Here is a 144,179-nt window from a genome sequence, read left to right as displayed (position 1 = left end):
TCACGTGCATGAGCACAATATTTTTTATTTCAAATTAACACGCAGCTCATCCATTTCAGTTCCTTGGCGGAGGACCACTCGGAAGATTCTGAAGGCGGGGCAAGCATTGCACGCTTTTGTTTAAAGTAAGTTGTTATGGCAATTTACGTTTATCAAAAGTGCATCCAAAGACCCTCGCGCTCTGTGATATTAAAAGTTTCCTTTATTTCAATTGCAGTTGATGCAGGACCCCCAAGATGTTTTTGAGACAAATTACTTAATACATAAATGTTATGTGACTAATAAATCATGTATGTCATGACTGTTGTGACTGTTGATGGTACCACAAAAACACTGAGTACCAAGCCTTTTACTAGAGGATATCCTGAGCTGTGACACAAAAATTAATTAGAGCCTTCCAGAAATGTGATAAAACTTATACAACATAATGTAATATTTTCTATACAAATGTTTATCAAAAAATGGTTTAAGTTAAAAACACTTGAGTATCCGTAAATAGAAAAAGATTATATTGGTAGTCAGATGATGGCTAACTGCCATGCCATGCTTATTTAGAAAATGTAAAAATAACTCAACATCTGTTCTAGTGTTTTGTGATATAGGCCTACACACATAATTGTTTCTTCAATTTTACAACAAATCTCAAACCTTGGTGTTTGTTCTAGAACACAGTAGGCTATCTAGCGCTTAACAGGGAAGATACTCACTGCAAAGAGGGAAAGTACAGTGAAAAGCTGCTGTTGCCAACTGGACTGTCTAAAAATACTCTGTCTAAGCCATCTGACTCCCACTTGAAGCAAAGTTCATGTCAAAATAAGCAACACGCAAAGCATTACGTGGGATAGATAGCCTCTCCCCAGCAATGAGTCTGGAAATTACAGAGACAGAGAAGCAGCAAAGTGCTTATGTCTGGCCCTCTTAATGGAAGGACTGAAAGTGCATTGCTCAGCTGCGCAAAAACCGTTGCCAAGATGTACCCCAGACTTTTAGTGGGTCTTTTACTTTTGCGCCACAGAGAGAAAGTGAGCAAGTCAAAAAAAATGTGCAGGGGTGTAGCGACTTCATCTTCGTACACTCTCATCACTATTTATAAACCTTCGTCTGTAACATGCTGGATCCAAAATGAAGTAAAAGAATGACTTCAAGAAAAATTACGTCATTCTGTCCATTGTTATCCAGTCCATTTGAGGAAGGCAGTGGCCCACATTAAATAAAATTATGATAGTCACTCACTTGGTATGATAGGTGCTGGTTAAATCATTTTACAGCTCCAGGAGATCTGTAAATCTCTCACTGAGACATTTCAATAATAAATTGTAGAATATAGCTTAAACATATCATCACAAGCCAAACTTATCGAAACATTATTTCCACCAAATTGACCAAATTATTATCCATGCTGTGAATTATATATAAGTTTTGATGGAACATTTGTTCTTTCCAACATAACCAACAATTTTATTTACCACAGGAACTTTTTAGCACTGTCAGCAATATTAAACTTTTCAAAGTAAATACTACAATTTTTATACTAAATTTCATGTTACATTAGAGGATCTTACTATTGCACGTATAATAATATTGGTATAGCACTTCAAATGAGGTTATGTTAACTATTGCCTATGTTACCATGAACTAACAATAAATACGATTTCAACAGTATTTGAATTCTCAGTAAATGTTCGTTTTAACAAATTTTTACGGAAATTAAATGAAATGTTTGTTAATGCACTACAAACTAACATGCATAAACAACAACTGAATAAACAGTTGTATTCGTATAAAGTAACATGATCAAAGATGAATACTTTTGTATAAAACCCTTCTCAAACGTACATCAACGTTCAGCTACCACGCATAAAAACTGTTGTCACATTGATGTTGCACATTAATAATGAATACGACATTAATCCTGACCCATGGTCAACTGAGTTTGTATGCCAGTTAGGAATCGGCAGTTTTATTTCCTTGCGTAAAGTGTAAGGTCCGTGTTAAGTGAGGGCATATACGGGCTCTGCTTTCAATATTGGCACCCGAACACAGAGAAAAAGTGTGTGGCCTCTAAATCCACTTCCAGACAGAGATAATTAGCTGCCTTATCAGCATAGGACACCAGAAGCCCCCCTCTGGAGTGACAGGTCAGGGAGTCTGTGCATCTGGGGATGCCTTGTAAAGCCTCTAAGACTGAGACGGCTTCTCTGGCCTATCAGCTTCACCAGGACCCCTCAGCCCTCATTAGCATAAATTCAAATGACAAATGTGGCCAGCGCTGGCAGAGACTAATTAATTCGCAAAGGGGGGAAATCACTGGCATTAGACATCCAGTCCTGTACCGCCAGAGGACCGAACAAGTGTTAAAGCATAAGAGCAAGACTTTGCTTTCTCTGTTTTTTGTTCCTTATTTTTTCCATAATACTTTTCAGTGTGGTTTTCCATGAACGAGACAGAAAGAAAGAAAGGAAGAAAGATACAGTCAAAGTCTATACAGCATATATCCAAAATGGAACCACGAGAGCTGACATGTCTATTGTTCTGTACATTGTTTCTGGTGTGTGCTGTCATATAGCTGATCAATGTTGTGCGTTGACTGAAAAGCGCTCAGACTGCACATGACAGCTGCACAGAAGCATCGCCTTCTTGCCCCGTCCGTCCGTGTGTGTTTATCTTCAACACGCCTGATCCCCGCTGGACTCACAAAGAAAGGATAAGGGCACCCCCTTGTGTTTGCCATGCTGAGTACATACTGTATAAAACACAAACATTTGTGCATTATGATATTTTATGGATGGAGTACATTATGAATGTCAAGTGCAGTGCTTAAATGATATTTTTTATAACATTTATAATTTAATAATGCACTCCATGTCACTGATGGATTAATAATAATGTATAATCTTTGAGTTGAAACTGTTAGTATACATACTGTCGAAATTATTCATTTCTAACTAGCCCAAAGACCTACTAAAAGAATATATATATATAAAATATTTATGCATGTTAACCACATGATGATGTTTACATATACAAACAAGAATAAGTAACAAAATGTACTGACTATACGCATTTACATTTTCATAGCACAGGTTTCTGCATGATAAATAGTCTGGTTGATTTGTACTAATGTTTGCTTTCGTCTCTTTTGTTTTAGTGTTCATAAAGAGCTTAACTGACAGCAAGCTGGATCAGATCAAATCCAGGTGTTCACGAGCCGACAGTGATCAGCTTGTACTCGCTCTCTTTATGTGCGTACACAAGAGAAAGAAAGGAAGTACAGAAAAAAAGAGATGCACAGAAACTAAACCAGGTGCACTACTTATTCCCATAAAATTCCCAAGTGCATTCAATGCTTTAAATTCAAACGTTACATACCATGCCATTAGGTTTACCTCATATAATTATACAGTAATAAATACTACAATGTTTCGTATGTATTTATAACAAGAAGACTGGATGAAAATCCGGACGCTCGGGTGACTTACTAATATTCCAAGACGGCACCTGCTAAATATATTGTCCTGAGCAAGGAAGGACCACTGTGGTGGACAGCTAAGCAAACTTAAAAGCCCATGCCATAAATGTCTTTAAAGTTCTGAAGGAATCTTTGAAATGGTACCACAACTATTATGGTCCTAAGCTATTTTATTTTATTATGAAACCATTAGAGTTTCCACATGTGTAGTATATGTTACACAATGTATTTAACTTTTATTTTTGTTCTGTATACGGTCTGTAACAGGCATGTATAGATTTAGTCATGAATTTATTCTATATGTTTGCTTCCATAGTGATCATGTGCTCAGGCAACATGGACAAAGAATTGTTGTATGATGCATTATGTTTAGTTGTTAAGCTCCAAGAGAATGTTTGGCGAACATTCTAACACATTGGAGAATAAACTTTCCTGTGGCTCAGTGGTTAGAGTATGGCGCTCGCAACACCAATGTCATGGGCTTGATACCAGGGATGGCACATAGTACGAAACCAATACATAGTACAATGCAATGTAAGTCGCTTAGGATAAAAGTGTCCGCCAAATGCATAAATGTAAATGTAAAGAAAAACATTTCAGTAGGTCACTGCCACCAACCTGTTAGTGACCTGAGAAACTCAATACATTCTTAGAATGGTCTATTTCATCAGTTTCATAAAAATCATGCCATTGATTTCAATGATGGAGGATGTTGCATGTTAGCTATGCAATTGGGTAGCATGTATGGGGCGGAAGAAGTCAATCCTGGAAAAGAAAAGAGGACAAAACCGAAGTCGGCTGTTTACTGTCTGAGGAGAAAACAGATCTATAGACATAATGTTCTTTCCAATTCTCCCTTTCCAATATATTTTTTGTTTGGGTGAAGGATACATGTAAATACTGTATATATATTTGACAATAGAAATGTATACATACATACGTACATACAAATATTTTCTTATGTCAAAAGTTTTGGGGTAAATTTACACTCAAATCAGTAACCCCACGTACCTTCTCAGCACAAGCCCTTGTGACCTCTATTGTGGTATTTTTGTGTATTGTTTCCCTATCCTTCATGTTGAAGATAAGCTCTCGGCAGTCTGATTGGCAGGGCAGCGAAAGAGAGCAGGAAGAAATGGTTTCATGGCCGAACTGACGGCTTGAATTAGCGTGTCTGAAATGTGCATCATCTGTTAGCGCTTGGACATGGTGTTGCTGTGGCTCTGGGAAAAGCCTCATCCGTTGCCCGCATTTACCCGCCTCACCCATGATCCTGTTGCTGTAAGCACCAGGCCCTGTCACTTTGACAGACATCTGCCTGAGCCTTGCAGGGTTTATAAGCCAGAGACATGAGGCATTTTGACAGAGTGTAGGGTGTCATGCTTCAACATGGCAAATATCTGAAACAATGCACCAGTACTACTGTATTGTCTGCTGTATTGAGTTCCATTCAACAGAGTTTTTTGGCCCTGGGAAATAAATCTATGGCATTTACATAGTTTTGTTAATATACCACAGATATGAATTTACTTTGAAATGTTTATTTCATTGAAACCTGCATATAAACAAATTATTCTGTAAAATGTAAAACAATAATAAGCTGAAGTTTTTCTAGATCATTACTAAAAAATGCTGGGTTGTTTCCAACTCAGTTGGTACTCGACGAATCCAACTGTTAACCTACGCTGGGTTGTTTCAAAATATAAACATTGTTTGGGTTTGTCTTTTTCTGACCAAGCAAATAAATCAAATAACCTAGCATTTTTTTGAGAGTGTAAACAAATGTAAGCAAATTTGGACCATTAGACCTTCTCATGACCAGATTTCCTTCTATTTTCCGACTCTGTCGAATGAATTACTCACCCTCAAGATGTTCGACAAGCCTAGGTCATCCGTGGCTCTTCGCATTGCAAATGATGATAGTTTTGATTATGTTGGGGAGATTTCTGACTTCCGCCCATAGACAGCAACGCAACTGACTTTCAGAAAAACTGATGTCCTAGGCTTGCCGAACTACTTGAGGGTAATTCATGAAATGATTTTTTTTTGGTTGAGTTCCCCTTTAAAGCATAAAAGCTGCTCTACCAGAATCTTTATCATCCAACTTGTAAACTCCATGCAGGATGCATGAGTGAATAAGCAAGAGTGAGAAAACTCGCTTTTGGAAAGAATCTCACATTTTTTCAATTGTTTTTTCAATTGCTGGTTTGATATTACAACATTGCAATAAAATGAGTGTGTTAAACCAGAAAAGAACAAAAGCATTATTAGGTCTCACAGTATATTGTACATACGGTACATTCTTTATAAATAATAAATAAATAATAAATAAATAAAAACTATGTTTTAATTATTTTAGTAACTTTAAAGTAGGAACTTTGAGTCATTTGCATAAATGTATTTATTTACCAGCTTTTTTTGGTACCATCCTGGGTGTTTCCAAATATATAGAAAAATGAAGAATCCGCCATATATGTTGGGCTCTTATTCTTTCTAATTCTCTTTTCCCCAAAAGCATCTTTTAAATAAAGTATTACTTATTTGACGTCTCTTATACAGACTAGTTTAAAAATGCATGTTCCTTTTATTATAAACATTTTCCAGATTCTGCAAGCTGCATGTAAACTTACCGCAACCTTTCTCTGATGTTATCAATTATATTTCCATACAGCAAAATCAAAGTGCTCAGTCGTAGTAACACCCCCTCATCAGTCAGCGGACCACATGTCTACACACCAGCCTCTCTTTACTGCTTCTTCCACTGGAGTAATGGAAACTGCAGCCCCCTGACAGAGGATCTACAATAACTACCTCTGATCTACAATAACTACCATCAGGTCCTTCCAAATAAATATGAGAGCAGCAGTGAAAACACTCCAGACTGCAAGCCTTCGATAAATGGGAGGAAATCCTGGACATGTCTAGCGCATTAGACGAGTACTTGAGGTTTCTGTTAAATTTGGATTGCTTCGAGCTGGAGAAATGCAATGCTATTTATTAGGGATGACCAAAGCCATATGAAAGCGATCACAGACCTCATGCACAGAGGCAATTGGAAAGAAAAACGGCAGCTCTAATGAGGGTCGTCCTGATGGTTTTATGTTCACAATCCCACTGTGCTTGTTCTGTTATTGCATAAACGCAGACTATTATTATGATTGCTTGCACACGGCAGAGTGTAGTATATCTGCATGAAGCTTTAGAGAAGCTTGTGCTTGTTTCTTTATGTGCTTCTCAAAATCTTAGACTTAACAAATAGCAGGTGTACATTCAAAAGTATTGTTCATAAGCATTAGCAGCCGGCCAACTACATGTCACTTATATTCCACTATCTCTGTAAAGTAGCATAAGCATAGCTGTCCTTTTATTTTTGTTAAATCATAGCGTTTTGATGTTGCTATAGAGGAAATATCAAAAGCATTCAAAAGTGTTCACATGAATGGCTGATTCAACATGACACAGGGCTGGTTTATTTTCTGCTTGTGCACGGGTATTTACATAAGTATAGGACTTATTCAAACATCGGAACAAAAACATTAGCTGTTAAAAATGTGCGTTGGTGTGCTCTTTGTGAAGCAAAAGTAACAATTTCTTTTTAAAATAACTACATAAACTCAAATTTTATTTTAAGTACTTCAGCTGCAGTCCAATTCCTTTAAAAAAGCTACAAAGTACACTAGACGCATTGCAGCCAACTACTCTGATATGAAAACAACATCTAAATTAGAGTAGCCTAATAGCACTAAATAGGTTTAAATAAATTATTAAATTAACAAATTTGTTTTAAATATAGAGCAAAATCATAATCATTTTAAATGATAGTTCATTCAAAAATTAAGTCTTTGAATGCTCACTATTACATGTCACTGTAACATTCTACCTAACAGTCCTTTTGTGTGCCATTGAAAAAAAATCATGCAGAATTTGGTTCATTTTTAACAGAATTGTCATTTATGAATTAACTGACACTATACCTAAAAGTTTTGCATTAAATAAAAGGACACAGCGGTTAAACAAATCGTCTCTTTCACTCCTCAGCGTTGTCCTATTTGCTATACTTTATTCAAACAACGTTTCACCAACTTAAGGTGTGATGATGTAATGACATTATACAACCTGTAATCCAATGGGTTTTAAGACCTGTCAAATATTTCCCAAAATACCTGTGGTCGTGTTGTTAGCTGGAGATACGCCGTTATATTTACCGTAGCCAATCAGAGCAAAGCAATAAAGCATCGTTATTTATTGGCATGAACTCTCCTGTTCCACGCATCTTACCGAAAGTGGATTTGAGGGGGAGGGTTTCTTGTTTATCTGTCTGCGCCCTGCTGCTATCGGTCAGGTACAGGAGACGCCTCCATAGTGAACTTGCCATCTTTTTTTCTGCCCATTATATCGTGGTATTAATCATTAGCTCTTTGCCCCCTATCAGCCGGTTGCACAGGACTAGATGGCACGTTGAATTACTGCAAAGACATGCTCTGTGTTATGTAGCTGAAGCACTGTTAAGCATAGCGTATAACACGGTTCAAATGAGGCTAGTCTAGCCATTAAGAGAATATTTTTAGGGAAATTCTCAAAAGCTGAAATGTCGATAGACTACCTCTCCTTACTTCCCATGTATTTCCCCTTGAATTTCACAGTGCTGTTTGATTTTCTTCAGCAATAATGAGCATAAAAAATGGAAGAAAACTTTTTAAGGCCAGTTTGTAAGCAAATCTTTGAAGAACTCATTTTTTATTTCTCCCAGCCTGCCACAGTTATTTGGTGTATGCGTGGTGTGTTCAAACATCTACATTATCAAATTTCAATTCATTTACAAGACTCTAAAAATGAGTTAATTACTTGAAAAAACTACTCTGAACAATACATTTGTTTAGTAAACCGTCACAAAAAACTTGTATTTGAAAAGTATTATAATAATAATATAGTTCATTTCAGGTGTGCCTCAGGTTCCCCACACTGTGCCCTAAAACTCAAGTCAGTCATTGCAAATGGAAAAAGCTCAACTTATATTTAGACTCCACCGGACATTGACCAAAGGCCAATTTTTCTTGAATGTAACGCATGATTCCTCATTCTGTGGATAAAAGTCTGCCATCCTGACGGACCAGAACCGAAGAAAATTTTATACTTTTCTCTGCTTTCTTCTTTGCTTTAAAGAACTCGAAAAGGCAACACACGCACACTTAAATTAGCAACTTCTAACATTCCCCTGTGGTAGCCAAATTTGAAGATCTATCCATAATAAAGATTTAATCAGACACAAAAAGGAAAAAAGATTAAAAAAGATTCTGTGCTCCAGAAACAAGATGACGTGATGTCTGATGGCGACAGCAGAAATTGTATCTTAAAAGAAAAATCCTTCCTTATGGAAATCATGTCGGGAAAAAATCCACAAAATGAAATTGTGGCAAGTTTAAACAAACCATATTTCCTTTCCACCCTTTGTTCTTCACTCCAAGAGACAATGACTGTTTAATCCCCCGGTCTCATTGTTCAGCTGCGCCTGGGTGGTTGAGGGAAATTACTTTTTCATTCTGTTGGTATAGAGACTGTGATTTTCCAGAAAAGGTTTCAGAACTTATGTTCAGAATTAGTCTCTTTTGTTATACATCTTTCAATGTAGAGCTCTCCATCAATGAATACATTATATTACAACATACAGTGGAAATCATACACAACCACATACAGTAAATGTAATACAACACTGATAAATATGTTTTAAAATGGTCCCAGGTAGTTATTAGTAGAGATAAGTGTCCTTTTTCCATTTTTGTACTTACATTTTTTTGTCTAACATTAGATCACTGGTGTAGAGAATTAAAAAATAAAAAAAACATAAGAAGTAATCAAAAACAGCCGTCATATTCAATAGTTTCTGCGCTGAATGCAATGTCAGCCTAAGTGCTGTTATTTCTGCCAGGGGCTTAATCACAAACAATGACAACATTGACAGTAAAAAAGAAAAACAAAACATTCATCATCACTATATTCTCCTCCCTTTATCCCTTACACAGAACATCAAGCAGCCAGAAACCACACTGATAGTGTGTTCACTAATGGTGAAAAAGCTCAGTCCATCATAGAAACCCTATGAGCTACACTGAGAGGTATAATGGGAAGGCCAGGAGCCCCAGGCATGGATTGTCATATGCATCCCATGGTATCTTCACACTCGTACCATCTGGAGCAAGTCTAAGGAGCATCAAGGCCAAAACAACCAGACTAAGGAAGTTTCTTAGCATTTGCTGTCAAACTACTCAACTCTGCCTGACAGAAATGATCCGAACAGAATTTTCACTAAATCCTCCAGTTATATCTAATTTAATCTGCTGCATGAATCCCAGACCCTTTAAACCACACCAACAGTCAATTTTGCAACATGGACATTTTAGGAGAACGGTCCTGGTTTTACACCTGGATAGTCAGACTGTTGGAGTAACAGTCATATTCCACAATTATATTGCCCTGTTTTTATTAGTTTTATTGCATTTTATTTGTATATTTAACATACATTGCTGCATGTTCTTTTCGTATGTTGCCATACTGTAAGTCTAGGCTTGCTACCGAAACAATTTAAACGGGGCTATTTGACTTTTTTCTCCCAAACCAAAAATGGAGTCTCAGTAGCTGCAGTGTTTTCAATTTTTTAAATGGTGTGTGCATTGGTAAATGTTTCCCAATGTACACTACCAGTCAAAAGGTTCTGGACACTTAAGGCTAAAACACACTACAAGACCTTTTCTTTTTTCAGATTTTCAGTCTGGACTTGATGCAGAAAGTCTGTGCCAGTCTGCAGATTTGATCAGATTCTATCCGAAACTTTCAAAGTGTATGATGTCTAGTGGTGTATTCCAGCCATTACTCTGATTTAGGCCTAGTCATATTTTTTAAATGTTTTGAGGATTATGTTTCCATTTAAACAAAACAAAAAAACTAAATGTAGTCACATTTTGCCTAAAGTTTGCGTTCTCTTGACATTTTCTCAAGCAGCTTCTTGGGGTTTCACCCCAAAATGCTTTTTAAACAATATTAAACGAGTTCCCATCTATTCTGTGCTTTTACTGACTACATTATTTAGTCAAAGTCATTTTTTATTAAATAACATTTATTTATTTGTATAATGAAAAAACTATATATAGTTTAAAAAAAGTTTGCATTTGCACAATCGGAAAAACCTTTTTAAAACAATGAGAAAAATTTCATTCGAGTGTCCAAAAACCTTTGGCGGTAATGTATGAACTCAAACCAACATTTCAAAGTTTTGCCTGCAACGCCTGCCGACTGTGTCTCACCATTCTGAGCAAATGGTTTAACAGATTCCAGTTTTTGGAAGAACTGGCATTAAGTGGTTTGTTTTTCTCAGTGAAGTCATCCGGACATCTTAGCTGGCAGTTTTGACATAACTAGGTGTTTCCTCAAATTCAGGCTCTTTTATGAGTGGATTTTTATTAAAACAGATTTTCAATGTTTTCTTTTACATTTCGTTATATGAAGGTCACCATGCCTCAATCATATTTTTGTTTCTTTAAAAAAAAAATCACCAGAAGCAGATGTTCCTACTTAAAATATAAAAACCCACAACAAAAATATTACTAGAAAAATGTAGATCAGAATTTACATAAACCACAGGTGTTGGTAACGTACATCTACATTTTTCATCAAAAAGGACCTGGTTGCCAAGGAGACAACGGTGTCCTGTAATATGAGATCTGTGATGTGTTAGGAAAACAGAAAAAAAATTATTTACAAAATAACGCTGCATAGAAAATATAGTTCCTGATCAAGCTATAATTTTGAGAAAATATCTTGTCATGTAAAAAGATATCCACAATATTCTGCTTTCAGTATCCACAGTTGGATATTTTAGACTACAATCTAAATCAAGTGTTAAAAGCATAAATTTATGTTTAAATTTATGTTTAAGTATAAACGTCCACAGGGCCAAAAGTTGTCTTAGCTGAATAAACACCCAAGCATTTCCGTTGCTATAAAAGACGAACATAATCCAGGTAAAATGTAAACGCTTTGGAGAACAGGGTCATTACATTTGTGTTGGAGCAAAAACACCATTTACCCACAAAACCTGCAGCAGCCGGGTCAGATTAAGCCTCTGTAACACTATTTCACTCTGATAATCTGTGATTGGCAGTTCCCAATTCTCCCCTCACCTCGGCCCTTCCCACACGTGTCATCCCGGCTCGCCAGAGGGCAGATAGGCCCTGTCAATTAGCAGATAATGTAGGGAGCAGCTGAATGTCAAACAACGCTTCCCTAGCGGCGACTATGCATCAAATGTCCGTCTAGCTGCCTGCGGGATACAATGTCTTGTTACTGAAGTGGGGTTAGAAGGAAAAACAGCCAGCAGGAGGGGAGAAAGGTTGACGAAATCTGGCACCTTAGTTACAGCCTTTCTATCAATATCACTAATGCACAAAGACGTTATAGTTCAATTGTAGGTCTAAAAAGGAATGTCCAGGGTCTTTTTTCACTTTGGAAATGATGTTTAGCTCTGTTGTTTCTTCTGTTACCATTTTATCAATATTTTGTCTAGGCCTAAGAAACTACATACTGTATAATATACTAACCCTGCATCACTTCTAAATCAATAACAACAGTAATTTTGCAAAAAAAACTATTTCTAGGCTGATGTATATTCCATATATGTTCTATTTTCATTGTGCACCATGGAAGCAGACCAAAGTCATCACGTTCCTCTTAGATCCCGTTCCCTTTTCCTCCTCGAAATGTTGTCATCATTTCATTTGAGACTAAACACCTTTAAAATAACAGTAACTAGTTCTTGTAGGGCAAGTCCCCTGGATATTATTAGCAATCTGTCAACAACCATCAATTTATCCTGATTGAAAGCCGTGTCAAACAGTACTTTTGGAATTTTAACCAGAAACGTCACTGCCAAACGTACAGGGTATGTGTTTCAAAGACACACTTCCAGAACATAACTTGGCCCGAAAAATATTTAAAGAGATTTGTAAGGAAATTACTGTCACATCCAATCCATCATTATTAACCTAAGGGGATTGTGCTTGCGGTTAGTGATATGTGAGAAAATGTCAAGTAAAAAAAAGAAAAAAAGCCAACTTATAAATGTGTGGGATTTAAAACTAGAGGGTTACTGCCAAACACAGACTTTTGACTAATGTTCATCTACCTCGGTGCGTCACCATAAATGTGACTAGAAGTATGCAGTCATACAAGGGGCAATGTCTCCATCTTGTGGACATAATTGTAGTTCCATTCAACAGGGAAAAATATTATCTTTGATATTGCACATTGTAAAAGTAGCTCATGATTAGCTATAAACGCCAAAATGCAAAGTAACATGCTCAGTTTTGTGATAACGCAACCCTGAATCCTACTTTATTGATTGCTTTAGACCAGTGGTCTTCACTATTTTTGTCATGAGAGCCACAATAACAGGACAAAGTCAAAAGGGGAGCCACTTTTCATCCAGTCTTAAAAAAAATGTCTGCTTATCAATCTGGCATCCGTGAACATACAATATGCAATGTTACAAATATAGAAGAGGGAAAATTAAACAAGATGATTTACTTTAATTACAAAAATCAGGATTAGCTTAATGCTGCGATCAGCGGAAGCATGCATGCATTTCTTTAACTTTCCTTATATTGTATTTGTAGCTTGTTGTTGCGATGCGTGTGAGGCATGCAAGTTGTTCATCAGTGAGGCGGTTTCTGTGTTTCCTCTTTATATTGTTCATGGTTGAGAATGTTGACTCACAAGTGTAGGTGCTCACAAAGAAGGACATGACTTTTTGCACAAGTGGCTTCAAAGTGGGAAAATCTCCTTCAGACACCAAATTCCAGAATTGTTCAACACCTGCTCCGAGTTCAGCTTTGAGAATGTCTTTTGTCTGCAGTTCTACAATTTCACTTTCTACAAATTCAGACTGTCCTCACCTCTCGTTTGGCCAACAAGTGGAAGCAAGCAAAGCATTTCCTCTAGGAAAGACTTTTCTTTAGGAAACCTCACCCAAACGCACAACTGAGACACTTCTGTCATATCGGTGCTCTCATCCACTGCGATACTAAAACATGGAGCTGCTGACACATCTGCACGGAGTTGGTCACTCACATCTTTGCCGATGTTTTCAATCCGCCTCATTATGGTGGAATCTGATAATTGCAATCCTTTAATTTGCTTTACAATTGCATCTTTGTTGTCAAACTCGGCAAACAATATTTCTGCTGAAGCCAGAAAACAATCTTTGACAATTTCTGAATCTGAGAACGTTTTTTTTCCCCAAGCCAAAATCCACGCGATCTCAAAAGAAGCCTCGGTTAAACGTTCAGCTGTAGAAGTTGTCCTGTGTATGAGCCTTTGTTGTCCAGAAAGAGAGGAAGAAAGCTGTTCTATTTTTCTTTTCCTTATTTCACTTCCAGGCGGGTAACTTTTATTGAAATTTGGATGCGTTGTTCGGAAATGGCGCTCCAAATTACTGCGCTTGAAACCAGAGCGGGTTTGCTTGCATAGTAAACACAAAGGGTTCGATCCATGGAGAACAAATAAAAATTCATCTGTCCACTTTTCTTGAAATTTTCTATGCTCATCCTCTATGACTCGTACCTTTCTCTTTTTAGCAGACGCCGACTCTCCACAAACTCCGTCTTCGTCATCTTTCTGTTGATTTGCGGTTGTTGCATGCTCCGAATCTTTAGTTCCCTGTTTTGTCACCGTCGCATCGCTTTGTTGCTGTCCACTTGGTGCACAACACTGTTTGATAATAAATCGATCCATTTGTAGTCTGTGTTAAACTCAAGCTAACTAGCCTGAAATGTTGGAAATCGCAGTACCTAACGTCAAGTGTTACGTGCTGGAAAGAGCGCCAAAAACCGGCACCTGCGCAGTCAGTTAGTATGAAGTTAATGGACGTAACGGGAGAGAGAGTATATTTTCTAGTCTATATTCCCATATCGTCATGCCACTGTTTTGGGTATTTTTATATAAATTATTTGGTATAGGCTATTGCAGACACAGAATTCTCTAATTGGTTATGTCTAGATTTTTTTTAAATGAAATATCTTTATTGACCTGCGTGACATGCGAGCCGTGAACTAAAGCTTGGCGAGCCGCAGGAGGCTCGCGAGCCGCGCAATGAGTAAAGCTGCTTTAGACTGATCAGCCTTTCAGGCACAATATGGGGCACCTTACTCATACCGCCTCCACACACACACACACACAGAAAAGACCAGTAAAACTAACAATACAGTATTGAAAATGAATATATTGTAAAACAGGTGCCTTGATATTACATCAGCTGCTGTCATGGCATTGCGAGGTATTGGTTTGTTTACTCTCCAAGAGGCACTAAATAGTGTTGCAAGTATAGATCTGCTCTTTTGCATGTTGTTGAGAAAGAGTTCCTGAGCAGAAACGTAGTGCACATATGCAAGCTAATCTCAACATTCAAAGCAAACACCGGTAGAATACCTACAATAATATTGCTGTGCATCGTGTTCACACAAACACTTTCTGAAACACATATTCGCTGTTTATAATACTACTTGATCACTAAAGTATGACATTATGAAAATTACATCAAAAGTAAAGCAGCATATTTCTAGTTTGGCAACATAAAGGAGTGACTTCATCTCAGCCGTTCTCATGTAACTCCTTAAACATTAGATCTCATTTGATACACCCACATATTACTAAACCATCCACTAAACACTAGTGTTTAAACACTAAAGAGTGTGCTTAAACCAAGGCATGAACATAATGAAGGGGAAACAACATGGCCTTCCACCAACAAGAAAACACTGTCCCCCAGATACACTCACATCTGTGCTTGAAAAGTTAAATCACATTAACAAATAAGAAAACTCGGTGTGCGCACACATCAGCAGTAAAACCTTTTTCTATATGGAGGAAGTATGGTGGAACAAAATTCTTTCAGTCAAGGCAACTTACAGTATAATTCTAAATAAACATGACTGCCTCTGAAAATGCATTATTATTCTTATGTGTAAAGCATTGCAAATACACAATACAGTTCATTCCGAGGGTATAGAATAACAGAATGCTGCTGATTTCATGCTGTGCTACATCTCATGCAGAGACTGCATAAAACAAGTCAAACGTATGCTACTAATGCACATCGTCTCCCATTAGCTACGATATAGCATTAGTAGACATACAAATATGGTGTTTACATTACCTTAAATATACTTAGAATTATCATTAAATTATGCTTATATGTAATGGTTTTTATATCTTGTGAAATTATCGATTAAAGGTGCAGTGGGCTTCCTTATTGTTGCCTCAGTATATTAGGCTGGGAAAGAACATACTATTTTCAAAGTAAAACAATCACACACAGCACCTTGTAATTATGTCTATTATTTGATGTCTTGAAGCAGTGTTTCTCAACTGGTGGGTAGCGGAGTGTACAGTCAAAGAAACAACATGAACAACAACAACAAACATCATTCTCAATGTTTTTCTGATGTTATTTTGAAAGACGTCCCTGAACGCTGTTGACGGATGCAGTTTACGTGAAAAGTGCCTGAGAAAAACACGCTGTCCCGATTCTTTCCATATCTAAGGCGACATGCTGTCAGGTTTACAGTGTCATTATTCTATCTCAAATTTCGTAACTTGCTGTGAAAAGTATCTCACCGAAAAAAACAACACGATTCTGTCCTGTCAGACGTTATACTGTGCTCGCTTGCAGTACACACTCATGCAAATGTGGCAATGCACGCTGTATATCACTTCACTGAAGTGCCAAAGAAACTACGGACATGCAACGTTTGAAATAAAAGTAAAGTAACCAATGAATCCCATAACTGGAACTTTGTGTGTTAACTGGGAAGAATTAGCAATTCTATTTAAGAGCAGTTTCCATGTTTCATTAGCGGAGTATATTATATATAGTAACTCTTGTTTCCATAACCCAAAAATGCCATGTCATCTTCACTTTGTGTTATTTTGTATACACTGTGGCGACTCATACAAACATCGTTCAATTTAAAAACGTTGGGACTGCAATTAAATAGGCTTTTCTTATAGGCTGTTCATCCATCAGTACTAGTCATATGAGCCAAATTTAAAACAAAAAAAATGGGTCGCGGCTTGATGACCATTGGAAAATGTAGGTCCTGTGGCCAAACCAGTTGAGAACCACTGGCTTGAAGGATAAGCAGCACAAAGATTTTAAACCATTACAAACACAAATACTGTACTTCCGGCAACACACTGTGTTGCTCAATGCCTTCGATGTGCTCAAAACTGAGGTGTGCAGCAACATTTGTTTGCATAGTAGTCTTCATCACATCTACTAACAGGCACTTCGTGAATTGGATGCTCGAAGTGCCAGGCCAGCAATGGACTTCACCACACAGGCAGAGGCTCTGTGACAGATACCCGCACCAGCGATGTAGTTAGAGGCTAACCGATGTAACCGCTTGCTGCCAAAAGTGTTATAGTGGCCCGGCATGACCTGGTCAATCTCTTCTTTGTTGACCATCTCCACCAGCCTCTCGCAGCTACGCACGTAGTCGCCGATCCTACTGTAGGGCAGCCAATCAATCATGGAACCGTCGTAGACTACGTCACCACTGAACAGCATCTTGCTCTCCTTGTCATGGAGACAGATGCTGCCTCTGGAATGACCCGGCATATGGAGGACACTCAGTTGCCGGTCCCCGAGATTGATGACATCACCTGGGTACACAAGAAGGAGTAAAAGGAATTGCGAATATAGTCGCTGCAACTGTTGAAAATTAAATCACAATGTCGTAATGTCTAATTTTAAATCTGATGAAAATTATGTTAAAGACAAACATGTTGAATATTTAACAGACTCCAGGTTCAGTGCGGTTGTTAATAATTCGTCAGCAACAAATTCTTAAACAATGTTATAATTCAAAAAGAAATAAAATTCATTCATTTTCCGTGACATTATAGCGCATGAAATTTGTTTCAATAGAACTAGACTGTAACATTGCGATCAATGTTAACTAAACATTTTTTCCAATGCAAGGCAACTCACTGTGCAGTAGTCCATTCATTGAGGATTGTGGAGAGGAAGCCATAAATGTGTGGTTTACTTAGAGCTTTACTCAGCTTTTTGTTGGGTTTCTGCCAAATGCGCCCTGTAATTGTGTCTATACACCATCAGGCAGATTATAGACCCATATTAGACAGTGGGCTTGGTTTTCACAATTCACGGACATGCTTCTGGTCAGTCAGATTTGATTTGTTTCGATCTATCTACGGACCTTTTAGAAGATACTACGTAAGACTGCTCAGGATGAAGTCATGCAGTTCGTTGCACGTTACTGCATCTCTTTTGAGGTAGACTTCGCCTGATGCAGCAACACTGCTGAAGCACTAAATAATAACAATGCAACGTCATTCACAACCCCGTGCATTCAATGCATGCTATTGCCTTAAGATATAAGATTCGGACGAGCAGTAAGTACTTAGCCTACCTTCTTGTAGTATATGTGTTGGCGTCACAGCCTTCACTCGGTACCGTCTTGCCCTCCATCCAGGTGCAGGGTCCTCCACGATCTCGCGGTCAGATAGCCATGTCACGGTCTCGAAGTTATCTCCGTTTGCCAGAGCATCCACCTCCGCCTTGTGCACGCCCACCTGTTGAAACTGATGCAGCCCACCCGAATGGTCGAAATGCACATGCGTTGCTATTGCTAATAATGGATTCTTTCGCTTCGCATCGTCCCCTAACAGCCCTTTAGCATTGATGTATTCAGGCAGACTTCGCAAACCCAGCCCGGTGTCTATGACGACGTCCTGATGGGAGCCCCGCATGAGCCAGATATTCGCCCTGTTCCCCGATTCATAAAACCGTTCCTGGATCCAAAATACCCCGTTTTCCAGCGACTTGTGCGCGAACCAGTCGGTCGCAGACATCACAATACATTCAAGTGCCTGTTATAACGAACAAATATTATTTTACGGTTGTTACCCTATAATGTTTGGCTTCAATCTTGCTGCACTAAGCCGCGGAGAAAGGACGTTGACACCCTGTTCCGCAAGCGCGGCACGTAGCCTACGTTACGGTATGACGCAGGTATCTGACGTTCTAGGAGATTCGGGATACTATTGGTCAATGTGGCAATGGAACCTCCCAAGTTGTGCATATTAACATATAGCTAATTCAAATTGTTCGCAGGTGCTATTTTATAATATTTGAGTCTAAACCGACATCAAAACAAGGTCATTACGTTAAATGTTAGACACATACTTTTTACAGCAATACATCTTGCATCAGCAATTCAGATTTAACAGATTCTCCTCGATTCTAGGATTATTTGATTTACCAAAATGGCAGGAAAAGGCAGAGGTATAGCAGCTTTCACCTTCAATTTAGAGGCCCTGGGCATCACCAGAGGGTCTATGCCTGAAGCCCAGAGAGGACCAACTCCACTCTTCCCAGTAAGTCATGCGTTTCCTTCAGTTTCTTTCCTCAGCACGTAAAACTAGGGATAGATAGCAATTGTCTGGTTTATCCACTTTACTTGACCTGTTGTTTAACTTCAGGGACATGAGTCACATATTCAAAAAAATATGTTTTACTTCATACAGCAAATTGAATATAAACCAGGGCCTCTGAAAGCTGGAGAAGATGAAGACTACATGAGAGCTTTGAAACAAGAGATGAGGGGACGAATGAAAGATCTCCCTTTCAACATAAAACCCCACTCAGGAAAGAACGGTGAGTGGATGTTATTTAATTTCAGTAACCTGGAGGGTTAGGATTACTGTTACTGATGTAATCGCATTGCAAGCTGAAGAAGAGTAAGAGCACTGGGGCAAAATTGCATTTACACTTCCCATATGACACTAATCTGTTTGGTCTTATGTATAAGTGAAATTGTATCGCTGATAAGGGGATGGTTTCCCTTATATTCTTGTGGAAAAATATACAAATATTCTACCTTTACAGTTTTATAATACTTGTTTAAAACTAATCAGAAATGTGGCTTGAGAATACACTGTTACTGTGACTATTTCACTTTTAATGTTTCAAAGTATACTCTCAACAGATGTAGATCGGTACAAGGATAAATATACAAGGGAAATTAAAAAAATAGAGGATGGCGATTGGACTCCAGGTACATTACAGATAGGCCTACTTGTACACTTGTCTGAAAGATTGCAGATCATTTATGGAGCTGCTTTGTAGATTGGAACCGTCTTCCAAAGGAGCTGAAGCCACAGAGGAAGATAATTAAAAAGAAAACGGGTAAATTAACAAAACAAAATAATTACTTTTTTTTAAATAAACTGCCCCTGTGAATTACCTCTAAACAACCGTAATACTTACAGATTTAAAAAAAATCAAAGAGATGTCAAAAAAAGACAAGGAGGATATGCTGTCTAAACTAGATGTGAGTTTCATGAAACCATTTGCATTACAATATAAAGCCTCTTACTGTTTCACTGCACACAGATGAATATGGATCAAGCTGTTGTCTCACTTGAGTTTGATCATCAGGAACTTGAGAAAAAGGGAGATGGCAAATCAGATGAAGAAGATGTGGCAAAGGTGGTGAAGAAAGGAGATGGTGAGGAGGAGGAGGAGGAAGAAGAAATTGAAGGGGATTATGAAGAAGAAGAAGAGCTTGAAGAGGTAAACGCTAAAGGTTTAAGGAATGTTTTTCTCGAGTAATTCACTTGTTGAACAACACAATGAAAGAGAGGATTTGAAATCATTTCTGTGGTATTCAACAGCGTTCATGAGATGCTAGTGATAAAGCTTAAGTTAACACTTTACATCTACATTTACATTCATTTAGCAGACAACCTAATAAATTAGGGAGCATTCACCCTTTTGTCCTGAGTGCCAAAAATAGCCTAAGCATTGTACACATAAGGTTGTGTAATTTATTAATTGTGATTAGTCGCATTCATAAAAAACAATAAATGTTTATATATGATTTAAATGATAAATAAATACATGTATGAGTCGGTTTTGAAAAGGTTTAGGGTTAAGGATTCATATTAAGGATATGAAATGGATATGTCTATCATCTAAAACCTAAATAATTAGGTATCACTATCTGATTGAATATTATCATTTGGAACTGACTTTTTCTGAATTAATTTTCAAATAGTGGCATTTTAAGTGTTGAATGTTTTGATATTGAATGTTTTTCGATTTCATAACTGAATTCAAGAAAAGTTAAGGTAATCTCTTAATAACCTCCCGTTTCTGTCAGGATAATGATTACATATCAAACTACTTCGAAGATGGTGACGATTTTGGAGCTGGAAGTGATGACAACATTGATGAGGCCACTTACTAGCAACTGGAAATGTTTCATATAAAATCTTAATCGTTTGAATACATTATGTATTATTGAAGAAGCACAGCAATCTGATTTATTTTATACACCTGTTAAAGATAATGAATAATACCTTGAAGATTTAGATACTAAAATATATTTCCTTTATTTTCAACCTACATTTACATTCTATAGGATGAAGGCACGGTTCAAAATAATCGCTGTACTCCATGTTTCATAGAAATGTTTACATCTCTGCTTTGACTTGTTAGCACGTCTGAGACCATTTTACAAATCATCACTGTGCTCTTGCTAGACAAGACCAGGATTCATTTATGGTTGATGTTTTATCCAAGCAAAATCTAAAAATGAAAACCAGCAACTTTGTTACCATTAGCAATACTGATTTTGGATTTAACATTTTTATTTGTATAAATTAGTGTTTATTTCCCTGACAACAAGACAGTAGCAGAAATGTCTTTTAAAATATATATCAAATATCTTCCGTGAGGCAAATGAGCTCAATAGAGGTACAGAGCTAAATAATGGCTCATGAGTGACACGCATACAACAAAACCAGCATCCAACTGTGCAAAATGCATCAACAAAAAAATTCAGACCAGTTTGGAATTATTTTTGATCAATTAAACCTCATATATTGAAGTTCAATTATACCTGTTAAAGTTTTCCTTTTAACATCCATACATGATTCCCAAGTGCTTCTCAGTTTGACGTAAGTGCCCCTCTATGTTTCTGCATCGTGGTTCATAAGAGGTTTCTGTTCAATAACAGGCCGTTGGCGAGAGGCAGCATTAGCCTGTGGTAAAACAAGTGTCTCAAGGACAGCTGGCTGTGTAGGTCCAGGCCTAATAGAGTCTATTGTCGTGTGGTGGCTAACGTCTGCTTTCATTAGAACCTCATAATACAACAGATAAAAAACAGGTGTAACAATGCCAACGACCAACATGATAGCCACTGCAGTCCACCATCTCATTCCCCAATCAGCTCCATAGTATGGGTCTTTCTTCTGGACTGACCTGCGATCCGAGTCACCTAAAAGTGGCTGCTCCAGCGAGGACACAACCTCACTCAGGCTGCTCCTGGAAGGGGCAGAGGACTTGACGAGAAGTTCAATGTCTTTATCCTTCTCCTGCAGGAAGCACTCCACACTATCAACTGATGAGGACGATGATGAAGAGTCCAAGGAAGTTCCAGAAATTGGGATCTCTGGAATTCTGTGAGTGCCAACAGCCGAACTGGATTTGAGGGAAGTGATGGTGTGGGTTTCTGTCAAAGAGCTAAACTTCCTTACAGGGATCCTTATGGCCCGCAATGCAAAGAAGTCCTGCTCAGTTAGAAGATTGTTGGCCCGTTTTATGTCAGCAACCTGTTGTGCAATACATGAAAAACATCAGTAAAATCATAGAAGTACTGAAAAAAATTGTACATTCACGCAATTTGGATACCTGATAAGTATGCAGTCACAGTTGCGCTTTTGCAGTGCCATCAAATGTGGCTCATCCAATCAGTCACATTTTAGTGCAAGATTGATACAAAATTGGATTGGCCCTAGTTTTTGGTCTTTCCTTACATCTTGAAACGGATGTGGAAATGAGATGTGACCTATTCACTTACTATGGATCACAATCATCTTGTGGATTTCTGAATATAGTTATTTCAACTCTGTGAAATGGTAACGGTACAGTATAATAATACAACCACGGGAAGAGCCGAATAGGACTTACAGTGCATAAATACTGCAGTGAAATGCTGTTCAGAGTATCTCCCTCTTTTACGTCTCTTATCAAGTAAACAATATCGTCCTTTCGATCTGTAGACGTGCTCCTGCGATGCCTGTCCTTCCCTCTGGAACGCAGTTCAAAGGTTTCGCCATCCTCTTCAGAATGTTCAGTCTCCGAGTTGGCAAAAGTGCAAGTGCAACCACCTGTGGGTGGCTGCACTGTGCTTGTAAATTGGAAACTGTTGTGCTGGCTCCTTCCAGTCATTTTTCACTTCACAAAACAGCATACAATACACAAGTCATTTGTTATTGTGTGGTACTGGTTCACAACACGTACCGTTAGTTTGAATGCTTTGGTGCCTTTAGATTACTCTTACTGCAAGCATGGCTTTCCTGTAACAGGTCATGGTGCTAAACACAGTAATTGGTTCGATTTCAAGAAATGCACCTACTCATACATGTTTAGCTTGAATGTACGTGGATAAAAGCAACAGAGAATCGTATCTGCAATATATACAACTTAATTCTTATAATAAGAGGAAACGTTCGCCTATCGACGCTGTTGACAAAAGCTATTTAAGTCAACTTAATTTTAAGGGATGTATACATTCAGTCCGCTTTGAAACATATTTCTTACGTGGATAAAACGAGCATGTAACTCAGAGCTCACTAGCAGCTAACTCACAAGTTCATTAGCGTATAAAGATTACCTTTACCGGATTGTTGTACACACAGAGACAACAAATACACTATGACATCTCACCAGATATTTAATGACACATTCTAAACGTCGAACCGAAGTGGTTATGGTGCAGTGCTTACTATTGTTAAGGTAACAGTCACAAAGTATGTCAACGCTAATTAGCTCAGTTAGCACGTTTGGCTAACCGGCGTTATTCAACACGACAGCGACACTACGGAGAAAATAAACGTTACATGAACAATAATACAGCAATTCCGCTCAACATAGGTCGCTAAACGATTCATTTGTGCGTATTTATTGTTTATTAGATCAAATATAAACATGATCACCAGGACCATGGCGCTACTGATGCTAACTAAACTTTATATCAACAGACAAGGTTAACGTTAACCCTGATCTTAATGTATGAAAACAAGAGAACTCTTCAACATTCTTATCAAATAGTGCGACTCACCAGAAAAAGATATGAGGATGTTTCCCTGAACTTTATTGATTAGGCCATTCTGTACATCCCTCTGTGTGTCAGCTCTCACAAGCTCAAACTGGATTACTCCGAGAGAAAAGCCACGTCAACACAGAGCTAGCGTAAGGACGCACGAATCATTAACATATCTCATATCTCCCTGACATTAATTTATCCCGATAATTGCAATGTAAAAGTGATCTGAATAACAGTGACGTGTTAACCATTTAGACTATGATTTTTTTACCCAGTTGATATTAACTTTTCTCCAGTAGTCATGTACAGTACAACACATCTAAAGCAACATAAAACTACATGAAGCCATTCATTGTATTAACATGTGACTAGTTTAAACTATTTTACATTTAACAGGATGTTAAATAGTAAAAAAGAAAAATGTATGTAAATAGCTTGATGGAAAATGAGAACCCGTTATTAAATTCATGTTTTATTGTGCATTCCAATTAATATCAATCAAACTGCAGTTGGTTTGCTTTGATTTAAGCAAAAAATAGAGCTAACACAATAAAAACATGTTAACATCATAAAAACGGAGTTATTTCATTTTGGAGTCAAACTCTAGTATGTGGGTCTGATCACAGTTATTTTCTATACCTCATTTATCAAATGATCGTACGCCGGAAAACTGTGCGTACGTTTGCTTCCACGCAAAACGTGTCATTTATCAATATGGACGTGAGCGGTTGCTAAGATCAAATATCACGAGAGGTCTCATCTCGTGTACGCAAGTTGTGAGATAAGGGGTCAGTGTAAGCTTTACCCTTTTGATAACTGCAAGGAATAATGACAAATAGAAATATTATATATTTTTCAGTTAGTGTATCAAATGTAAAACTAGATTCCAAAGCGATTTATAAAGTAGGCCTATTTTCTTTTCTATCTTTATTATATGAACGTTTAATTGTTTGAAATGACAAGAAATTACAAGGTTAACAGGTGCTTTAGTGTAAAAAAACTGATGAAATTTAGGCTAGCCTACTTCTTTTTTTTAATTTACTATTAAAATACACAATTCAAAGTAAATCATTTAAAACTACAATAATAAACATATTCTTGTGGGTTAGAAGAACAGCTTGACATAGGGGAGATACACATGACGCCACAATCAAGTACTAAAGTACTTGGCTGCAGCAGTAGAGACCAAGAGAGTGGCAGCAAATGCCCTCCCTTAAAACGCACGGGAAGAGCGGGGATGGACAGCGAAAGTATTCACCGGTGGAAGTGGGCTGCAGGGGCTTTGTTTCCAATTCCACTGCAAGGCTGCTTAAGGAAGTGGGGATCAGAGGACAGGCCCAATGAACGGTAGTCAAAGAACTGAGAGAAGCAGCCAATAAATGTGTGTATTGTAACATTATGCCATACAGGACCGGGGGCACTGAGCATGCATTAACGGTGCCAGTGGGACTATAACAGCCTTAGCCAACATGTGGCACTTATGGTTGCGTTGATTTTGGTACTGTGTTGTAATGTTGTGCCATACTGGACCAGGGATACTGAGCATGCATTTCGGTGTAGGCAGTCGTGGTCTATGGCTAGAGAGTCGGACTTGTGACCAGAAGGTTGCCGGTTTGATTGGTGGAGGCAGATGGACACAGCATGGGCTGCCAGATGACCTTGCAACAATTCAACACATACCCAGGTCTGATCAACCTGGGGTGGGCCTCCCTTGGCTGAGGGTGTCTTGTGATAAAGGACCGAAACATCCAATGAGGCTTAGGTGCACAATGTGTCGCATTGATTGGGAAAGGGCATTATCAGCAGCACCTCACCAAAAGGGTTATATGGGGACCCAGGATAATGGATATGATGAAAGTGGGATCACAACTCATGTGATGTCTCTCTGATAATGGCAAGGAAAGTATGTATGTTTTTCTATAATCATTAATCTCCCAAACACAGAGGATGCCTACCCGACGAACCCAGTGGAACCCTTTTCCTAAATTCATATTCTTGACTGCTCCCAATAGGAAATAGTTGGGCATTTCAACTGTGCTGAAATGGGATTATAACACCTAGTCATATTAAGCCAATCTGAATATAATTAGGCATATACACAATGGGTAAGTATATATCTGCAAGGTGCCAACGTCTTGACAAATAGGCATTCTAATGAAAACAGACGCATGCTTTAATGTTTTTTTTATTTGTGCAATGTTTATTTGTGCTTGGGTGTGTGTGAAAGACACGCACTGGGTCACAGCTCGAGGTTGCCTGGGTTTGTGTGACCGGGTCCAGGCAGATTTGTGGGGGGTGAAGACCGCTGGTTCTTGCCTCCGACAGATCTGAAAGAGAAAAAACACAGAAGCAAACAGAAAATTGCCTCTACTTGATTTAAGCAGCCTGAAATGCAAGATTAGCAGAATTAGATTTTAAACCCTTATCCTCTTTAGAAACATGTCTGTCTCCTCTGCCACAGACAATTAATTTTAATCTAAATGAAGAAAATTGAACAAACATTTACATATAAACTTTACATTTGGCAGACGCTTTTATCCAAAGCGACTTAAATTGCATAATCCTATACATTTTGTTTCTAAGTATGTGCAATCCCCTTGGATCAAACCCACGACCTTGGCGTTGTTATCGCCATGCTCTTACCACTGAGCTACAGGAAAGCGTAATATTATAATTTACATTCGTTGTTACATAAACACATTAATGTAGGCTAACTCAAACAAAGCTCTTCAAGACTGAAGTCAGATTATAATTTTGTTTAAATGCAAAATGCATTCAGAGTAATTTAAAACAACAAAAGCTTCATTGTAAAAATAATAGTAAAAATGTAATCATTTGCGGTGATATTTACAAAACATAAATATCCAACAACAAATACAAACCTAAACAGTTTATTGCTTGATTCCGCTTTTCAAGGTTTCAAGTTTCAATTCTAACTACTCACTTGAATTAGTAGGAAAGAATTTTAGTATTTTTTTGGTTCTGTTGAGCAAAGAATATTAAGATATTTTGAGGAATCCAGGAAAACAAACAGTTTGGGCACCTTGACTACCATTTAAAATCTTCCTTCTATGGCAGTCAATGTTGCTTCAGAACTGGTTGCCAACATTATTCCAAAATATATCTCTTTGTGTTTAACTGAACAAAGACATTTATACATGATTGGAACAACTAGAGTAAGTCATGACAGAATTTTCATTTTTGGGTGGAGTATCCCTTTAACTGAAAATATCTTGACCTCACATATCAGTGCCATTGTTTTGTCTCAAGACGCACCATTGCTGTTTTTTCTAAGGTATTTTTATAAGAGGGACTTTATAAGAGCTAAGACATATTTTAAACCATGTCCTGATGTTTTCAAATCAGGCTTTATTTTCCCCTTCCCTTCTTGATTGGTTTGTTGTTAATTGGGCCTAGAGGGAAGGGCCAGAGCCATTAAGAGAGAGAGTGAACCTGGACCTGCTAGAACAATACTGGCAGACCTGTGGCCTGACAGTTAACCTCAGTAAAACTAAAATGATCACCTTTCAGAAAAGATCCGGATCCCAACTATCACAGAACAAATTTACATTTGGCACAATCCCCATAACACACACAACACACTACAATTACCTGGATTTAAAAATCATATCCACAGGAAACTTTAATCCCGCAGTGAATGAACTGAGAGACAAAGCACGCAGTGCCTTCTATGCCATCAAACGTCAATGTCCCTTAAAAATCCCAATTCAAATTTGACTGAAAAAATTAGAATCTGTAATTGAACCGATTGCCCCGTATGGTTGTGAAGTGTGGCAAATCCAAATCAAGATTTTACTAAATGGGAATAACATCCAATTGAGAGCCTGCATGCAGAACTCCGTAAAAATATCGTACAAATGCACCGGCACACAACAAACAATGCATGCAGAGAAGAACTAGGCAAATATCCGCTGATCCTAAAGATAGAAAAAGGGCAATCAAATTCTGTAAACATGTTAAACACAGTGACCCTCACACACATATCTTTATAAAGCCCTGAAACACCAAGAGATGAGCAAAGAAATGAATCCTCTCTGTCAGCTGGTCCAGAGCTTTAGTCCTGATGTTTCAGTTCTAACATCTGACAATACTGACAAAATCAAACTCACCCAAATGACAACACAAATTAAACCAAACTATATCACTCACTGGGAAATCCAAAGAAAACAACAAAGTCAAATGCAATGTCATTTGTAATACAGTATGGCAGACTAGCTGTACACAATCACAGATGACAAACTAAGAGCCACGTTGACAAGATACAGACTGTGGACACGAACTCACTATAGAGACGGGGCAGACACAGACAAACATGGATGCCACAGGACCAGGGACTATGTCCACACTGTGATCTCGACAAAATTGAGATGGAACTCCACTTCCTAACAGAATGAACAAAATATAAGGACGATGTTCTATGGAAAAATCAAGTCCATACACCAGACGTTTGAAAGTCTGTCAAACGATGAGAAACTGCCGTGTCTGTTGGGAGAACACAAGGACTGCTGTGTGTTAGCTGCACAATTTGTGTATGCCTGTCACAACAAAGGAGAAAACAATGAATTTGCCCTGCCTTGATGTTTCCAATATATGTTCATTACATTATTATATCCATTTATTCTGCCTTTATTCAATTTATAATTTGATTTTGTAAATTCTGTCTAAACTATACTCTATTTCTGTTTAATATATTGGCATACATTATATTATAAACCACTTTAAGTGCACACACTTTTTATTTTATTTAATAAAATTTATTTAATTTTATCGAGAGCCTCCATGAACCGCCATGCTGTGAAAAAAGTTGACGCAACTCTCTCTCTCAATAGCTCTGTGGAGGGCAACAAATGCCGAAGAGCGAAATGTTTTTGATTAAAGATTACAAGTGCGGATTAATTTTTAAAGAATAATTGTGTGAGCGGATACATTATTTATAATAATCAAATAACACTGTGTAAAACATTTAGAATTTGTTCTGTTTGATTTCATGGTGATTTTAAACGGACACGGCTTTACTCTTCTAAGGGAGTAGGTCATACATTATGAGATGCAGGGTATCTCCATTGTGATTGGTTGATCAGGGACCAATCAGTGACTAAACGTTATAATATTGTTATTAATATAATTAAAACGTGCATTTGTATTTTTTGCATGTGCACAGAAAAGTTAAGGCGATAATGTGAGAGGGGTCTTGGAGTGGTGTTGAACAGTGGAGTGCGCCACAAAACCGTCAGTGGCCGATATTATATAGCGTCCGTAGTCTTTCAGCACTACCTTCAGAAATGATGGGAGTCGGTTTAGGGCCGTTTAGCGGAACAATCCCCGCGGGAACATTTCCAGGCAGATCGCTGGGTGGAGCTGTTCCCTCAACCTATGAAGCCTGGAGGTTAATGAGATTAGCACATCCTTGCTCAGACAGACAAGACAAGGCTCTCCCGAGTCCGTTAGTTCAGACGGGACAGCGCTTAACGAACTGCATGGCAACGCATGCCGAGCTTCGAGCGCATCTACACTTCCCTGCTCTCGCACGGACTGGATCATTGAACGTACGGCTGCGTCAGATAAGACAACGAACTGTTATCCAAACGCGTATTTGTATGTAGTGCAACTTATTTTGGGCTCCTGTGTTGTTCCTGCGGGAACAGTGGCAGCGAAACGCTATGCATTTATCATCCTTCTGACTGACACATGAAAGCAACGCTGACCGGCTGGTTTTACCCCCGACCTTTTGTCATTTGCTTGGGGTGTAATAACAAAGTGTTAGGTAAGTAATTTGTGTATCATACTTGAGTCTATCACAAGTTTAATCAGTTTTCTGAAATAGGTTGATGCGCTTCAAAATGAAACGCTTAGTTAGATTTTATTTGGTGTTTTTCTTTAGGCTCCACAAGTTTACAGTTTCTTAGTTGATATGCGTTTAAGAAGCAGTGGAGCCCTTTCGCAACTACAGAATAACAGAATAACACGTGTTCTGGCACTTTGAAATGTCAGATCAGCTGTGTTATAGATTTATTTGTCATTTCAGGCTTCTCTTTAAAATGCCGCGTGCGTGACATCACATTACGTGCATCCACATACAAATATCTAGCTGTATTTGAGATTTGTTTGTTTTGCTTGTTTTCCCACTCTCACAATAACAAATACAAAAGTGGACGCGATGTACAATTCTTAATAAATATGTAAACATTCAATCAAGTCATATTGGCTGTGGATGAGAGGCCATTCCATCGCGCTTCCATGGTTACTGAGGACAGTGCTTTGTGTCTCTCCTCCTGCTTCCATTGAGATAAAACAACAGTCGGCGGGGCTCCTCCTCAAACAGTGTATTTGAGATGGGCAAAGCCCCCTGCCCCAAACTCAAACGGTGCTTTTTCTTGCCTTTACGCATGCAAGCTTGTGGCAAACAGATGAATAGCTGGATGCGAGTGTAATTTCTCACTTTGGAGCCCCTACGTTTTTGCATGTGCGTAACGCCCCGCATGGGGGCTTAGTCATGATGCCAGTCATAGAACATTATACTTTGGCATAGACACATTCAACATAATCTCGACTGGTTCTTTTTTATACACATGCTGACGTCTTTGGTAGTCTGTTTTATTCTGCTTCTGGTTTAATTCATCAGGGGCTCCCTTTATTTGCTGAATAGAAAGACTATGGACTCAATGGATTGAATGATCTTCTTGCACCCCCCCATAAGGCTTAATTCAGCATCATTCAGTGCATGTGATTCACGACTGGGTGTAACATTTGCAGCGGTCGCCCCTCTTTTTGTACGTCCCCTTAAATAGTGTGCAACATGTTGAGAAAACAGAGAGGATGTAACGTAAACACTAAATCCATTGAGATGTGCGAAGGCCTTGCTCACAGATGGGACGCACTGTGATTGATATCACAAGGATAAAGAGACCACACAGGTTTAAGCGAGGGCAGGTGGACCTAAGACAAAAGACCTCAGAGCAGTATATCATTAACAGGTTTAGGGCTAAACACCGCACGGAATAAAAGTAGCTATATGTTCTGAGAAGTGTGAGAGTTTCCCTCTTCACAGAAACCTTTTAGTTTAGTTTTCATCGAACCGCTCCCCTTCCTTTGTCACTTGACAACAGCTCTCTTTCTTTGTATATTTCATCGACAGAATTTGACCATTGGCAAACAGAAGCCGCCTCGTCCGTATGTCTGAAGCAGAATTGTGCGATGCAGGTTTCGTTGAGAAATAGGCAGACCACGTTCGACCATGTGGGTTGATATGACATGTATTTAATGTGTTCTGTGTGTCATACATAACATTGTAACAAATAAAAAAATGTGTTTATATTATATTGTAAATCAAATTGTAATCGAGAATTGAGGTATTTTATTTTTTCTATATTGACTTTTAAACATCACAATACTGAAGTCATATGACTACAGCATTTTTCAGTTACATAAAAACTTGCTTTAACCCAAAACTAATTTAAATGTGGTTAATTCTATATAAATGTGTAGCATATTTAATGTTAAATAGTGGATTATTTTTAAGCAATAATAATCAGAAAAACCTGAAAACCTTTTTAGATACATTTAGAAGGACTTTAAGACTCAAATGTACAGTATGTTTCCTCGATATGTGAAAAGTAAAATTAAAGGTAATTAAAAACTAAATATCTGTTTCAAATGTTGCAATTTGAAATCACAATAAACGGATAAGAGAAGAGTCTAAGTTAGAATGTATCTGTAATACAAACCCTACTCTTTTTATCTCTTTGATTAAAATGGAATTTGTCAAAGTCGTCTTTATGTAGATATATTACTTGTTACAAAAAATGGAATAACCTTTTATTACCTAGATTGTTTATAAATGACATAACATTGAATATACAGAACAGTTACGCAATGTGGCAGTAGTGGTAAAGAATGAAAGAATAAATCAGGGATCTGTTCCAGTAATCTGCTGTCAGTGCAAAACAATTGGGATGATTCATATCATGTGGCATCTCTTATTACCGCTCTTGAATTTAACCTCAAGTTGCTCCAAAGCTGTCCCTATTGCAAATGCTCTGTGCTTTATTATAATTATTACTTTTATTATTTTATTACGTTACTGTATCATGTTGCTAAAAAACAAATTATTTGATTAATTCTTGTTCAACCTCAGACCTTTATATTTATCCAAAACAAACTAAAACATATTTTCAACCATATCATACATTTTATTGTTAATTATAGTTAAAGGTCTGTAATTATCAAAATAAATTTTTAACCATAAAAATGTAAAAAAAGTATTTTCACATTGAGATACAACACTAGTCCATCTAATGAGATTTAAGACTATAAAAGGCTATAAAGTGAAGTATGCGAAAACAAGTGTTTTAAATCTACACTTATTGGGTTAAATCGAGGCGCTATAATGATTTTGATTCCTATTAAAACCTGTTCTTCGCCTGATTAAAAATAATCTTTGGGTTAAAATGTGGCATTTAGTAGCAGGTTTACATACATTTTAGTCTGTTTCACAATTTTACTCCTTTTAGATCTTGCAGAACTGGCAGGGTTTCCACCAGTCTTGGGCCTCTGTTAAAACAAATTCCCCAGACATGTCACCAAGCATGGTGAAGAACTGAATTCACTTCTCTAAATGGCTATACATTTTTTTAACCTGTATCTACGAAGTAATAGAAAACAACACGGTTTTATTAATTATTATTTAGACACTGTGTTGTCAAAGTTGATATTGTGGCTTCATACATGGTCAGAGAGATAATTCATTATGTTTACCCTGGCATTGCAACCAAGCAGAGACTGTTAGTGAACACTTGTGTGAACACTTCAGAGGTGGGATGGAGTTATGATATTTATATAATTTTTTTAAATAATTAGATTATAATATTTTTGTATGCTTCTCGTTGGGTTTACATATTTGCAAACACATATAAGTGAAGGGTGACCAGTTGTAATATAACTCTTGTTTTGATAATGATTGTTGATTATGGTTGTAGCTCTGTTTTGTAAAATGAATTTATTTGCAATTTGCAATGAATTTTGCATTTGATAGCACTTGCTATGTCGTTTTGTAGGCATGATCCTTTTTCATAACATTTCCCAATAATATCTACTTTCAACTCCACAATGACATGATTTGTTCTGCCATTTAAAAAGTAGACCTTGACATAACGTATGCTAATTAGTTTGTATGTATTTTCGGCCCTACACTGACATAACACACATTGTTTTAGGTTATGGTTGTACTTGTTCAAGCTGAAAATGAATGAATGGTAGGATATTCTAAAGCATTGGTCTATTGCAGCAGCAATTCTGAGGTCTCTTTATTTATCATGGTCTGCCACAGAGTTTGCTTTAGGGTTTTTGCTTGGTCAACATAGCATTTATGTCTCTCTGACCTTTCTGGAACAAAACTTTCTGAAATGCACTTTATCCTCTAACAATTTTCATGTGTTTGCAATAGAAGTTTCCCATTTTGTTGTCAATACGCTCAACAGCGTCCTAAATTGTCTTTCTTTAGTCCTTTTGGTTCTATAGAACAACTTTGAGAATGAAAGAAGTAGCTTTATCCTATTTCTGTGGAGTATTGAACTTGAAATATGACCTTCATTGTCTGCCCTTGAAGCTGTTTCGTAGCGTGGAGTCAAGCTGTGCCCCCTAACGCATGAACACTCTGTTCCCCCCACAGGGCTTCATCTTGCTTCTTTTCAAATGTGATTTATTCAAAACGGATACATGGGGCATTGATCAATACCACAAACTATTCTTTAGACCTTTTCCAAGATTCCTGGAAGAATGATGTCTAGATGTTTGTATTGCAATTGTCCACATAGCAGATATAGTTACACAAATGGATCAAATAAAAATAAATAAGCTTACACAAGTTTTAAGTTGATTGATTTTTTGGTGGTCATCCGAGACCCTTCAGAGCATTGAGACTTTTTCATAACAAATCAAATGGCTTGATTAATCACGGTTGAGCTTAAAAAGTCAAACTAAATTTGTGCGTCTCTTAACATAAAAATAAGACGTCAAGATATATTAAACCACATAGAATATATTTAGACTAACAAGAACTTTGATTTGGAAAATCTTGGAGATACCTAAAATTCATGCTTGATTCTGGAATCAGTCTATCCCTGTGGTTTCCAAATAACTTGAAATTCATACCTATTGGTGCCTAAGCAATGTCTTCCTGTCTGTTTATCCCCTTAGTTGTGTCCTAATACCCAGGACACCAAATGTGCGTCTTCCCTCTGCTATCGCCTGAAAGAGTTTTTGAGTTTTTAAAGAGTAAATGCATGCTTCTCAGCAGTAATAATTTTATGTTTGAACTTTCTCATCCATCTTTATCCCTGGTGACCGAATCCATCATACACGAATGTAAAGTATTTGTACATAAAGCCATTTGTTGTTTCAAAAGATTGAAAGGGGTTTGTGAGCTGGACCTCTGTTAACTTTAGCAGGCCCTGAGGCGGGTGTCCCACTGGCCCTCACACCCCCGTCTGTGTCTACCCTTATGCCCCCTTTCAATCTGCTTGCTGCAGACTCTGGCCTTCTTTCTCTTTGCTTTTGCTTGCAAGTATTTACCCCATTGTGGTTCGTCATGGTGAAGGAATTTCTGAAGCGGAGGAAGTGAACAAACTGGGATCATGTCTGTTTTCCACCTCCCACCTGTTGATCAGGATCTAAACGGTGTCTGCAGTCTGTACATTCGGACAATTACCTCTTTTAGAATTAATAGGTAAAATAGATAAATGTCTGACTGACAGGAACGTAAAAATGTCTCACATCATTGGTTAAGCGAGTGACTCTGAATTGAATCACACAAACAGAAAATGTTTTGAAAGCACCACAGAACATCTAGAGTTTATTTATTCATTTATTGCGTTACAGTTTTAAAATAAGATCAAATAAAAGAATACGCAGTATATTTATTTGGAAAAATGACATGCACAAGAACAGGTGTTAACTTTGACAGGACGCTCACACAATGTTGTGGGGATGCAAACTTTATAGTGCTGTGCAATAATCGAAAATTGATCGTAATCGTCAGTTTTTGCCTTCATCAATTACATAAACGAAATTATTCAGGCAAACGATTATTGTGCCGCATTCCATTTTGCAAGGACCCTCTCTTTCTTGTAGTACAGCGCACCCTTTCCTTTGCATTGGTTCAGCAGTGCTATTTCTTTACATTTATTTTTCAGTAAAAGTCAGAGTTTAAAAGCCAAGTCTTTTCTATTTTCTATGTTGAGTTAATGAGTAATCGTGTTAAATAATGGGGATCTCAACATTGGCCAAAATAATAGTGTCATCGAGCAGCCCTTAAACTTTATTGCCAACGATTTTTTTGTAAGTCCACAGCCACTGATTCGAAGTCAGTAAGTATGCTTCACTTGATCAGGGATTTGCTCTGTCCTCAATCCAGCCATCTGTCCCGTTGCTGCCAAACACAGTAGATTGAAGAGGTCTGGACAGAAATTTCCCACATCTCTCACTCGTTAAATGAGGTATGGGAGGAAAAAGTAAGAGAGAAAGAGTTTTATCTGTCTGAATGGGGCTTGATTCGCTCTACTGGAAGGCTGAAGTGTCCGCGTTTTGGAAAAGAGTGGGAAAAAACGAGAGAAAACAATGTTGCAAAAAAGAGTACAACATTGAGCCTCCTAAAATCTGCAGTGTGTTTGTGTGTGTCGGCCCGTGAATCGCGAGTGCCCTGCCTCTCTCAAGCGCACACACCCCCAATTCAGTGTGCGAGGCTGAAAAGAAAGGCAATTAGCATTTCAGGCAAGGTCCGACTGGCTACATGCGATGAAGCAATAAGCTTTATAATTTGCTTTTCTTTCTTTGCTGCCATTGAGAGGCTTTTCCTTGTTTAATCCCTTGAAAGTGCATTCTCCCCACTCTTATCTATTGTTTGCTGCAGCAGCCCATCGGTCATGGAGTTCTGCGGCCTGAGGAACATTCACCATGTGAAATTCAATGAGATCTTTTCTCAGGTCCTCTATCCATATATCGAGAGGGGAAAAAAGTCATTGTTTTTTTTAGAATAAGGACACTGGATGCAGTTGGCTCAAGTTGAAAGGGTCAGCTTGAGGACAATACCTCTGAGAATTTTTTCTTTTTGGTTCTCTAGCCAGCGTGGGCTTGATTGGCATTTAGTCCCTTGTGTAGAACCTAATGTTGGGTTGAAAAGTAACATATGACAACAGAGAAACTGAGCTTTTGGGCATGTGTGTTATTTTGGGGGATATTTTCTCTTCATTCAAGGAACGACATCTGCTCATATTCAAACCACTCAGCACCCACTCACATACATGCACGCTTTCTCTGCATTCATGCACTAATTCTAGGTTCCTTGTATCTTTTAAAATAAACAGAAACATTTTGGGCAACGTTTACCAAATTAGCGTCTAGCCAACGAAAAGTTGTGGTCATAAGATATTCTCTTCAGATGTCATGATGTATGTTTTAAGGAGAGTCAGTTATTAAATCTTTAACTTTCCCAACCTTGAGATGTTCAGGATATCAGCCTGTCTAAAAATACAACACAAGTGGCAATTTTTGGCTTTTGAGCTCTCCATATATGGTAGCTTTGAAAGTTCCCAGAGCTTTCTGAATGAGACTGGGTTCTGAGGTAACAGACCATGTTGTGGAGACTCATTTCTGATCATTTGGGTGTATGTTGTGCTTTAACTACAGATCAGTCTCATATTACTACACATGTGGTATGGTTTAGCTTATCATTCACATATGGTCCCATGTACTGAAATGGGAGTATTACGATTTTGTTTGTTATTCAACCTCAATAAATTGATTAGACACGTAATTTGGTCAGTGGCAGATATAACCACTAGCATTTCTAAGCTAGTCTGAGCTTGGGCTGAGGCTATACTATATCCTTCATCAGTTTTTAAAGTATAATGAAGCATTGGCGAAACAGTCAGTGTTACTGCTACAAGAAGGTCTGTCTGCCATGTTGCTGATCTATAAATTGTCAGCTTTTACCAGCATAATGACCTGTGACCAGGCTTATGATGGGTCTTAGACATCGCATACTTAGTATACTGACACTTTTTATTCCAATGACACACATACAAAAAAGATACAGTTGATTTGCTGTCTAAGTGTCATAGAAAGTTCAAACATTCAATCTACACAAAGTACTCTTCGTGTGAAGCACATGGTAGACTCGTCTCAAAATTGAATGATTCAACTTTTGTCATGATGTTGCTATATAATGTAATACTGAAAACTACATTTAGGTTATACATTTGTGTCAAGAATAGGCCTACATTTTAATTTGTTAAGCTACCCATAAATACTTCAGAATGCTTTTGGAAATTATGAAACATTTATGAAGTGTTCAGTGCATTCAAAAGCTTTGTGTTAAGTGTTTTCATTTGGCAATTTGTAAAACCCTGTTTTGTACTCACTAACTTACACGCTGCGGTTTGGTCGTGAATGTGCTGCTTCTGCTGCTCACTGAACAGAGAAGATGCAGAGAGAGACATTTTCCCACTCGCTGAAAGTTCATATTTATCCAAAAGGTCACTAGTTGCTTTTCTGAGGGGAAAAAAAACTCTGTAAAGACAGCACCACTCCGCACCCTGGGGCTGAGTGACAGATGCCTTTACCCGGTCCCGTCGCGTCAGGCTCTCTGCCGGGGGACTGGCCCCGGCTATCCGTGGCCTATCGAGCTTCCTGTGGCTCTGCCGTATCGCTACCTTCAGAAGGGATTCCGATTTAGAGGGGTTCAGTCGTAATCCCGCAGACGGCAGCTTCGCACCAGTTGCTCCTCAGACAAGCGCACAAACCAAATGCCTGAACCTGTGGTTCCTCCCGTACTATGCAGGATTACTGTCGCAACAACACAGCATCAGTAGAGTAAAACTAACCTGTCTCACGACGGTCTCACAGCTGATGATCTCACCCGATCTAATCAGTGTCAGGAGGAATTGAACTGTGTGATCAGTTCTTTTTGCACATTCTTGAATATCTATTTTATTTTAAATAGTTTCTATTTGTTTATTATTATAATTTCTTAACAATTTACTTGTTCAAAGATGTGCAGCTGTGTATTTTCCAATAGGGAAAAAAAAACCTGTCTTTGAAATTCTTTTCACAAGCCATTTTAATCAAGGTGATTGTGACATCTCACATGAGGCAAGTAAACATTTATTCCACTTATCGAAAATATCGATATACATACCGGATATCGCCTTTCATCCAAACGATCATGAAAAAGACATGAATTATGTTCAATATCGTCCAGCCCTAGTCCGTGTGGATGGCCTCTTAAAAAGGAAAGCCTTTAGATGAGCTGCATGGGTTAAGCCTGTTGATGCACTTATCACAACTTCAACTGCTTTCGGCAAAGATGAACCATAATGGGTTTTCCTCTACTACCATTTCATACACTGTTATATTTGTGACTGCATGCTACCAAAGCTGACCACAGTTTCATCAGACAGGTTTTTTGCAGAAGTAGACAGGCCATTAGATTAAGTCAAGCCTGCAATTTAAATTCTGTGGATGCTGTAATTATTTTGGTCTCCAGGCAAAAGTGGCTAAAGTATAGGAAACGTTATGGTGTTTCTTCTTGAAAATAGTAATTAGGAATGTTACGAGAAAGTTTGCAAACATTGCATGTAGTACATGAAGTCAAGGTGTGTGACCTCAGTGAAGGCTGAGCTCACTGTATTGGAACACACATACACACATGCAGGCGCACATACTTGTATATGAGGGATCTCTATAGATGTAATAGTAATGGTGCTTTTTAAGCGACAGGAAGTGTCCTTGTAAACTATGTGTACATTGCTACACACGTCATCACACACGTCACACGTCATCACACACATGTAAACCATACATAGTATATGCACACACACACACACACACACGCGCGCGCGCACACACACACACACACACACACACTGCACTTTCCTTGTTGCTAAGTACTGGCTGTGAAGTCTTGCGGATTGAATAATTGATGTTAAGATTATAGATCCTTCTCCCGGGCAAGGGTAACCCTAGAGGGAACTGCTGGGCCAGCACCGTAGACCCGTAACTTTACACGCTATCACATCCTCAGATAGGCGATCCAGTGTAATTGCTGAGGTTTCAGTTACGCTAAGAGACATGCCTGCCATGTGAACCCAGTGCATTATGTGATGGGGTCAAACTCTTCTTGGGCTTCTGTTCTCATCTTCTAGCAACACAGACTACGCAAATATGTCACATGGAATCTGTTTATCTGTCTGAATTAAGTAGCTCAGTCAGCATGGACAACGAATCACTGAGTCTGTTTAGGTTTCATGGCATGGGCTTTATTGTAATAAGTAATTTCAGAATGCATTGGGGAAAACAAGCTAGAAGATATGAATGACCTCAAGCATTTCGTTTGGAAAAAGTAATAGATGTAAAGTATGCAAAGAGAGATTCTCTTAACAGAGATAACCACGGCAAGTGAGAGAGAGACCACCTGAGGCATTATATTGATTTAACAGCACACTTCAAGAGTTTGGAGAGGCGTTTGCATCTCCCACTGGAAGCTGTTCCGTCCTGAATATTTACTAAAACTTCATGCCCTCTTTCATTGTTTGATATTTCTTTGGACCGTCTTGGAGTTGAATGTACAGTTCACTGAATAGCAAATGGCTTCCACTGTTCGGTTCCTCTGCGCCTGAGGGAAATATCTTGACATATTTCACAGCGAAAACCATTTCATCTTTGAAAATGAGACATCTTTACAATAGGCTGTCCTGGGGTCAGCCGAAGAAAAAAACACCAGTGTCTTGGCGGCTCGGTGGCATCCCGGTCATTGATAAATGGTTTAATGTTTATCAGAGCAGAATGTCCTGCGGTGATCTGGAAAAGGGTGTGTAGCATCACGGTGACTGTGAGACAGCCAAAGAGAGTGACTGATGCCATGAATATGTCCATATATTCCTTGATTATGGATCAAGTAGCATGGACAAGAACAACTTGAACATTCAGCTAAGAAAAAAAAAACTAAAATAGGTTTATTTGTTTTTTTGGTTTACAAATGTCAGTTTAAACTGGTATATATGAGTTAATAACAATCATGTTACCATCAATAATGTAAACCAAAAAAAAACTAAAGAGACATGCTGGTGTGTTTGCAATTCTGTTTCTCTTTTAGTCAGTCAAAGTCAGAAAGTTCCCAGCTCTAGGGGAGAAGCAAGGCTGAATACCAGGCTTTCCCCTCTGCTGTCCCGGCTTTGTACCCTCACCCCAGGCCTTAGCCCACCGGCAGCCGCTAATCCAGTTTTGATAGCATTCGCAGTTTCCCCCCTCTAAGCTGTCCTGTCTGCTTCTTGTCATCAAGACACACACACATTCACTTGCTTATTTGGCTGTACACATACACATATCCATGGAACAGAATTGTACAAAATGCTTGTGGTTGCATTTCTGCTAGTTTTAAAGCTCTTTCAAACGTTACGCTAATTTCTCTATAACTCACTTGAAAGGAAGAAGTCCTTGGTAATCTGAAGTGGCACCTTGATTGATGGAAGTTCTCTCCCAGGACCTTTGTGGTTTAAAAATAACCATATGACGTAGAAATGGAACATATGAACAATTTAATTTATCCAATGTCCAACTTTCCTAGGCAATCGCCCCTTCTAAAAAAGGGAATAACAAGATGACTTCATTCAGGGCTTGTGTATTTACCGTATAATTTAGCACAAATATGAAAAAGTGACTGCACTTCAAAGGAGCAGACGACTAAATAGATGGCCAGACATTGTCTTGACCTCATTGACGTTAAATGTTTTCTGTTTTGTTAGCCATGACAACTGTCTTAAAAAAGAGACAGTCTTTGTCCAAGGCCTGCTGTAAAACCTGACGATGGTCTCTATCTCTTCAAAAGAGACGACCACAATAAATGCTTTAATTGTTTCCAATGTGACAAGGACTGGCATCTGACCTTCAAGGTCAGACCTTTCAAGAAAAAATGTCATGTATGCAAATATTTCATTTTCTCACTGTTTGTCACGGTTCCATCTGCCCCTGCCTGCCTCTCGTGTCCTTCATTGCCGGTTTTCCCCAATGGACTAAAGTTTCCTATCTTCCTCCACGCTCCCTCACCGGTCCCTCATCTGTAATCACCGCACCTGCAGCTATTCCCTCATCACCCAGACTTTGTATATATACTCACTGTGTTCTTGTATTTTTTGTCTCGTCTCAAATGTAATTGTAATGTGAATGTCATAATTGCGTTTGCCTGTTTATGAAATATATTTCTGTTGATTACTTCCTCGTCTGTGTAGCATTACCTGTTACACTGTTGTGTCATTCCAAACCCACACACAGTTTTTTATGAGATGAGATTTTTTACTTTAATGCATAAAACCTCAATATATAAAATTAGACTATCGTTGAAACATCATTTCCCACTTTCATAAGTACGCAAAGACTTAAATATGAAATATTCTTTGTCCAGATGTGAGATCACTGAACCGTTATTTCTCTTTTTCAGGAATGCCAGCTTCTTCTGTTCTGACTGGCTTGGTTCTGATGCTGCTCACCACAAGCGTCAGGTCCGAGTCGGCACAGCTGAGGTTCCAGGGCCAGACTCAGTTTGTTGTAAACGAGAGCAGCAGGGCTATAGTGCGTCTTGTGGTGGAACGAGTTGGAGATCCAGTTAATGTAACTGCTCTGGTTCTGGTAGGTGTTATAAGCATATGCATCTTCCAGTTGTATAGTTGTATAGTATAGTTGACATAGTATAGTTGACAAACCTGGTTTTAGCAGAACGAGGTCATTCCATGGAAAACTTCTACATAAAGGCACTCACACTTAACTTAAGTTTTTTGTAATTCTTTTTAACAAGGTGTCAGAAAGGTCATAATAATATGATTATTGAATAGTTTTTTTAGCTTTATTTGATCATTTCATAATGTTGAAATAATACTATGCAAAAATATGTTGAATTCAAATTTAGTTCATATTAATTTATATAAATTTTAATGGTTGCAAAGCAGCTTTAATAAAAAATAATACTATAAAACACATGATATGGTATTAAAATACACATAAAGATGTGTTGTATTTTATCTCAACAAGGGATACTCCACCAAAAAAAGAAAATTCTGTCATCATCTACTCACCCTCAAACCTGTATACATTTCTTTGTTCAGATGAACACCACGAAAGATATTTGGAAAATGTTTGCAATGAATTGTCATTTTCAGGTGCAGTATCACTTAAAGGAAATGGTAAGGAGTATGTACATACACATCAACTAATCTTTAGATGATAAAGACATTTTAATTTAAAAATACTTGTTGAATTGAATATAAACTGCTTTTGCCGGGTTTAAATGTATCCAACAGATAAGATTACACCACTACACGGTATGAAGGAATACATTTATTCTTTTGCTGGTTATATGGACACATAAAACGTTTCTGACCAGCCCACTCGACTTTCCCCTTCTTCTGAAATTTGTCAGAAGCAAAGTGATGTACTGTACATTTACATTTAGGCTGTACATTTAGGCCCCCGCTAGCTAAACTCACAATGTTTCTGTGTTGTCTGATATGTTAATGTCCTAACAACTGGTTAGGTCTCCACACCCAAACATATGTTTGTCAAATCAGAGCACATATGGGCATAAAACACAAAAACTACTGTTAAAACAGTGCCAAACTGCCTTTTAGCACACAGGGTTAAGTGTTCAAGTGTTGCTAGTTCTTTGGTTCAATGAATTCACAGAAGTAAGGATCTAAGAGCCTGTTTTGTAGTGGGTTGCAGTGGGTGGCATCAAAGCATGGACTAGCTGTGCCAGTTGTCAACCAGATGGTGTCTAGATGGGTTAAGGAAAGGTCCCTGAATTCTCATTTGCTTCTTCTGCTACTATTCGATATTTGAAAGGGAACCATTTGCTCAAAAATGAAAGGCTTATATTTTATGATTTGGAAAAACATTGGGCCAAGCACAAGCAGTACAGATATGTGTCAGATATGTGTCGTTATTTAAAGCATTTGTATGTGTAGTGTGCAATTAAACTGAATGTAACAGTGTGTGTGAGATTGATGTATCATAGTTTACACAGAAATCTGTGCTAGTGGTTAATGGATGAGGCCAAGTGAATGTCAAGTTTTCAGATATTCAAACTTAGGCCCAGGCACATAAACTTTACAACTGATCTCACTGACTAGCAATTAGTTGGGACTTATCAGTCTTACTTTTCATATTTCAATTAGCCCAATCTACCTTACTATGTGCCTGATTGACAAATTGTATGACCAGTCTCGAAGAAGACAAAATAGAAGGCTATCTTCTAAGATTTGTCTAGGCAGTTTATGCAACCGGATTGATTAGAATACGTATAAAAAAGCACACATCACTGATGAAGATTTTTTCCTTGCAGTTGCAGGGAGAAGACACTGGTGACTTCGAGGCCACAACTGCTGCTGCTTTTCTACTGTCCACTGAAAGTAGCAAAACCATCTTCATCGCTGTGAAGGATGATGATTTACCCGAGGCTGATGAGACTTTTGTTTTCAACCTCCGCCTACAGGTAGAGCTTATATTTAAATGCCATTAATGCTGTTGTATGAACTCTTACCACCGGACCTATTATGCCCCTATTCAGCGTCAGGTCTTCCCAGAAGATTTTTATGATGTATACGTTTTATTTTTCAAAATATGTTCTAAATGTGCAGTATACCTTTAAATCAAATGAGCTGTCTACCACTGCTAGAATTCATGGCGATAAAGTAATATTTTTGGGCCCAAGTCACCATACACCGGGCAATGCAGGGATGATTATTGGGCTTTCCCTTTCAGTACCAGGGCCCAGGATAAAACTCCTGGCTGTCTTCTCCTTGACAACAACCCACATTAGCACATGCTTGCAGTAGTATAAAAAAGTCTTCACGAGTGTCAGTTAAGGGCCCCTGTTTACTGTTGTGTCCCAGACTGTTGACAGTGAGTGATTAATGACAGCAGGTCAAGGCTCCACTGTCTGCTTGTCCACTGTAACAAATGAACCTCATGCTGGCACAATAGAGCAACTTAAGGGTGACAGAGGACCTTTGGCTAAATGGAATTCGAGCTAAAGGAAGTTAAAAGAAGACTAGACAGTCCTTAAGAATAATTGACATATATTTTGGACGAACAGACATTATTGGAGAAACAAATATTAGTGTCTCTAATATATGCCTTTTGCTGATGCCAACGACCCTCTGCTGTGGTTTGGATACCTGCAGTGGGAGATGGAGGAAGAGTGGGTACCGCTGTGGTACTGACAGCATTGGAATTGTCTGAGCATGTGTATTCCATCTGCGTTGCTACTGCAACAAAAGCTCTGCTCCTGAAAGAAAGCTGATACAGCAGGGAAATCTCATTGAAATGGAGGCCTGAAAAAGCACATGGTGCTGCTAGTTTATCTTAAAACCCTGTCTCTATTTGTTCTCTTTATGTTACACGCACTGATGCAATGTTTCCTTTGTGAACACAGCAAAGTTGCATTGTTTCATTCAATTTGAAGATGTACATTCTGTATATGCTTTACTTTTCAGAGTTCTTCAAACGGTGTGACAGTGGGAACTCCAAATACTGCCACCATTACCATCCTGTCCAATGACAATGCCTTTGGAATCATTTCCTTCAACTCAGTAAGACTTTCTCTTTCATTTCCTCAATGATCACTAGGGAGAAATTGTTTATAACACACTGGGGGGTCAGGTTTTGTGGGGGTAGTTAAACTACAGAGGGGGGTGGGTGTATTGTTGGGAAAATGTTTTTGACTCAGATGCTTGAGTGCAGGAGTCGCTTAGATGGGAGTCCAGGAAAACTGCTGAGTTGCTAAGAACAAATAAAAAGACAGTTTGCAGAATGGATTAACTTGTTAATAATGTTGTCATGGAGACTAAGTGTACTTGTGACATTGCTCAATTTTAATATTTTTCCTTTTTTCCCTTAAATTTCTGGTTCACCCAGAAATGAAAATTCTGTCACAATTTACGCACCCTCTTGTCATTTCAACCCTTTATGATTTACGTTCTTCTGCAGAACACAAAAGAAGACATTTTGAAAAATGTTGGTAACCAAACAATGCGGGTTGAATGTACAATACAAGTGAATGGGCGCCTTCAATGTTGTCCCTTCACATGTAAGGGATTGTTATAATAACTGATTACATTTCAGTGAACAGTGTTTGTTTATGTTTAGACCTCCATTATTACTGTGGAGGAGCCAAGAGGTAGAGGCCAGTATGTACCTCTAACCCTTATCAGAGAGAAAGGGACCTATGGAACCGTGACTGTAAACTTTGAGGTAAAGAACACAACCCGAATAAACTCTGTCAAAACATTAAATACTAAATTGTAGCAATGACATGCAGATTTTTTTATGCAAACATATGTTTATGACCTTGACAGATTATTGGAGGTCCAAACCCTTCAATTGAAGATCTCAGTCCAGACATGGGCAATATCACAATTCCTCCTGGTCGTGCCGCTGTAGTTTTTAGCATCATGATACAAGATGACAAGGTAATAAGCACCATGCACAGACAAAATATGTACATGCAAAATGACAACATCAAACAATGAAATCAGCTGTGGGGTCCTTTGCTTGAATCATAATTTGCATATGTTGCTAGACCACTGTTTTTGACTCTATTTCACCACTAGCTTCCTGAAGATGACGAGATCTTCACAGTTCGGTTGACGGAAGCAGCTGGTGGAGCTTTACTCAATCCAAACAGTAGCAGTGTGCAAATCAAGATCTCCCGTAATGATGCTCCTGTCCGCTTCGCCAAGCCATCTGTGGTCGTGCCTGAGAACATTGGTGATATTTATCTTACTGTTACACGTGGGAGAACTGAGGATGATCTTCTGATCGGTTCTGATGACAGAACTGTGTCTGTGGCCTATGCGGTCATCACAGGCAGTGGGGCAGGCAGTGCGACGCCAATGGCAGACTTTGTGGATCGGCAGGCAGAGAGGGTGGTTGTTTTTCCTCCAGGTGTCCATGAAACAGAGCTCCGCTTCAACATCAGAGATGACAACATTCCAGAAATTGCAGAGTCTTTCCAAGTGGTTCTTTTAGAAGAGACACTGTTGGGTGATGCAGTGCTGATGATTCCAAGTATGGTTTATGTTACCATTGAGCCCAACGATAAGCCTTATGGAGTGTTGTCAATCAGTCCTTATCCCACACAACCGCTTATAATCAATGAAGACCTGACCCAGATGTGAGTAGGGATTATTTTACTGGTATAAGGTCCTTGCAATAATACTGTATGTGCATGAGGATTACTGGATCTTTTGGAAATATTTGATTCACTGGGTGTAGTTTGGCTTTTATTAGAACCATATGGTGACATTGACATTGATCCACCAAATGCCAACGCAGGTTTTTGTTTGTTGGAGTTTGTTGGATCAGTGTGAATTAGCCTTTAAGCTACATACACATTGCAGTGTTTCATTAGCTACAAGTTGTTAAACCTGCAGTATGTAACTTTCTCTGTTTTAAACAAAGTTCAAAATGACATTTCCCACAGCTTATTATAATTATTATTTCCCAAACAACATAATAGTAATAAACATAATAATAATGATTATTACCTTTAGCAACTTGTGGAGTGCAGCTTTACGTTTGTAGTGCCAGATGTGTTAAACAAAATTTTTTTGATTTAATTGTCAGGAAACAGTTGTGTTACATGTTGTTCCCATCTCCATCTATTTTCTAATATAGAAAATATGAAGCTGACGTCACGCCCTATGTTGCATGTTGCAGTGGCGCCACCATTTTGGGAGGATAATACTCCACTGCTATAGTCGTTTTGATATGTACCGTTACTTGTTTTTTTTATATATGGAGAAATCAAAGTGAAAGAACCATTGGCTTTTCCTGGACGACTCTGTGTAATGCTATTGTAGTTTTTAACACGGCAAGACCGACCTCCCATAGTTATATTTCCTAATCAAACAAGAAAAGCAAAATACTACATTGAACGCACTAGCAGCCATCCTCCCAAGATGGTGCAACAGTCAATGCGAAGTGACGTCAATTAACAAGCTCTATATATCCCAGTCTCAATTCAACACAGGTTGAGTAATAATCTAATAGTCCCCATTATGAATGAGATTGAAACTAGGGAAAGCCCAAATTAGACTGATCATATCAAGAAACAACGTTTTTTCTGTCTCAGATATGAAGGCATTGTCATTGTGAGGAATGGAGGAACACATGGAGCTGTTTCAGTTAGATGGAATATTACAAGAAACTCCATGGACAAGACTCTTGTGTCTGCAGACCTAAACCCCACCTCAGGTACACTTGGGTTTGCTGAGGGTCAGATGAGTGCTGTTCTGCCTTTAAACATCACTCAGGACAGCCTTCCTGAAGAGGCTGAGGCCTTTCTCCTCAGACTGATCCCTAGCTCTGTACAAGGAGGAGCTGAAGTTGGTGAGCCTATGGAGGTAAGTGGTTAAAATTCATCTTTTGATTTGAGGTTAGTGTTTTCTGGCTTTGTTTTAGTTTTAGCTAGCCTGTTTAGAGATTTCTGTAATGCATTTCTGTATGGAAGGCAGATCATAGATTGGTGGTGGATCAAATAAAGGACCATGTGATTTGATGTCGATGACAACTTAAAGAGCTCTAGAGCTCCCCTTTAATTTTTGGGAGGACAAAGTTATTATTCATAATGTGCCCAGGCACTGTTTTTCTAACATGTTGAACTATATCCAGCTTTGAGGATATTCTAGACCTTTATGCTTCATTTCACGCTGCTGTCAAATAGCCGTGGTAGCAGCTCCATCTTGGACCTCAGTGGGAGGTTTGTGGTCAAGCATCCTGGGAGGTTCTCTTACAGAGCAATTCTTCTTAATTTTGCTCTGGCTCAGACAACTTGTCAAGGAGGAAGTCCAGAGATCAGAGCTGGTTCTTACTGTAGTTGCCATCTGGGCACCACTTATTCAGTTTAAGCAGATGTGGCCTATACTCAGACACATGTGTCTCCCTGGCACATCACATACTGTGTGTCACTTGGGTGTTCCTCCATGCGGTCCCAACACAAAATAAAGCACCAGCGCCTGTGGGTCTGTCTTTTCCTGCTTGTTTGTAAAAACAGAGGACTGTTGTTTATGTTTAAACCATCATTTACTCGTAAGTGTGGGCATGAATGCGGCAGCTTGCTTGCACTGATCTCAGCGTGAGCCCTGTTGTGCATGTGATTTTGGCAAGTTATTTTGGAAGCTTTGAAAGCAGAAATGTTCAGTCTGTGTTTTTTTTTAACTTAATACACCTTCTGTGTATTGATTCTGCTATTACGAAGTGTTCACTTGAGTTGTCAAAATCCTCCTTGTAGCGGTCATCTTTCTGGTATCATTGCATTTATTATGCAAAAGTTAAGGCCATTTAGTGTCTTTTCGTGATTGTGGCAAGAGCTAAAATTTGAGCAAAGGCATGGTCAAGGGATTTTATCAGACCAATCTAATGATATTTATAAAGAAACAATATTTTTCATTTTGACTTTTATTTTTACTCAGACGGACGATAGAAAGTATTTATAGCTATTCTTTTTTATAATCTGAAAACAGTTAACTATACACTTCTGTGTTCACAGATGGTGTTCTTCATTCAGGACAGTGATGATGTCTACGGTCAATTTAGCTTTCATCCAAAAGAGAACCAAAGTATTCAGAGTCAACCTGAGGGCAGATACCTGTCGCTTAGCTTTCTGAGAGAAGGAGGGACCCTGGGTGAGGTACGACTTACCCTAACAGCCCTCTACATACCTGCCAGACCACTGGAATCCTCACAAGCAAGAGAAGGGGTGCTAAATGGTTCCAGTATCAACAGTTTGCTGTTCAGTTCGGGCCAGTCAAGGGCTCAACTCACCTTGCCTATCCGTAATGATGCCTTCCTTCAAAACAGGGCTCGTTTCCTCATACAGGTAGGATTTGTGACAACGATGTGATTTGGATTCTCATTAAGACTATATTTTACATGTATTTCTTTAGCAGAAGCTCTCTATTCAAAGCCACTTACAAATGAGAGAGCATTTATAACATTTATAGACTAACATGTTCTTATGGTTCAATTTGTACCACACGGCACTGACATTAATGTCTTGAGGATGATTCTCCCAAAGCTGCACACAATGATAAAATGTATGGCCTGAACGCACTGCAGGTTGTTTCGCATGAAAGTGTCTTCCAAGTGGATCCTGTCTATTTAAATCACTGTATGAAGAAAGTGCATTTAATGTTCTATATATTTGCTCAGTTCATTTATTTCCTGAGACTCAAGCCTGTCACTTTAGCGTTAATAGTGGAACTTGAGCAGTTGAACAACAGAAGCACTTCATAATGCATACATTTAAAAGAGACTTCAAGGACTGTTTGCAACATACGTGTACATTTTATCTATGGGTCTGTTTATGTTTAAGAGAAAATAATAACTTAATATCTTTAAACTTAAAATAGTTGTATGCCGCTTTTCGTTTGTATTGTTTTACTGCTTACACAATTCATTGAAATATGTATCATTATATTGCACCAGACCGATGAAGAAAGCTCCGTCTCGCACCATTCCTCGTCACAGGAAGTGATAAGAAGTGGTTTTGAGGCAGGGTAGGTTTTTCATTAAAGATTATGAATGCACATGAATTAAATAAATAATAAGGAATTGCACAGATAAGTCACTACACACTACAATATTCCATCAAAATATGATTTTTCAATTTTGTACAACCCTCGGATGGGCCGCCTATGATTTACATATGTGTTTTTATTAATTGCAAGGATTTTTCCATGTTTCTTAAGCTTTCAGTTCTGTTTTTTTCCATTTATTTCTTCAGCAGTTGCTGGTTAATGGATCTTGAGTTGTAAAGACAAAAGGTATCTGGCTGTCTGCCACGGGACTTGCTGATCTTGTCTCTAGTCGTTCAAGTGGTGCAAACAAATAGTATATAAAATGTTCGAACTCCCATAGAAGTCTAATTCTGAAGTGCTCTCAAAAGGGAGCAAACATGGTCTCATAGCATCGCTCAAGAGGATTTCATTGTTTTATCAAGTGTTTTTCTTCCTTAGCATCATGAGCATGGCTAAGCAGTGCAATTGGCAAACGGCAATTGCCATTTTAGTGGCTCATATTGAGTTTTATTCTGTTTTATTTTTATTTTCAGGCCCAGGTAGAATCTGTAAACCTTTTTTCATATCCTCTGCTGATACTTCTGCAAAGGAAATTAAACATTAGATTTCTGGTGAACACAAAGAAAGATATTTGGAAAAATGTTAGCAACTGACATTTCTGGGACATATTTGACTACCATATTTTGAAGAATTTCTAAAAGTTAACAGTTCTACGGCACCTTTGAATACCATATCCTTCCACCTATGGATGGAACAACTTGGGGGGGGGGTATCCCTTTAACTGGAGCTGATACTATTAAATTCATATTGGTAACTGAAACCATAATCAAAGTACTGTTTACAAAAATCAGTTAACAAATGAGCAAGGTTCAAGCTTTTAAATGATGGGTCAGGGCTGTACGTTTTTTGCACATAGCACCGTTGCTACAGAAGTTGCAGCACAAGTTTCACCCCGTGACACTTTGAGCGAAAGATGGGAGAAACTTCCGTTTCAATTTAATAAATTTAACCTTCGATTTGATTGGATGTATAAAACAGCCGTTTAATTTTGTTTAAAACTCTTATTATGAAAATGGTGGCAGGCTGCGTTATTTATCGCATTCTTCGGATCACAGCGACAGCATCACAGAGTGAAGTGAACTTCATAAGCAGAGTACAATGTGTGTGCATTAACATGACATCTGCATCTTTGCCATTTTTTGTTATAAAAGCAGTTTTTCATAAAAGACCCTTTCCCATCCACTGTAAATAGTTTTGTCTGCGTTCACCCCTCGTCACACTGTTAACTAGTTGTTTACGTTGCCTACAGCAAAATGAAGGTATTTCACATCAATGACGACAGACTATTAAAACATGATCTTGATGATATTGTAGCGCACAGAAATGAGAAATTCATGATTGTTTCTGCACCTAGTTATAGAGTGCTGACGGTAGTTTCGATAGCCCCCGAAAGACGATGGGCAGATAGGGTTACTGTTGTTCAGCCTGTTGCGGCAGCTCTTTTATTCATTGTTCTGAGTTCTGAGGAAACAAAAGTGTACGTAGAAGCTCTGTCGTTTTTCAGACGCTTCAGTATTTTTATTATTAATTTAAAACATATTGTAGATATAATAGATGGACAACGCATTCATGCACAAGACTGACAGCTATCATGCTAATCAGAATGAATGGCAGGGAAACATCATATCAAGTTATTCCTTCTAATAATAATAATAATTCAGCAGTTGATTTTGACATTTATTATTTGGATTTGTGGCTGTTGTTGTCAATTTTAATTTTTAAATGATTCAGATTGATCGATTAATGTGATATTCATTTGAATAACAACAACTTATATAATAACTTTATTCTGCATATGTTTTCTTAATTATTTATTTTAGTAATGTATACAGTATGTGATGCTTAGAGAGTGGCTATATAGTGTATACCGAATGTTTATATATATATATATATATATATATATATATATATATATATATATATATATATATATATATATAGAAACTGCATTTATATACTGTATATCCTCATTGGAGGCTGAGCCCCCCTAATATTGAAAACCTAGAATCGCCCCTGGTTGAAAGTGATTTAATATGTTATGCTTACTTCCACAAACCATGCCACTGATTTTGTGGGTTTAATCACATCGGCACCTGTTTATGTAGATCAATATTTTCTTTAGACTGAAATCAGTCATCCATTCTCTCTACAGTTGGACAGTGTGCAGTTGCTAAACATCACGCCACCAATCCCATCTGGAAGTCCTCGCTTTGGAGGAGCATTGAACATCTCCCTCATCATCACTCCTGATATTGCTAATGGAGAGATTGGTTTTACCAGTAATCAGACAGTTGTTGCGCTGGAACCAGAAGATGCAAACTCCTCTTTGGTATGTCATGCTCTCACGGACTGTGTTGTGTTCGATTGCTAAATAGAGTCATTTAAGTTGAAAATGAAATGGATTTATAGTAAAAATTAGTGATGATCTCTGGTTTCTAGATTACGCTTTACCTGAGAAGAGATGGGACTGATGGTAAGGCAGTGGTTTTCTGGAGTCTGCGGCCAACTGGTGAGAACAGAGATGATGTCACTGAGGGCGACATTTCACCTTTTACTGGATCAGTGAATTTCCTCTCAGGACAAAGTGAAGCAGTGATCAACCTCACTGTGAAGGCTGATGACGTCCCAGAGATTAATGAGACGGTCATTCTTACTTTAGACAGGTACGGTTAACTTATGATAAACTTATAACTAATATTATTTCATTTAGGTGCTCCGTGTTCATGCATTAATACCAAAATATCAAATCAAGTTGCATTTTTATTTAAAAGAAGTATAGTCAATATATAGAATTACACTCTGAAGTTAGGCCTAATTATGGTAAAAAGACCATGTTGTTTTTTTCATCTGAAAAATCTGAGAATAAATGTTTTGGAACATGCTTCCTCCCTCACCTTGCAGAGTTGAGACTGCTCGCTTTGTAGTATACTTTGGGTAAGTGTATACTAGATAGACTGCCTTATTGTGTGCTGTGAATCACCTCTTAATGTGGAAAAGCATCCACTCTGAACTTTCAAGGCTTTGTCTTCATGTTTTCGATGGGGTTGTCTTTATCTTGGTGTGTGAAATGAATAGCAAGAGTGTGTTTGTATATGTTGAGGGTTACTGCACTTGGAAACAGGAAAACGTACTTGTACAACGCTTGTACTCATTTAGCACCTAATTTACAAAGTTCCTTTATACTTTCCTGTAAAAACTTCAGTGTTTGTATGCATGCAGCACATCTTGTGAATGCGTTTGTTTGGAACACTTCTGCCTGGAAGGACATTTTACCAATTATCTGGAGCTTTCAGTGCTAGCCCAGGCCAAGCCAAGATTGGTTAACACACAGGAACCCCTGCTGAGAAGGGAGGATAGTGGGTTGCTCTGAAACATGACTTGTCAAATCTGCGTAACCAAGAGGCCTTAAGGCCAAGCTTATATAAGACGCTCTCAAATTCCATTGTTACCACAGTCATTCACATTCAAAATATAAATCTGGCATTCTGAAAATCATTGTGTGTTTTTTAGTATGCATTTTATGTGCCGTATAATTTTACCCATAATACTTTAAACGTACATTTATTGTACATTATTACACAACAGTTAACGGTTTAAGGGATAGGAATATTTGATATGATTTAATTGACATTTTATTTGAAACACATAAGATTTGTTAATCAATGTTTTTTCCTTTCTGTATGGACATTGATTTTGTAGAATAATAGAAGAATAGGAATTTCATGAGACAATTTTCACTGATATCACCATACAGGATAAATGTGGATAACCAAGTCCTCAAGCCTGGTTTCACCAGCCGAGAAATTGTCATTCTGGAAAATGACGACCCTGGAGGAGTCTTCGAGTTTTCCAAAGTCACTAATGGAGCCTGGTTTATCAATGTAAGACAAATATCTAAAGAGTCAAAAAAAAGTTTTTATTTATGAAAAAAGTGGTTAGCTGATGCAATCCAGGATCCCAAAAACATTATGTGTATTTTGTATGTAGTAATGATATTATGCTGTTTGGAAAGCACATGCCTTTTGATGTTGTTCTTCCATGACAAAAAGTTGTTTTTAGGTTAATTATGTTTATTTTATATGTTAATCAATAATTTGATGTTCATACCTACTAACTAGATTCAACAAAATTTGCCTTTTTCAACATTGACTATGTTTACATGCACCCTCATAATGCAATTATAATAGATTTTTTGGCAATATTGCGATTACACTTTACTTCATGTAAATGCAATTATTCCATCTAAATAATGCGATTAAGCTCATAATGGCAGTAAGCGTAATCAAAGTTACATATGTGGCGTACGTCGGTTGTAATCACAATATGATGGGATGGAAACACCTTAATCGTATTTAACGCCTTTAACCAGTTGACGGCATACACCAACGTTGCAGGGGCATTTGCCATCATACGTCTATATTGATCACGGTGCTGAGTAACCAAAATACGTCCAAATAACGGTATTTGATGCGAATATATTAAAACGATAGCTAGTAACACACACAAACTGTACCTGAGATCATCGTTTGTGCTGTGAATTATGGAAATAATCACATTATCAGTGCGCATGTAAATGTAGTCAATGTGATTACATTGAATCTGCACAAATACAGTTGTTACATGTTCGTTAACATGTTCATGTGTTGACTGTGCAGGAAGGGGAGACCGTTGAATTAACGGTGATCAGAGGGCAGGGCAAGCTTCTGAACCAGCTGGTAAGATACACTGTGATCCCATCTGGAAATACTCAGTTTTATGGGGCTACAGGAATCCTTGAGTTCCTTCCAGGAGAGAGGGAAGTGATGGTGGCCCTAGTAGCCAAACCTGATGGGATTCCAGAGGTAAGAACCCTGTTTGTACTGCAGTTTGCATACCAAAACCCTGTATTTACTAAATCAAAGTCTGATCTACTCCGCGGTTCCCTTAAATGTGACAGATTATAAAGTTGAAATGATTTAATCACTTGACATATAATTAACATTAATGCATCGAAAAACGCAAGTTTTATTAAGAAAGTCGGATTTTTCGTTTTTAGCTAGATGAGACATTTTCAGTGGTTCTTAGTAGCCACAGCACACCAGCAAGTCGCCTTGGCAACCGGAGACAGGTCAACATTACCGTGCGTAAGAGTGATGACCCATTTGGGGTTATTGAATTCATTGGGGATGGCCTAGACTTCACCATCAATGAAAGTAAAGCCATGGAGCCTCATTCAGGTAAAGTAGTCTTGCAGGCTACAGCTTTGGGTCGCTTTATTGTCATCTGTTGTATTGCACTGTTGGTCAGTCTAAAAGAACCTCCCAAATCTATCTTTAATAGCATCATACCCCATTGGGAGGAGTAGGGGTACGTTTGGAAAAGTATCAGTGTTTTGGATCCTCAAGCCCCTTGATTCAGGAGATGTCAGCCCAGTGCAGGGTGAGATAATCTTTGCTGAAGGGGAGAACCTTAAGAACTTGACCATATTCTCTTTGCCAGATGAGGTAAAAAGGAGTTCCTTGAGTAGAGACTACAGTTTATTATGAATAATTATAATATGTATACAAGACAAGTTGATTCTTTGTTTGATGCAGATCCCAGAGAAGGCTGAACATTTCACCATCACCCTTCTGAATACGACGGGTGGAGCAAGACTAGGAGACTTTATAAGTGCAAGCCTAAATATTAAAGGGAATGATGATCCAGTATACTTTGCTGGTATGTTTGGGGAATTATTTTAATGTTGCCATTCCAAATGGTAAAACAGTAACTTGCCATTCAAGTTCATTGGCATGTTATTATGAAATGTTAGCATGTACAAGAAAGACTGACTGTACACTCACTTGTGCAGGTTTTTTATTAGACCAGGGGTCTCCAACCTTTTTGTAAGCGAGGGCTACCAACATATGTAAAATCCTCTAGAGGGCTACTTGTTGAATAACATACTTTCAAACTTTAAACATGCGATGCCTTATTTTTACGCTCACAGAACCAAAATCAGTTTTTCAGATATTTTTGCACTTGAATATATTAAAGCTTATAACACTTGCTAATGATAAACTTTTATAACGATGTAGCACTTGGCTGATCGGTATAGTCACAGATTTGTCAACTGTAGACCACTGTGTTAGACCAATGTTTCGGCAAAAAGTCTTTGTCAAGGAGTGTTAGCATGTATCATTGTGCTCACATGTCAGTATACAAAATAGCATTTTAATTACATTTGTTATGCACCCTTTAGAGCCTGTGGTTCAAAGAGTACGTGAAGGGGGCGTGGTCAATTTCACCATCCTGCGGGCTGGACTGGCTAATTTTATCACCACAGTGAACTATCGTTTTGAGTATGGTGACGCGTCACCGCAAGACTTCATTCCACTGAGTAATGACTCTACCTTGGTCTTTGATTTTGGCGAGTGGATGAAGAACATTTCAGTTGCTGTGATAGAAGATGACATACCCGAGACAGATGAACCATTCTACATAGTTCTTTTCAACGCCACAGGTTTGTCACATTCTTTGCAGTCTGCTTGGATGTCGATTTTCAATGCATTTTATGTCGCAAACCTGCATTGACTTTGCAATGCATTATTTAACTGCATTGGCCATCCTTTGAAATGTCTATATTGGCCTATTAGCTTCATTAAAATCCCACTCTAATAGACAAATACTGGTCTTCAACTCTGTTATGTAGAGCCAATAAACCCACCTCATTAAACATTTGTTTTGATTCCCACAGAGCTCTGTTTATTGGCCTTGACTCTCAATAGCCCTCTCTAATCCCCCTATTGTGGAACACACACATTTGTCAAAAGGGCTGGATCACTGTAGAAAGTTAATTACAGAACTATCCTGTACCTCAGAAAGCAAACCCACCCAAGAGCATTTCCTTTGGTGGTTTTACAGTGAGGGATTGTATCACTGTATTTATAGAATGATACTGTAGGCTTTTGCAAGCACAAACTGATTGCTGGGGTTAGCTTGTAACTCATAATTTTGAATGACATTTAGCATAACTGCTAAAATGTTTGGATTTTAAACAAATGTTACGTGTTTCCTAAATTTGAACACGCCTGTACTATTGATAGAGGTGATGAAGACTGATTAAAGTACATGTATCGTGAATCTGTCAAACTGAAGTGTCATTAATCTAACAACATACAGTAGCAACTGTACAAGTGATGCTATGACTGTATTCAGTGTTTATGTGGGTGTGTGCACTATGACAGGTGATGCAGTAGTGTATGGTCAAGACACTGCTACAGTGGTTATTGAAGCCAGTGATGATGCCAATGGAATATTCTCTTTGGATTCTACACAGAAGTCAGTGGAAGAGGGAAGAACTAATATCTTCTAGTGAGTCCCAAATTCTCAATAACCTCTAATGGAACACTTGAACAAGACATGGATGTTATTGGTTACTTGATTTATACAAAACAGTATATAAATATTGTTCATTACAACATACAGCAATTGAATGTTTTCTTTTGTTTTATCGCCAGTGTTCTTAGAGAAAGGGGACAGTTTGGTAATGTTACCATATACTGGCAGCTGTTTACCAATGACACCCCCCTTGAACCTAGGCAAGAATTTCTGAACACATCTGGCTCCATAGTATTTCGCACGAAAGAGAAGTCAAAACCTATTGTTCTTGAAGCCATCCCTGACAAGCTTCCAGAATTCAATGAGTTCTATGAGCTCAGACTTACTAATATCTCAGGTAAAGGCAATGACATTGCAAATTTTATTCGTGTATTGCGATTGTTTTTGTTGTGTTTCTTCATGTAAGCCTATGTCTTTTGCAGGTGGATATCCTGGTGACGGTGGAAAACTGGCATTGAAAGACTTGAATGCATCAGTTCTCATTCCTTTCAATGACGATCCATTTGGAGTTTTTGCTATTGACCCTAATAGTCTGGAGAGGGAAGTGTCAGAAGACGTCTTATCTGTCGATGACATGACGGATGTCACCTCCTTTACCATACTTCGCCAACAAGGCACCTTCGGAGATGTGCGTGTGGCCTGGGAAATTCTGTCAGGAGCTTTCCCAGATGGTTTACCACCCATGGAAGACCTGATATTGATGGCCTTGTTCCCTCAGGCCGTAGAGCTAAGACCACACGCCAGGAGGCACCATGCAGGCACTGATGCACTTTTCTTCTCTGGACTTCCTGGAGCTTACGGGTCCATTAGTCCAGATATCCATTTGCAGAATCCTCAGACCTTGGCTAACTTCACTTTTTCAGTTTGGCTGATGCCCATGCCCAATACTAATGGGTTTATTGTTTCTAAAGGTAGTGGGAATGGAGCTATTTATTATGGACTTCAGGTTCAAACCAATGAGTCCCATGTTAGTGCTTTGCTTCATTACACAACCACTGGACCTAATAGCACACAGGTGGCAAAAGCTACTGCTGCTAAATTTGTAGAGGATAATTCATGGTTTCATATCATCGTTGCTGTAGAGGATGGAATTATTGAGTTTTATCTGGATGGGATCCCAATGCCTGGGGGCATTAAAAGTCTAAAGGGATATGCCATTATTAACGGTGAGTAAAAATAGTTTTTAACTTAAAATGTCAAGTATGTAAATTAAATAACTGTAGTAATTTTGCAAAGTATATCAGTATTGTTCCGTATGATAATAAGCCTATGTCTGGGTGCTTCAAAGATGAATTTATAAAAATGTGATATTCTCATTTCATTGTTTGTTCCTCTAACACTAGTGACATTACAGACTAAAACTTTCCTAACATTTTATCAATTTTCTTCACACATTCCATGACTTGTTTAATATATAAAAATGTGATATAAAAGTTTGACTTAAATTATCAGAATGCTTTTAATGCAAAAGCTACAGTGAATGTCAGTAATGACATAATTTCTATAGAGTTATATAGAGGGTATGCATGAGACATCACACGAAAGTCTAGCGAGTCACGCCCACCGAGTGGCAGAAAGACTTAAACTCAAATCAGGTACAAAATAAAATCAGGAAACGCAATTTAATTTCAGTGTAAATCGTCAAGATCCGTGGCATCGAGACCAACTGCTTTTAATTTCAGCAAATAATTTTCTCATGTTGAGAGCATGTACAGCCACTCAATGGGGCGTTTTCACATGGGAAAGTGACATCAATGCATACCTCAGATTGTAATAAGTTCCCATTTTTGTGTCAATCTGCATATATATTGCATATATACATATATTTTCTTTATGCATCTCTACAGGCATCTGTTCTGGCCTTATCTATACATTTTTGTGCACAGCTGGTAGAAAACAAAGGGACAGATTTACTAAACAGGGCAGATGGGAGTGGATATTTCTGCAGGTGGTTTATTAAGATAAAAAGAAAAACACAGGCTCAATGTCCCATTCCCATTATGACCAACGCAATCTACTAAGACTATTGTAAATTAGCACAGGATTTAAGACATGCTTTTTTGGGGCGTTAAATAAATCCGCAAATAACAATGACAAGTGCAAACCTTAACAAATTGCATTGTGTGATTTTTTTTAAAAACTCTCCTCCCATAAAGTTTGCGTCTGAAGAGGAAACTCCTACAAATGTATATGCAGTAAGGTCAGTCTTTTTTTAGCGCTAATCGTGTCTTTAGGCCGTTTTACTGTTAGTAAATCTGTCCCAAAGTGTCATGGCAACCGTACCTTTTTCAGAACTAAGGCTATTTCACTCACTTGCAAGCGCTAATATTTTCTAATCAGTGCATAATAAATCCAGTTTCAGCATCCTGGATTTTCTTCTTCTTTTAAATTAGGCTTAATTGCTAAAATTTTTTAATTATAAATTTAGAAATCGCCTCTGCCATATTGAATATATTTAAAATGCATGCTAATTCCTCATGCTTGCTTAAGCAAAGCAATGAGAGATGGTTCCTCACCCCATTCTTGTGGTCCACATCTGGTAAGAGACAGTTGTAAGAGACCCTTGCCATTGTTTAGGATTTCACAGGACGACATGCATGAGCAAACATTTGGTCGCTGCTGTACATTGTTAGCAACATTAAAGACGGCCGACATTCTGTAATCGAAAACAATGAAGCCCCCTGCTAGGACTTTCTTGACATCTCTTTTGCTGCCTTCAATCAAGTGAATATATGCAAACCGAAAGAATATCTGAGATTGCACCCAATTGTTAGCCTGACTGGTAGTTATACCCTGTGTTGAAAGGTCTTGTTTGGGCTATGTGAAGCGTATAACAATTTGTACAGTTGTGTGCCTTTGAATGTCTCTCTGGTGGTCAGGAGGTTACTGCTTTAAGTTGGTGTAACCAATGAGGATGAACTCTTCCCCTTTTCCCCTAATTTCACTTCTGTCCAATTATAGACTGTTGACATGGCACCCTTTCTCTTTGCCACCTGCTCACGATAGTTCAGAGAAAATGTAGTGTTGTAGTATGGCTCATCTTTTTCAGGCCTGCATATGGCTTACTTTTACATTTACTTTTGTATTTGGAAGACGCCTTTATCCAAAGCAACTTGACAGTGGCATGTGTGTTCCCTAAAAACCGAACCTGCAACCATTTGCCCTGCTAACTTAAGTTAGTAAAGACTTTGTTAAACTAGTCCATATGTGACAACACTGGTTCAAGCATAATTTTATGAAGCAGCAAGAATAATCTTTGTGCGAAATAAAACAAAATGAATGACTTCATTGAACAATGTTCACTCTTCAATGTCAGTCTTCAATGTGCGTCCAGATGTGTCAACACTAATCAGTGTAATTTCCAGAACCGTGGACCAATCAGAAGACCCCAGATGTGCGTTGCAATCTTTTGTTTACACTAGAAACTTGGCATTGTTCTTATTTACAATATTGCATCACATCTCAAAAGCATTCTACAGTGTATGCTTTTTAAACCTTTCCTGAGCAATGCATCTCAAGCTTTTGGATGCAAAGACTTGTTTGTATGAACTGCCCCTCAGAGTTTTGGTGGTGGGCTCTAAGTAACCCCCTAGTATCCACAATAAATGCAAGCAATCACCAAGAACAAAAAACACTTAGAAAACATGTGTAACTACAGCACGTAGCATTGCCATGGCAACCAACCAGCACACCCAAGCATTGTAGCAAAACTTTGGGCAAATTTCAACTCCCAACTTATTGGTTCACAGTTAACCAGCTTAGCACTTTAACCATCAAGCCACCTATCCTTACATCTTAATGTGACTTCTTTTATGCAGATGCTGCTCCCATTAGGATCGGTTCCAACCCAGATGGTGAACAGCGCTTCACAGGTCTTATACAAGACCTTCGGCTGTACACCAGCCGGCTCAGCCGCTCACAGATTCACGAGCTCCACAGCCAACCTGCCAAGACCGATCTCCGCAACGTGTCTGGATACCTAACTTACAGACAGGAAGAGAAACAGAAGTCGTTTGTGGTTGAGGTACGAGACGATCAGGAAGAGGAGGGAGAGGAGGTGTTTTACCTGCAGCTGGTGGCCGTTCAAGGGGGTGCCCGTTTGTCGATGCCCAGACCTTCTGCTGTCCTCAGAGTAATGAAGAGTGATAACGCCAATGGGCTTTTTGCCTTCACCGGGATATGTATACCCGATGTAAGTCATAAATAATTCCTAGATATAATTGTCCTGTTGTTGTGAAGTGATGTTTGTAGTGCTTTTAAAGATCCAATATGCCATTTTTTGAAGGATCTATTGACAGAAATTAGGGCTGTAACGGTTCAAATTACTCACGGTTCTGTTGGTGTCACAGTTTTGGGTCGCGGTTCGGTTCGGTATGTGCTATCTTCAGGGAATAGGGACCATTGACCAATAAAAATAAGAACAAATAATTAAGCTACAAGTAACAGCACCATTACACAACAAAGCAAATCTATTGTATGTATACCTTTTAAGTTATAGAAATAGATTAAAGTAATTAAATATAACATTACATTGCATATGTAACAGTTAAATAAAGATGAATCATAATTGAAGTTACAGAAGCCATTTAGTCACACAAGCAGTGAGTGGTTTCCTTGACTTTTAACAGACAGCAGGAATATGCTGCTGTCGCTTTTAGAGGAATGCAACAGATCCAGTACACCGAGACTGTACACATTTGTTGTTTTTCGTCTATTTCGTCCGTTCACTTAAGAGATAACCTACTATGTTTGTTAAGATACTCGACAAGAGGGGCATGTTGACCTACTTCATGTGTGAATTTGTCCGTTTACGTTCAAGACTTCAAAGACAACTCAATATTTGCGTCATGTCTGAGACTCAGCTTTCCTTGTGCGCACTTCCGATCTTCTCTTCTGTTCACGTGTTGTTCGTGGCAGCATAAATTACTGTTCATATTACAGCATACGTCAATCCTATTGAAAATCGTCTACGTTATTTGATTTGTTGTAGGTATTAAATGTGTATCCATCGACAAACATACATTTGCTGTCTATCATTTTTAACGCACCACATAAATGCGCCGTCAGATTTAAGATGAACCAAGCGACCGTTACAGCCCTAACATAAATGCTATATAATATGCATGACTTTAGATGTGTATAAAGACCTTACCTAATGAAGTGGTATGTTTTTATTATCTTAGAATGATCTCTTCTGTCTACACACACCGCGGGTCCCCTTGCATGGAATGTTTCCACAGTAGCCTTTAACAGACAAACAGAGTGCGTTTCCTAAATACGTAATCGCTTCTGCAAAGAAGCAAAAACATGACAACATCCTAGTGCTGTGTCAGCCACCGTAGTGCATTGAAAGGGAGCGGGAGGTGTGGAGTGACCCGTTGGTTGCAATTCGCAATATCATCGCTTGATGCTACTTAATTTCATACGCTGAACCTTTAATCCACACATAACAAAACGCTTATCTTGTACTGTTCATCGTCTGTTTTCTTAATCCACATTTGAAGAATTTTGACAATACAAACATGCAATAATAAATAATATTGCCCAATTATTTGCCAAATATTTGTGTGCTATAAATCCCATCAATTGTGTCTGGGTCCTTATCACCAGGCTGGGGTTATTTTGCTATTACAACAAGCTGGATGTACACTTCCGTATTCAATACATTTTAGCTTTCTTCAAAACGTTCAATAAAATTAAATTTTCCTTGAGATATCCGATGAAAAATCATTTGCAGTCTTTTGTCATTACGACCTAATAATGTTACTTTAAAAGGGCCCAAGTGGCTGCTTCCTCATTTATGATTTAGCTCCCCCGATCACATGTAACATGACCCTTAGTTGTGAGAGCATGTCTCAATGTATATTTAATTTGTCTTCACGCCTGGGTTGACGGCAGGTGTGCGTTCTTCTCTTCAAAGAGATTGGATGTACGGTATCTCCAATGGCTCGTTCGATTAATATGACAGATGGTTAGTGAATTCCTTTAGAGAGAAGACCGCTCAATTATTCACAGTAGTGACACTGTGGCATGTGCTTTCGCTCATACTGTCCACAAATTGAAACATGATCAAGCAGTAAAAGGCAAGGGATATTGTGAGGCTTATTTCTGTAGTTGATGGTAATGCTTGCACCATAGCACCGAATGGTCCTGTAACAGTATAATAACAATTAATCCTTCATCTGTTCTTTTATTTTTAAAGTTATGCATTTTACAGCTGTGTCAATACTACAAAATGTGTAAAAGTTTGTTAAAAATGATTAGAAATATGAATTTTGTACATTTACACTTGGATTAAAGATCAGGTAACACACAGCAAATCTCATATTAATATTGAGTGCCTATACAGTAGTATTGCATACGTCTTATCTACGAAGAGTGTTTAGTTTGATCAAATTTATAAAAGAGAGATACAGCTGGACGACTATTTCCGGAAAAACACGAGCTGCTGGAGGCAGGCAGAACTACAGCACGAGCACACAACACATCATCGCATTAATCCCTTCGTGTTTTGCACATTATGCACGTACACCTATTGCCAACAAAGAAACAAACATATGACTTAGTTTGACTGCAGTTCATGTCCGGCATCTTTAAGCACTGGGACCGCACCATCTGTCAGTTTCAAAAGATCTCCAAATCCAGTGTTATATTCACCGTGCATATAACATCCATCACTGAAATGCCCTGAACAAACCCACATAAACTTCACGATTGCAATAGTAACGAACTGTAGCTGCAGGCACACAGCACAGACAATCTTGACACAGCGCAGACAATCTTGATGCCAAGCGGGTGTCGCTAGTCAGTTGGCACGTAGGTGGACTCTTTCTTTCGCCTTGCCGTGCTTTCCCAGGAGAATTGCCCAATTAAAGGAATAGTAGTTCCAGACTTTAAAAAACTTTCAGAAAGTGCCGAGGGAGTGTATCAAACACAAACACGGAGTCATATGTCCAACTCGTTTTTTAACACGAAGCCTGCATGTTCAACATTGTAATGAACTCAGAATGCATGACATAGCATTTTATCCAGCCTTTAACTTGACCTTATACCCTTTCTCCCCTCTTATCAGATATCTGAGGAGGGCTCCACAATCTCCTGTGTAGTGGAGCGCACACGGGGAGCTTTGGACCACGTCTATGTAAACTACACCATCACTCAAGTTGATTCTCCTGCAGAGTTGTCAAATGTCTCCGACTTTGCCAATTCTACAGGCACCATCCATTTCCTGCCAGGCCAGCGCTCTGAGGTAACAGGGTTGATCTTTCAGTTATTATTAGGATTTTTTATCGCGGTCATGATCAGCATTTTTCACCTTATGTTTTTCTTATAATATCAAGAGATTAAATGACCATACATCGCACCAATGACAATAACTATATAGATAAAGTTAAAGATGTTCAATCTAAATTTAAAGAGAATAGCACTCCCACCACAACTATAACAATACAGAGGAATAAAAATCATTGGGATCACTTTAAGAGCGATAAAACATTGAGAGCCAATCAAAATACATTTGAATTCAAAGGGAATTCAAAATGTGAAACTGCGTTGCGTGGTCTTAGAATAAACATAACGGTAGTGTTGTGGATGTTAATAAAGGTACTCTTATAGTTATCTGTATAGTTAATGTTCTTGTCATGAATGGGTCTTAAGACTTACCGTACACATGAATTCAAAAGTAAATTATGCCATACTGCTGGAAATGAGATTGATGCTTAATTGGTAGGATGGGAATACCAGGAAATAAATGGAGGTGAAAATGGAGAACCAAAAACCAGAAAATGCTGGATACAAATATTACAATAATTTTGTTTACAACCATTATGGTTCAGTAAGCTAATGTGAACCATTGTCATATTTGCCATTGTGCGGCAAACTCATAGTCCCGCCCCAAAATCACACAGGTTGAGCCAGTGATGGTGTGTGGACTGGTGGGGAAAGCCCAAACAGAGAAATGTTTCAATAGTGACACATATAGTATTTATACAAGCGTAGTATTTTGACATTTTTAGGGAAATTATCTTACAAATTACTTACAGAATATGCGAGTAGTTGACGAATGCGCAATAAAAAAAATTCTGAAGATAAAATACTTTACTATATAAAATATATTTATATAAGGTCAAGGTGTCACTAAATTATCTTATTTTGAGCATTTTTACTAAAATGTCGTATGGCAAGAATTAAGAAAAAAATATCTTAATAACTTACACAGATAGTATGAGAGAGATATATATATTCATCATTAGACTCTTATTTTCATGAAGTGTTATTTATTTTATTATGAAATTGTGAAATTACTTTTTCCCCCTTGTTTCCAATAAATATGAGACAAAATTTTCCATCATCCTTTCAAAACTGCTGAACATTATTCTATTTTAAGATGAGTGATGACAATAACTCCCCTACTGCAATACCCAAACTGCTTTTTAAGTTAATATGAGATAAAAACATATGTGTGGTTATTTAATGTGTGTCACACCATAGGACATTATGTCACATCAAAGTACTGAAATGGTAGTTTTTGCATTATAAATTAGAGGTATTACACTTTTCAAAATTTATCTTTGACAATGTTTAAAAAATGTATAGATATAAATTAATAAATTCATAGACAAAAAATGACAATCTAAGGTAAAAAGACATTTCTAGTGTCTCCATACTGCACAGCACAGTTAAGAATGAATGAATTATTAATATTGTTTATAAAGTATAATGCTGCTCTTTCTATAACGGATCATTCTGATTCTATTATCTTTCTTTGTCATTCTCTTATTATCTCCTCCCTTCTGTGTGGATCATTGTTCATTGTCTCTCTATAGATCCTTGTGCTCTCTCATCCATTCATTTTTCTCCCTCAATTCTTTCTGTGTCAAAACCAAATAAGGACCAAATTGTATTTATTTTCATGACACATACAACAATACATTTCCTGCAAAAACATTAGAAACATTGTATTTGTAAATATTAAATTTGAGAACAACAAATGATCAAAAATGGAGATGAAATGTGCTAATCAATAATTCTATATCTTTTGTAAGCTTTTAATGTCTTGTGTGACAGGACAGTTGTCACATCAGTGGACATAATCTGTCACACGGAAGGACGTTTCAGTTAGCAAAATAAGTTGCATAATATTCCATGATTATGTAGTTGGAATTTCGGGGCGTCACACCAAAGGACAACATAACTTTAGACTTTTATAGTAGTTCCAAAAGAGTTAAATATTAGAACAATTTTGAGATAAAATTCACCATGTACACACGTCATATCATATGCCTTACAGGGGCTTCAGTAACATGATCTTGAATGGCATCATTTTAGCAAATGAATGTTGTTCAAGGATTTGCCCGATATAAAATCAGGATCTGGTGTCACACCAGAGGACATGGTTTTTAGTGACAAAATGTATCAAGTTCCTACGCCTTTAGAAATATATAAAAGAATGAAAAAAGACGATTGCCATTTACTAAAATAGACACTTGTTAACTGATGCCTGATGAAATTACAGTAGTAAAATTTTAATGCTTAAACGTTTTCATTTATTGAACCATGCTTGAGACAGTCACACCATAGGACAATTTTGAGATCTGGTTCAAAATAAAAAAAATCTAATAACAAAGCAGTTTTAGAACATCAGGTCCATGTAAGATAAAGATATGCTTAACCATTTACTGCATTTTAAATGATGTCAATACTAATCATATTCATTTTTATCTTGTGTGACAGTGAAAATGCCATATCACGTAAACAACCCATATACAGTGGAAATTTTCAAAAACCTCAAAAAATCAAACCTCAGGAGTGACATAAAGCCATCCAACAACAAACGTGAAAGAATGACAAGACACATTAAAACTGTGATAAAAGGTTATCACATAAAACAATTTTTTTGAGCTTTTCCTAAATACACTTACAAATATTACTGTAGTATGGGTTAGAAGTGAATATGAATTTGTTTTCATTGCAGTATTTGAGGTCTGAAAAAACACAGAGCATCTTTCCTGTTATTGTGACCTGTTTCTCCAGTGTTCATTTTCTGCAAATCATTTTTTTATTTGAGTTTTAGGAGAAACGTTGTAGGATGAACATCACAGAATGAAACTAAAATTATAATTGTACATATAAATAGTACAGTTCTCTGTATATTGTTGTCATTTTACATAGAAAATGGCCTAGAAATAATTCAGCAGAAAATATGATTGTTTTTGTTTTGTTATGCCAATGCTGTTCATGCACCATTTGCATATATTTTACAGCAACTGGATGAATATGTCTAAATATACCAATGTTTTAATGTTGTGTTTAGGCCAAATTGTTAATGTATGGCTCCATCTAGTGGGGGTTGAGATCTTCTCTTTTTGTTTTGTTTTATTGACTGTGATTGCGTAGGAATATACAACTGTACAAGACTTTGTTCACGATCACCTCCATATTTAACTCTTTCATCCCTAAGGTCTTAAACCTGCTCGCTTTAAATGATGACCTGCCTGAGGTCGATGAGCACTTCCGGGTCAGGCTGGTTTCAGCTGAGTCAGGTGATGGAAAACCAGGTTCCACTCCAACCAGCGGTGCCAGCATTGATCCAGACAGTGCCATCAACAATGTCTCCATCAAAGCCAGTGACCATCCATATGGTATATTGATGAACTATTTTACTTTTGTAATGTTTAAGTTGATTTTTTAAAATTTGATATTGCCATATTGTCATCATGGAGTATTCATCGATAGTAAGTCTTATTACCATGTACTGGTATTTCAGGCCTGCTGCAGTTTCAAACTGTCCCAGTGCCCGTGGGAATGATCAGACCTGCACTGACAGAGGCACATGTCACAATTGAGGAAGAGGCTGGTGTGCTCAGTCTGCTGGTGGCCAGAGCACAAGGCCTGCTGGGAAGAGTGATGGTGGCCTACCGTACATCTCCAGTCTCAGCTGTTGGTTCAGAAGACTACGAGGTATATCAACCCATGTGAATCTCCTTTAGTCATCACCTTTTTAAGGATTTAGCACAAATGACATCTCTTAAAAATGCATGGATGTATTCGCATGATTAAAAAAAATATGGCACTTACGGTACTTTGTGTTAGGGGTGCAATGATAGACTCAGCTCACAATTCAATGGACAATAATGGGTTCACTATTGTGATTGTACTACAATATTTTGAACAAAAAAACTTAATGCAATTGAATTATTAAAGAAAATACAAAAAATGTTTTATTACAAATTAGAAATGATTTTGCTGGTCGGGGGACCAGTGGGGTCACAGTGCCTGGGACAGCTTGTTCCATTGACTTCCATTAATATGCATGCAAATGCATCAGACTGGAAACACAAGCTCATGCGAAGAAAGACAAATCTGGGCTCAGTTTGTGAGATTGTTGAGATCTCTTCTGAAACTCTAATGGAGACATTATTCTTAGGAGAAATATCCGTGGCACAGAAGTTTCCATTTGCTCAACATTTAATTTCATTAATGTTCAGGAGAAATAACTAAAGATTTTACCTAAACATACAAAGATTTGTCTTTTGTATGGGAATGCTCTGGTGCATGTGCTTTTTGATATTTTGTATCTAATGCTAAGAACTGTATGTCTTAAGTGTCAACATATTTTCAAGCTCCCTTTTGGAGCCCCTGTATGGTTTTCTTTTGGGGAATACAGGAAAGAGTCATTGGCTGATACCAATTTTCTTTAATGAAACACCTTTGTAAAAACGGCAAATATTTTCCATCTTCTGACAGGACACAGTGGGACTTCTAGACTTCCTGCCTGGTGAGAGAGTCAAGTTCATCAATGTAACTATTATAGACAACTTGGTGCCAGAGTTGGATAAAGTCTTCAGAGTGGAACTCTATAATCCAAATGGAGGAGGTAAGAAAACTCAACTGATATTTACAATCGCTCTCCTGCCATCTCTATTAAAGAAATCGTTCATCCGTTTCACATTTTATGCCTTGTTGTATTCCTGTTAATATTATTCAGCCAGCAAATCTTTTTGGGGTGAACTATTTAAAGGGTACATTACACTAAAAACTGAAATGTTATGTGTCTATTTTAGACTTTGTCTGCATGCAGTGTCTCTTATGAGCTTCATTCATGCTGTCTGGGCATGATTATGGAAAATTCTTTGTGATTTCTGTGTGTTCCGTGTGTGAATCCTGTGTGCTACTTGCTTCTCTGTGAACCTAAAGTGGACCAGATTTTAGTGAGCGAGGGCAGTGGAAGTGGAGAGAGTGACAATGACTTCTTTCTTCCATCTTTTCACTATCATCATGGTAAGGTTCTTAAGGCTGCATGCATTTTTCCAAAGTTCCTGAATGCTTTCTCCAACCTCCATTCAATGCTTGGGTCACACTTTATTTTAAGGTCCTATTCTCGATATGGATAAAACGTTAACTATGGCTTTTTGCGTGGAGAAAGAAAAATATCAGTATGTAAATAATTTCATTCTACAGCTCTGGCACTATTATTATTATTATTACTATTATTACTATGTATTAGTTTTCTGGGTTAAAAGCTGAAATTTGTGTTTAAAGGTGAGTTGACTGGAAATGAACTGTCATTGCTTAAATAGTTTTTTTCTTTTATTGATTTACTGTGTATTGGGGTCATGCCTTATGTAAGATGTAATATATAAGTCCTATATTTAAAGTAGTAATGTTTAAGAGCTGTCCTCTTTAATGTTCAAATTAGAAATTCCTAGACACTTAACTGTAGACTGACTTGTATTTAACAGCTCACCCTGATTTCTGCTAAGCTGTTTACATAGTGACCAAGGCCTGTGACCTGTAACAAGAGAGATGTGGGAAAAGCAAACCCTCTTATATTTAGGGGAACAGCAGGGCTACATGTTTTATTACAAATGTCAGTATTTATATGTAGAACTCCTATAGAAAGTGCATAATGTAAACCCAAAGTGAGTAAATAAATGGACTTATGTGTAAACAACATTATTTTCTTTATATAGTTTAATAAGCCTGTAAACGCATCTTTATACACTTCTTTTTAAGTTCTGGGAAAGATGGATGAGTTTTAAGTAATATTAACTCAAATATATAGTTGATTTTAATTTGGTTCAATTTACTGAAACATGGTTATTTCAAAACTTAAACATTTTGATGCAACTGATTTTTTTTCAATTTATTTGGGTTTACAGGATTCACTGACAACTTCAGTCAATCATCTCCAATTAAGAAAAACATTCTTAAAACAAGATCAATGAACACAAGGAATAATCCTTTATAGTTCAAGAATATTTGTTTTCAGAAAAAAACTTTGAAAGAAACATTATGTAAAAACAGGTTTTAAAATGTTTTGCTGCTTTGCTTCTAAATGTGCCTTGTTTCAATCATGTTGAGTTATTTTTAGTGGAAAGCAAGACGGAACAGAAAACTGATTTACTTTTTACAGATTTTTGCAGCCAAAAAAGGGCAGATTATGGAATATTCTCTTCTTTTTCTTGATAATTTTGACAATACAATGTGAGTTATAGTTTGGTTTCTGTTTGCTGTGAAGCTAACCTGGGCGCTGCTTCTCGCATCACTGTTACCATCGCCGCCTCCGATGAAGCTCATGGGGTCTTTCAGTTCAGTGCGGACTCTCTGGCTGTGAATGGCACAGAGCCTGAGGATGGTAGAAGTACTGTTGTCCTGCAGGTCAGTCATGCTAATATACTTAGCTTTCAGCTGAAATGAATAGTTTAATTCTGTCATGTACTTGTGGTCATCCATTTTATAATTTTGGCCGTGGAACCATTTTTATTCAAATTAGTTTGGGGTCTGCCGAGCTTCAAAAACAGCGTTCCTGTGTAGGATCAAAGAAATGTGTCTGTTGATGATGAATCAGCCTTTGTGTTTATTCAGGTGATTCGTACCTTTGGCGCTCTGTCCAATGTGACATTACACTGGAAGGCAGATGCTACTTTAGAGGGAGAACTTGTTTATGGATCTGGGAACATTACGTTTGAGGTGGGCCAAACAGCTGGGAGCATATACCTACAGATTTCTCAAGATGACATCCCTGAACTTGACAAAAGCTTCAAAGTCCACCTCACAAATGTTTCTCATGGTCGGCTTGGAAATAAAACCATCTCCACTCTAACTGTATTGGCCAGTGATGACCCTTATGGACTCTTTGTATTCTCTGACGACAGCAGGCCGGTACGTGTAGTAGAAAGCAATGCTGTTATCACCCTGACTATACAGAGGAGAAAGGGCCAAATTGGAAGAGTGAGAGTGTCATACAGAACATTAAGGGACGCTGATGCAGCTCCATATAGCACACCAGGAGTAGGTCGGGCCAGCGCAGGCAATGACTTTGTTCCTGTCCTGGAATCAGTGATGTTCCTGGCAAATCAAAATGAAGTTAATGTGACTCTGAGGGTGCTTGATGATGAGGAACCAGAGAGGGCGGAGTCTGTGTTTTTGGAACTTGTCAATGTCACATTGGTTGAAGCTGTACAACCTAGACCAGGTAAAGATCACGTTGGAGCTTCAATTAATCAAATTTTTTAAAGCAATGACAGATTTGAGAAAAAGTTAAGATGAGAACTAAGAATAATTGTTGCTTTTCTAGATGCTCTGTCCCCTCGACTTGGCCCACGGAATGTCACAGTGGCCCAGGTTATTATAGAGGCCAGTGATGATGCTTTTGGGGTGCTACAGCTGTCTTCTTCAGCCGTAAGCGTGCCTGAATACTACACCGGCCCAATTATTAATGTAACACGCATTGGAGGGATTTTTGCTGATGTGTCTGTCAAGTTCAGAGCCATCCCCATGACTGCTAGAGTTGGTGAGTAATAGTAAAATTAAATGTATTTATTTATATGTCAGGTTTTAAACAACCACGGTTGGCCAACTTCTCGGGTAGTCTGTAACCCCAGTTCCCTGAAAAGGGAACGAGACGCTGTACCACTCTAGTGACACTTTGAGGAACACGTGTGTGTTATTGTGTCTGAAGCACATGTTAGAAAAGAGTCTGATAATGCAATAATAGGTCAAAGTTGGGATGGCATATGGGTCAAGAAGCATCAAAGTGCACCCGGAAAAAGCATAGTTAGCTTAAAGGTAGAGTTCACCCAAAAATCTAAATTATGTCATTTTTTCACTCACTCATGTGACATTCTACACGTTTTAAGACCTCCCAGCGCATTCGGAAGACAAATATATATATATTTTTATAAGGTTCAAGAGATTTCTCCTCATAGACATCCAGAAAGGTACTAAAGACATCGTTAAATGGGTCCAAAATAATGAGTTTAATCAGCATATTCTTCTCTCCCCTGTGGGTGCTCTCATGAACGCGCATCGCAGACTGATTCAACTCATTATTTAGTTTTCTTTTGCACACATAAAGTATATAAAGTACGTGGCTTCATAAAACTTCAATTGAACAACTAGGCTCAGATGGGCCATTTTAACAATGTCTCAGTACTTTTCTGGACCTTGACAAAAAGGATTACCATGAGAGAAAGCTCTCGGATATTATCAAAAATAATTTGGCTTCCGATGATTCTAGGAGGTATTAAAACATGTAAAATGTCATATGGGTGAGCAAAAAATGACACAATCATAATTTTCGTGTTAACTCTGAGGCCAACATACCCCGAGTTGAGAGCGCCCTCACAGCCTCATAAACAAGCCTCAAATATGCACCTGTTTAGATTCTCCTAGGTTGCCAGAAGGTAACCCGGACAGATCTAAACTGCTTCTTGGACATCACTGACACCTTTTTACAACACGCTCACTAACACAGAGTTCTTGCTGATGCACAGCAAAGTCTTTCCTGCAGTAAAACCTACCTAGGTTTCGAAGGGACAGGCAGCAGGACCAAATTGCTTAAATATTGCTGGAACAAATATTACAATTCTAGATTTACATTGAGTCATTTAGCAGACGCTTTTATCCAAAGCGACTTACAAAGAGTTCGGGGAGCAATAAGCGATGTGTCATAAAAGAGCAAAAGTACAATAGGTGCTAATACAAAGTTACTAGTTTCAACAAAATGTGCAGTGTTGTGTGGAGTAGTTATTTTGCATTTACATAAGGTACATTTGAAAATATTCTTAGCACATTAAAAAAAAACATTTGACCGGGGAGTTCTGTTTGGTAAACTAGTGAAACAAATTGTCGTTTGGACCAGATTTTGTTCGAAATGAGACGGTCGTTTTTCAATTTCGCATGTAGTATGCTGGGCCCTTAATATGACAAAAATGACGAAGATTACTGTATGCTGTCATTAAAACAACAGGGACACAAAATAATAGTTTAAACCCAAAATATTTAAATATAAACATTTTTAAATGAACATTTTTGAAAAATTATATTTGAATCTCACTTCATACATTACACATTTGTTAAATGTCTGACATATGTCTGAATGTCTTAACTAGGAGATGACTACAGTGTGGCCTCTTCTGATGTGGTTCTGCTGGAAGGAGAAAGCAGCAAGCCCATCCCTATTCTTATCATCAATGATGTGGTGCCTGAGATTGAGGAAACCTTTCGAATTGAGCTTCTCAACCAGACCACCGGGGGCGCTCTCCTGGGAGTGCTCACACAGGCAATCATTACCATCCTGCCCTCAGATGATCCGTATGGATCTTTTGGTTAGTTTCTTATTAATGACACTCTTCTCATCAATTAAAAAGCACATTTCTTTTTAAGTGATTAATACATTTTTGAATTGTTAGTTTTTCAGGCTGCACCTGTCACAATAGAGGAACCAGCGATGAATGCTTTTGAGGTCTCTCTACCCATAGTAAGAAACGCAGGGACTATAGGTGATGTGGTTGTCCAATGGAGAGCCACTGTCAACGGCAGACCTGCTACTGGTGACCTTCGGCCTGCGTCTGGTGAAGTCAGATTTGCTCCTGGAGAAACCCTAAAGACACTGAAAGTAGAGGTCTTGGCTGATGATGTGCCTGAAATTGAAGAGGTGGTTGTTTTATGTGTTTTTGGATAGAAGAAACTTGTATACACTTTCACTTAAATCAAAACTTGTTTGCTTTAGGTTATAAAAGTTGAACTCATAAATGCTTCCAATGGTGGGAACATTGGGGCTGAGAAAGTGGCTGATATCATTGTTCCTGCCAATGATAACCCACATGGAACTGTGTACTTTGAGCAAGCCGTTTACCGTGTGCAGGAACCACTGGAAGGGGTCTACGTTGCCAACATCACAGTTAGAAGGAGGTTTGGAATTGTCCGTTTTTTTTCTGCTAAACAAATTTGGTTTTGAACTACTCAACGTGTAGATCTATTATCATTTTTCTCATCCTAGTGGTGGTACATTTGGCTTGCTGGAGATCCTTTACAGCACCTCTGAGATGGATGTTGTAAGCAATGCTATGAAGGATGGCCAGAACCTTTTGCTTTACTACGGTTCTCCATTGTCCGGAGCTCTTTCTACTGCTCTAAGCAGACCCATTAACATCACCTCAGCCACAAACATCTTGAACTTCTGTGCAGCGTTCTGTCTTCGAGAGCGAGCTTGTCAAGCTTTCAGCTACACCAGCGCCCCCGGAGCAAGTTGCTTCTGGGTAACATCTGGGACCAGCCAGTTGAGTTCTGCACCACAAACTGTCACCTATTTACAAAATACCACAGCCACCACTTCACTGTTTAGCTCACAGGCTGTTGCCGGGAGTGACTACATAACTATAACCGCTCAGAGGGCAATCATGCTCGACAGATCAGGGGTGGCTAACCTCTCTGTAACAATCTTGACTGACTCTTTACCAGAGGTAGATGAGAGTTTCTTGATTAAGATCCTCAGCGTTAACTTGATCAACACGACCACAGCTACCAAAAACTTGCCAGCATTACAGCAGCCTGACACAGCTGTAGTAACTATAGGGATGAATGGAGATGCGTTTGGAATATTTCTCCTTTACAGCATTAGCCCCAATGCAACTGAAGATGGATTGTATCTGGAGGTGAGGGAGGAACCAAGAACCTCAGTGTTGTTGGTTATTGAGAGGAGAGGAGGCAGTATGGGACAGGTGACCGTTGAGTGGAAGTATGTTGGGGGCACTGCCACACCCAATGCTGACTTCAGTGGGATGGGCGAGACAGTTATCTTTGCAGAGGGTGAGTCATGTTACAATGCATTTTAATATTATTTCTGCAAAATAAAGTATATAAAAAAAATAGAAACTTAGTTATAAAATAGAATACGCTTAGAAAGCACTACAATTATTAAGTGAAAATAAATAAAACTAAACTAAAATTAAATATATAAAATAAATAAATGCAACCCCCCCATCCCCTGCAAATTAAACCTAAATGTACATGAAAAATATAAAAATAACCCCATACAATTAAACTGGATACATGTTGACCTCATTCTTTTTCTTAAAGGTGATGTGAAGAAGACCCTTGAGATTTTCATCATGGATGACATGGAACCTGAGAACAATGAGACCATACAGGTTGGATTAGTAAGGACTGAGGGTGGTAGCCGTATCCTACCAAGTTCCAACACAGTCACCATCCTTATCCTTGCAAATGACAATGCAGCGGGTGTGGTGGGCTTTCACACAGCCTCACGATCCGTTATTGTCAAAGAAGGTGAGTGGTTAGCTTTTCTTCCTCAGTCTGTAGTAGTCTGGCATTATATCATAAGGAGGTTTTGAGAGCATACTATGTCATTTAGATTCTAATATAGGTATTCATCATGTGTGGAAGCATTTAAAATGCATTGTAATGGGATGATAGGTTTCAGTTTGGTGCTCCTTAGAGACCAGTAATGTAGTACAAAGATGATGACATGAGAGAAGACTGATCTCCAACAGCTGGTACATTGAAGAAGTTGGTTTATGTCGTCATGCATGCATGACGGAACACAAGAATTCTGTCCCTAGTATCTTTATACCTATAAAGCCACTAGGTTTAGCTCTGTTAGGCCTAGACTTGTGTTATATGCTTACACAAAGTCTGATGAAGGGATATTATTCATGTGTTGTAAAACCTTATGTGTGGTCTGTTTTATTTGAACTAGCATAATAAATGACAAGTGAACATCAGATACACTTTAGCGTGAAGTTCATGTCATTAACACACTATATTAAGACCAATATAACAACCAATATTCACCATGTATGCACTAAGCACCTGTTCAACAGGAAGAAATGAAAAATAAAGAAGTTATTGAATGTTGACTGTTACTAATAGGTGAGAGTTTGCCACTGCTGGTGGAGAGAACTGCTCCTGCTATTGGAAATGTCACGGTGGAGTGGAGGATTGAAGGCCCTCAGGTCTTAATGACTTTTGTAGACACATCCGGAACGCTCTTTTTCTCTGAGGTAATAAAGAAACTCAGCAACATCGGAGGTTAATGCCAGTCTTACCGGCCTTTAAAAATAATTGCCAATGTATTGCATATCTATTGGACTACAATGGATTGAACATTAGTTAATGGTTTAATGTTCTGCCCTATTCTGTCTTTTCAGGGTTTGCTAAATAATACTATAATCTTGAAGTTGCTGGATGATACCACACCAGAAGAAAGACAGGAGTACATGGTTATTCTGTCGAATATACAAACTAATGGTATTTATCAGAAACACACAGAAGTAGAGCCCTGCGTTTCCGACGGGCCCCGACTATTCTTACGCCCGTCGGGCCAGGCTTCAGGCCAATTTTTACATCATAGCTCCCAAGTGGGCCGGGCTTCGGCCTTGTTTAAGCCTTGTCCTACCTCTTATATATTAGACATTCATTAATATTTCTAACATGTATTAGAAATTCATTAAATAAAGAAGCGATAAGAAGTTGATGATGGTAAATTTAAAACATCAAACAAGTTTACATATCACTCTGACACAGATTACACATTCTGCTTCAGTTTCCCTCGTCCACTATTCACCTCACATGCAATTGAGAACATAAAAAGAAAAATCGCAAATGGTGAACTTAAAACACAGAAAAACACAAAAGGAAAGGCAAACTTCTGGGCTGTTTTTCAAGTAGTGACAACCTTAAATGACGATAAACGTTTAAAATAACATTTGTGATATGCTTAAATTGTTGAGTTTTTTCTTTATCTAAATTAAATCTTCAAATCCGAGGCCATGGTCCTCAGTCGGAAAAGGGTGGCTTGCCCACTTCAGGTTGGTGGAGAGTTCCTTCCTCAAGTGGAGGAGTTTAAGTATCTCGGGGTCTTGTTCACGAGTGAGGGAAGGATGGAACGGGAGATTGACAGACGGATCGGTGCAGCTTCTGCAGTAATGCGGTCGATGTACCGGTCCGTCGTGGTGAAGAAAGAGCTGAGCCGCAAGGCGAAGCTCTCAATTTACCGGTCAATCTACGTTCCTACTCTCACCTATGGTCATGAGCTTTGGGTCATGACCGAAAGGACAAGATCCCGGATACAGGCGGCTGAAATGAGCTTCCTCCGCAGAGTGGCTGGGCGATCCCTTAGAGATAGGGTGAGAAGCTCGGTCACCCGGGAGGAGCTCGGAGTAGAGCTGCTGCTCCTCCACATCGAGAGGGGTCAGCTGAGGTGGCTTGGACATCTGTTACGGATGCCTACTGGACGCCTTCCCCGGAAGGTGCTCCGGGCCCGTCCGACCGGGAGGAGACCCCGGGGAAGACCTAGGACACGCTGGTGGGACTATGTCTCCCGGCTGGCCTGGGAACGCCTCGGGGTCCCCCCGGAAGAGCTGGAGGAAGTGTCTAGGGTGAGGGATGTCTGGGCATCTCTGCTTAGACTGCTGCCCCCGCGACCCGGCCCCGGATAAGCGGTAGAAAATGGATGGATGGATGGAAATTAAATCTTTTGTTTTTTATTTGCAGGCAAGCCAAGTGTTGATTTGATAGACTAAATTGATAAAACGTAATCCACTCACCATCGGGCGCTAGCCGCTTGTTCATCTTGTCTGTCGTGTTGTCCTTTTGTCTTTTTACATTTAGCACAAGTTGTTTTATTATAATAATGTTAGGAACTGGAGCAGATCATTGTCATACATTGTCATACATTTGTTCCCCAGGAGTTACCAAGACAGGCATGGCAGTTCTGAGTGTCCAGGGTCGTGTAGGAGTGGTGAGCGTGGAATCTAGTGATGAGCCGTTCGGCCTGCTCAGCATCGCCCCATCTTCCCTGATGATAACCACAAAGGAAAAAGACACGACTGTCAGGATTTACATAAACAGAGAGTTTGGTGCATCAGGTTAGTAACACTGAAGAAACACAATGCTGTTCCAAACTATGGAGATGTAAGGTTTTTTTACTTTCTTTTCCACAGGCGCTGTGAATATAAGCTTTGAGACCGTGAGAGGTTCTCTGCAGGACCTCACACAGACTGGTGGAGCTCTGGCTGAACCAGGACAGGATTTTAAACATGTCTCCAGTTCTGTGATTATGCAGGATGGACAAACATCTGTGTCCATCCCCATCACTATTATAGATGTATGAGGGTCTAGCATTAAGTACATTTCTCTTGGTTAATTTGGTTGTTGACATAAAGTTCAGTTATAAGACATGTTAAGATTGACTCTGTTTGAATTGCATTTGAATAAATCATGAATCGTGTATGTTGCATCAACAGGATGACGTACCTGAGTTGCAAGAGTTTTTCCTTGTCAATATAACATCGGCTGTTCTCATTACCACCCTCCCCACTGCACCCATACTGAGTAAGATAATGCCACGTTGCTGAACTTTTCTGCATCGGTTCACTTTCACACTTTCACACTTTCACAGTTTTTACATTTGATAAGGTTGTTTTCCTTCCTTTATGTGTCATTTCAATCATAATTCATATTGCCTGCGTTCTTCGTCTCCAATCTTGTTTCACACCCTTTCCTAGAGATTTACTATACATTGAAAGGTAATGGTACATGCTCGCATCTTGACGTGCTGTAGTGCTTTGTTTATTGCCTGTGGTACATTTAGAACCTGTAGAACAGTGTGTAGTTCCCCACACTTTTCTCGTGTAAAAAACAGAGGCCACTACATTTAAGTTCGTCTGTGTGTTTTTTAATGTGATGTTTGATGATGTGCCTGTCTATACAGATACTGGTGGTCTTATTGCAAAGATTAGCATTGAAGCTAATGATGGAATCCAAGGGATTGTTGGCTGGCAAAACATAAAGTACGATCATCAAAACCTAATCTTCCCTCAAAAAGCATAGTATCTTTGAGAAATACATAAATGATTCTGGAATTCACAATATTTTTTTTCCTCAGCTTTGTTGTAAATGAGACAATCGGGGCGTTAACTCTGGTCGCCCACCGAGATGCTGGGACATATGGAAATGTATCCTTGTTCTTCTATGCCCAGAATCTAGAGGCTCAGTTGGGTCTGGATTTTAATGTCACTCCATCAGTGAGTCACAATTTAAATTCTAAATCTCAGTAGATCTCATTCATCATGATTCACTAAAAATGCATATTTTGCAGATGATCAACTTTGCGGATGGAGAGCGACACAAAGTTATCGTAGTGCAGATTTTAGATGATAACATTCCTGAGGGGGACGAGACATTCCAGCTAATTCTAGCAAACCCATCCGTAGGGCTTGAACTAGGAGAAAACACTTCAGGTCGGTCTGCTGGGTAACACTGAAACTTCACCATGTTCACTGCCTTTCTATACTCTCAAGTTGTAATCTATTATCATTTGTTTTTTCTTAGCTACCGTGACTATTCTGGCCAATGATGATGGCAATGGAATAATTTCCTTCAATAATAGTGAGCATTTCTTGTTGAGAGAGCCCACATCTGTATCAGGTCTTGGGGAGAGTGTGGCTACCCTCTACATCATACGAGACCCTCCTCAGGGCACATTTGGCAGCGTAACAGTCCAATTCACCATTACTGATGCCAATGGATCTCTTTATACTGATGATCTCACGCCTTCCTATGGCTTTGTGGTGCTTGAGGATGGTGTCAGATTTAAGGTAAGATCTTTGTTAGTGTGATTTTACAGTACCAGGAATTGTTGAGTAGAGAAACTGCTAATTTGATCCAATGATTTGCCAAAAAGAAGACTTTTCATAGGGTTAAAACAGGGTAATTTTTGTGGTTCTAGACATTGGAGATTTGGGCTGTTCTGGATGCAGAGCCAGAGATGAATGAAACGTTCATTGTTACACTTTCCAGTCCTACTGGAGGTGCACGGTTAGGAAACTCACTGCAGACTTTCATCACAGTCCTGCAGAACCAGGCTCCTCTAGGGCTCTTCAGAATATCACCGTCATTCAACAGGTACATACATATACTGTCTTTCAGACCATTGTTACCCTCAAACTGATCTACATAAGATATACCTCTGTGTGTGGTTTTTTCAGGACTCTGGACAGTATGACAGTAGAAGAACACAATGGAAGAGTGTTTCTCACCGTGTCTCGCAGTAACGGACTGGAATCGGCAGTCAGTGTGGAATGGGAGACCCGTTCAGGCACAGCATTTGGGATGAGTAAGAACATTTACAGTAACAAGTTAATTCCGCTGTTGAGCTCATTGAATTGAAAAAGTTTGTATAAAATGAAATTTTCATATATCAGGGGGAGAGCATCCGGTGCTGGCAGTGTATCAGTCTATCAGGGACAGCTTTGCCTCCGTCTGGTGTCAAGTGCCCTATGAAGATTCTGCTGTGGTTTTGAGGCTGCTCAAAGGTCCATCTCAGAACCAAGCTATTCTGTACAGGTGGCAAGGGGTCTTAGTACCTGTGGAGGTATGACGTGTAATAAAATGACATGCAGGTTTCGTGTAACCTGTTATGTTAACTTTTTCTTCAATGAAATAACACACATTTTATTATTTTGTGCTTGGGAAGTATAATATTATTATACATTTGATATTTTGATTCTCTTTAAATATCCTTGAAGAATAAAAGGGATAGTTCACCCATAAATACAAATTCTGTCATAATTCTAAATCTGTAAACATTTCTTTGATCTGATGAACACAGAGAAAGATATTTGGAAGGATGTCAGTAACCAAACAGATCTCTCCCATAGTAGGAAACATTACGGTAACACTTTCTATGAAGCCTGCATTTATAATGCATTATAAGGGCATTCTTAATGCATTATAAGTTATGCATAATGCCTTACAAATAGCCTTATAATATGTTATACTGTCTTATAAATAATAACAACAACAGTTACAGTATATTGTAATACACATACTTGTGGTTATAACTTGAACGTGTATAATAATCTATAACACATGACGAGGTCTTTATAATGGTAGTCTTGTTACGTCATAACAGATGCATAATACCTGGTTAATAACCTTAAAAAATGGATTGTATCGTCTCATGAATAATCAAACATTGGTTGTAATGTTAAAATACTTGCCTATTTGTCGTTAAAACTTAAGAGTATTAAGATTTATAGCACATGATAAACTCCACATACTTACCATAGTTATAATGTACTTTAAGTCTGTCATAACATTTGATCATATCTTAATGCTTAAATCTTTTGAATGGACTTTTTGTATAATGAATGGCTGTTTATAAGGCATCATGCATACCTTACAATGCATTATAATTGCAGGCTTCATAGAAAGTGTTATCAAAATGACTTTTAAAGTATTTATTTAGAGAATGTTTATATTTTAGAGAATGTAAGACAGCAAACAGTTCTGGGGCACTTTTGACTACCATTGTAATTTGTTCTACTAATGTAGTCAATGTGGTACAAGACATGGTTGGTTACAAGCATTCGTCCAGATATCTTTCTCTGTGTGTTCTCAGAACAAAACAAAATGTATACAGGTTTGGAACAACTAAAAAGTAATTCATGACAGAATTTTCAATTTTGTGTGAACTATCCCTTAAATAATGTTAATAATCCGTATTAACTTCCCTTCATCTCTTTTTATGTGTTCTTTCTGTTTCTTTCTTTGTTCATTTTCATACTAATAGTTTATCAGCGTTGAGAGTCCAAGCTCTTGTGTGGGTTTTGCAGTAAATGGTTCCAGCTATGTGGCAGTGTCCCATGCACATGGCACTATGCCAACAACAGCCAGAATCAGCTTATATCGTCTTCAGGCAGATCTTAACCTCACTCACGTAAGTGAACAAGCATTTATGCTCTGATCATTTCCCCAAACTTTGAGATTTGCTAACCCCTGTAAACACTATTGTGTTTTATTGTGTCTGTAGGAACACACTCTTTCTGTGATTGGCTTTGGTGTAAAGCACTTCTCTGTTGAAATGCAGCAATACTTTATTGCTTCTAGTGAGGTAAATCATTCAGACATATAAAAGAGAAAATGAAAAATATAGAAACAAAAATTACAATACTGAGATCTTTCAATCTGTCTTCAGATCTTTCAGTGGAGTGGTGACTCATTTTCTTTCCGTCAAAATCTGGAGTTACAAGGAATTACCACAGTCACACTTTTCAGACGAAGCAATGGTAGTTTACAGCATCTGGCTGTGTGCATGAACAGAACCTCAGATGCGTGCCTCATCTACCAGTGGAGCAATGGACGTTTCCAGGACCCTCAATCTCTAGCAGTCAATGCAAGAGTCAAACAAGCGGAGTCATTTGACATGGGAGGGGATACATTTCTTGCTGTTGTTACTGAAGGTAACAGTCATATGTAGTCAATGGTATTTTTATACATTTAGTGCTATTTATACAGTTTTTTATTAAAGGTTTGTTTATTTGAAGATTTGTTCCTACTGTGTTTTTAGTATTTAGTACAACAACAACCATACATGTGCTTTTTGTTCGAACTATTTAGTGTTGGTCCCAAATTAGTGTTGTTTTTTATATCAAATGATGGTCCTGAATGAACTTATTTAAATGATTCATGCTTTGTATCTGTATCTAACATTCACATTATGTTTGTTATCACCTCATCAGATGGTCCAAACTCCACATGTCAGATGTTTATGTGGGGTTCTCAGCAAAGCTTCTTCCTGCGCTCACAATCCATCCCATTTCCAGGCCTCTTTTCTGTCCACCCCTTTACCCCTCCTTCTGGCATATGTAAGTTGGCATAAAAATAAGGCATAAATGTAGTTCTTTCATCATTAAACTTTCTTTTATGCGCATTGCTTAATGACTAATTTGCTTGTTTATTAGCTCATCTTTTGCTTGCGGGCCTAAATGGTTCGACCCTATATGCTTGGAGGTCAGATCTAAGACAGTTTGCTGAAGTTTTGAAGTCTCCATCTGCACAGGAGTTCCTATATGTTCCTGTTAGATTTTTCAATTTGACCAAGAGTCTCATCGTAGCCACTGGAGAAGCAAACTCGGTCGTATACGAGTTGACCTCAGTTTCCAACCAGTCCGACTTCATCGCCAAGTATGTTGTCGCTGCTGACCATAGTATAAATAGGAACATGATACATTTGACTTTTTAATTTATATATATTCTGTATACATTCACACTGCATCACATTCCTTTCTAAACCTAATCTAAAACTGATGTTCATCCATTCTGTATTTTCTTGTTTTATTCTCAGTTCAGGAGAACTGTTTTTCCAGCCTGGTGTGCGTGAGCTCGAAATTGCAGTGAATGTGATCGATGATGATGTTCCTGAGGTAGAAGAACATTTTCGTGTCAGCCTCAAGAACCCCAAAGGGGGAGCAGAGATTGGCTTTCGTGGTCAAGTGACCTTGTTTATTCCGGCCAATGATGATGCTTATGGGATAATAGGCTTTGCACAGGTATTAATAATACTCAAGTACAATATATAGTATGTGTGTGCCCTATATATGCTAAAATCTACAAGCATGCGTTTCCCAAATTTTATACTTAGTACTGTATTTCGTCCAGACATATACTAACAAATTAAAAGAGTTTAGCAATGTTTTCAATGCATAAAAATTCCACTTGCTTAAGCTTTCGTAACATAAGGCTGGGGGACAACCATGTATGCTGTCTCAGGCCCTTAGACCAGCCTCAGGTCAAGATGTGCAAAAAACTAACATCCTTTGTTTTTCTATTTTGGTTTCTGCGAAGAACTCTTTAATGTATGATGTGGATGAGCTAGTGGATGATAACCCTGTGTCTCTGAGCATTGAGAGGAGGAGAGGCAGGTTTGGCAGACTGACAGTACACTGGAGTGCCTATGGAAATACGGACGACATTTTCCCCACTTCAGGAGTGGTAAGCTGCTTGCCTCTGATATTATATTTTTAGTTGGAAATAAAAAGAAATGAAATGCTTCGATTGCATCTTTACATTTACATATTTATATTGTGAATTCCTTTCTTAAAACTTACAAGTGAATAAAATGTTCTGACTGCTATTTTTAAAACCACGGTTATTAATTATTATTATATAAACCTCCCAAACAGAACAATTTCAATAAAACCACAGGTTACAAAATGTACTTATATGATGATATATTATATTTACAAAGCATTCATCTGTTCTGCTTATAGGTGACGTTTTCTGAAAGTCAGGCTGTTGCTACCATCTCTCTGAATATATTAGCTGACGACATTCCAGAGCTAGCAGAAAAAGTTTACATTGTCCTGACCAAGGTCACAACCATTGGCCTCATTGATCCATCCAGAGGAGCCAAGATCGACCCTCAGCGTGGCCAAGCAAACCTCACTATTAAAGCCAATGGTTCTCCTTATGGAGTAATTGGTTGGCACCTCGATTCCCAGTACTTCATCACGCCAGAACCTCAAAGTAATCCATCAGCTAAAGTTGGTTTTACTTTGTTTTAGTTTAATCTCGCAATGTATGAATGACTAAGATTCTTAGATTCTATCCCAGCATTTTCTCGAAACCAAAAGACCTGCTCACCAAAAAGCATGCAGATATTAAGAAAATCATATACTTCGTCTTAGAATTGTGTTACTTAGCATGGGTTACAATGTATACTGACAGTGGTTTAAAGCATAAACGCCCTATTCGTTAGATTGAGGAAACATTGACTAACACTGATTATTTTATAAATATTTTTCCATTTATTTCCCTTTCGCATTAGAGATCCCAAGCAATATTACACTAAGTATTGTGAGAGATCAAGGAGCATCAGGGGATGTATTAGTTCACTACACAACAAAAGTGGCCCTCCACCTGCCTCCTGTCAATCAGGCTAGCAAAGGTGTTGACTATGTGGCAAAGGAGGCCACAGTCATCATGATGGAAAATGCTACTGTTGTTCTGGTCACCATCACTATCCTACCTGTGAGTATGACAATCCACTTGAATGGGATGCATTATAAATAAAAAGTATTTCTAAATGCTACAAAATATTTGAGCAAAAACCAGCTACAAGTGCAAGTGAAATCTAATATTTCCTCCTAAAATATCGCATGGCCTGCAAATTATAGTGGTTGTTGACCTTTTGCATATATTGTAGCTTTTGAAGGTTTATAGGTTTTTGACTTCAGGCTACTGACATACATACATTTTAACAAATACAGTATGTGTTCCTTTTAGGATGAAATTCCAGAACTGGCTGAGACGTTCCTTGTAAACATCACTGGAGTGGAACTGGTGGGTAGGGACACAGGAGCTGGTCAGCCCAGTGTGAGGAGGCCCGGTCTGGAAATAGCTGAGATCATCATTCAAGAGAACGATGATCCAAGAGGAATCCTAGGTTTCAACATCTCGAAGGTTGGATTGCAATATAAAGCTCTAAACAGTTGTGTTACATTTTTATATAATGCATAAAAATGACATTCTTACATAATTAAGTTAGTTTATGGTAAAAACAAGCAAATAGTTCTGCCAATGGGGTAGGAAACATTTACTTTAATTAAGTATTTCCTTTTTTCAAGTACCTAATTCAGGTTTATATTTCTCACCCCGTTGGCAAATTTTCTTTGCTTGTTTAACTTAATTCATATATTTTCCTCCCTCCTTAAGAAGAGACTAAATATCTTTTTTTAAGAATGTTTAGATATTTGTACTAGAAAACAAGATAAAAACACTTTGTAAGGACGTTAATTATGGTATATCTTCGACCCAGATGTACTAAATGCTCAAAATGCTTCAGAATACTTATACTGGCTTCAGTTCTAGACTAGTACTACTTTTATGATTGGTTTTCTTGATTCTCACCACTTACAAATACAACAAGTGCAATCATTGATGTACTTTTGTTAAAGACTTAATGAATAACTATCAGAATCTTGAAGTATAATCAACTTTTTTGCTTGTTTAGGTATCATTTTGTATTAGTTGACAATGAAAAATATACACACCTGTATTATCCTATAGGATTTGTCTGGGAAAGTGCTGGCTTATGAAGTACAACCACCTGGAAACATCTTACGTCTGGCAGTCATAAGAACAGCTGGTCACTCTGGTGGTGTGGTGCTCTACTGGGAGGTCCAAGCAGTCACAGCCAACACTGAGGACTTCAGTCCTTCCTCAGGAAACCTGACCTTTCAAGATGGACAAGTAAAGTCTCTTTTTATGTATTAGTTTTATCAAAAGTTGCTTGGTGACAGATTTAGGTGAAACATTTTTTCTTTGGAAACGTGTCAAGGAAGGTATTACTGTATAGCAAAGAATTTCAATAGAATGTAAACCATTGTTATGTTTTTACTTAACACAAAATATAATCAATGCAGAATGTAAAATTTGTTTGCAGTCAGTGGCCAATCTGGAGATCGCCATCATTGATGACACAATTGTGGAGTCTACAGAGACCTTTATTGTAAAACTGGTTCGAGTCGTAGGAGGTGCCCGGTTGGGGAATGAGACATCTGTAGTTGTCAGCATCCCAGCCAATGATTCACCCTTCGGTCAGTTTGGATTTGAGGAGCTAATGGTAAATTTACTATTAATAACAATAATTATATGTTAATGTTATATTTGTATTTAATTGTTAAACTATTACATTTACTTCAACCAAAGATAATAGATACTTATAAGATGCACCACTGACATTACTATGAGTTGGAATGCAATGCCCAATGTGGCCACTCTAGCGAATGAAGTCCCACCTTCCGGTAAATAGACCAATATCTGCATAGATGTTCTTTTTCTGCAAGTGTTACAACAGCTAAAACATCTTTCTATACCACAAAGGTGAGCAATGCACTTAAAACTCGGCAGCTTATCAAGACATTTGAACTCTCTTCTTTGTACCCCTCCTCCCCCACCCACTAAATCTTCGGAGGACTTTGCTGACTTTCCCACTGAAAAACATCATCCATCAGCAAACAATTCTCAGCACCTCAGACCTCGGTACACACAACCCTCACTTCAAGCATTGAACTCTCCACTTTCGCCCCACTGACTGACATGGAAGTCACCAGACTTCTCTCCAGTCTCCCCACCACCTGTCCCCTCGATCCAATCCCCTCCCATCTCCTCCAGGCCATATCCAGCACACTTTCACCAGCACTCACACACATCATCAACACCTCCCTGCTCACCGGCACTTTTCCATCCACATTCAAACAGGCCAAGGTCACGCCCCTACTTAATAAACCCACATTGGACCCCTCTGCTACCGACAGTTACAGACTGTCTCTTTTCTCCCATTTTTTGCGAAAACAATAATTTTCAACCAAGTGTCTTCCTACCTATCCCAGAATAAACCACTGGATGACAAGCAGTCTGGCTTCAAAACAAACTACTCCTCTGAGACTGCACTGCTATCGGTCACAGAAGCATTGCGGCTCGCCAAGACGTAATCCAAAACTTTGGTCCTTATTCTGCTAGATTTATCTGCAGCATTCAACATTATAAATTGCCAGATACTGCTAGCAAACCTGTCATAACTAGGAATCTCAGGCACTCCTCTCCGCTGGTTCAAATCCTACCTCTCCGGCGGATCCAACAGGGTGTCATTGTCCACTAGTAACCTAATCACTGGGGTCCCTCAGGGATCGGTGCTTGGACCGCTCCTTTGCTCCATCTACACAATATCCTTGGGACCCATCATAGGGGCACATGGCTTCTCCTATCACTATTATGCTGACGACAGCATATAGCACGATTTACATCTCATTTCACCCAGACGATACCACTGTAGCAGCTCACATTACAGCCTTGCTAGAAGACATCGCAGCTTGGATGAAAGAGCACCACCTCCAGCTGAACCCTGCCAAGACAGAACTACTTGTATTTCCTGCACACCCCATGGTGCAACACGATCTTACCATCCAACTTGGCAATACCACAATCACTCCTTCCAAAAGAGCCAGGAACCTCTGAGTCATATTTGATGAACAGCAAAGACAACGCGGCCATGCCGATATTATTTATTTAACATTAGAAAGGTAAGACCCTATCTCACTGCAGCACAACTCCTTGTCAAGGCCCTTGTAATCTCAAGGTTGGACTACTGCAATGCTCTCCTTGCTGGTCGCAAAAGGCTAACAATCCACTCCAGCTGGTTCTCCTTCTGGTGGAACATTCTTCCTACTCAGTCCGGTCAACTGCATCTCTCACAACATTCAGAAAACAACTTAAAGCCTCTTCAAAATCTCTTCTGTGAAAACATGACAGGCACATTTTTTTTCTCTAAACAGGTATTGTTCTGGCTTTTGTTGAAACTAGTAAATTGGTATTAGCAACTATTAGCAACTTGTTTAGATTGGAAGCATTAGCAGTGATTTATCCCATTGTAAAGTCTTTATAAATGGAATTCTTTTCACATTACCAACTGTTGAGCTTTTGTGTCCCAGGCCTCTGTCTCTGAGCCCAGCTTTGTGAATGACCCTGCTTCTGTAGCTACATTGACTGTAGTGAGAAGTTCAGGAGAAGGAGGGGTTCATTTGATCTGGCTTCTGCAGGAAGAGGGCAAAGAAGACTTGATCCCTCATAATGGGTCTCTTGTGTTTAATGGGGTAAGTTAGGTACTTTTATAGTGCTCTATTTAAGTATGATCACCTTATATTGATTGAATTACATTTTAGCTGTTTTATTCTTTTTGTAGACTGAATCGAAGAAGACTCTGGTGATTCAAGCTTTGGCTGATGCTGTCCTGGAAGGAGAGGAGAGATTCACAATCCAGCTTTTATCTGCAAAGGATGAACCAGTTATTGATCCAGTTAGCGGTACCATATGCATGCTATCACATTACATATATCTTTACATTTACATTTATGCATTTGGCAGACGTTTCTTCACTGGTAACACATAGGAAACAGTTAATATTTGATGTAAGTAAAAAAAAGCACTATTTGAGTTGCTTTTGCGCTCGTTTAGAAGGCTGTCTCCTGAGCTTTAGTTATAAAACCAAGGAAAGTACCAATTACTTGAAAGAAACCACACCACGACCTTAACAATACAGAGAAACAATGTCATTGGAATCAGTTTTTAAAGTGTTTTTTCAAAGTGTATTTAAAAAATATATCATGTTATTGTTCGTTAAAATATGTAATTCTGGCTATCATTCTTGGTGTAATCAGGCTGTTATGCTAAGAAGCAGACCTCTCCTAAAGGTTTTAAACAAATTAACACTTTTTAGGTTTGCCTCGCAAGACCGGTCTCCGCAAGAACACATTTACATTTACATTTATTCATTTGGCAGACAAGCCTGTTCTTTGAATTGAGAAATGTCCATTGTTTATTTAAGAACTTCATGCATACCAAGCATCCAGAAAGTGTTTACTGTAGCTATACAACATAAAAACAAGTCACAGTGCATGTTATCTTTGCAAATAATTTACTCCCTTATTATTTACCTCCATCAGGTGTTGCCACAGTTGTAATTAAAGCTGATATAGGGGCACTGGGAACTGTGGGAATAGCTGATTCCAGCAGAAACATCATGATTGGAGAACCAGTGGGAAATTACAATGGAACAGCTCTGATTAGGTAAACATCTCTCCAATACCAACCAACAGAGATGACTTTAATTGATATTCACTTAATAGTATTAAAGTTTGTTTTTTTACACAAAGATTATTACACACATCATCTTTAGGTATTCAGACGATAATTTCATTTATTAATTGACATTTGCATCCTATCCATTTCAGTCTGGTTAGAGGTCCAGGTATCTTTGGTGAGATAGAGATTTACTGGAACATTAACCCAGCAGTGGAAACAGAGTTTGAGGAGATCTCAGGCAAAGTCGTCCTAAAAGATCGCCAGTCTGCTGCTACGATTCGGCTTAAGGTAAAGCTTTTGAGTAACTTTCAATCCCTTTTACAGTACACATAATTCTTTGTAGAACCCACGTGATGCTTCAAAGATGCTCAAAGATATTCTGGAAAACTTTTAGTTTTAAATAAAGTTACAAAGAAATTGTGACATCTTTAGTCTTCCAGTATATGAAGGATACTGGAAATTCCTTATTATCCCACCTGCTGGATCTCTCTGTCTTTACCCAGCAATATCTTTTCCTTTAAACACATGAAAGTGTAAAAATGAATCATACGAGCTGCCAGCAACAACCCTTTATCTTTAAATGTCCAAACTTACATTTTTCTGTTCACAGGCACTAGATGATGAGACCCCAGAAGAAAAACGTGTATATCAGCTACGCCTGACCTCTCTAACACCGGGATCATCAATTAACCCTGACAGACAAAATGCCATCATTACTATGGCTGCTAGTGACCTTCCTCATGGGCTCTTCTCATTCTCCCAATCGTCTCTACGCGCCACTGAAGAGGACAGAGCAGTAAGGAACTTTACATTACCACTGATGAGACGCTAACCACAACCAGCAGTCTATGTGTTACTGTTTTTCCCCTTGACTGGGAAAGTCATTGCAAATGTTTTTTAATAAATCGACAGCCTAGCAACCGTTGATCGTATGATTAAAGAGTGGAAAGTTTTCTTAATAAGAATGAGAAATAGACTATGTGATTCTAAGGTTCCTAATCCCTATTGAGTATAATGGAGGAGAGATGTATTTAATAAATGATGGGCGCAAATGGTGATTTCTTTGTACATTATGCTAAGGAAGCTTAAAATGTTGAAACAAAAAGTTGTTTTGAATAAGTTAATTCTATTAAATCTATTGCATTTTTCAAGTAAGTTCTATTTTTTGGCTAAATAGTGTCAGAAGTTACTTAAGATTGCTGACATACTGTACAACGCAGTAAGACGTTCTACTGCCACATACTGTATGTGAAACAGTATTTTCTTTTACCAGGTAAATGTGACCGTTGTTCGCTCCATGGGTCTGTTTGGTAGCGTATGGGTCAGTTACCACACAGAAGGTAGAACTGCGGTCAGTGGACAAGATTTTGGCCAGTCTTCTGGGCGACTGCTTTTCCGACCTGGCGAGGCTTTAAAGATTATCACACTCACTATACTTGATGATAACCTTCCAGAGGAACCGGAGGAGTTTTTCCTCAATATTACCCTAGTGGAACTTCTAAATGCCAGGTAGAATTCAGCCTTTATTCTGAACTAGTATCACTGTTGGTTGTATGTATTTTGTTCATTTTATTTTGTTCCTATGCATTCAGTTCAATGGATTTTACAGTGAGAGAATATGGCCTTCAGATTGACCAGCCTCCAGCCATTAGCAATCTGTCCTCCGTCATGGTGATGATCCAGAAAAATGACAATGCTGAGGGCATCCTGGAGTTTGACCTAAACTATGTCAACATCACTGGTACTTTCAGTTATTTTGCGTGTTTAAATGTTTTTAAGCAAGGCAAACTTATTTATGCACTGTCGCATAAACATTTGAAGTGTATTCACAGAAATTATTTACAAAGAGAAAAAAAAGATACATTATGAATAAAATAGATTTTTAAAATCACTATAAAAGCCCCAAAATACTCAATACTTAAATTTTGTATTGTTATTTTAATCAAATTGAAGGTAATAAAACCAAAAGAAAAAGTTCTAATTTCTTGATGCATTTTTTTCCATCACAGTTGAAGAGGATATAGGAATTCTGTCCATCCCAGTATTGAGGCGTATTGGATCCTATGGCCAGGTCACGGCAGAGTTCATTTCTAGAGGTCTGACAGCCCACCCTGACTCAGATTACATCCTGCCTAACGGATCCATCACCTTTCAGCATGGCCAGACCTATGGTTACATCAACGTATCCATAGTGGATGATTTGGAGAGGTAAAGAGCGCTCAATGAAAAAGCATAATTTAGATTTTTCAATAAAATGCTTTTGCACCATAACATTCCAGGCTATTAATGATTTGGTTTTAATGTGGAGTGAGTGTTACAGATTTGTAAACTACACATTGCATGTTTTGATACAAGTATTTCTTTTTCAGTGAATTGAATGAGATTTTTGAAATGCAACTCACCGGTGCCACAGCAGGTGCCATACTCGGAGCTCATTTAATTGCATGGGTCACAATTGCCAAGAGTGACTCGCCCAGTGGAGTTGTACGATTCATTAACCAAAGTGCTATCACTATCCCAAACCCAAACAGTATTCTCAGACTGAGCCTGCTTATAGAGAGAGCAGAGGGAGTGCTTGGAGATGCCACGGTGAGCCCTGTCAACAGTATGATCTCATATGTCTGTTGTCCATATGCCCAGAATACTCGTGTTATACATTTGGGGAAATGCCCCCTCAATTGAACGTTTCCATTGATTTGTGTGTAATTATTCAAATTCAGAATATTTTGCTGGACCAAAGTAAAAAACATGATCTGTATCATATTGCATATAAGACCTGATTTTTGTAGTTTCGTTTACACATTCATTATAATGTATTTTTTAAAAGACATAGTTGGGATAAATTGTATAGTCAGGACAATATTACATTCATGCATTTGGCAGACGCTTTTATCCAAAGCGACTTGCATTGCATTATACTATACATTTATTTCTAAGTATGTGAAATCCTTTGTGATAGATCCCACAACCTTGGCATTGTTAGTGCCATGCTCTTACCACTGAGCTACAGGAAAGCTTTAATATTTCCTGTTTTCCTTGTTTGTGTATTAAAGCAATATTTCGTTTCCTGTGTTCCCTGGTTTTCAGAACCAGTGTCTTGCTTGATCTAGCGCCCTGTCCTACCAACCGAGCTTTACTGTGGGCACATATATGTGTGTTTCTTTTTCCTATCTGAAATGTGCTTTATCTCTCTCAGGTAACATGGCACATTCTAGGTCCAAACTCAAATGAGTATTTGCCATCAGTCAACACGGACATAGGTGAACCAGTGAATGGGTCGTTCAGTTTCAGAGACGGGGAGGGGGGAGTTCGCAGCATTGAGCTGAAGATTATGCCTCACGGTGAAGTGGAGGTTCTGGAGAAATTTGTTGTTGTGCTCAGTATCCTGTCTGGAGAGATGGATGTTGATCCCAAATCTAGATCTGTCACACTTAGTGTAAGTCCACCGACATTGTTTAAATCAAATTAGTTCACATAGTCAATCACAATATTTAGCATTTTTGGTGTGAGAGAACACATACAGTATAAATGTTGTTTTGACCAAAGCACATTGTTCTTGTTTAGGTGACATCTATATTTTAGAACTAGTCACATTTCCAATCCAGTTGATCTGAAATTAAAGTGGTGCTAAAAAACTAACCAGAGATGAATGATTTCAGAAATGATACACAGTGTACTGACTTACTGTCTGTGTTCCACAGATTGATAAATTTGGTGACCCCAACGGCATAGTCCAGTTTACAGAGCAGGACCTGAAAGAGCGCGTTTACAATGAGCCTTCTGACAGCGACGGGCCACTTTCAATCTCAGTACTTATCACCCGCAGAGAGGGTGTCATGGGCAACATCACGGTAGGAAAATACCTTCACTTTCATTTTTCATTATCTGTTTAAAGAGTAAATATTTTGGAATTTTGAAGGTACTTACTTTGGTTTATTGGAGTGTCCAACAACAAGTTAACGTACATAAAAGTTGCAAAAACACGTTTCATTTTCTAATAATATCTTGACTGACTCTCAAACGATCCGTTCGGCGATTCATCTGTCTAATCCCCTCCTTTCTGTCAGCCTACTCTAATCTGATTGGTCAAGATTCAGAGTCTAGTCTGCTGTGATTGGTCTACCTCCTTTTTCCTAAGCCAATAACTTTGTTATTCGTTCACTTTCGGCTTTACAACTTGGCAGACGGCTACATTCAAACACAGCAACATTATGCTTTGCATGAAATGTAATTTTAAGGACATTGTAATAGTAACTATTTTAACTTTAACAGTCCAAGTTAAATGATCTACAGTAAAACTACAATATTATTAAAATTAAGTTTATAAATGACCTTAAAACTGATTGCTTTTAATTACATTGCTTTTCAGGTTTTCTGGAAGATTATGAGTGATGCAGACACAACAGGAGACTTTTCCAGCCTACATGGTTTTGCCACCATCCTTGCAGGGCAGCGTGTGGCAGAGATCATCCTCACCCTGTTGCCCGACTCTGTGCCCGAGCTGGAGGAATCCTACACTCTCCGTCTTATGTCTGTGGAGGGTGGTGCAGAACTAGATGCAAATCGTAGCACTACCATTTTGAAGGTCCGGGCCAATGACGAACCCCATGGGGTGTTTGCCCTCTATCCTCAAACCCAGTCAGTGAGGGTTAATGCGGCAGACCGAAGCAGGCACCTGATTATCAGTGTCACTAGGCTGGCCGGGGCGTTCGGCAATGTCAGTGTGAGTTATAGAATCAGTTTCACCACCCCTGGACAGAGTTTTACAGAGGATACAATGACTGGAAATATTCTGGTGAAGGATGGGGAACGGGAAGCTAGTGCTACAGTGCCATTGAGTAGCCAGGTGTGTTATTTGCATGTCTTGTATGTTGACTTGGTTTGTTATTGAAAACCCATTGCTGCGCATTAGGGTGTGTTGACAGGGGTATGAGACATACATACATTTTGAAAGGTCTATACTGATGTTTTGAATCTGTCCTCTACAGGTGTTCTTAGCCACTGGCTTTAACTTCAGCATGGAGCTGAAAAATGTGACTCTGATTGGTCCTCTGCTCACATCCCCTCCCAGAATTCAAATGGAGTCGAATCTAGCCATTGTCTCTGTTCCTGAATTGGCAGCCAATGCTGAGGTCAAATGTTGCATCCAACCCCTTATCTTATATTTCCACTAAGTGGTGCAAAAAGAATACATCAGGATCAGTTCTGATTGCAGGCCATATATATATATATAATATATATATATATATATATATATACATTACATTTTTAAGAGACCACTACAATGTTCTCTTAAGTCAGCATGTATTGAAGTCTCTGTTCAATTTTACCCAACTGTAATGTGCAAGATTGGCTTGTTCAATCATATATTCACTTTTGACTGATCCTGAAATAGATGTATAACATTAATAGTTTGCTGTTTAAAATGCATATGAACTTGTTTTTTTTTTCAAGAACTGCAAACATTGACCAGTTTGTCCTGTTAAAATTTACTAAACATACTGTAATGCAACAAAAATTTGCAATTTGAGAGAAATGTTGTCAGTAGTTCACTGAATGAAACAAAACATTTTATTAAAAAAATATTTTTCTGTATATTTTATATATAATTTATAATAATTTATGTTGCTGTTCTGTATAGGTTGGATTTGCGACATTGGCTCTCTCGGTCACAGATGTAGAGAGTGGCCAGTGTGAGGCTCTGCTGAGACGGACCGGCTTATATGGGAATGTAACTGTCCAGTGGAGTGCTGGATTCCCTCCTGGACAAACACCAGCAGGCTACCAGCCAGGAGACATCTCACCCAGATCGGGTTGGTACTGTTTAAGGACTGTGAAAAATGTGTACTTGCTGTTATCGATACATTTAACGTATTGTGCTCTCGTTTATCTATAGGCAGGGTAATGCTTGCCCATGGTCAGCGGAGTGAGGTAATACATTTCAATGCTGTTAATAACATGTCAGGTGTCACAGCACATGCCATTTACCTGAACTCAGTGGAGTCTGATTCACCTGGAGGAGCCAGATTCAGGTAACACTTCTGGTTCTGGATTCCCAACTGTGCTCACTTTTATTTGCTTTCTGTATTTAATACACCCATTTTAAGTGTTAGAGAACTGAAAAGTTCAATCAGATGTATTTGACTTGATTTGTTTGTATCAAGTCCTAATGAGTTCTATTGTCATTCCGCTACATGTGGGAACATTTCTCTCAGGACTACAGTGTTACATACAATACTGCCCTACAAAGGCAAAGTGCAGTAACTACACAAACACTGAAACTGAGAAAAATGCCTTCAAAGTTTTCACACCAGCCAGTCATTGCAGCCAGTTACTGCAATATTGACACCCTTGTTTCTCTTAAACGGGACAAAATTCAACCAGGAGACTGATCGAAGGACAGAACAGAAGTTACAAAGCCCATTTCAAACCTTATCTTAATTTTGACCAAATGTGTAGTTACTGCACTTTGCTTTGTAGTGCAGAATAGTAATCTATACTATATACTATGCATCTTTTTTAAATAACAGCTAAGCACGAGGGAACTTGTGTGAACTGAGGGGTACCGTATTTGTGACTAAAATGACCTTGTGTCCTGCTGGTTCAAAATAATTGCAAAAATGGAAAATAGAAAAGTTAAGCTAGTTTTTAGAAAAGGTCTCCCATCATTTATATGCAGATGCCACACATTTCAGGTTTGGAACTTAAGTGTCTAAATACTTGCATACATGTATGTTAAGTATATTAAAAATGCGCTTTTAATATGTATTACTCATGTCTAATTATATTTCATTCTTTGTGCTCTCATATGATGCATGTGTTCAGACCTGGTTACGCAGTAGCTGAGGTGGAGCCATTGGGATTGTATCAGTTTCACCCTGATACTCGGCACCTCGTCATCGAGGAGGACGTACAGACCATCACCCTTTACGTCCAACGCCTTTACGGCTTCCGTGGCAACCGGTCCAGCATCTCCTATGAGACATGGCCTGGTACTGCCCATCCCAGGCAGGACTTTGTAGCAATAACTGACGGCCAGGTTCTGTTTGATTCCCGCCAGTCATCTGCTGCCATTCGTCTTTCCATTCTAGATGATTCCCTGACAGAACCAGACGAGAACTTTTACGTTAACTTAACCAGCGTACGTGATCTTAGTGCCAGTTTGCCTTTAGCCGAAGCTCAGCCTCGCATTGTATCGCAAAATGGTATAGCTACGATTACCATCCTTGCTAACGATGTGGTTGGTGGACTCTTGAGTATTGGGCCTGCGTTAATTCGCATTTCTGAAGATAACCAGGAGGGGGCGCCTCAACAGAAGTTAGCCTTGAGGGTCCGGAGGACAGTAGGGCTCACTGGAGTGGTCAGTGTCAAAATCAGGGCCTATACGGGTGGCCTAAAGAGCCAAGAGGTGGATGTAGCCCAGTTTCATCAGGAGCATAATGGATCATGGGCCCTGGAAGGGCAGGACTTTGCATTGGAGACCAAGATCGTCACAATGTTAGAAGGCCAGAACGAGGTGGAAGTCAGTGTTGCTATACTGAATGATCCAGAACCAGAAGGACAAGAGGCGTTCTTTATCTACCTTAGCGAGGCTGAAGGTGGAGCAGGGATTGTCAGTGTGCCAGATGAACTGGGGTTCACTTCCTTTGCCAAAATCATTATTCTGGGTAATGCGATTCATTTGTTATCTTTTTGTTTATTGCAGAGCTCCTGGAGCTCATTACAGCAGTGTAAAGTTTTATAAATTACAAATGTGTCCTTGTAGCTCAACTGGTGGAGCATTGCGTTAGCAATGCAAAGGTCATGGGTTCAGTCCCTAAGGAACAGACATACAGTACTAAACAGTACTTTGAACACGCTTTAGATTAAAGCTTCTTCCCATTGTTGTAATATTATAGTAAATATATATTTGGGATAGCTGCTAAATAGACTGCTAACAATTTGTTATACCTAACAATCACTCCGCTTTTAGTTTTTTCTCCCATAATTCAAAGCTCCGCTGCTACTGTTTGTTTCTCTTCTACAGGGAGTGATCTTCAGAATGGTATAGTTGGCTTCAGTTTGAGCTCTCAGTCAGGACAGGTCCTGGATGAGGACTCGGAGAACAGGACGATCACGCTCTTTCTTCAGAGGCAGGAAAACAGGTATTATCTGTGTTTAAGATGGTGTTGTGTTTTTAATAGTGACGGTCACTGTCCATTATACATGAAGTTGTGTATGTTTCCAGGGCGTTTGAAGATGTGTTGGTGTTTTGGCGGGTCACATTCAGCACGACAGTTCACTCTACTGTCGATCAAGGAGTAAATCTGACCAGAGAGCTGCAGGAGACCTCAGGCACAGCGCATTGCAGGAAAGGAGAAGTACTTTGCACCCTCAGATTGGAGGTCCGGCCTGATAAGGTACTGTTAAGTCTTCGGTAGTGGAGTGCTTGACTTTGTCCTCTCGACTCAGAAAAATAAAATGAAAATATGTCCAAATTTACAGTTATAGAGTTTTTTGATATGACTGAACGTTTGACTGTTTTTTGATTTGTTTACTGTTTTTGACTCCATTCGTTCACCTACCAGTTGTTGTTTTTGGCCTGAATTATTTTTATACAGTTTAGTAGGAATTAATCTTGAACATATTTGTTTTGTGTATTACAGGATCCAGAGTACCAAGTTTGGTTTCTGGTGGAGGTCTATAAAGTGGGTGAGGGTGCCGCCATTAACCAGACTGCTCGCTTTGCCAATGTCACCATGCTGGAGAGTGATGACCCACGGGGGCTGGTGTACTTCGCCCTAGGATCCAGACTTCCCGTGGTCACCCTAAGAGCCACAAGTGTTAGTCTTCAGGTCTACAGGGATGCCAATACAGCGTCTGCTATTTCTGTCAAGTACAGCATGCAGGTGAGATCCTAGATAAAAAGATAAAAAACATGTAGAGATGTAGCCTGCTGACATGTGCGGGCTGTGACCCTGGAGTCCGGCTTATTCATTGCTCTAACCAAAGAGAAGCTACGCGACCAACCACCACTACATACGTTCCTCTCTTTGAACCTGTTTCATAATGTGACCTCATTAATGATGACATGCCTAAGATGTTGTCAAACTCATAAGCCGGGTTGAAGAATGTGGCAACGATAAGAACTCTTGAGTAAGGCCGTTGAGTTCTTAAAAGATACTTCTGAGCTAATATATATTGTTGCAGAGCGGAACTGGGAAAGTAGAATTTGGCATGGTCCAATGTGGCATTATACACTGTGGCTTTAAGTTGTGAAGTTCTTAATTCATTGATGCATCTTCCCAGAAAGTGGATGTTCTGGTAGAGTATATGTTGGGGTAATCAATGTGTCATTTGCTATTACAGGAACTTCAGAAAGCCGAGTCTATCGGTCCCACTTTGATCTGGCCTGCAGTGGCAGGGCAAGACTTCATTAGGGCAGAGGGTACCCTGACATTTGATATTGGACAGAGAAGTGCCAACCTAGACGTGGCCCTCACACCTGACCTTGGTTCCTCCAACCCAACACCCAAACGTTTCCATGTGTTTCTTTCTGACGCCACTGGTGGGGTTCGGGTTCATCCAGAATTTGGGAGGTCTAATTTGACTCTGGTTTCAGACTCTGAGGCTCAGGCGATTTGGGCCATGCTTGACCAGTTGCATCAGCCTCTGGATGAGACCATCATTAACAGAGTCTTGCAGGGCCTCATCAATAAAGTTAGTAAGGATATCACTCAGGAGCAGCTAACAGCAGTGCTAGATGCACTCAACAAGGTACGTGAAGAGAGGGGTGTGTGTTTGCTAGCCATAATTGTCTAAAAATGTCCCCAAATGACGGATAGAGATATGACCTCAGATCTTTTACTGCGGACCCAAATAGCACCTCAAAAAAAGTTCTTGTACTAGTGTTATTATATAATACAGTTTCATGTTTTTGACACCCCTCTCCTTCTCACAGATATTAAAAGATGCTGAACAGACTCCACTAAAAAACACCAGCCGTGGCTTGACCTATGACCTCCTCTGTGCCATGGCGAAGCCCAGTCGGACAGATACACGAGGTCTGAGCCAGCTGGCTGAGGTGACAGAGCGTTTTGCCTTCACACTGGTCACAGACACAGAGTGTGGGGCAGAAGGAAAGAGGTGAGAATTTTTTTATATTTGTTGACCTGGCCTTTTTTCCGAGTTTTTTTATCACGGACTTGCTTTAATTTTTCTTCCATCCAGAGGCAGAACCATACTGGACACTTGTCCGTATTTTACCATAGCTGCTCATCACTGGTACCCCACTCAGATCAATGGCCACACCTTTACAGGAAGTAACACAGATACGTTTACCCTGCCTGGGACACTGCTAGAAGTGCCGGCTCTACCCGCAGAGAACATGGCCCTGTCGGCTTGCCGTAAACTGCACTTTACTGAATACAGTACTGAACACTGGTTCCTCACCAACACCAAAGCCAGCGCATTAAACAACAAGGTAAAAACTGTTATTATGCAACTGTGTGGGCATAGGAATAATGGATAGGCTACCTGACCTAAGCGTAGAGTTGGGGTTGTGTTTTTATGGGCTTTGTCATTAAAGGGATACTCTACCCCAAAACCTCAAATTAATAAATGGGATTTCTGGGGTTTGTTTTCCTTAATTCTTTATAATATCTGTTAAATGTCTAAATCTTCTTTTGTGTTTTACAGAACAAAGAAAAATATACAATCGTTTTTTTTTACTATTGTAGTCAAGGTTGTAGTCAAGGGTGCCCTTGAAATCTCAGTTGCAAACATTTTTCCAAATATGAATATGAAAACGTTTTTATTTTTCATTTTGGGGTGTATAAGTTCATGAACAAAAGAGCGTTAATAATACATAAGAGACAATACACAATTATTATTCTATGGGGCTGTGTTATGTTTTATTAGTATTCTTAGATGTGAATAATATAGCATGTCTGATTTTGTCTAATGAGTTGTGTACAGCAGATCCATGACGTCCTAGGGCAGCTTGGTTTAATTGGTCTATAATGACTGATGTTTTTGCCAAGTAGACTCATGACCAGTAGATGACACTGTTGAGTTAGAAGACTCTACATTCTCTCTAAACGTGTTGTGTAATTTTACATGTTATTATGTGTGGCTTCACAAATTATCATTGTGGCTTACACTGAATAAAGAATTGATGAACATAATTATGTGTTTTGTTTAAACGGACACCATTCTGAATCATACATTTATATTGTCTTTGCAGGTTTTTTCTGTCAGCTTGCAGAGTAGAGGTTCTAAGCCTCTCGCTGACGGCCAAGAGGTTGTCTACCGTATACACACACTAGACCGACGCTGGAAACCTCGCCAATCTCTTTGCCTGTTGTGGAATCAGGCTGCTGAGAGGTAAATTTAAAATAGAGGTTTTTGAAATTAGAAGACTATATACAGTATGTTTAACCTACTCACATACTCAGATACAAATGTATCGTATCATGCAATTGAAGTCGCTTTGGATAAATATTGCATAAATGTAACAGTATGTTATACTTTGTTATAGTGGGCCCGGCGCAAGGTGCAGCGAAAATGTTTTTGTCAGTTTCAGCCCGTTGCAGATCTCCTTTTCCGATCCTGTGCAGTGTTGTTTAAATAGCAAATGCATTTGTGCTTATTTCTGCGTGTTGGTCATAAAAAGAGGTGTGCACAGACTTCTTGTTTTAGTTATTTGAAGAGTGCATTAGGAATACTCGTACTCGTAGATTCTGCTTATTCCACACAGAAGCACACAATAATGCCAAAGATTTATAAAAGTGAATGACAATGTAAAAATTACTATTATTATTGTGGATATAAAGACAAAAATCCGGCTTGACCTGTAGATGGTCTGCTTGTCCGCTTTAACAACTGATTGCACAAGCAAACGCGTTTCCTTTCTGGAGAAGTGTCTGCTCTTCCGAATTCCGCCGTATAAATAGCGAATCCGCCATGGCGTGAGTGCGACTGGTCTTAAAGGGAATGGAAGATGACACACTGATTGGTTTTACTGCATGTTATGCCCAAAAAACACCCATTACTCATTAAGAGAATCGGGACAACCTGTTTAGACCATGCGCCCAGGCACGCCGACTGTTTTCCCTGCAAATAAACTGGCTAAAGTGTATTCGGACACGCCCAGAGTTCACCTGTGCCGTGCGCCCGGTGTGTTTTTCAGGGCTTATTTGCTTAAAAAAAATCAAATTTTCACTCTAATGAACTTGAATGACCTTTGTGTGTAAATATCTGACCTCGTCTGTCTCTTCGGTTTGTGTGAAATTGACACTCATCAGTGAGACAGACAGTGTGTACAGTTAAGTGTTTAGGGTCAGGGCTCTTGACCTGGCATGACAAACACTTTTAAGGTCAACTCATTCTGTAGAACATGTGCATGTGTGCATGTAAGGTTCTGCGCATTGAATGCTCTTTAGCCAATCTAAAGATCTGTTTAAATTGAATGGATATCAGTCAATTTCTCCTTTTATTTTGTGAAACACACTGTCGTCAAGCGTAATGAGGCTAAACGATAGTTTGTAACCATTGTGGCTCTTAAAGTAAAATGGTAAACAGGTGCAAATAGTTGTCAACCAAATACTGATTATATTTTATATATATATATATATATATATATATAAAATAGTTTGCTTTGTTATAATATGTGTAGGATTAACAATATATTAGTACAACATCACAGTTATTTTTACTACCAGTATATTGTGACGCAACTAAAGCTAAACCTAAAGAGATCATTTGTTAATTTATTAGTAATTGCAGAAATCCAGAATAATGTGAGGTAGTTTGGAGTGTTAAGTTAGTGTGTTGCAATAGTTGAATGTGTTTAATGTGGTTTTATTTAAGATATCCTGATAGACTGTTAAATAACCCTTGTCAAATCACATTGAACCTTCATCTGAAATGTCATGTTCTGTAAATATTGTCTATTTCACATTAAATAGTGTGTAACTATGTTTATGCATTTACTTGTGACCTTTTGGTCTTGTTTGTTTCAATGGTCCGACTTGTCATCTTTTGGCTCAGTGAAATGATGCATTTGTTCAATCATTCACATGCAATTGGGTTCAGCAGGCCATACAAAATTGATATTTAGGCATATATATAAAAACAAGCCGACCTTTTTGATTATATGAATCTGTCATTACACCTGATTTGGCATTTCATGATTTTGGATGATTTCTCCTCTCCAGCTGGTTATCTGACGGTCAGTTCTGTCGGGTGGTGGACGACAGTCAAAGTTTCGTTGAGTGTGCCTGTTCACATCTGTCTGTCTACACAGCATATGCAGAGACAGGAAGCTTGGCTTCATTCAATGAGGCATTCTATGCTGCAGGATTTATTTGTATCTCAGGTAAGCTCTGGGTTGAAAAAAAACATTTCTACAAATGAATCTGTATTCTTGATGACAGATCACCAAAGTGTAAAAATGAATGATTTACTTGCATCCTATACAATCTATATCTCTCTTCTACTCTTAGGGTTTGCCATGGCCATTGTGTCACATGTGCTATGCTCTAGATTCCTCATGTTTGCTGCCAAACTTCTTATACACATGATGGTGGCCTGCTTAGGGACTCAGGTAAGATCTTATATATTATACTGAGCACAGCTGGTTTTCAACACATGTGCAGGTTGCATAACTAGCTTAACCGTGACTACGACACCAACCATGGTGTGGATCTCGGCTACCAGCATTACAAAGCAAGTTTTAATGGTCTAAGGCCCTGTCCACACAAACACGGGTATTTTCAAAACCGTTTTTTTTATGCGGTTCGGCCATTCGCCCACACGCAAACGCAGTACTCACTCAACTCAACTTTTTCAGGGTGAAGATTTTTAGAAACTCCGGTTTCAGTGTTGTGGTGTAGACCGGAGATTTGGCGTATGACGTTGGAATGCGTACCGCTATATCCTTTGTTTGACGTCAGATTCAAGGCTTCTGATTGGCCGACATGGCTTTATGGTTTGGGTTATATCGGCACCAGTTGGTTTGGCATGCTTTTGAAAGCGTTTTATAGCATGTTCTTGCCGTTCCGTGTAGACAGGTTTTTTTAGACGAAGGAAAAACTCAGTTTATAAAAATACCTTTGTACGTGTGGACTAGGCCTAAAACTCATGCTGGTCTAAGCCGAGTGACCATTTGCCTGACTGTTTACGCTGTTCATTGTAACCCCACATTCTGTCTATAATGTTTAAATAGATGGGCCTGGTGTGTATTGCATAAATTTAGTACCACTTCTGATAATGTATGAATAGTAAAGACAGAGGCACTTCAGTTGAACTCTTCTTATAAATTGTGCTTGGAAATCAGTGTCACGATCTAGGACGCAGCTTCAAGAAATGTGATCCACTTACGACGTCAACATGACGCTCTTTCCTGCGTAATGTGGCCTGGTTTACGGAGAGGATGTTTGACTCGTATATTTTGAGAAATGTCAAAGTGGCTTTGTCTCAATCAAATCGAGGTCAAGTGGTCTGTCTTGTTTGGTTACCGTCCTTTAGGTGTTACCAACTTACAAATGGTCATACAGGTTTGAAGTAAACAATAAAGTATTTTTTCTTTTTGGGGAACTGTTAAGGACTGTGCCAGGAATTGTATTAAACCAAGTAAAATTTGGATGGAAATGTTTTGTGGATGGATTCTCATCTCTATCCTGGTCCTTTATTAACTGTATCCTAAAGACACAAAGATGGTCTAACAAACTATGCAATTTGTGTATGTATTTTAATGCAAAAAAGATCACTCAGGGTCAAGTTTTGCGTGAATAGTTAGGTATTGAAGGTGTGTTTTTGCACATATCTCTTTTTCAGACCATGCATGCTGAGAAACCCAATAACATCAGCAAGTCTTTAGATCCAAATGCATGCAGCTAGATTAGTAAGGGGACAACAAACATGTTCTTAGAAATGTGTAATTACAGCTTGGGCGAACACATCCAAATTGGCTACTGTGCTAAGCCCTGACAACTGAACTATCCCCATGCACCCTTGCCTCTTAAAATGGGGGGGGGGGGGCTGTTTAGCCAGTGGCCTGATACCTGTGGACCGGGGTGGGGATTTTCCACTGGTCCTGCTCTGTTATAGAAAAGGAAGAAAACAAACAAGGGTCTAATTAACAGGGCTTAGAAAACCTGGTCGCATTCTGTCATCCGTTAATTGTTTTGCTTTTCTTTACCTGGATGCTATTGAGTGGAAAATTCCAAGAACTCATGCGTCACGTAGGTTCGGTTCGACAACAGCTGGGGTTTGTCAGAGAACGTTAAAAGGTTATAAGATAAATATCCTCTAGGCTTTGAATCTACATAAAAAATACAGGCTCTATTATACCTTATAGTACTCGTTTACTTTATACTGTACTATAATATAATATTACTGGGCTGGATTACATTTTTTATTTTTACTAGTCATAGGTCTAGTTATGAATGTTGCATTCATTATAAGACTACTAAAATAAGTGAGTTTTTTAAATGTAACCATGTCAAATGTTATACTTTTTGGGGTATACTTTAAGGTGACTGTGGGAGCTGTATTTAAAACTTGAAATGTTCATTTAGCGTAAATCAGTAAATGGGAAAGTGACTCTCATAGCCTGGTTGACGTCAGAATGTCTGGGAGAACACAACAATGCCTGTGAGAAAGCCGAGCAAAAGGAAGCAAATCTCTGGCCCTCTCAAACCTCCCCTTTGCTCTGTTCCGTTGGTGTGTGTGCGTGCGTGCTGTGTGTCTGTGTGGCACTTCTTCCAACCAAACACAGAAATACACAAGTATTATAAACACACACTCATGCTGCTTAGTGAATCCAAACAGTGTGATGGTCCCACGATGCAGTTTGATTACAAAGGGGTGAGGAGGGGTTGGGAGGACACAGTTGTCTCTGTGTAATTTAATTGTGGACATGCATGTTAATTTAATACTGAAATGACTTGGAAGGGCATGCTTATTCAGACCCAACAGCGCTCCTCTTTCAAAAGGTCTGGCTCAAACCGGACCGAGGTGTCTACGTGCTCCTGTTGAGTACAAGGAACATTGGATGCGTGCAGTGTTAGTAAGCAAAGGGTCAGGCTCTCTGTTTTGCTATGCAGAATTGAAATGTCTCGTATCTTGCTAGCCACATCAAGGATCTGAATATCGAATTGGACCAATGGACTGCCATCTTATAGACATTCACAGATCTTATAGCTTAACTGCTCAGAACAGCTTAAAGGGATGGTTCACCCAAAAATGAAAATTCTGTCATCATTTATTCACCCCCAGATTATTCCAAACCTGAGTAAATGATGACGGAAGTTTTATTTTTGGGTGAACTATCTCTTTCTTCCCTAAATACGATCCCTAAATCAGCACATACTGACAGTAAAACATGCCACAGAAATGTAATGCATTGAGGGGTTTTATAATAATGGGTGATTGTTTTAGCTCAATTGGTAAATCATTGCATTAGCAGTGCAAAGATTATGGCTTCGATCCCAGGGAACACATACTGATAAAGAACGTATACCTGGAATATACACTGTACGTTGCTGTTAAAAGTCTTGTCTAAATGTCAAATGTAATTTTCGAGAAATGAAAAAATTACAGGACGAATATACTACAGTTGTCGAGTGATGATTGGCTAGATCTACATGTAATGAACGGCCTTATTAGACTTGATGGTAGAACTTATGCTAAAGCCTTCATTTCTTGACAACATGCAACAAAGCACTTTTTATTTGTCATGTTCTGAGATGTCATCATGCTGTGGGTTTGGATTGTGTGTGTTTGCTTAAAGCCGCAGTTTCTCCACTCAGTGATAGTCCCAAAATGACCCACATTAGACCTTGGACACCTTATGTCTGTCCAAAAAAAGCACTGTAAACAGATGCAGTGGGTAAACGTGGCCTTTAGCACAATTCTCTACAACTTTCATAGAAACCTGGATAAAATATAGCTAAAAGTAGCATTATTTTTGCATGGTTTTTGTTTTATATGAATTATACAGTATAGTTTGTATTGTATGAATTCAATTCATTGGTAATATCTATATATTTTGTCTGCCATAAAAATACTGTACAATGCCATTTTGGGTACAGGAATCATGATAAACCATTGTTCATGAATGTGGTAAACATTCAGAAGTTACAGTTCCAATGTAGTGATTTCGCTACTTTTACAAAAGACTTCTGCGGTGCCAACATGGATGATTTAACACATTTAGGGCCAGATATACTAACAGCTTGTGGCAGTGCAAACGCCTTTTTACTTGTAAAACAACTGAAACTTACTGAAGACAGCGCTGAAGAGCGTGAACACAGATGTTCCTTATTGCCTTATTGCATATGCATTTGTATCCTCTCCAGACGCAAACTTTATTGGAGGAGAGTATTTAAATGAATCACACAAGGCTATTTACTAAGATTTGCACATGTCATTGTACTGGTATTTGCGGCTTTATTTAACAGCCTAAAAAGCTGTTCAGATGCAGAGATGGGAATATGTGGTGCATGTCAATTTGCATTATAAGTTCATTAAAGAGCAAATCCTCTTCAAGAAGCTTATTTGCTTTTGAACATACAACTTCCACATTGTTTTTGGTTGCATTTTGGACCCTTTATAGTGTGAAATATAGACGCACCTCAACACTCCCGTTTTCCCGTCATTTGTCCCAGTAAACTCTTGAGAACGTGGGGTACGCACAGACCACCCAGAGACCGAGCGATCGCATTGAATGCAGGGGACGACGCTTTGATTCTGTAACCAAAATGTTGACAGGTATGGTTAAAAACAGATAAGCAGCCATATTGCGCTTTATTAAACCTGAAAAGAGGATTCATTCAGTGGAGGGGAGAGTGACAGCGTGTAAATCACCCAAATCAATTTCCACTCCCATCTGTGCTTTTTTTCCCCATAGCGATATTTGGCACTGTTTAGTAAATCTGGCACTTAAATGAACTAAAACGCGGTCTAAAAAGTGTCATATTGCAATATTTACTCTCTGCATGCCACACTGTGGCTTATTTGCAGTACCTTTTGTATGCTGTAGCTTTACTCATTGGCCTTGATATTCTTCATTAGGGTCCTGCACATCAAATCGGCTCCTAACTTGTCAGCACGTTGCTGGATAACCTCTGGACTCTGAATGCTTCGCTGCTCTATTTTTGGACACATGGCAAGCATGTGCACTCCACTTGGCGTGAACTTTGGAGGGTGAGACAGGACAAAGCTCTTTAGCCCCCAGATTCACCTCATGAGCAGCTTCTCTATTTGTTTATTGACTTGAAAAGAATGAGTGTCAGTGCGGTCACACTCTTTCACTCTTTCAACCTTGTGCCATTTTTAATACATTTGTTAAAAACTGTAGAATTTCGTAGTATTTAGTTGCCCCCGAAAGTATTGGGACCGGCGTAAAGCACTAACACAAACACATGTATTTTTTTTTTAGATTTGTCGTTATGAATGAACACAAAAGTATTTGAACTGTTTTGAACAATGATTATGTTTGTTGTAGTGGACCATATCCATATTAATGTCAATGAGTACACCTGTGGTTAATCTTTTAGGACACCTCCGTGAGCTTGAGGTTGACTACCAATATTGCACAATATTATTTTGTTGTATGTGTGCAGGTTTAAGATATGAAGCTAAACTTTAGAATGACCCTGGTTCTAGCTTAGTGTTTCTACCCAGTGGAAACTGTTCACACATTACAAGGACAGAACCTAGAGTACAGAACGAAATAGCCAAAGGCCATTGTGAAGGTTCCAGAGTGACCAAGCTTCTGTCAGATATCCAAGGAGTTTCAGGATATGCTGTCAGATAAGCGAGGAAGGAAACCATCATTAAACTTTAGGCCTATTTTAAATTCTTTTGTTATTGTTCTTGGACTGTGTGACTACGTGACAAGTGCAGTCTGTTGGGAGACGTGGCCAAAGCAGCTGTAAAATAAACAAATAAATAAATAAAAAATATTACATAGAAATAGCGTTTTCATGACATTTAGCAAAGTTACCAGTGCTTTGCAGAAACTGTAAGCCACTGTTCTACCTGTGTTACAGTGTCTGTAGGGGTCACTGTGCTCCATGACCACAACCAACACAAACTATGCTAAATATGTTGACAAATTGACTCCATTGCATCTCAGAGCTATATAGATTTCCCTATATAAGCTTGTAAATATGTATTAATACTTCAACCATGTCGACATAAACATATGCAAAAACCGTAGGATAGCCCAGCTGTATGAATACATTGCCAACAGTATTCATGGCAAGTGTAATATTTGTGAAATTGTAGTCATAAACTGTAGCAGGGAACATTTTCTAGAGGGAATAATAACCAAGGTCTAATCTGATTCCAGGTACAGACAGATAAATGAATAAAACAGTTGAAATGTGACGGACGTGCCTGCTACAATTGAGCGACAGATTGTTTTGAGCAGAGAGCTAGTTTCTTGAACAATGTTTAAATTGTCATGTCATGTGAGGACTGACTTGTTAACATTTTTCCACAGTATTTAGTGAGATAAATATACAGGTAGATGAATGTAAATCTCATTGATTATTTCTATATGCTGTTATCGATTGAGTCGTAAGTAGCATGTGTGCATATTGATTCTTGCTTGTCGAGTGTGCGAGATGCAGTTTTTAGCAGTTATGGCTAAAAGTTCTTCACAAGGAATGCCTTAAAGGGATACTTCAGGCTTTCCCCATGGTTTAGTCACCCTCAAGGCATCCTAAGTGAATGTGACTTTCTTCTTTAAGAATAATGTAGTCGGAGTTATAATACCACGTATACTTTTACTTACAAGCAATGTCGTATAATAAAGTGGTCCGTCATTTGCCGAAAAAACAAGCGCCTTGCTCGCCTGCAGCGAATGCCAGACATTATCGTTAATAGCGTCAATATGGATATTTCTCTTAAAAAAACGCATCGATTCGCTTCAGAAGACCTTTGTTAAGACCATGGAGCCGTGTCGAGCCGCTCATTGATCGATTCATTTACGTTTTGGAGTTTTAACCCCCCCCATTCACTCCCATTCTACCGCTTGGAAGTTGAAGCATACGTGGTATAATAAATCCGACTGCAATGTTCTTCAAGAAGAAAGTCACATTCACTTAAGATGCCTTGAGAGTGAATAAAGCATGGGGAAATGTTGTCTATTTCAGATTATTATTTGATTATTTTATTATAAATTATTATTTATTTTAGGCATTCTTTTATGATAATGGGATAATTTAGAGTGCTGAATTTACTGAAAAATGGATGCTGACCTACTTTTTAGACATCAGTGCAGATGTAAAGGTCTGTTTAGGACTGTTGTTCCCATGCTCACTTTTATTTTGGCTGGATGGCAATGTCCGCTTTGACCTAACCCTGTCAGCATGATAGCCAGCACTGAAACACTTCTGTTTGCTGTAGTCTGGCCAAGACAGATGATAACATGTGTTGTTTTGAAAAGAAGAGCAGTATGAGGTTGCTAGGAGATTTGTGTTAGGGACAACACTACAGAGTATACTGTAGACATACTTTGAAGGATTAAAGCCCCTTTTGGTTTCGTTACACACTTACAAAGATCAAGGATTGTTTTTCCCATAAGAGTAATACAGTCTGTTCTGTTATGTAGTTCTCTTAAAACTGTTCTGGAAAGGACGGCCAACGTTGTTCTTACCATTTTCTGAAGTCATTCCATATCTTTCTTTATCCTTTCAATGATTATTATGCGCTTATTTGATAGTATTTTTATATATACCATTGTTTTTTCATTTAAAACCTAACATTTCCTACAAATAAATGTCACCTTTGTTTAAAAAAAGATGCTAGACTGAGAATCACTAACTGCCTTACTTTTACAATTTGTTACGTCACTTAGAAGACATAATAAAACATTTTAATCCTTAATGACACTGTGATACTTTATATTGTAATAAATGTAGCTTTGCTTTCCTAAAGTGGACATTGGATGCCCATTTTCCACATGTATGATTTGCACGTATGAAGAATTGTCTGTGCCATTCTTTGGTGAACATTCCTCAATGGTTGTGTTAAACAACACTTATTTACCTTTTAAAAAATGCTCTGTGTCCCAATATCTGAGGGTCCGCAAGAATCTGAGACCTGACAATGGAAACAGTAAAAGTAACAAGATTATTTCAACAAAGTTTAATTTCCTTATTTCAAGCTGCATATGGCAAAATCCTTTATTTAGAAGCGGTTTGGATTTCCGTATGAATAGCTGCCCACTCGTATAATTTGCTCAGCGTTTTTTCATTGAGGATCATGCAAGCCTGTGAGTCACACATCTGGTGTGTGGCCTTCCCACACTGACCCACTAACCGGATCACTAGCACCACCCTTTCCTGGGGTGATACACACCTGAAACACGTACACACACGCACAGCATGTGCCAGAGCCGCAAGCACACTCGCTGATGAAATCCTTTGTAAAAAAACCTCCTGACCTGATATTTAGGGAAGGCCTGCTAAGAAACATTCATCCGGGGCATTGTGGATGTGAGTTTGGCAGTGAATGCGGAAGGTTGGAATTATAACAGAGATGTCTGTGAGCTGTATGTGATTCTGGCTTCCACTTGTTTTCTTTCCAATGAAGATCTGAGGAAACACCCACAGTGTTGCTGGGTCTGGAATCAGCTAGTTCAGACCGGTAGCATTTAGATTGGGGGGTGGTATAGGAACTAAGGGGTGGATAAAAGAGAATGGGCTTTTGAGAATCAGGATGGTGTTATAACTGACACATTGTATGCAATGACCATGTGGTTGATGTGACTCATCTCTCATGTTTTACCATTTATATTTTGGCCAGTGCTGTAAGTAGGCTAATGTGGCACCTGCAGATCAGAACATTGAGATTATTGTTAGGAGCATATTGACCCTCTGAGATGTTCTGTTACGAGCTGGTTTATTATTACTGTAAATACAGGGTCTGAATGTTTTCCCCATCCTATGGCTTTTGCAATTGTGGAAAAACGTGTTTGAAGCTTTTGTTCGTCTCTTTTAAATTTTTATCCAGGTCACATGCTTACAGAAATGTACAGTGAGGGTACCTCGATGGCATCAGATGAAACCACCCCTGTACTTACTATTAAATTAAGGACCATGGTACTTAATGGTCACCATATTATTGTGCATGATATTGTGTCGAGTTCATAAAACATAGTAATGCAACATTACTTATGATCCAAACATTTACCATCAGTACCATCATTTATAGCATCACACAGTACAGATGCCCACAGGCATGTCAAAGCTGTTTACCTATCTATCTGATGTGTGTGGAAATCAGCCTCAGGCCAGAAACTGCTTGACTCCTGTATAGTCTGTGCTGTGAATGGGGGGAGGTGCGTTTGTGAAAAAAACACAGTATCTATATATAGTAGCACTCGAAGGCACGCCAATGGAGAGTAGGACGACATGCTTTTGAGTGTCGTTGGATGCGTACAGACCATGCTGCAAAGTTTTTTTGTAAAAAGCATACGTTATGACGTCTACATTTGTGAAAATATGAAATCTTAAGCTATTTTGCTCATGAGGTAACTCATCATTGTTCAGACAAAAGAATTCAATAAAGAAAGTCTTACGGGTTCATATTGGCATGAAATGACTTGTTTTTGTGTGCATACAAATGTATCACACCACCGCCTTGTACTTGTTTTGTAAGCATAAACATAACTACGTTTCTTATTTTATTACATCAAGAAGAAACAACGAACAAATTGTGGGGTATATACAAAATATATGTAAAAAAGTACAATGGAATACAGTAGCTAAAGGCTGTCTGTGAATCAGGTCAGATAGGACATTGGGTTTGTGAGAAGGCCTGGCATTAATCCAGTTCTTTCATTAGAAAGCTGATAAAGCTTTCTAATGACAGGACTTGCTACAGCTTTAAGTGTCTGACACTCAGATTCTATGTCTCAACAAGAATCAGTTGACCTTAAAGAACATTTTGACAGTGCTGAATATACAGTACTACTACTACTAATAATAACAATAATAGAGTAGGCTGTGTATAACCAGTATTATATAGATTTATTATTTCTCATTTAAGGTATAATAAATGCATTACGATAAATGCAGGTTTGAAACAGTGGAGTTTTTATTTTTGATGTTGTGAGATAAGGGATATTATTGGAAACATGTTTTGTTTACACCCGTACTGTTTATGGTGCACAGCAGTGCAGTACATCTGTTCTATAAACACACCGCATATCAAATTGCATTTGTCTGTTTACATCTACTGTGTGTTATGGGCTTAAATGAATGTACTGAAAGGCTACATAGGGCCACAGAATATGATCGTATCTTTGAAGAGTCTTTAGTTTGATCACATTAATAAAAGACAACTGTACCATTATTTCCGAAAACAGCGCTCTCTGGTTGATGCATGGGCGTGTTCTTACATCACGCTCGCGGGTTTCCATGAAAATTGTTGAAAGGGATTAATGTTTGCAAAATACTTTCTGAAACCAGAAAACCACAGAATTTCTATGTCATGCGTCCCACTCGTTTTTTGACAAGTTGACCATGCCAAGCATGAGAAGCCAGCACGTTTAACATTGTAAAGAAGTCAGAATGCATGAACAAATTAAACAATTTGTTAAATTTTGTTGTATTATAAAAATAAATTGTGAAATGGGTCCTGTAGTTTTGACGCATTTTTAAGAAACCATATGGGACATTGACATCTAGCGGTTAAGCTTGGTATCGTAGTCTAAATCCAAAATATTGGAGAGGCAAATTTAGCCAACGGTTCTTCTCGGTTTATTTTGCTTGATTTTAGAAATAATCTACAGGCACTCTTTTATTTGTGAATGTGTACCGGAAGTTAAGGGCAGTCCACGCACATGCGTTGTCATGGTTCCCCTCTGTCTATCCCTGTGTTTGCCCCTCGGACTTCATTACCCACACTCCTCCACGCACCCGCACCTGTGTCTTGTCTGTAATCAACGCAGCTGTCAGCCGTTCCCTCCTCTCCTGGACTTTGTATATATTCTCAATGTGTTCCTCTGTTCATTGTCCTGTCTCATATTTACTTGGTTGTCATAGTTATTATAGTTAATAAATAATACTTTATCATTAGTCTCGCGTCCGTGGCAGTCTGTGACATGTGCAGTAATGTTTGTTTATGTTGTTGCTTTTAAACCGTCTATAGTGCCCATAATCTGCTTTTTTGGGTTTTCCCTCTGAACTTTGCGTGATGCTAATCCTGTTTAAAGTGCATACACACCCCAAAAATGTTTTTTTGTAATTCAAAAATAAACTTTATTAATTCTGTTCAGTTACCTCCATACAGGCAATTATCTGTCTTTGAGCAAAGAAAATGTAGGTTTTAAGAAAATATTATTTAATCATTTTATTAACATGGACATTGACAGAGCACCGTTAAAAATAAGATAAACTTGTATAATGTGTTATTTGTGCTGTAGAATACGATCTGTCCCCTCTTCTTTACCTGTGATGCCGCAATACCACAGCATGCACGTCCTATTCATCCACTGAAACTTTTCTCTTTGGGTCTAAATAGTAAAAACGTCAGTATGCTCTCAGTATTAATAGAAATGCCAAAACTGTTGTCTCCTATTACATGTAGGCATACTAAATGCCCAACTTTGTATTTTATTGTGGTAATCACCATTTTTTATACTGGCTCTATTTGGCCACCCCACAAAAAAAATCCTTGGAGAGCCACTGGCTTGTTTGTATCTGAGACTGTACCACTACCCTGCTAAGAAGCACACATGCTTTTTGGCAGCATACGAATATCTCTTTGCCAGTTCACGACTACCCACAATTCCACGTCCCAGCATGTACCTGATGGACACTGCACACCATGGATGTCCCAGCCCACTATTCCTTCCTGTCCCAGCACCACCCTCTCACGCCACTCGCAAAGATTTTTACTTGTATGCCAACAGTACCTCATTTAACACCATATTTCCTTTGACTCATCATAAAGGATGGGTTTTCCAGAAGCCAAGTTTCCTTACAAACCGCTTCATTTGGGTTTTCCAGCGGGGATTCTTAGTTTAGCTAGAAAGGCACTGTTTTGTTTGCATTGAAAAGGTCACGGTGTTCATGTAGCATTACCTAGTGCCTTTCACATGAGGTTGTGCAGCCAATTTTTATTTTTTCTGTGTGTAGTTCCACAAATGTAGGTCTGTTAGGTCACAGACAGGGTTGAACTACCCATTTGTTTACATTTCATAAGGTTTTCATTGAGTGCGTTTACATGCACAGTCTTACCCCGATTATGCTTAATAAGCTGATAACAAGGAAGTTGATGTGAAAGTGTGAAATGTTTTTCTTTTCTCGGGGAATGCCCTTAAAGCAAAACCTGCTAAGCAGATATGCATATAAACGCCTGTACCGGTTGTGCACCGAGCTACTGCCGGCGACTCACACAAACCACAACATAAAAGCCAGGCCTGGTCCTCTCTCACTGACGGTCCGGTCGCTCGTCCTCTTATGCTCCCAGTCTCCTCCGTGATACGAGACCGGTGCACACACAGGCATTAACATTCGGACTAGATATGCAAATATCTATGCTAGTGAATTCCAATGCATCTGTGGCATAAAATGAAATGTTGTTGGGGTCAGATTCAACTAGCCTATAGGAAAGATTTTGAAAGACTCCTAAAATAGGAGTGCAAACTTCACTGTATTGACATTTTATGATATCTTGTCAAAGCGTCTGATTCTTATTACACATGCATTGGAAACATGATAACGTGTGGTTATTAGTAGTTAAATAGATCTGAAACTCTGTAGTACTCTCTTTCACGCTCTGACTGTCTTGCTGTGTTCTTTGCTTGTTCACAGGGAATTGGCTCTATGCCCACTGTTATGTGAAAACAGATGCGAGCCAAGGCAGCAACCATTCAGTCCCACAAGGTTAACCAGAGGAAATACACTTTGATGGATTTTTTATTGTCAGTTAAGATGTGTGTTGGAGTTTTTTCTGATTAAGCAAATGCATAAGCATTCATGCTTTAAGATTTGGCCTCTTCTCAATATGCGTTCTTCAGCGGTCTTGTGTCCTTGTGTTCTCCCTCTATGTCATCAATAACTGTCAAAGTCTGTTCCAATACTCAATAACACAAGAACTTAGAATGCATAAAAAGTACCCGAATGTGTTCACAATATCAAGGCTGCATCGAATGGAGCCTTGCGCGTACACGGAACATGCTTGAAGTCCCAAAAGTCACTGCGACCATATGTCCAAGTTCGTTCTTTCTAGGCTGCCTTGCAAGTCCATTTTTTGCGTTCTTGGAATTGAGATACGGCCAATGTACACACACTGTATAAGAACCTTCCACAAAGTGTACAGTGTTTGTTATATTATGATGGTACAGTATGAACACATTTTATTTAAATATTTAATTATATTTATTTATGTATAAATTAACTCTAAACCTGAACACTCACAGAAACCTGTTGACTTTATTTACTTTTGATGAAAAACGTGTTCAGTATTGTGTGACTTTTTGTGGCTGTCCATTCTGCCGTGTGATGTCATTCTGGTCGTGATGTATCTGACACTGTCAGCTCTTAAAAGATGCATGAAAAAATTACAAGTATGAATAATTGATGCACTGCTGAGTACAGAAGGATGGTAAACAAGTATATGTTTTCTGCTGAGCGTGTACTAACTGTATGAGGAGCCTGGGCTCCTGTTGATATTTGTGCTATTCTGTGTTTCTCAGATTTGTTTCCTGGTGTCTGCCTTCCGAGGGAGGATGTTCTCAGAGGACAGCTGTGCTACTCTTGGTTTATTCTTCCATTACTTTCACCTGAGCCAGTTTAGCTGGATGCTCATACAGGTATTTTTTAGTGCATAGTGTATTTGCATTTGACCACAGGTCACACATTTTAAATATGTACACATTTTGCAGTTGCGTCAACAACACACAACCTCCTATGTATGTAAAATAAAGTAGAATAAAATCAAATAAAATGCAATTCAGTGCAAATACCAAGACGGTTTTTGTGAGTATGATAAGGATGCAAGTCTTATCGGAACTATTCGTATTTCGTATTCGTATTTTTTCAGACACCCATTCAAAAACATAAAAATAATCTTATCATCTCTTTCAGCCAGTGAAATCAAATGATAGCCTACGTGATAAACACCATTTCAAAGTGAAATGAATTTTATACATTGTGTACATTCACTTTTGACAATAATCTGTGTACATTCATTTTTGACCATAATCGGTTCGATTTATATCTACATAGGGCTTTTAACAAATTGTAAAATAGTTTCCATAATCATGTTTTATCAGCTCCAAATATTTCTTTGGCATGGCATGCTGCATGTTCCAGCTACAGGACATGTTGTTCTTCGTGTACTTCAACTTCTGCAGGCAGATGTTCCAGCGTGTCTATAATAATTGTTAAGCAACCTGCTGAACATATATCTTGCTGGACCTTTTATCCTTTAGCCTGCTCTATGGCCCTTTGCCTTTGTGAGCTAATCCCTTCTAAGTATAGCAGCCTGCCTCTGGAAGTCTGCTCATTCGTAGTTGTGAAGGAAAATTTGTTCTGTAAGGCCTTAAAAACCAGAAACAAGATTTGGCCAGAACATGATCAGTGAAAGGAAAAAAGAACATTTAATCCCATTAAGACTCCAACAGAAAACAAACAGCAGGGACCAAGGGGAATTTTGCTTTTCAGTCTATACAGTGCATGGACCCGATCACTGACCCAAGAGGAACCTCTTACCTACATTGAACGTTTTGAAATGTTTTCCTCACATAACGGGATTAGGTTGTTTTCGTCAATGACGTTGAAAAAGAAAACACCAGGGATTTAGCTGTTTACATAAAGAAAGTAATCTCAATTGGGACTATGCAAGAGAATGTACAAAACGCTAGTTGTTAATTACACAAATGGTTTAAGAGCCAAGAAAATTGTGTTTACTGAACTTTGAGAATGGGTCAAATTCATAAGTCATTAGACTGTAGGGTAAACTGTCTGTATGTGTGTGTGTTTAGGTTCAGATGAGGGTGTGATTTTGTGAATACGCACATGGAACCAATTGCAATATTCTTGGGTTGGGGAAGGCAAATTGTGATTCAGACTGGAAAGTATTTGCCTCATGGAAAGAATTTGAACATGTGTTTGTCTTTATCACAAAACCGTTTAGCTGGCAAATTAAGTTTAGGTCAAATGTGGGCAATATGTGCCTTATTAAGCAAAATACAGATCATAAAAAATCTGTAAATTAAATAACAATATTCAAAACTGTCTCCTTACCTTACATCGATTAGCAACAGTAAGCTTATAATAATGATTTATAATTTGACATAAAAACAGGGTTTATGTTTATACAGAGATGTGATAGAGGCAAACGTTTCAGATTGTACCTTTAAACATTAAATGACTGATTATTAAGACTTTTTTAGTATTTATTACTTAGTTTTCTATTCTTTAGAGGGCTTGTCCTGTTGTCGTATTGGAGTTACAGAAAGTGCTGGAGCCTATCTTGGGAAACACCCTGAAAATATGAAATCCCTCTCTTCATTTTGAAAGACCTCTTAAAGATATCAGTGAACTCAGAATTCTTTCCTACGTACAGTACTTGTGTATCAGCCTGTGCTAAAATTGCAATTCGATGGATACCACAGAATCCCTATCCTGGCATAGTTGAAGCCTCAGATCTATATGAGAGCAAATCGTTATGGCCTGGTGCCAACCTCCTCCTAGAGTGTTCAGTTACCCTAACGCTAATACAACACATTGCTAGCTTATCTATTTTTTCCTCTCTTATCTTAGATTCCGACATAGCAAATTAAAATGTATGCAATTCTTGTAAATTTATAGAGTCAAAGTGGAGGTAACACACGCAGTTTCTGCCAATCTTATATTATTCTTGAGTATTCTATAGAGTATTACTGCATAAATGATTACTTGAGTAACTCAGGTAATTTGAATAGAAAAAATCATTGAGGCAATTTTTGTTGCTTCGAAGCTTTGTTTAATCCATTGAACTACAGTAAACACAGAGCACTGCGTTTCCACACGGACCTTTATTACTAACACACAGCCTGCTAAACTCTGTACGTTACACACGCATTTTAATCTGTCCACACACTTGCACGTATTTCTCTTGCTGATAAATAAGTGATAGCTTATTGACATGGTGAACTGCTATTTTACTTAGTTTTAGTCTATTTTGCGAGTGAAACTTGTTTTCCGGCACATAAAACTAGATGTGGACAAGTGGATGCCGAATCCTGAATTAACGGCACAGTTTAACGTTCTACACACGTAATGCTCATGAATTTGTCTGCGCCTGCGCTGTATAGGGACATGAACACATGAACTTCACCTCCAGAGTTGCTATTGGAGTTTATTTCACGAACATGAAGAAACAGACCTACTAAAAAATAAGTGTGAAGGAGTGCACTGGGCGGAACTAAAGCATGAGAACACAATACATCATCGCCTTATTCTTGCATATCTGTCTATTCACTATAAGTTTGTGTTAGTTTACCTTATGCACATATGCGCCAATTACCAACAAAACACAGACATGTGACTCAGTTTCACTTACCACGTATGATACAATAAGAACCTTGGGGGAGTGTATCGACTGAACTAACTGAAGTTTTTTTCTTTACTGCAGGCATCATTTTCTTAATCTTAGTCTTTTTTGAAGTTAGATGCATCAAACCAGATAACTTAAGTTTGAAAAGTTCAATTGTTTGAACTTGATAAGCTTTCCTGTAGCTCAGTGGTAAGAGCATTGCGTTAACAAGGCAAGGTTGTGGGTTGGATCCCAGGGGATTGCAGATACCTATGTAAAATGTATAGGATAATGCTATGTTGGATGGATAAAAGCGTCTGCCAAATGCCTTAATGTAAATGTAATAAGGGCCAGATTTACAAATAGCTTGCAGCAGTGCAAACCCCTTTGTTGGCCGTAAAAAACTACTGTCATTATTTACTAAAGACACGCAGTGAAAATTAGCACTGTTTGCATGTGCATTTGTAGGAGATTCCTCTTCAGACGCAAACTTTATGGGATGAGAGCGAATTGTACTGGTATTTGTCTCAAAATTGCACAACTTTTACTAGATTGAGTTGATCATAATGGGAATGAGATATTGCGCCAGTGTCTTTTAATGTGTGCCTTGTTAGTAAATCACCCATAGAAATGTCCTTTCCCATCTGCGCTTTTTTGAAATCGTGTTATTTTGCCCGGTTTAGTAAACTTGTTCTTTCTCACTTCAAGTAGCAAAAATTAACCTTAATTCAATATATGATCATGGTGTTTCTTATGTATTTAGTAACATTCTCTTGTCTTTCCCAGGCCATCAATTTTTGGCAGATATTGGTGATGAATGATGAGCATACAGAGAGACGCTATCTTCTCTACTTCCTGCTCGGCTGGGGGCTTCCTACTCTGGTCATTATCATCCTGGTCATAGTCCTTCTGGGAGGTTATGGATGGAGTATTCACAGTGTTTATGGCCTGGTGCAAGGAGATCTGTGAGTATGCCTATATCACAAGTTAATTTTTCTCTCACTCCCTTTTTACTCTGTAGGTGGCCTGGATGTATTTTGTAAGTTGGGGAGAGGCTATTTTTAGCCTTTGTGTTCATGAGGTCACAAGCTGTGACTGTGCATACGTTCACGTTTCGCCCCAGCCCTACCTGCAGCGATAACAGAAAGCTGAGAATACTTCACACTGTCTCTAAATGCCACTTAGTAAACTCCCAATTGAGTCATGAAAGGCAAACAGCCTTCTCTCCAAAAAGACAAACAAATGATGTCATTCTGAGGGCAGAGCAGCTCTTGCCTTTTCTCGCTCCATAGGGCTTTAGCCACTCAGCTGTTCTAGGGAGGAGTCATATACCCAGATTTAGACTAACCCTGCATCAGAACTCACCTACTTCCATGCTAAATACAGTACATCGGCTTGCAAATGTATTCATACCCTTTCATTTTCAAGTTTTTTATGTTGTTGCTTTGTGTTAAACTACACGCCATAATCCATATTGAATAAACAAAAAACTGATTTGTTACTACAAATAAAAAACTTGAATAATTACATATAATTTACAATGATTTCTGGAACTCTTTAAATTTAACATCTGTGGAAAATTATATTTCATAAGTATAATTTGGAAAAGCACACAACTTTAAATAAAAGGTCTAACTGCTGGAAATGCATATCATAGCAAAAACCAAGCCATAAAGTCAAAAGAACGGCCAGTAAAGCTCTGAGACAAGACTCTAACAAGATACAGATCTGGGGAAGACTACACATATAAATATGCTCTATTGAAGGTTTTCAGAAGCCTGTAGCTTCCATTAATGATAAATGCAAGAAGTTTGTAACAACCAAATCTCTTACTTGAGCTGACCTCTTGTCCAAACTGAGCAATCGATGGAGAAGAGTCTTGGTTCGAGTGGTGACTAAGAAGCTGACTGTCACTCTGGTGGAGCTACATGATCATATATGGAGATCTCTATCCCATAATGCCACCGGAGCTGAGAAACAGTCAAATTTCAAAAGTCAAAGAACTTCTAGAGAGGCTGGAAAGGAGGCATGGATGGTTGCTATGGTGACTCAGTAGGTGAGTTTAAATGATAAGGCCCTGTTTATAAAGAGAAAAGACTTAGTGTCAATCCTTGGCTTTTTATAACAGGGCGCTGTTAGGCAGGTCGCAAAGCTAAGGTTTAGTATCTTGGTATCTCCACTTCATGTTGTGCCTTACAACGCCCCTTATCTGTTATAAAATACCCTGTAACACACTGCTTCTTGGGGCTTAATATAAAGTTGGTAAAACAAATTATATGGATATCCACTAAAATAAATGGATACTATAATTGGCTTTGTGTTGTTCTGTTCTGTTTAAAATAACTTGAAACTGTGCAGTTCTGTATGTGTAAAACAGTAAAGATTTTTGCTACACCAGCCAATGTTTCAAAGCTCCAGTCAGATAAAGGCAAGTGAAAAATGTGTATTTGTTTTTCACGTGCTTTGAATTCTATTATGGCTACACTGTGCCATTTCTTCCCTATGAAATGAGTGTGGGTTGTGTTTGTTTCTCCTGTTTGACTGGTCAGAGAGATGCCTGGTCTGTGTGAACAGAATGCAACTGACGAATATTTTGAAACAGATCACGTCATAACAAGACAACCCTGGACTGAGTTTCCCAAAGCTTTCTCATTGCAAATACCAGCCAGACACTTTATAATTCTGTCGGGAAAAAACAAAAACGTACTGGAAAAAATTCCTCAGATAGAGAAGTAAGAAAATCACACTCGATATTTGTCTGCTGTCAGTCTTAGTGACCCATCAGGAAATTCAGACAGCTTTACAAGGACATCATGAGGAATTATTTTAAACCTTTGTACTCATCTGTAACTCATTCCCAACACAGCCGCAAAATCTTATGCCGTCGGACCCCCCCTAACTTAACCTGTATGTTTAATATATGTATAAATTTGAAAGTCAAATTGTCTTGTACTATTTACTGTATGTGTGAAGCTAAGGCCCATTTCCATTTTTTACAAATATCTGAAGATAACGAATATACTGTATTCAATATGTAACACATAAACCATAAATGGTACCAACATTGCTGTTTCTTGTGCAACAGTTTTTTCTTAATTTTTTTCTCTGAAGGTGCTTTATTCCAAATGTGTATGCTGCTCTTTGTACGGCTGCGCTGGTTCCACTTATCTGCATTGTGGGGGTCCTGGTGATCCTCATCCATGCATATCAGGTCACTCAGCAGTGGAAAGCTTATGATGATATCTACAGAGGCCGGACTAACAGCTCAGGTGTGTATGTGTGTATTACACAAAAAGAATTGCCCTTCAGGTAACATGCTTTTTTTAAATGCAAAGAACGTGTTACAGGAAAATTGTGCTTTTGGAGTAAACAACTGATAAAAAGGTGAAACTGAAAGTAAACTAAGGGAAGGTGCCTTCCTGTGTAAATTCTCATTATATCTAAGCATATCCTCTCTGCCAAAGATTTTTTTTCTTTGTTGTCTTTAACTGTAACCTGCTCTGCCACTCCCCTGAGTACATAAGTGCTGTTTGTCATGTTTCCAGTACGATTACAGCTCTTGATAGGAATCAGAACACCTTAAGTAGCCTAGTACCTATTAAGTGTTATAATAAACCTTCAGGTTTAAACTGCACCATTGTTTAAAAGTTTGACATTAACATCTTCCAACCAAAATCAGCATGGTAAAATAATGCTTTTTACGGATTTAATCTAGCATGCTAGTTTCATTGTTTACCCAAAGCTTCTGTCCAGGATTGTTAAATGGTGGTATTATGCTGTACGTTGTGTGTGTGGGTGGTCAGCAAGGGTAGCCATGTGCAATGTTAGCTTTCCTCATTGTGTGCCAGCACGCTCACAGCACACAGGGCTAATCCTAAACCACTCAACTTTATTACAAAGAGCTGCACAGTCAGCCCACCCTTTACTCACACTGACCTCACTGTAGAACTCCCACTCTCTCTTTTTTTAAGTTGCAGCAAATTGGAGTAAAATGCATAATGCGCCAAACTTTTAGTCAGATGTTTTTATTGCTGACTAAGAAAAAGTTATAAACGGTTCTAGGAATGTTGGCCTGTTAACAATCAGAAAATGAGTGTTTAGTCCACGCTCCAGGATCCCGGCTCTGGGATCTTAATGCTATCCAGATTGAGACAGAGAGCCAAGCGTGCAGTTGAGGATGACTACTTCCAACACACGCTTTTAGCATCTTTGTAAGCTCTTAAGCACACACTCAAGCTTGCTGTTTTGCTAAAAGCTCCAGACTTTATGTAACCATGTCCAAGTGCCTTAAAATGGTTTGAAGTACATTCAGGCTCAGAAACTTATGAAGAGACATTTACCACAATTTCTCAGGGTTAACAAGGCAAGTGAATGTGATCTTGAGTACTATAGTGGTTCACATATTATCCACTGTAGGGGTAATGTGATAGTGTAAATAAATAAACCTTTGAAATTATAGGATTTGGCAGCAATTTAGTTATTATTTGTTTTAATGTCTGCCATTAAAATTTTTAAAATGAAAACCTTTTCTATTATAATGTTATGACTGGCCCCAAGGTCTAAATTGGGTCGGGGCACATAGGTTGACCGGCCAGTATGCGGCTCTTCTGGTGTTCATGAACGGCACTACAGTATGTCATGCCCAAATCTCAAGTTCAAGAAACAATTTACCTTTTTGTCAGTGTCTATATGCAATGTAGTAACCCCATTCGCAGACGCACAGAAATCTGTGTCTGTGTGCGACTGTGTTTTCTTTCTGCAGCACCCAGTCGCGCACTGCTTTACTGCATTTAAGAGCCCGGAAAACAGAATACAAATAAAGTTATATCTGGCCCGTCCTGCATCAGGACTTGACTTAGCATGCATAATTTACACGTCCGGTGCGCGATACCTGCAAGGTGCTTCTTGTCCGGTGGTCTTTTGAAAAGTCATAATGAGGTGTTTGTAAAGAAAGCCCTGATTTACAAATTAAACAAAAATTATAGAACTGTATTCAAATTCAAGCAATAAACTCGGTTTTGTGCATGGTGCGTGATGTAGCAATGATTCACAATTTAATGGATCATCTAAATCATTGTAAATGTTAAATTAAGTTTTGACAGAAATTAAATACACAGGTTATAAATACAATTCTGTGGACCTTAATAAACAAGAATTTAATGTTCATAACAGAGGGCTGTCTCAACTAATCTAATATTTTACAGTTTGTCAGTTAATACAATTATAAACTTTGTATATGCACCCCCAAAATCCTCCAAAGGGCGATTTGACTATATAAATCCTTTGTCGAGGACACCCCTAGTGTTATTCAATAAACCCATTTCATAGGAAATGCAGAAACATGCAGCTGTTTTATCTGGGACATCTGTCTTAACTGGGCTGGGCTGTTGTTGGCACTGGGCATGTTAAATTCGAAACAATATGTTCAAGAAGATCTGTGTGGGAGTGAAAAAAGTAGAGAGAGCCAGAATAGTTAGTTCCCATGAAAAATGAAACAATAGTCAGTTCCCATGAAGAAAACTTTTCAACATTACATTTCTGGTTACCTCAAATACAGGTTCTGTTCCACTTTTGCAATCATAATATTTCTTAAGTTGCTTTCTATATCAAGTACAAATAAAAGATAAAGTTTGAAAGAGTAGAAGTTTGAATAAATACAATATTGTCATAGAGCAGATAGGTAAACCAGATATTCTGGGTTCCTAAAACTATTGTCGAGTTTGTCCAACCTCTATGTAAAGCTTAACACTAGAATCAGATATAAACTCTCCCTAGAGAGGTTCCAGTTGCTTGAGAACATGTTGTATTGAACGTCTGGTCAGAGTTCTGGTGTGACGCCAAACACGCTCCCCACAGTTCAGAGGAAGGAGCAGGATGTCCAAATGTCACCCACACACATACGTACACACACAAAAGGATATTGAATGTTTGGATCCAGCCTGTTGATCTTGTTTGTACTGCCATCTAAGCCCTTGTTTATTATTCTCTCCAACTTGTTGGACCCCTCTGGTGTTCCTGCAGATTACTTACTGGAAGATCTCAGTTCTTCCTGCCTCTCTCGTTCTTTCATCTCTTTATCCAAACTGTCTTCTTCATCTGTGTCCATCTGAAACGTTTGTTCTTTCTTCAGTTGAATCTGTTGGCTAGACGGGTGTTAAAGCAAGAGGGAGGAGGCTATGTCTTTCATCCTCTGAGCTGAACCACAGCTCAGTGTTGTGACAGCTGCTTTGGCATCTTGTAAGGGAGCCAGAGTGCAGCCTCACATTAGAAGCTGTTTGTCTCTAGAGACCCTAAGAGCTTGCCTTGTCATGCTGAGGGTCTTCACTTAAAAAACAAGAAGCACTTAATTCAGGTTTAGCTGGTTATAGTTGGTGTCACGTGTATAAACAGAGATGTTCTTTATGGACCACGTCTTATAATAACACCTTATTTTTATATTCGGTTGGTACATATGACAGTAGGAAGAACATACTAAAGTCCTGTGCGGGACTGATTTCATAATCCCGCTCGCATTTAATTTCTGACCAATCCCGCCCGCTCCTACAAATTTAGTGATACACTCCCACTCCCGCAATTTGTGCATTCTCTCGCCCAGCCACCGTCGGTCTCACTCAAGACCCAGTCCGACACAGGTTTGACGCCCGTGCGAAAGAGGCTGGATGCAGCCCAACCCGCAGCTCTGCAGATGTCTGACAGAGAGGCGCTCTGAGCCAGTGCCCACGAGGAGGCTTCACCCCGGCGGAGTGAGCGTCACTACAGTGGGTAGGGGGCTGAGATCGGTAAGCCAAGGGATGGCGTCCACGATCCAGTGTGCCAGTCTCTGTTTGGAGACAACCTCCCTGCTGTCCCCTGACACCAACAAAGACCTGCTCAGAGCAAGAGCTCTTTGTTCGGTCCGAGTAGAGGTGCAGAGTGCGCGTACTGGACATGACAGGGAAAGGGTTGGGACTTCCTCCCTGGGGAGCGCCTGCTGGCCCGCACTGCTACCGATGAGCTGGACCACAGGGATGGAGTCACCAACTCCCGGAGCAACCTGTCGAGAGAGCACATCGGCTGTCTGATCGCACATCGGCTGTCCTACTCCAGAGGAGACGTCGGGCGAGTTGCGACAACTGCCATGAACAAACAGCACCTGACGGTTGACGTACGCAAGGGCAGCCATGCTGTTTGCAGCATGTGCCTGTGCTAAATGAGAGGTAGGGGCCTCTATATCGCGGGGCAAGCTGTCAGCAACTCGAGGCAATTGGATTGCCACTGCAGGTGGGGGCCCGTCCAGCGCCCCGACACTGCCTGACGGTTGAACACCGTGAGACATGTCTGTCTGAGGGGCTAGGTTGCGTCGGCAGACAGACGTCATAGGAACATGCATTGTGCCGGTGTGCCACGAGCTCTGGGGAACTTGACTCTGAAGCCAATGCTGAAGTGGTCTCATATGCACCAATTTGCAGACAAGGACGCTATATGCCCCAGGAGCCTCTGAGTGTTTCAGGGCGAACGCTGACTGCTGCATCGACTGGGCACACTCTCGTCAGGCATGTTGCATGGTAACAGAGTCTAGTCCCACACCTGGAAAAGAGACGCTCCGACAGGGGAGAGCATGCTCTTGTCCTGGGTGACCCATAGGCCCAATTGGCACAAGGTCCCTGTGCGTAGGCCACAGATCCAACTAGTGCCAAGATATTTCAGTCGTTAAGATAGTTAGGATACGCACGCCCTGCTCCCGGGGGGAGTGAGGCAGCCTCCGTGACCTTCGTGAAGGCACAGGGAGGCAGGGCCAGACCAAGAGGGAGGAGGCTGTACTGGTATGCTCGACCCTTGAAGGCGAAGAAAACCGAAGAAACGGTCTGCTGGAAAATCGAGGCACGAAGTACGCCTGGAGCTGTGATCAGGCCCCCAGACATCGGAGGAACTAGCAGGGAGATCTGCTTTATTGCCCACGTTGGGGGGAGGTTCTGTGGTGGCAGCACGGCTGTCCTGCCAGGGTCAAGGCCCTGGGGGGGCGAGCGGGTCTGCTGACTTACCTCTGCGCTGCCATACGCAGCGTCGTGTGGAGAGTGCGGAGGGCTGCGGAAGTGGCATGTCACAACGTCGAATTGAGGCTGTGGCATGTCACAACGTCGAATTGAGACTGTTGCATGTTGTGGGCACCCAGGGAGAAGGAAGCTCTCCTGGAGTCCAAGTGGGCACCAGGCCCTGAGAAGGATGTGGGACGTGGCAAGGACCCGTCCCATGCAGCGTGGATGGAGCTGCACCTGATTTCCTGGGTCTCCCCGGGAGGCTCCTGCCAGCTTCTCCCTGGCAGGGAGTTGATGTCCTCCGTTGAAACCTCTGTTCGCGGGGAGCCACCTGATTTCCACGTCAGCCTCAGCCTGAGCTCGACCGGCCGTAGCCAGGAGCTGCAGGGAGACCTCAGCATCTGATCGGGTCAGGAAATCGCCACCCGATGTTGCAAACGAAATCTCGTCCTCTGCATGCCGTGCCGTGGATCCTCTAAGGAAAAGTAGTAAGGAAAATAAATACTAAGGGATAAGGGAGTCAGAGAGGGATGAGATCTGTTTAATTACTGACATTCTTCTAAATATCTATACAGTCTATACAGGTTTGGAACCACCTGAGGGTTAGTAAATGATGACAGAATTTTCATTTTTGGGTGAACTATCCCTTTAATGTGTGACTAAAGGAAACTGTGCAGAACACACCAACAAAACTAAGTCCAACCGACCCTTAAAAACCACCTGACATTGCCAGACGTCTGATCGTCAGTTTGGTGTTTCAAGGCCTTAAGGCAGCTAGGCCCAGACCACAGCATGGAATGTGCTTACAGAGATGGAACGCAAAGGCAGTCAGGGAGAGGAGGGAGCAAAAGGCATATATATATATATATATATATATATATATATATATATATATATATATATCAGGACATGCTAAAAGCAGATTTAAAATAAAGCATAACTAAGGGATTAAGGGGTTATCAGTTTTGTTCTACTGATAAATTTTAATCAGTATGAAATAGATAACTTGATGGTTTTTGAGCGGTGGGGAGGCTTTTTAAAGTAACTCCAAATGGGCAAGAAAGAAAGGCAAATAGAAAGAGAAGGTAAAGCGAAGCAGGTGGACGGAATAATAATAACACTTTTGTGCTAACCTAGCATGTAAACCTGGGTGCTGTGTTGTCTATATAGTTAGGAATGTGTGGCCCAGTTTTCTCTGCCAAGTCTTTCACAATATTTCCTGGTATGCTGGCTGGTCTGAGACTAGCCAGTAGCCACGCCCCTGAAAAATGTCACTCATGCATGGCTTATGATAATGCTTGTCTTTGCCTTTAGTGGTCTCTACAGACCCATATTAACATTTAGGTTGGTATGAAATGGAAGTTGACATGGTGATTTCTTTGTTATTGTAATGTATATCCAGCACTGAATAAGAAGTAAGCTGAACTGAGGAATTGATTGGATCATTGGAATCTGGAACGGTTTCGCCATGAGACAATTAGTCAATAAAGTCCCAATTGACATAGTGTCATTCAAAGAAGATATGTCATAGAAAAGGAAAGTTTTTTTTATTAAAAATGACTTGTGCAAATAAAAACAAATAAATATAAATTGAGCACTGCGGTGTCAGTTTTGATTTTATGATAAAGGACCTTCAACATGTACCAGCCAATGCTAATGAATTAAATGCTTGAGCAAACAATGTTGCTTCTAAAGATGCAGAACAGTATGTAACAGCTAGTGTTGTCCCTAATGGAAGCCGTTTATTGGATTGCACAGATTCTCTTCACAGTCATTTAGTCTAATGGATGGGGGCATTGCATGCATTCTGATATTTGTTAAAACGGCACAGTTTTTATTACTCTGCTTGTCTGTGTTCATCATGTTCCAAACAGTCAGTGTGATACTTTTCAACACTGTGGTTAATCCTGCTTTGACTTCTTTTGTAACTGGTTTTATTGGCAAAGCAAAAATGTAAATTAAAACTGATAAAAGTGAGCGTTTAATAATTTTCTGTGTTGAATAAAATATTTTAATGTATAAGCCGTAATTGTCGAATTAATTTTAGCCGATAAAAAGGATATTATTATTTTATTGCTATTTGTTTGGTAAATTTCCATTTTTACAGGGATCTTTTGTGAGCAGATTAAAGCTGCATTGAGGTTCATGTTAAATAAAGGCTGAAAGCATTTTTAACAAAGGAAAATGCAGGGCTATGCTTCTGCCGTTCTAACAATGAGTGCCTGACAAAGCCTGCATCCCTGTTCTGTAATAAAGAGGAACGTGATGGATGATGAGTCGGTCTGTTCTCCATTCTGTAGCTGTACCTGTTTGTTCCCTCATTAAATCTTTACTCAAGTAATAGTAGAAGTAACTAGAGAAATTGTTGCTCATGTTAAAAGTACAAGTTTTTAATGGCATTAATTAAAAGTACAAGTTATCATTAATGATATTGATATTAATGCCATTAAAATATGTTATATCAATATATTGTATAATATATTTTAATCCATATTTTTATTATTATTATAAGCAGATATCTTTGCAATATACACTCAGAGACTAAAGAATAGACAAACACAGAAGAGAAAAGCATTTCTGTGAATTACATCTACAGTAGACTGTATTTTTAGAATGTCAATGTAGCCTACACAACGTATTTGGTATAAAAGACAATGTCAAACTAGAGTAAACCTGCAGAGTTTTGCGTTTACGATCTAGTTTTCTCATGTTGTGTCAGGTTTGTGTGTTGTGAAAAGCTCTTACTACCAGTAAACAGTGAACCACACACCTATCAATAAGTTTTTTTCCTTGTGTTCTTCAAATGTATATTTCTGCAAGTACACGTCTCTGTGTCGAGCATATGGCGGGCCTTTATCATCGCTGGCAAACAATATGACGCATGACAGTTTTAGTTGGATAGATAATAGATTCATGTCCACTTCATACAATGATCTTTGTATTTCTTCATGTTTATATGTTTCCCACTACGAGGAGTGAGTACCAGCCGCCTCAGACGATTCAGATCATGCTGCAAACTAACAAATCATCATGAACTGGTTTTGCCCATTGTTCAATTAATGCTTTCAAAAGAATCAACTCATTCACTCTGGAATGCCCCAGTTAAAAGAGACGACAACCTTAAAATAAATGACGCATTTCATAATGGCTTTAAATGAAGGAATGAAGGATTGCCACGCAGTGTAACGAAGTAAAAGTAGGCCTACAGATTTTCCAATAGAAATATACTCAAGAGTAGAAGTACCTGCTTTTTGCTTTAAAAGTACATATTTTCCAAAATGTTACTCAGATAAATGTAGCATGTTACTACCCACCTCTGGATTTAGGTAATATTGATAGCCAGTTTATTCCAAAATCGGAGAAGTTCAATTATTGGGGGTTTTGCAGTACCCTCAGTACCCTCACTTTTGGCCACAGTTAAAGTATTTTTAGCCTTTTAGATTTTATCACAGTTTTCATGTCTTGTCATTCTGTCAGTTTGTTGGATGACTGTCATTACTGAAATGATGATTTGAAATGAAAATTAGCAATGGTCTCTATTTTTTCGCAGGTGTATTGCAGCACATTTGCGCCCAGTTTCACAGACAAGGCTTAAGACTAGTCCCAGACTGAAACGAATGTTTGACTTGTCATAACTCAAAATAACTTGCCCTAACATCTCTTAGAATAGTGTTTTGTCTTAAGGCTCACGGTCAGACTTTGAGCATGCAAAGATCGTTCCAAAGGTGGTACGAAAATGGGCGGGCGCGATTCCTCCATTTTTACGTTTCTGTACCGAGAGGTCACGCTGTGACGTTTTGATCGTCTATTGGTCTCTCGCACTCACATAATGCAAATTTAGCAGGCCAGAGTTCACCAAACTTGAACTTTGCTACGAAATACCGTTGGACGGGCTTGCGTTTCTGGTCTGTCGCATTCACATGCGTATGAAGGGAAGTCAATGGAGGGAAAAGTCAAGTGTGACCACGGCTTAGCCTTTTCCTGGCTTAAGGTAAGCATTGTCTGTGAAACCGGGCCATAGAGTGCCGCAGAGATGACATATTTTTGTAGGCCCACCCACAAGTTTCCTTGACCCAAAGATTTAGAAGAACGCAAAAAATAAGCTCTGTACGTGCTCACACAACTCCTTCCTTTTTTTTATTTATTTATTTCCTTCTGGCAGCCATCTTGGACTCTTTCCCCAGATCAATACATGTGTACGGACACAAAAATGGTCCTTGTGTGATTTTTGTGTGGGTAAAAACAATTGCATCTCAATGGCATGTTTCACCTACTCACAGACTTGCTCTGAATGGATGTCTCTATGTTCCTCAAAATAAATATGTTAAAAAGTGTAAATGTCAGTTGATGCTGTAGGAATATAGATTCATTTCTACTGTCCCTAGCAGTAAGTATGCATATAAAGACAGATTTACAATATTCTTGTAATTTTTCGAGAAATATAACAATTTGGTGTATTTATATTTATATACTATTATAATTATTGTATAATTCTGTATTATTTTAGATTATTTTTATTTTTCTAAATGCACTTCAAGATATGACAAGGACACATTTAATTCAGTCTGGATCTTTGAAACTAAATTCATCCTTCTTTTCGCTCCTCAGAGGTCCCCATGATGCTGTACCTGTTTGCTCTGGTAACACTGGTCTGCCTGTGGGCTGGACTACACATGGCTTATAGATACCTGTGGATGCTGATCCTCCTTGTTATTTTAAACATCTTTCTGGTAAATACATACATGATATGACAGAACTGCTGATTTTATAATCTGTGATAGTAAAAGCTGCTTTACTGTACAATGGTTATTCATAATTCACCATTGAATTAAGGTACAAACTGTTTAAATGACAACTTATTGGCACTTAATATATATAATAGTGTTATTTTTAAATGATTTTTAAATCAGATGATCAAATCATTTATGTGGTGATTCTTGGGTATTTGCAGAAGGAACACTTATCTGTGCAAAGGTTGTCGATGTCTTGCAGATATGTGGCACTTTGGTTGAACTAGCCCTGTACACAGACTTGCTCATACTAATATGTTTACATTTAAAAATGCATCTTTTCCTCTTCATTTTGGCCCTCCCTCCATACCGAGACAGTGGTTTTGTCAACAAAAACGTATCTTTTTGAAAACGCCCTCCAAAGTGGATAGATTTGCAAAAGAAAACAGAGACTTTCATACACTACAGTGTATTTCAGTCATGTGACAACGTTGTTTTGGCTGCTCTCGAGTTTGATAGTATTAATATCAGTAGACAAAGAGCGTTTAAAAAAAAAGGTTTGGACAAGGTCTTGTTCTCACGGTCTCCTTTTCCACCCCATTTCTTGCGAAGGTCATTGTGTCAACCTCACTTCTCTTCTATCTGGGATAATAAATACCCAGCCTGATCTCATTGTTTGTACGTAGGTATTGGTACATTTAGTTTTCAAGCACAAAACATACATTTTTGTAAGTGGCCAAACATTGGAACACGACTGCTTTTAATGGCAAACAGCCAAAGCGGCTTTTCACCAAATCGTAACGTTGATTTGACAAGCTTGCTTTACAATAGTTCTGTTATACAAATTAAATCAAATCATCGTGGTACATGCAGTAACTAAATGTAAGTGAGTAACTAACCCTAAGTGAGAACATTAACATGTATTGAAAAACATCCAAATTGAAGTGACTGTTATCAATTTTAGGTGAATTATGTAACACAACAAATGAGAAACCGAAACTATATTTATACCCTTTAAAAGCCAAGTGATGTCTTTTTCTTTACACCAGCAAACATCATATCATAGCCATAAGACAGATGTAAACAAACATGTCTTACTGGGAATTGTCTTATTGATATCTGGTCAGATTCAAAAAAATGTGTTGTTTAAAGGTAAAGGTATTTAAGTAATTGATAAACTCTGTGTAAAGATGATGTCATTCAGTGTTATCCAGCCTCAACCTAGATGCTAATAGCAAAAGTGTCCAAGCTGGCCATGTTTTTTTAAACATATAGTTTAAAGTGCTTTTTCACTTAACTAGACAGGGGGGTAGCTGACAATCTCACAGTGCTGACGAACATCGCTTATTGTAATCCGGCTAACTTTATGTAAGCAGCAAGTACAAATATTAATCCTCTCCTCTGTCATGTTCACAGTATACTAAGCTAACACTAAACTATCCGTGCGTGTGTTTGTAGAACAAAGATCAATTTAGACTTATCGCCATGCATGATTTAAAAAAAGCTTTACATTTACGCAAAATAGAAAGCAATACTGTATATTACGCTATCAGGAACGTACCTGAGTCAGATTAGCGGAAATCTATATTTCAGTGCCTGTGTTACACTGTTTTTTAATGGAATAGATTAACTTGCTTCTTTTTTATCTTTGGCAGTCCGTAAAAAGGAAATCTCCATTTCTTGATAAATCTATATGTAATCAAATGTTTTCTATATTATTGCTTATTAAATGTGTTGATCTTTCATTCTTAAAATTTAAATCAGTTTTTTTAAAGTATTGATTGGATTGTGTTGTGTTATACAAATTTACATATAAAAGGAAGATAAAGCATTAATGGGTTAAATAGCATAACATAAACAATCTATATTATTTACACACATTTTTGTCTGCAAAACTCATTTCAGACATATTGAGGTCAAATCTTTTTAATATCATGGGACGCATTTCACTCAAATGTTCTAAAAAACTTCTGACCGGTAGTGTACATAAATTCAGCACAAGCATACAGCATGACTCCAACGTGTTATTTTCTTTTGAATAGGATTGCATTAATAGTCAATCCACTGCTTTCTTCTGCAGATTAAAGAATTTGTTTGTGCAGCATGGTACCAAGCTCTTCTGATATGTGTTTGATCTTTTTCAGGGTCTGTACGTGTTTTCCGTGTACTTCATCATGCATAATCAGTTTTTCTGGCCGGCTAAAGCAACTTACACCGTTGAGATGAATGGTCACGGAAGCCCAGATTCCATGTACCAGGGTGCAGGTTCTGTAACTGTCGGGGGAGGAGAAATCAGCAAGTCAACACAGAACCTCATCAGCGCCATGGAAGAGGTGGGTCTTTATTTCAGCACCCACATAACCAGTTACAATCTGTATATTACCTGTGTCAGAAGAGCAGTGCTGCACACAAAAGCTTAGCATTGAGTAACCATGAGTGCATAACCCTATCAACAAAACAATTTGCAATATGGTCTTTTACAAAGCATTGCTGTGGGGAGTGCACTACTGTTTCACATGCTTGGCAGGGCTTTTTAAATGCTTTTCACTACAGATTACAAAATACAGTACATGCTTTAAGAAATAATCTATAACGTATTTTGTTAGATTACACATGTTTTGTAATTTAATCTAAATACTTTAGAATACTTATACTAAGAATACTAATAGGTTACATAAAACAAACTGAGGACTTGGCTTTCCTCTGCATGTTATTTGAAACAACATCTGTTTTACAGTTTTTCCCTCACTGGACATTATAGTCCACAATTGTGAGCGTATGTCTCACAGTTCTAAGAAAGAAGTCAGAACTGTGCTTTAAAAACTCACAAATGTGTGAAAAAGGGTCAGGGTGACAAAAGTCCCAATTACCTTAAAAATAAATTTCACAAAACATAAAACAGACGTTGATCATTCGGGGAACGAAGGTATGTACATTTATTAGGCGGTAATCCGTATAAATCAGGTAGTTTTTCTTCTGGAGTTTATGTAAACTTCTATTATGTGATATAGCTTATTCAGAAGAATACTAAATAAAATAAATAACAATTTCTTTGAACCCAGATACATTTTATTTGGTTAAAATTATTCAGATTTTACATATTCTGCAAGGGGTGTGAAATGTATGATCATTATTGTAGTTTAAGATGCTTTTGCTTATTGTCACAAGTCAGAGAATCACAGATTGCTGTTTATGTAAATTGCCTATTACAGTTTATATTAATGACTTTAAAATTCCAAGTAATCACTTTGGTAATCTAAAATACTTTTTGGATGTAATTGTAAATTACAAATAATATAATTATATCAAAGTAACTGTAATGAGAACTGAATACAGTTTCTCAAATTTAGCTTTTTAAATACGTAACTAAATTACATGTATTTCTTTACTCCCCAACCCAGCTGCTTGGAGGTGTATTGTAAAACAAGAGTTTTCAGAACCAGGTTACTCAGCAGCAGCATGTGGCAGTTTTCGAAACCAACAATGAATAAATACCACACATGGACTTCTTTTTGAATACAAGCATTACATTGGTAGCCATCAGATTTATGAGCGTTTTGCATAACCGCCTATTCATCATCGCCAGGCTCAAGGAGAGGATTATCAGACCTCTGTTTGTGCAGTGAGTCAGCTCACACGCAGACACAGACAGTAAAGAAGTTATGTAATGAAGAGGGCTGGTGTTGAAGCCCACACATTCCTCTGAGCCTTCAATGTAAACTATTCACAGATCCAGTAAGAGGGTGTACGGATAGGAGGGAAGAAGTGAAGACTGCATGGGAAAGATGAGCGGATATCAAGAAAGGCTTTTAGAAGAGATCTGATTAAAGAACATACAGTTTTTGCTAAAGTGCAGAAGTATGCTGTTTCAAAGACCATACCTCACCACATTTGAGGTGTGCTCAAATTAGTAACTTTACTATTGCTCTTTGTATGACATATCGCTTATTGCTCCCCCAACTCTTTGTAAGTCGCTTTGGATAAAAGCGTCTGCTAAATGACTAAATGTAAATGTGTGCTGAAGAGGGGCAACTATTATAGTACTAACGGTACTATATAACTGATAGCACTAAACTTGCTATCAACATTTTTGATTACCAGCCACATTTAATTTCTGAATGATTTTCCAAAATAAACTAATAATAGATTTGTCCATTAAATGCTTGGAATATCCATTATATTTTAGCAGAATAGTCTGACTGATATTATCGTTTCATTGACCACAGGGGAAGAATGTAAGAATCCGGATTAATCCAATCAGTTCATTTCAAGACAGCACTGACTTTTGGGCTTAAAACTTTTCTAAGAAGTTGTCACATGTGGCTTTGGCGGTGGAGAGAGTGGAGAGGTTGGTGGAGATTGGTGGATAGGATTGAAGGGAAACAATAGCCTGTAGGGGTAGCCGTCTCTTCAAGCTTTCCAAGCAGACATGACAAGGTGCCTGGTGGCGCTTAATACGCCCAGCGGAATGATGTGTGGCTGGTCTCTGGGTTGGGAGTGGGGCTGGAGATATCCTCAGCAAGGCTGACAGAAAAAAAACAGTCCATTGCTCTTCAGCACCCATTTCACAAAAGTAGCGAAATCCTTGTGGGGACAGCGAACGGTCCCCGTACGTGTGTTAAACCCCTGCTCAGGCTGTGGTGGTAAAAACAGAGCGAATATTCAGGGAAGTTCCTGAGGCACGCCAGATCTAAAAATTCCCTGGTGTGGTCCTCCGGCTAACACTCCAGGCAGAGAGGTCGATGGTTGGGAAAGCCATCCGGGAGCGGATAAAGCTCATGTTTTAGTTATCTATCATCCCCCAGGTCAGCATGGACATTTCTTGGTGGAGTTGGATGCACTTCTGTCACTTCTGTGAGTATCACTCCACGCTCAGGTCTGCTGAGAGAAAGTGACTCAAATCCTACTGATCCTACTGACCTCTGTCTCTATCAGTCTCTCTTCTCTTCTTTCTCTGCTGATGTCTCCTCTGCGAAAACTCAGTACTACCACGCTAAAATCAACAACTCCCCTGACTCTCGTATTCTCTTTAAAACCTTCTCTGCTTGTCTTTGCCAACCTGCCCCCTCAGCTCCATCGGACTTAACAGCTGATGATTTTGCGTCTTTCTTCATAAAGAAAACAATCACCATCAGCAGTCAGTTCTCTGTGATGCCTCCTCTTGAACATGCACAAACCCCTGTCAAATGCTTGGTCCTCTCTTTTTCTTTCCTATTAGAAGATCATTTCTTCATACCACCCGATTACCTGCCTGCTAGATCTCATCCCCACCCATCTACTCCAGGCCATCACTCCATCAGTTGTTCCTGCTCTGACCCACATTATCAACTTGTCTCTCACCACTGGTACATCAGTCGTCAAAGAGGCCCGTATGACCCCACTACTTAACAAACCCACTCTTAATCCTGTACTGTTAGATAACTACAGACCAGTATCTCTCCACCCCATCATTGCTAAAGCTCTTGAGCGTGTTGTATTTAACCAGCTCTCCTCCTTTCTCACGCAGAACAACCTCATGGACAGCAACCAGTCTGGTTTCAACAGTGGTCATTCCACTGAAGCCCTGAGACTGGCAATAACTCATCTGTACTTGCTTTACTGGATCTATCTGCCGCCTTTAACACCGTTAACCACCACTTCCTCCTGTCGACTCTCAAGGCTATGGGTATCTCTGGAATGGTGCTACAATGGTACAGGTCTTACCTATCAGGTAGGTTATTTTGAGTATCCTGGAGAGGTGAGGTCTCTGAGTCCCAACATCTCAATACAGGGGTGCCTCAGGACTCAGTGCTTGGACCATTGCTCCTTTCTGTATACATGACATCCCTAGGCTCTATCATTCAGAAACATTGCTTTTCCTATCACTGGTCCGTCGCATCCATTGTATTTCAACATTCCTGAGAGTGGTAATCGATGATCAGCTAAACTTCAAGGATCATGTTGCCGTCACAACCCGGTCCTGTAGATTCATCATCTACAACATTAGGAAAATTAAACCTTACCTGTCCGAGCCTGCTACGCAAGTCCTAGTCCAGGCTCAACCAAACCTGCACAACCAAACCTCTTATAGAATACAGCTGTAAGAGTGGTCTTCAATGAACCGAAGAGAGCACACGTCACTCCTCTCTTCATTAAGTTACAATGGCTCAAATTCAATGCTCTGCTCTTTTCCTACAAGACCACCACTGGTTCGGCACTCCCATATCTATACTCTATAATACAGACTTGTGTACCCACCAGATCCCTACTCTCTGCAAACAGATGACGTCTTGTAGTGCCATCCCAAAAAGGGAAAAAATCATTCTGAATCTGTTCCACATTTGCGGAATGATCTGCCTGCTGCTACAAGATCAGCAGATTTTGTAGCCATCTCTATGAATCGGCTGAAAACACATCTCTTCCGTCAGCACCTGACCGATTAGTTCTGACGTCTATCTCTTTTCTACTCTTTCTATCCTTAAAAAAAACTTAGCTTTGTGTACTGTGGTGGGCTATATGAGACCAGTTTTACTGCACTTATGGTTTTGTTGTCCTTATGTTTTTCCTATTGCTTCCATTGTTTACCTCATTTGTAAGTCGCTTTGGATAAAAGCATCTGCTAATTGACTAAATGTAAATGTAAATAAAATGGATCCATTAGAAATCAATATAAAGTAAGACAGAATTAAGACATGACATTTAATTAGACAAATCTAAAATATAAATATTGACATTTGTCTTATCCCAAGCATTGCCAAAATTGATTATTTCTTGAATTTTTAATGCGTGTGAACTTTTTTGAACCTGCAGGTCAAGGTTGTAAGTCTTCAGACCTACAAAACGCCTTAAACATCCAAGCCCTTGTAACCTCTAAATGACTTATGCACCTGACACGAATTTACAGCTGATTTGGGTCAGTAGTACATTTACACATTTGGCAGACGCTTTTAATCCAAAGCGACTTACATTGCATTGTACATTTGTTTCTGACTATGTGCATCCCCTGGGACCAAACCCATGACCTTGGCGTTGCTAGCACCATGCTCAAACAACTGTGTCGAAGGAAAGCTAGTGGTAGATCAATCTGCTATCTGTTATGCTGACCAATAGCAGAAATGGGAGGGACTCGATTGGGAGACCAGCATTAAAAACAATCATTATTTTTTCAGTTCAGTTTGATGCCAGTAATGGTGCAAATTTGACCCTGGTTATGGATATATGCTGTGTACCTAGGTGTCTGCAGACTGGGAGAGAGCTTCTTTAAGACCCAGCAGTCAACCCAGCAGCATTTTTAAAGAGTCTCCACAGGATGAAACTTACATCACGGAAGGAGGATTCATCAACACAAATCTGGTGCAAGATGAAGAGTCACAAGACTTTGATGACCTTATATTTGCCTTAAAAACTGGTAAGTCGAAAAAATACAAATTACTTTTTTCAGTTGTTTAACTATTACAATTCCAATAAGCTTTTATGGTAAGTGCTAGTCATACTTCTTTACAATTCTTTTTATGCGCACAGGTTCTGGTCTAAATGTGAGTGACAGTGAGTCAATTCATGGAAGTCACGATGGAGGGAGTGTGGCTAACTCACAGATCGTAGAACTACGGCGAATTCCTATCGCAGACACACATCTGTAATCTCAGTTTTTTTTTATTCTGAATATAAATAAAATAAAATTGTTGTTTTTTACTGTTCCTGCCTTTGCACTAAATTTTAGTTTTTACATTTTTGTCTTTTTATACATGGAAGGTGAAATAGTTTTTTGTATATACATATGTGAATATAATTATCACTAAATCTATTGTGAAGGTTTTAACATTGTTTTGAAAGGAGATATTGTTTAGATAAGTAGCAGCCAGCGGGTCCTATAATTCTGCTGCTTAATTTGTGTAACACCAATAATAAATTATTGCACCACTACTTTATCAATGATTTACTTTTTTTACACAACAATACTTTATAATGAACCATGAAAATATCAGTCTGGCAACAAAATAACTGTTCACGCATCCAGGATTTTTCCCGGTCCAGGTATATGTGGTATAGATGCATGTGTGTGTGTGTGTGCATAATATTTTAACTATAGAACGTTATTTAAACCAAATGTAACAAACTTAAACATCTTTTAAACATTTCTTCATTTATTATTTGTCATGTAATGTTTACTGCATCGTTTGATTTATTGATTAATTTACGCATCATGCATTTAATATATTAATTTTGTGTAGTGCAAATAATCTCCGCCCTCTTACGGTGGGTTGTGGGTTATATCAGTCGTTTAGTGTGCATGATCTGAACTTCGAATTTTCCCTAAAAACAGAGTAGACCACTTCATGGATACTTATTATAAGATATTATGATTTGGGACATACTAATAGAATTTATAATAGAATACTACTCAGGATGGATAGTATGCAAATTGGGATTAGATGCCTCTCATTGTATAGAAAACCATATTTCCATAAAATCTTTTATATTTAGTCACAGTGTTGTCTGTTGGTAAAGTATTGTTAGACTGGCCGCTCTAGTTGACCTCAGGATAGTAGAAGACTACTTATTGCTTGGCTGTCTGGAATCCTTGATTCTAATTGGTAAGTCCCAACATGTTGAGGTATTTTATCCCTACATAACCTGTAACACTGAGATACATACATGAAACACTGGGTTATTTATACACATGATAAACTAGGAACATGTAACACTAGGAAACAAGAGGAAAGGGCAACAATGATAGAACCACAAAATAAATAGGAAATGACAACAGAACCACAATACAAAATATAGGATTCAAAACTCAAATGACACGATAAACAGCAGAACACATACTGTACATGAAGGTTACTTTTAAACTCTCAAGGACTTTGCCCCTCCAGGAGCATGATGGGACACCTCTAAAATAAATAATAATACTGAATACAAAAAATAACCTTTGTTAACAAACACCTTCAGAACAGACGTGTTTTGTTCAAGCATTTGTATCTTAATCAGAATGCCCTTTGTCAAAGAAGTGAAATAGTGACGACAATTTAGTGCTGTGTCAGCCACTGTAATACTTCGAAAGGGTGGGGTGGAGTGAGCCGTTGGTTGCAATTTGCTAAATGCACTTGTCCTGTAATGATACATTTACAAAATTCACGCAAAGCGTCATGGTTCGTTGGATAAAGGTTCAACATGAAAGTTATTATAAGACAACAATTTGTTATACAGAACCTCAACATCAGGTTATTTCTTACTGTTTTTGCCTTTCAGAGACGCCTACCTTGTATAAGTCACTTATGTAACCACATTATCAGCTATACAACCTCTCAGCAATAGAAAACACATTCCCGAGGCCTAGGACTCCTTGCAACACCCCCAAAACAAACAGATCATCTTCGGGGTCAGAGGGCTATAACCTCTGAGATTATGCACAGTCAGACTCCGTGATCAGTTCCAGATGAGTATTGCCTGGACAGCAGGCAGACAGATAAACTCCACCATCTCACCATCTGATTTACATCTGCTGTTTCCACAGCGTGAGTAGTTCTGCACAAGCATTGGTGTGCTTGCTGTTGGAATGTGGAGTGAGCAAGAAAGTTTCTGTTTGGGACAGCTGTGAGCCAAAAGTAGCACCAATGACAACAAGAAATTGGACCTTATGTTTTGACTGCACTGAGCAAAAACACGATTAGATTTTTGGCTCTCAGCTAGTTTTGCTTCAGGTCTCAGATTTTACGACACACAAGGAAAACAGTTTCAAAAGTTAACATAAATGTCTATAATAACAGTGTTTCATTGACTTTAGCTTAAACAACAATGACAGCAAATTAACCAGTTACCACGTATGTCACATTTCCTATGTATCATAAACATCTTCTCATCAACAAAATGTGTCCAGAATATCTGATTTTTATCAGCCAACAAACTTAGTTTTATTATTATTGGCCAACAAAATTTGTTTTATTGCTCTTTTCGTTGAATTCCCGCAGTGTTAAATAAAAGCGCTGCATAAAGTTGTGTCAACACCGTAGACTAGAGGCATTGCTTTGCATACACTAACAATTAAAGCTGTAACAGTAGCACGGAGGGCATCATGGTAAAACAGCCCCTTGAAGGCACCAGTGGTTTAAAAAGTGAATATGTAATTGAAGTGGCATGTGGCAACTCTTCCGCTTGAGGACCTTTCAGTGTCATTCCTTTTGCACTTGATGTACTGTTAGTGTGCATATGTATATTTGTCCCATATATGTACTATATGTGTTGAATGTTCTCAGTACAACTGACATCTAACATTCTGGACAAAGTCAAATTTAAAGAAAAGAAAAACTCCAGGGACTTAAAGTGATAATTCGCCCATAAATGAAGGTTCTGTCATCATTTACTCACCCTCAACAGAAGATATTTTGATGTAAGTTGGTAACTAAACAGTACTGGCCCCCATTTCACTCTATTATATAGACACAAAAGAACCAATGCAAGTAAATGGGGGCCAATTAACAAAGCCAAAAGATTTTCATTTGTGTTCTGCAGAAAAAAGAAAGTCATAAAGGGTTGAAAGGACAATGGTGTACGTAAATGATGACATATTTTGGGTGGACTATCACTTTAAGAGTAGTTTTGTGTTTTACGGATTCACCTGTGCAGGACCAAGTGAACAACCAAAATATTATCTTAATGCTGCAAACAGTCTCAACGATCTTTTTATGTGATAGGTGCAAACAGTAAGTTGTATCCTAGCCCATAGAGGAAATAAATGAAAGAGACAGTCAGACAGCTGCAAATGAGAACTACACATGCTAATTGAGAAGAGTGTCAGAGGCAGTGCTGGGAGTAACACATTACACAAATCATTCGTTACATTTTCACCATAAGTGTTTAATTTAGTTAATATATTAATGTATAATAAGGTAATCAGTCGTAAATACAATTAAGAGATATTTCAGTCTCTAACAGGTTTTAAAAGTTTATGTAAGAGCAAGCAAAATGAGACCTTGTAGGTCAGTCTGGTATGTATTGATGTTTATGCAATGCAGCGAGCCAAAAACCCCAACCTTTTGATAATGAGAAGGAAACTGATACGGATTCAGTTGAAGTTTGCCAAGATGTGCAGACACTCTGCTTTAGATATCTCAACCTTCTTGGCACCAAGGTGCTGTACCATCAACACCAGAGATTATGTAAGTACAAATGTGTTGCATAACCCTAACCCTCCTCCTGGTGAGCTACCATCCTGGGGATTTCAGTTACAACCCTAATCAACACAGCTGAAGCAGTAACTCAAGGTATTAAGGGTTACTTGATAATAACAAACAGGTGTTTTGTAACATGGTTGGAGCTGGGTCTGCAGAATGGTATTTCTCATGAGCAGATTCGAGATCCCTGGTCTGGATGGTCTATTTCTTCGTAACCTCTTTAAAACATACTGTAGATTCAGGATTTGGAGACAATATGCCCATAATGTTCCACATATTGACCTTAGTTAGTGAAAACTAGTCAGTTATTGAAACAGAAACCATTATGGCATGCTGTCAAGTATTCTCTCTGAGTATCTCCATAATATGTAACTTGTATTACACTGTATCCTGTACAACATCTATAAATCGTAGACGTGTTTTTAGCAAAGTTAGCTTTTTGAAATTACTAAGTTTACAATGCAATAACAGGCTACAAAAGCAGTGTGTTTTAAAATATGATAGTTGCTTGAATTTTATGTTTTGCTTAATACACTATAAAAAATGCTGTCTTGTTTTTCAACCCAGCGTTTGGTCAAAAGGGGACAAACCCAACTGTTAAGTTAAAATTCTACCTACGCTGGGTAGTATCAACTCGAAATGCATTTTTAACACATTGTTGGGTCAAATATAAACCATTAACCCCATCTGTTGTTCCTACCTTTTTGACCCAGCGCTAAGTTGAAAATGACCCAGTGTAAAATAAAAAAAGGCATGACCTATAAAGCAAGTATTATCTCAGTCAGCTTTATCAGCCTCTGCTTTAAGTAGCCTGGTGGCAGAATTGGAAGTGAGAGCCCTGATAAAGCATTTCAACTCCAACACTGGTATAACAATTCAACTATAGACAAAAATTACTCGTCAAAGGTGTATTTCACCAAAAAATAAAAACTGTCATCTTCAAATCTGTGTAAATGTCTTTGTTCTGATAAACACAGAGAAAGATATTTGGACGAATGCTTATAACCAAACAGTTATTGGATCCCATTGACTACCATAGTAGTAAAAATTATTTATATGTTTTTTGTTCTGTTGAACATGAACAAGAACATAGGACAGCAAACAGGGCACTTTTGACTACCATTGTATTTTTTCTACTATGGTAGTCAATGGGGGTCAGAGAACTACAAGCGAACAGGTTTGGAACAACCAGAGAGTGAGTAATTTGTGACAGAATTGCAATTTTTAGGTGAAAAAGGAGAAGAAAACGTGCTTCTTCTTGGATCTGTGCCACATAAGCTGCTGTGGGCAGGACAGATAATAAAGCTGATT

At 38.7% G+C, this 144,179-nt stretch overlaps 4 protein-coding genes across 5 annotated transcripts; 2 read left to right on the top strand and 2 right to left on the bottom strand.

Annotated features, from left to right (window-relative positions):
- Nucleotides 1-14,644: 14,644 nt before the first annotated feature.
- On the bottom strand, nt 14,645-18,600 carry mblac2 (metallo-beta-lactamase domain containing 2). Its single transcript, XM_079451163.1, has 2 exons — nt 17,950-18,600; nt 14,645-17,179 (listed from the first exon to the last, which is right to left on the bottom strand). Exons 1-2 carry the CDS (start codon nt 18,389-18,391, stop codon nt 16,794-16,796), a joined length of 828 nt encoding a protein of 275 aa, XP_079307289.1. The 5' UTR covers nt 18,392-18,600; the 3' UTR covers nt 14,645-16,793.
- A 49-nt stretch (nt 18,601-18,649) lies between these two features.
- polr3g (polymerase (RNA) III (DNA directed) polypeptide G) lies at nt 18,650-21,436 on the top strand. Its single transcript, XM_079472533.1, has 7 exons — nt 18,650-18,916; nt 19,067-19,196; nt 19,528-19,596; nt 19,668-19,727; nt 19,811-19,872; nt 19,980-20,114; nt 20,704-21,436. The coding sequence occupies exons 1-7, from the start codon at nt 18,806-18,808 to the stop codon at nt 20,788-20,790; spliced, it is 654 nt and encodes a 217-aa protein (XP_079328659.1). The 5' UTR covers nt 18,650-18,805; the 3' UTR covers nt 20,791-21,436.
- Nucleotides 20,879-23,838, bottom strand: lysmd3 (LysM, putative peptidoglycan-binding, domain containing 3). 2 transcript variants are annotated; one of them, XM_079472511.1, is made up of 3 exons: nt 23,668-23,838; nt 22,515-22,781; nt 20,879-22,156 (listed from the first exon to the last, which is right to left on the bottom strand). In XM_079472511.1, the coding sequence occupies exons 2-3, from the start codon at nt 22,773-22,775 to the stop codon at nt 21,515-21,517; spliced, it is 903 nt and encodes a 300-aa protein (XP_079328637.1). In that variant the 5' UTR covers nt 22,776-22,781; nt 23,668-23,838; the 3' UTR covers nt 20,879-21,514. The 2 variants fall into 2 exon arrangements, with proteins under 2 accessions (XP_079328637.1, XP_079328638.1); XM_079472512.1 differs by having other exon boundaries at nt 20,914-22,156; nt 22,515-23,767.
- A 5,227-nt stretch (nt 23,839-29,065) lies between these two features.
- adgrv1 (adhesion G protein-coupled receptor V1) lies at nt 29,066-139,621 on the top strand. Its single transcript, XM_079450460.1, has 90 exons — nt 29,066-29,437; nt 41,162-41,349; nt 43,058-43,207; nt 44,211-44,306; nt 44,863-44,967; nt 45,072-45,185; nt 45,327-45,889; nt 46,850-47,120; nt 48,266-48,595; nt 51,508-51,684; nt 51,795-52,018; nt 53,110-53,236; nt 54,011-54,196; nt 54,391-54,571; nt 54,675-54,838; nt 54,929-55,052; nt 55,576-55,836; nt 56,561-56,687; nt 56,834-57,051; nt 57,137-57,880; nt 60,533-60,906; nt 63,787-63,963; nt 67,174-67,354; nt 67,480-67,673; nt 68,469-68,589; nt 68,910-68,993; nt 70,234-70,373; nt 70,581-71,190; nt 71,293-71,508; nt 73,109-73,324; nt 73,409-73,653; nt 73,729-73,910; nt 73,999-74,807; nt 75,078-75,287; nt 75,891-76,021; nt 76,169-76,268; nt 77,708-77,887; nt 77,963-78,126; nt 78,266-78,353; nt 78,733-78,811; nt 78,907-79,045; nt 79,120-79,261; nt 79,353-79,618; nt 79,750-79,925; nt 80,009-80,136; nt 80,225-80,394; nt 81,595-81,741; nt 81,835-81,915; nt 82,000-82,264; nt 82,544-82,669; nt 82,766-82,988; nt 83,149-83,353; nt 83,649-83,795; nt 84,074-84,329; nt 84,631-84,833; nt 85,089-85,265; nt 85,872-86,054; nt 86,248-86,427; nt 88,295-88,456; nt 88,546-88,666; nt 89,306-89,429; nt 89,594-89,732; nt 90,055-90,240; nt 90,718-90,953; nt 91,037-91,185; nt 91,454-91,652; nt 91,814-92,033; nt 92,641-92,880; nt 93,146-93,295; nt 93,814-94,290; nt 94,433-94,576; nt 95,086-95,261; nt 95,345-95,476; nt 96,270-97,111; nt 97,471-97,588; nt 97,672-97,843; nt 98,090-98,332; nt 98,793-99,200; nt 99,385-99,569; nt 99,654-99,906; nt 100,669-100,808; nt 102,641-102,801; nt 102,929-103,029; nt 116,146-116,262; nt 119,757-119,935; nt 122,082-122,239; nt 131,594-131,715; nt 133,860-134,048; nt 138,928-139,102; nt 139,216-139,621. The coding sequence occupies exons 1-90, from the start codon at nt 29,362-29,364 to the stop codon at nt 139,332-139,334; spliced, it is 18,678 nt and encodes a 6,225-aa protein (XP_079306586.1). The 5' UTR covers nt 29,066-29,361; the 3' UTR covers nt 139,335-139,621.
- Nucleotides 139,622-144,179: the final 4,558 nt, after the last annotated feature.

The sequence above is a fragment of the Barbatula barbatula genome (genome assembly GCF_947034865.1).
Source record: "Barbatula barbatula genome assembly, chromosome: 2".
NCBI lineage: Eukaryota > Metazoa > Chordata > Actinopteri > Cypriniformes > Nemacheilidae > Barbatula > Barbatula barbatula.
The sequence above is the reverse complement of the archived record's forward strand: the minus strand, read 5'-3'. Positions and strand labels throughout refer to the sequence as shown.

What these genes read in the sequence shown, in the direction of transcription:
- mblac2 (XM_079451163.1), bottom strand. Translation starts at nt 18,391, where the DNA reads ATGTCTGCGACCGACTGGTTCGCGCACAAGTCGCTGGAAAACGGGGTA. An exon ending in AACACATATACTACAAGAAG is followed by an intron (nt 17,180 to 17,949) that starts GTAGGCTAAGTA and finishes TTGTGTACCCAG; the next exon opens with GTGATGTCATCAATCTCGGG.
- polr3g (XM_079472533.1), top strand. Translation starts at nt 18,806, where the DNA reads ATGGCAGGAAAAGGCAGAGGTATAGCAGCTTTCACCTTCAATTTAGAG. An exon ending in GACCAACTCCACTCTTCCCA is followed by an intron (nt 18,917 to 19,066) that starts GTAAGTCATGCG and finishes TACTTCATACAG; the next exon opens with CAAATTGAATATAAACCAGG. An exon ending in GATAATTAAAAAGAAAACGG is followed by an intron (nt 19,728 to 19,810) that starts GTAAATTAACAA and finishes TAATACTTACAG; the next exon opens with ATTTAAAAAAAATCAAAGAG.
- lysmd3 (XM_079472511.1), bottom strand. Translation starts at nt 22,775, where the DNA reads ATGACTGGAAGGAGCCAGCACAACAGTTTCCAATTTACAAGCACAGTG. An exon ending in CACTGCAGTATTTATGCACT is followed by an intron (nt 22,157 to 22,514) that starts GTAAGTCCTATT and finishes ATTGCACAACAG; the next exon opens with GTTGCTGACATAAAACGGGC.
- adgrv1 (XM_079450460.1), top strand. Translation starts at nt 29,362, where the DNA reads ATGAAAGCAACGCTGACCGGCTGGTTTTACCCCCGACCTTTTGTCATT. An exon ending in CATCACGCCAGAACCTCAAA is followed by an intron (nt 84,330 to 84,630) that starts GTAATCCATCAG and finishes CTTTCGCATTAG; the next exon opens with AGATCCCAAGCAATATTACA. An exon ending in CTAGATCTGTCACACTTAGT is followed by an intron (nt 92,881 to 93,145) that starts GTAAGTCCACCG and finishes TGTGTTCCACAG; the next exon opens with ATTGATAAATTTGGTGACCC.